The sequence below is a fragment of the Chondrus crispus genome, genomic scaffold (assembly GCF_000350225.1).
Source record: "Chondrus crispus Stackhouse genomic scaffold, scaffold_37, whole genome shotgun sequence".
Classification (NCBI taxonomy): domain Eukaryota; phylum Rhodophyta; class Florideophyceae; order Gigartinales; family Gigartinaceae; genus Chondrus; species Chondrus crispus.
The window spans coordinates 1-125,601 of record NW_005179283.1 but is presented as its reverse complement, the minus strand read 5'-3'; the positions used below and the strand labels follow the sequence as shown (position 1 = coordinate 125,601).

The window sequence follows — 125,601 nt, the reverse complement described above, 5'->3', positions numbered from 1 at the left end:
TTTCTGCGTCTTTTTATGCCGGTCGACAGTGCTTGTAGCTCTCTAAAAGAAAGAAGAGGTTCCTCCTCAGCCTCTCGATCCATCGTGCGATCGACCTCAGGACCGACATACGAAATATCATTGCGGCTATAACGAGTTGGCCTCTGACTGTCGACAGTACTACTCAAACTACATACATTGTGATACACTGCTTGGAACAAAATTAAATGTTTTCAATGTACAGTATGGGAATCCATACCATGCCGTACACAAACGTTTTGAGTTGGAACGACCCTGAGGAATGAGAAAACATCACCATATAAACCGCACTACTGCAGTCCCGACGCATGATTTTCCTAAGTACCTTTGTTTTTTCTTACACCGTTCGCCATCGCAATTCATTTTCTAGACCACAAAAATGGGTTACACATCCGGTTAGAGGCGGATCAGGGCGCGAAACAGACTACCATTAATATGTTTTCAATTAAATTTTAGTCAAATGTTGATAATCATCGGTACGATAAGCCTTTATAACGGGAACCCCGCGATAAAAGGAACCGGAACCCTTCTCCCAACTCCTTCCTTTTATCGCGAAACTACTGTATAACCAAATGGTACCACACTTTATCGAATACAAGTGATAGGACGTGTAACGCCCAGCAGCTGTTGTACACCTTTACTCCGTGTACACGGGGTACGCGTGGGATAGAGTCGCAATCAGGGGATGTGATCCCTATCGCATTCGGCTTGGCGCACGTGCTGACGTGGCAAGCTCTGTCTTCGATATCGAAGAAGACCCCTTCGTTTCATCAGCCAGAGGGCGCGATTTCGTTTTGCGACCGATTCGAACCGCAAGTTGCATTCCACGCAAGCTCTCTCGAGCGAATATAAGCGGCGGTGAGGAGAAGCCCCGCGCAATAAACGGAGGCCCAGTCGCACGCAGCTGGAGAAGAGACACTGTGACCATGGTCACAGTGCCTCTTCTCCAACTAAGTATGCATATTTTCTCTGCCTTACCATGTTCTTCCCCCCTGTATGCTTTACCTCTCAGTTCCTCTCTCTAGACCTCTTATCCTAGGCGCCATTAAGAGCGGTAGCTCAGGACCCGGTAGGCGCTACAATAATTATTGTGTGCATGCAAGTGACGAAAGGTCCTAAGTTTATTGTTCTGATGTGCAGCTTTTAACAAGAAGCTATTTGGATGAAGCAGGAAATTGGAGTTATTGCAACCGGACGAATTGAAACAGGCTACAAGTCAGGCAACGTCTGAAAGATCTGGCTCTGCATGGCTCTGCTTCGCTTCTGGTTCCGTGGCTGGATGAGCAAACATGTCCTCGGCACTTGAAGACTGGAAATCTTCTCTACGATCACACATCACCGCGTGACCCATAGCCATCGTATTCCAAGGGCTGAAAGCAGATGATGTGACATCGTCTGGTTTCCAACACTACGCGCACGTATCGACAGAATACTACATCTAGCTGTGTCGCTGCAGAAAGAAATGCGGACATTTTTCGTATCCCAATCCAAGAGCCCCACTAACTTGCAAGGAGCGCGGCTTGTTCATAACATGCAGTTGGTAGGGGCTTCGACCTGTAATGTTCAACTTTCGGTCCTTCGTCGCATCGTTAGATGCCAATGATCAGCATCACATCAAATCTCACAACGTGGCCAAGCGATGTGTAGTATAACGACGGACGAGCGAGCGGGGAGGTTATTAACCGTGCGGCCGTGCACGGTGCACACGTGGGCGGGTGTGCCCACGTGTAGGGAGCGCACGCGTTAACTGACTGGTCGTGGCGTGGCCCACGTGTACAGTAGCACACATGTCGTCCGTGCGGTAGTCTACGCGTGTTACGTGTGCGCCTTAGAACACGTGTCGTCCGTGCGGTACTCTGTAAGCGTCACGCGTGTCCAGTAGTACACACGTGTAGTAGCAGCGTCCGTGCGGTAGTAGTAATTATGGCGCTAGCTTTTTAATTGTGTACAGTACCGGGGACGCACTAGGCGGCAGGTACTGTACTACTGTACTGGGACCGGTGTCCGAGGCGTACCTCTCAGGGGTTAAGACCTGACACCCGTGCCTACCAGTAAACGGGGGCACGCTCGCTCCCGTCCCTTTTGCGCCTACATACAACCGTTCCGTAAGTCTATCCGCGCGCTGGCTTCTAACCCGTTACCGGTCGCTCCCGTTTACGCACAACGGGGCGACTGCGCGTACCCGGTCAGTGAGCCTCTCCCTTTTCGCGAGCTCGCCCGTATCGGATCTATTCGCGTCACGCGTCCGCGTCGCTTGCTTCCTTTGTAAGGCCTCCGCCTCTCACCCAACCCAGGGCGGAGAGGAGTTATCTCATACCATGAACAAAGCCAAGCCACCAGGGCGACAGTATCGCACCGAACCTCGCCTGTAGTACTGATGGCCAATGCCAGCTGCGAATGCATGAGTGAGGCCATTACATGCGCACCGACGGATGCATGTTCGAGCATTTTCCTGCTTAACTTGGCCGCTTCGAGGACTTCTCTCGACATGTGACATTCCTGTTTTTGGAATCGTCAAATCGAAAAGAATTCTCGGTCGCATGCAACCAATTTTCTATGGCGTAATCTTTCATGTATCACTTGCGTAGAACAACCATGTCATTTTGGTGCACTCGGGTGCTAGATCTCTCACACATATTCTAGAGAATGTCGCTCACCGCTAGAACTGCAGCAGTGAGATCTAAGTCGCTTGTATAGGGCCATTCAGTTCCGTCATGCCCAACTAGCATATAGCTGTACGACCGGTCATGCACGCGCAGCACTGCACGATACTGCCTCCTAAGAGGCGCAACGAATTCATTCCAGTGGTGAAAAGCATAGCACAATTCAAGCGCAATGTCCAATGTCGAGATCACAACATATCCATGTCATCGTCGCAGATCGTGAAGATTGGCCTTCGTCTGACAAGGATTTACCAGAACAGTACTGGCACTTCGCCACTGTATTCCAATTTAAGACCAGCACATGATTTCGCAGCACTGGTCAAAGGGCGCATCACCACATTGGCTCAATCTCCATGAGGCTCAAGTTTGTTTTGTACGGAGCACAAACGAGATGCAAACCATCGCCCGTTAAGGCAGCGCTGGAATAACTTCGACGCAAATTGTCGACCATGGTTAGATCTAACAGCAGAAACACAGCGGCACGAAAGTATCTCGGCACGCGTTGCGTGCTCAGTCAGCAACACAACTCCCACTACAAAAAAATTATCACGAGTCACCGCAGGTGCCATCAACAATTCAACCACTCTCGCAAGCATGAGCCCATGGTGTCAAGATTCCAATAGGAAGAATGAGACTGGTACACAGCCACCGTCATTACATCACCCGTGTTCGACATCGACAAATGTCTGAAGTGTGCAGTTGCCCCTCTGAGATGGGGCGCGTTGCCGAACGGTGGCCGACATGTGGCGATTGGTTTCACACGGCAAATTCATCGACCGGCAGAGATGATTTCCAGTTCCTACACGGTTCTAGGGCTTCGAAACGGTTGGTACTGAATGCCTAGTAAGTGTTTAATCTGACCTGTCATGACGGAAACTACTGCCCTTCTGACACTTGCTTTTGACTAGAGATCGGTCCCGGCTCGAGCTAATCATGACAGCCGGCAAAGGCTCGTCTTGCTCGTAGGCCCAGTTGTCTCAACCTGAAAAGCTTGCAAGTGGCGGCGACATGTCAACAGCAACCAGGCGTAAACTCCGACGCGGCCGAGTGACATTCGCAAGCATACCAATAGCGGTAACCATCCGTTGTAGTGGATCAATCATTTCGCCCCTCAACCCATCTTTCCTTTTAAGACACATACGTTGGACCTCATTCTCTCTATCCAGCTGGATCAATATTGTGCGTAGCACCCAAAAATGAATTTCAAATGAGGCATTGGAGTACGGATGTGTTGTTGAAAATTAGTCTCGCTTGAAGCGAGTCACGGTGACATCAAAGTCGCAGTTGAGGTTGCCTCACTTGCCCTAGGAGAATTTTGGCTGATGGATGGGCGAGGAGTGACGGATTGTTATGCAAATAATTAGGAGGTGAATGGTCGACAGGTGGCGGTTGAGCTACCCTGCCATTAAGCGACCACAGATTCAGAACTGTAAGCGTAGGCTGAAGGGTGGCTGACAGAAGGTGTATTTCACGAACTTGACTGTGCCAGTAATCTGCCATTTATCTATATCTACTCTGTCGTTTTCTCACATTTCACTTCGTGAGTGGCGGTGCATTGGTGGTGCACTGGACGAGAAGATGGTAAGGAATGGTCCTGTCAAGGCAGGCATGTTTGCTAACTGGCAGTAAAGTGGTAAATAAGAGGTCTATGCATAGCGAGGGATTCAGCGGAACGCAGCATTGATTAGTGCCTTTATGCAGCGCGGCGTAAGTCAACGGCATGGCAGGCCACAGCGTCGTCAACTCCCGCATCACGACGCTCGCCCGTCACGGGATCAGATTGCTACTCACCACGCGCAGCCCGCCCACGAGCCTCTGCACCCGCTGCTTAATGGATTCCTTCAGCGTGACCGGGCTCTGCTCGAACAATAATGGGCCGTAAAGACCGAGACAAGAAAGGCCGAAGTGCGATCAAAAGTTGGGTAAGGGATAGCGTTAGATCTGCAAATTTTTGCACATTTGCAGAGACAGGTCGCAATGCCCAGGACAAATGCAGGAAGATGGGCGAGGAAAGGGAGATAGGCGATTATTTCGACATACATGATGGAACGTGTGGACTGGTCTATGTTTGGGAGATGACACAGGCAGAATGCCTGTAGGGAGGCAAGACATGTGATGACCGGGATAGTGAGCTGCACGTGAGGGACATTAGCGGTTTCATACATTGGAAAGAGGTCGAGAAGAATCGGAAAGACTAGAAAAGTCAGTGCGAGATATGTGAGCAAAGTGTAGGCTATGATGGTGGAGGCATCATTGGGCCGAAAGGAAAGAGATGAGGAAACCCACAAAGTGAGGCCAGCGGCCGAGGAGGAAAAGTGGAGCAGAGGCTTGGTGGATGAGGAGAAGGCGAACGTGTGGGGAAAAAAGGAGAGAAGGTAGAGATGATAGAAGTGAGCCGAGTGGGAAACATAGAATGTTCAGACGAGAAACCGGTGCAACCTGTGCGAGAAGGCGTGGTAATAGGCATTCGAATAGACACTTTGCAAAACAAGAAGACCTGGATGAGGGGGCAAAGCGGGTCAGAAAGTGAAAAGTGGCTGTGGGGACGACTGCCAAGATGAAGAGATTGATGGTGGAGAACATACAAAAACACGAGTAGGACTGCCAGAGGAGGGAGTTGAGCTATGGCAGCGCATCTTGAATCATCGACACGTCGTTTCCACCATCTCCAATAGCCAAAGTCATCGCTTTTCTCTTTTCCCGCATTAATCGTACCACCAATGCCTTCTGTAGCGGCGTCAGACGACAGCAGATCACAACCTTCGTATGATCGGACAACGCCATGCATACATCTGAATGATCCTCAATCGCGTGGTGCAGAGAAGCCCCGTCAATGATCACACCAACCTCTTTTTCTTCCACTTTTTTCTTCTGACGCAATAGACAGCCAACGAGGCAACACAGCTATTGCGCTGAAGCTCGTCCGTCGCTGTGGAGTTTGCGCATCCAACACATGACGGTCGAGAGTGTCATTAAGTTGTCTTTGCACCTCTGCGGATGAGCTACCTGCAATATGCACCACTTCCATGTTCCTATCAAGCAAGTTCGCTGAATATGCAATGTTTTCAGCCGTTTCTCTCTTGTCATCAGTCAACACCCACAGTTTAATCCCTGCTTCGCGCGGAAAGTTGATAGTCTCCGGCACTTTGTCTTGCAACTTATCCTCTACAGCAGTCGTGGCGACATACATCAAATCCTCCTCGAGTTCAGCGCTAATCTTTGAATTCTTCTCTTCCCTGTTCTCCAAAGAATTTTGCGCCTCTTGGAACCGTTCAAACGAAGTTTGGAAGTCCTTCTCCTCCAACTCTTTCATTTCAAACACAAGTGCTTGTAGAACTTCCTTCGCAAACTCGTCAATATGATTCTGAATCAATTCTATGTTCGCGTCTTTGTTGAGCAACTTCAGCATGATCGTATCAGCACCGTTGGTGAACATTTAATTTTCCCGTCAGGACACCAGAGAATCATGCTCATTCTCTTGCGGTCTGAATTGAACTCCAGTTCCGCCAAAGTCGTGTAAGTTTCTTTCGTTCCAAAGCGATCAATAACGAGTGTGTCAATGGTTCGCGTCATAAGAGTGATCGCGTATTCTCTTGCCAATGTAACTAATGCAACCTCATCCGGACTCTGCCCTTGATATTCTAGAAGTGCCTTTTCTGAGCTGTTTCCATCTAGCACAGCCGTCTTGTCCCCCAGATCCGGATTAGTGCGTTTCTTACTCTTCTTTCTGCCAGAGTCTCCAGAGGAGTTGTCAGACTGCGTCTCATCCTTGGGTTCTGGCACGACGCTGTGACAGAGAGCCATTACTAGCAAAAGTTGCTTCACAGGTTCGACACCATCTTTGACAGCGCGATGCATGGCTCTTTTCTTCTTGAGACAACTGTCCGCCAGCCGAGCAGGCGATGTAAAGCATTATGTTCTCTGTGAGCGTGCCCGTTTTGTCGCTGAGGACGTGCTGGACCTCGCGAAGCATTTCATTCAGATTGGTCGCTCTTGCCAAGACCTTCTGCCGTCCAGTTCTCATCCAGAAATCAGCAGACATGAATAGTGCTTGGAGAACCCGAATAAATTTGAAGGTCACGAAAAGCGAAACCGGGATAAAGATAGAAAACAAAATGAGAAACGTGCCCAGGCTTTGGGAAGTGACTTTGCCACCAGAATTCAAAGCATTCTCCCCCATGTACCACTGGCCGGCACCATCCCTGTTTTGTAAGACTCCAGCGACAATTGCGCCTGTGATGACGAGGGTAGCGAGGGCAATTAACAGCATAAGGACGACCCAGTTAAGTTTGCGCTCAACAGAACTCATTTTGCTTGGGTGGTTGCGCATGTTTAGTGCAACTTTAGTATCAAATCCAGTGTACACAACAATACCATAAATGTACTCGGTGTTTCTCAAGATACTTCCTCTGAGCAGCAGCGACGACAGGCCGAGCGGGACAGGGCCCTCGCCGCTCAGTTCAATGGAGGCTTCAAACTCGTGCAGAGAAGTGGAAGGCCTTTGAGCTCTAATCTTGCCCTTGACGGGAGGAAGCTGAGAAGGATGTTCGATTTCAGCGGTAGCTGAGGTGACAATGACGCGCTTTAGATTGGACTCACCGTCCAAGTTTGCTGTAGACACATAGGCAATACCGCCTTCTAAAGCGGAATGCAAGAGGACGAGGTCGCACGGAAAAACCTCTCCTTTGCCCACGAGAACGATGTCACCAACGGCAATGTCTCTTGAAGCGACATTGCGATGCAAGTCAGGCTCCAGATGGGCGGCTTGCAGCGTATGGGCAGTCTCTGATGTGACCAAGGAGAGCTGCTTCTTCGTCTCGATGCTTTCCGGGACGCGGGCCATGATAAGCCTCTCCTCGCTGTTTTGGCGACGATCATCGTTTGCGCGCTTGATGTCCTCGAAGATGTCACTCGCAAAACCGAAGCCGACAACGACGAAGAGGGGGAGGACGCTTGCAAATGGGGTGCTTGGGGAGATGTTAGGAATGAAGGAGATAACGGCAATGACAAGGAAGTAGAAATTGGAGACGCGTTTGAATTGTTCGTAGAGGGGATGGTGAGGCGCGAAAGGGACGAGAAGGGGTCTTTCGACATCATGGGAGACGCCGAGACGAGTATCGATGCGATGAAAGGTCGGTGGTGGAGATAAAGGAAAGCTACGGGGGCCGAGGGTGGGGACAAGGAAGCGGGAGGGTATGTAGATGGGGATAGGAGACGGTTTGCGCTTCAAGTAGAATAGGATGGGGGAAAATGCCAAGTGGTGGACCAAAAGGTGGATCGGGGGTTGGGAATTTTTGGTATGATGCGCGGGACGCAATCAGCCGCAATCGGCATTGGCGCGATGCATCCCCTCCGCGCGCGCGCGCCGACTGTAACCGCGCCGCCGCCGCCGCGCTTTATGACAAGGCTGACGTAGTGCTGTGTCCGCGCGACGATCCTCTCTTTCCGCCCCCCCCGCGCAGCATGCTCCGCCATACCGGCCGCGCACCGCGTGTAGTGCAATGCGCCTGTCAGGCAGAGACCAAGGTCCGACGGTCCAACACCAACCAACGACAACAACAAAAACAACAACTGCCAACGGCACAGCTCTACGGAGTGTTCGAAGCTCTCTGTCCTCTTTAAGCGAGTTTGCGGCCCGCAGTAGCTCGGATCCCTGATAGCGGGGGGCAAAGAGAAGGGCCCAGCCCGGGATCGGTAAATGGTGGTAGAGACTTGTAAAGGCAACTGCTCGACGAGTTCGGAGGGTTGTTTAGGTAAACCTGGTCCGATGGGTCGTAAATCTAATGCTCGAAGAGCGCCTTGTACACCATATACCCTTGATAAGGTCTTCGACGGGGACGTCGCAACGTAGCCCGTCGGGAAAGAAGTAAACGTAGCAGCGCTACACCGTCGTACTGCCCGATGGCAAAGTACCAGCAACGGATCGGTTGCAACCATATTCCGATGGAACCAACACTGAGAAAAGCACCACTGGTGCACCAACACAGAAGCCCGATGGCAAATGACGTCACGTTGCGGATCGCAATCCTACAAGGTGGGACCAACTCAAGATTAAAGGAATTAGGATAGGGAAGTAAAGGAAAATTGATGAGGAAAAAGGGGACCCCCGAGCGCTGAAGGATGCCGTAGGCTTAGGTAAAAGGGAGCGTCTTGGTGGAGACGGACTTCGACCAAGGCGACATTCAACTCCGGCAACTCGGGTTACCTTTACTGACTTCGTCGTCAGAGGGCTAAGATATATATCGCCCCGCCAGAGCCACTACAGTAGCTCGTGGCACTAGATCCTAGATCTAATCTAATGTCAGCAAAATTAATGCAAACTAATTAACTAAAAAAATAATTAAAAATTAAAACTGTGCAATTATTCACACGTGTGTCCCCCAACCCGGACTACTTTTCATATCCAAATATTTTCCTTTCTTTTCACCCCCTTTTCAGGTGCGTATTGCACCGCGCCCGTGCGCGCTCGCACGCCGCGCGCCGAGTTTCTCCCACGCGCAGCCACCACCCCCCCAAGGGCACGCGTGGAACGCTTTTCCACCCCCGTTCCAGACCGCGAACCGCTTGGAGGTGCCATTACTCCGTGAGTTGTTACAGCAAACTCTTGGTACCCCTGCTCGTTACCTTCGCCGCCGATGGCTCGTCGTCGACTGGGATCGCGTCGCCGAAGATCTCGCCCCAGGATCAAGTGGGATCGCGTCGATTGGATGCCGGACGTGGTTAGGTTTCTCGTCCCCTTCGCCGGTGCGCTTGTCGCAGGGTGCTACGCAGGGTGTGTGTGGACTTGCGTTGAGGGCCATCGGCCGTAAATGCCGTCGTGGTTCGGCTGACATATGTTCTGGGCTTTTGAAGTGACAACTTTTCACCGCGTCATGAGGTTATGCGATCCATGGGAAGCACATGTCCCAAATTTGTCGACCATCTCGATCTTCGGGCGAGCAGTGGCATGCACCAGTTGCAACTCGACAACAAGGATCTCCTGCTCGATTCTGGACAAGCCCTAGTTATTCCAAACCCATTGCTTCGCATGAGTCTCATCCTCGTCCTGAAAGCAAGAAAACAGCCGTGCCACGCAGAAACTAAGTCGAAATTGCGTCGATGATGATTGCAGTTGAAGCCAGGTTGTCATAATACATCGTCTGAGCTTGGAACAGAACAAGCCCGTTTCTTGTCCTGTGGCCGTCGTTATATTACGCTATGGAGCGTATATCAAGCGCTATACCTGAACATCATTACGTGCAGAAAGCAATTCACCGAAAAGCTTCTAAGATTTGGAACCGTTGTAAACCCACAAATCCCCAAGCCCGTGTCCGTCCCGTTTTCTCTTAGACGATATTTAAGCGCATTATTTTCAGTGCGTCCATGCGGAAAGTGTTGCGATGTACCGCATATATTGGTGCCCTTGCCAACTGAAACTGGAGTTTTCAGACGACACAAAATGAGAAAATGGACGCTGGAGATGCTCAAGATCAGCCCAATGGTCGTGACGTATTCTATTCCACTCAATGCTAAGTGCATATGCAAGTACTTTCTGGCAAATGCGATGAATTGCAAGCTCGAACCTTTGCCCTTCTCTCCCTCTAACGCGATAATCGACAAGTGGGAGTGTGCTTCTTCTCACGAGGGTATGGAAACATCGCCGTTGACTCTAATGCTGTCATTCACGAGCTTCCTACCAATACTCTACTTAACCCTGCTTCGGAGCTTGCAAAGTGGGCGAGAGTGTAACGCAATCTCGACAAATTCTCTGCTCCATGAGAGCAAGATAGCATGAAAGTTGCGGCATTTCTGACCGAGCCGGTCCCCATTTTAATCTTGCTGAAACTACCGTACTATTTTTAATATCTAGCTCCGGCTTTAAAGCCGAGCTGAGGCGGTTTCTTCACTTTCATGGCTCAAGCACTTTTTGGTCCAAATTTATCACCGCGTTCATTGAAGAAACAGTCTTCCGTCAAGTGTCACCTCTTCCGACAATACCTGATTTTATTAGCTGTAGATTCAGCCTATTTTCAGGGTTTCTGAGTTCTAAAAGCACTTGTCGTCGCTATGGCCTCTCTTCTCAGAGCATTTCGCACTGTCCGTCCCTTTCGAACACCCACGGCCGAGCGCAAATGAAAGGCTTTTCCACCCCATTCACTTCTCGCCAACTTTTCGGTCCCATGTCGCTATCGTATGCGTGTGCAAATGAGTGCCACCTAAGCAAATCTGAAGGAGTTTGCAACCCGTTCTTGATGATTTGTCCTGATGCTAATCTCAGCCGCCTCATAAAATGGGACGGTCTTGTTCTCAGATTTGCTGCATGTTAACGTGTTCCGTCACGCTTATCACTTGACTGCAAACCGCGTTTAAACGTATTTCCCTTACCGGCTTTGCCAACGTTCATTGCTGATTTAGCACGGCTGCTGTGAAGTCTCCCTGTGATGCTTCCCTTACGTTTTGAGTTGCTTTCTTTGCGACTCCTAGCTTCAAGAACCCGCTGAGCAAATTTCTCATCCTCAGAATTGAAAGAATCCTCTTCCAAAGAACGGTCTTCCATCGATTTGCGTTGAGATTTGATCTGCTCAGCTCCGCTTACTGATCTATATTGTTGTGTTGGACTGTCACAGGCAGCGTTTCTAGACGATCGCTTGAGGCTCTCTGTAATGCGATCCGCAAGGAAATCATCCATTTATTCTTCGATTAGTTCTTCCTCAGCACTACCAACATCTTCGCCTGATGAGCATGTGTCCTCGAATATGGTACCGTAGTCTTTCGCGTTGTTTTCCTGCTCCAGTCCATATTCTGCACATCTCTTCCCACTCTCAGTTTCGTGTGCTACGAGCGCACTGGGTTCGTTCTCCTCAGCATTGCACTCTGCCGCGCTTTCAAGATCCCGTCTACCGCCTTCACGTTCCATTTCAGAATCAAAAACTGAACTGATTGTCTTCCTGGACTTTCTTGTCCTTTCGCATGTTCTGAATTCCACCAAGCTATTCACCTTTCCTTTCTTATGTTTGACATGCCCATATTTGTCTCTCTTCAGTATCTCTGCCCGGCTAAGCTTCGGTAACTTCGGAGGTACTGTCTCTCTAGGATTCCTAACGTTCGATCCACGTTTACGATTTGCTTTTCCTGGCCAGGCGTGATTCATTCGGCTGTTTCTGCTGCCCGAAGGACCAGATTTCCGTTTAGTCTTTCCTGCTTTATCGTTCAAAAGTGACTGTCTAACGGCTTCACGTGCAGCCCAGTTTCCTTCACAATTCTCCAGAATGCGAAACTCCTTGCTCATCCCTTGAAAAATCGGCTGCAGTGCCTTGTGAAGTTCGGACGGATTCTGGGTGGAAATCTCCTGCATGCTTTTGACTCCGACATATTTACATATATCTGTTGACGCAATCCAAGACCTTGCTGAGCGGATGATCTTCCGGGATAATTGGACTCCCTTGTACGCAGGCCTGGAAACCTTCTGATCCGGGTGATCTTCGTTGTGTGCATCCACACTTGTAAGCAGAGCTTCCCCAATGCAGTACCAACTGGACTGCTGACGTGATCTCCCTGCATGTGGATCTGAAAACACGACGCTACCGTTGACAATCATACCTCAGTTCTTACTGCTGATGACTTTTGATCTTCAATCGAGGAGGAAAACATCTGAGAATTCACTCCTATCACATATCCCAACTTTTTATCTATCGAAACGAAAAAAGAACGGAATACGCCAAAAGTTTCGTTTGATCTCTTTCTTCTCTTCGTGGGAAATATAAATACGTGACAACCCAAGTCATTCAACCTCCCCTAAGTCAAATAACCGTTCATCTCTTATTTTCCTCTCTCCATTCAAAATGCTCTATTACTATGTATGTGATCCCGCCTATAACTGCAGATGCGATACACTCAAGTCCGTTGGACGCCAAACAGAAATGTCTCATCGAAAAAAAGCAGAGTTCGAACTGTTCTCAACTGGCCACCATATCCATCTCCCGTTGCCCCGAAAGGTGGCACGCCTCTCAACATTAAATTCACAGAGTGAGCCTTTTCCTTCTCAAGCCCGTTATTCAACCATTTCCAACTTCTCAGAGTCAAGTCACATTCCTGCCAACCAACATGAATCCATTCCCGCTCAGATTGAATTGACTTCTTCAGATTCAGACTCGGTCAGCAAGGGCACAATTTCGTCCTCCAAAACCTATGATTGTCCAACTGTCACAGAGACATCTTTTGGCACGCCCAGTTCTGACTTTCAAATTTCCGAAGCAGATCAAAATCATGCCGGTCACACTTCAGATAGCAGTAATGATCGTATTGATTCTCCGCTCGAAGGATCACGAGATTTCCGGTTTTATAGCTTCATATGTAAACACGCTGATCTAGTCGGACTGAGCATTAAGCAACACACCACGGAGGCTCTCATGGACGATTTGCTCAGAACTGCATGTGCAAACGATCCTCCGACCCAAATATACAGAACCTTTAAGGGTGTGAAGAAGGCACTATTGCGTTCTTCCGGTCTGTCAACATCAAGCTACCCATTCTGTACGGATTCCCATCAAGCGCTTTTCGTTAATCCTGATGGCACCATTATGCCTTGCGATGAGAAGAACTGCACCAATACTCCAATCACCACTAGGTATTACCAATACGTTGAACTGTGGCCACAGCTATTGGCGAGGATTCAAAGCCATACATACGGCCCTCTCATGTATGAATACTATCGAAAAGGACTTCTGCGTACCTCTTCTTCCGCCGGTAGAAGGGAGTACGTTAACTTCTTTTCCGGATACAACTTCCGAAGAATCCAAGAGAGTCGGGGCGGAATTGATTCCATATGGAATGACATATTTGTCCATTTGAAGTCAGACGGAGTGCAACCGTTCAGATCTATAAACTATTCATATTGGCCTGTGCTTTTTACCACCGCGAACCTTCCCCCTCATGACCGATACAAAATACACCACATGCTACCTGTGATAATAATTACAGGTCCAAACAACTCTAAGAACCTTCCCTCCTTCTTGAGACCCTTACTTGAAGACCTACTAGATCTCAGTATCGCCGGTGAAATAGTCAAAATGTGGAATGAACAGGAGACTCGTGTTCGTGTGCATCTGCTAACGGTTCAGGCAGATCTCGTCGCCATGGCCAAATTCACATATTTGAGCGGTGTGAATGGAACAGTTCCCTGTCGTTTCTGTTTGATAGAAGGTTTATACGACCCTTTGCACAGACACAACTACTTTCCCCAGGCTGTTTACAAAATGGAGCGTGGGTCAACAGGAAAGCGCAGGAAGGCCATTCATGTCCTCTGTGACCCAGAATCCTTACCCATGCGAAGTGACATACAGGTCCGCGAAACTTACAATCGGATCGAAAAACTCCGTCTCAGAGGCCGAGTTGCAGAAGCGAAAAAACTGGCGCAGAGAAGTGGTTACTCCAAAAGGATTTGGGGGCCATCCCCACTGCTTCAGTTTCCAACTTTGTTTGCGTTTGACAGCTTCCCAGTTGATATCATGCATCTACTGTATTGCAACGTTGCGAAGATAACTGTTGACATTTGGTTATCACCGGAAAGGAGCACGGAGGATGTGGCAGCCCTCTCATCAAAACGGGTCTTTAAGGGCGTAGAACGTTCACTGCGTGCGTCGGGAACTGGAATTGCTTCTTCATCTTGCCGGAAGCTACGGGAGCTGTCTCATCTTGGTTCATGGAAGGCCAATGAATGGAAACATTTCGTCGTGACAACAAGCCTTGCTGTTCTTCATGAATGGGTACCAAAGCATATTCTAGATGGCTGGAGCCTTTTTTGCAGGCTCTGTAGCCTCGTGAGTCAATGGGATCTCTCAGAGTCACAGGTTGTGGATATTGAGAAGCTTGCCCGAAGCTTCTATCGTCATTTCAATAAGCACTATTACAATTTCAGAGAAGACCGACTCCATTTGTGCCGTCACGTGTATCATCTGCTACTTCACCTTGGTGACAGTATCAGAGCCAACGGTCCGATATCGATGATGGCTCAATGGTCGATGGAGAATTTTGTGGGGGTAATTAACCGCCGGTGTAACGCAAAGAATTTGTTCGCGGAGTCTGTTGCAGCGATTACGAAGATAGAAGCAGCTGCACGCCTGTATGGTATCGAACGCAACCTCAGTATACCCCACTTGCCGTCATTTCACGAAGAAAGAGGGGAGATAGACTCAAACCTCCGCCGCAAAAGTGGACTGAGGGAGTTGGAAGGATTCGATTTTTGACACCCACGGCATGAAGTAACGATCGATGCTGCTGAGAACTGCTTCCCATATTTGAGAAGGATGATGAGACAGTATTACGAGAGTTCTCTGAATAATTCCAGGGAAATTGTGGGGGAGCTGCTTCATCAGTACAGCGACTTAGTTTTGTGGCATCGATTAAGTGATGAAAAGGCAGCAAACGGCGCGCCGTATGTGTACAGGTCGTTTCGGTAAATGGATATAAATCGGAAGGAGAGAAGTTCCTGTTATTTTGCAGGTTGTTTCCATTCCGAACATGAAAATGTTTTTGACTTGTCGTATGGTAAAGCTTTGGCATACATAGAACATTGCATAGGAGGAACAGTTCATATGCCTGTCCTAGCCGCGTGGGTGACCAACAGCCTGCATATTGGGGAGCAACACCAAGTGTATGCCAGGCAGACACGATCAAGCAGAGCTCTTTTTTCAAAGACAGCCGTAGAAGCAGTTCACTCCATTTCGTACCCTGCCAGTGTTATGCAATGTGAAGTTCCTAATGGGTCAAATGGGCCCAGTGTTAAGACTTACTTTGTGGACGAGATAAGGAAGCAAAATGGATTCATGACTGGACAAAAGTGGGGCCAGGACATTCCAGGAGTAATTTTGCATGGGTTGACGCCTCAATACAAGAAAAAGCAGAGAAACCGTTTCGTCTGAATGCATGAGAAAGCGATAATTAGCAAGTCGCTTGTCGTAGTAGCATTGTTAAGGTCGGTTACGCCGCGGTGAGGAAGATGGGGGCGGTAAGGGAGGAGGACGAGAGCCGCGATGAGAGGTACACTATGCCATCGGGGTTCCTTGCCAGCCGGAGGAAAGGGTAGCCAGGGAGCGAAAGGCGGAAGGGAGGTGATTTGTGCACCATACAGACATGGTGCGGTGAGGGAAGGTTATAGTTGATGAAGGGGTGGCGGGTTTCCATCGGCACGACGGATGTGGGATTGGCAACGGTGATTGGGCGTGCATGTATTTCTGGTACCTACACAGTTTTATTGTACAGTATTACCCTCCAATAAACTCATTTTCTCGGAGAGTATCCCGGCGAATATGTAAAACTCTAATCCGCCATTTGTCGGAAAGCTGTGGGTTAGAAAAGTGAATGGCAGACAATTCGAATTTTGTCTGCCCTTTGTCATATCTATATTTGAAGACCATGTATAATTAAGTTGCCACCCGCCCGCCATTCATTGTTGATCCGCCACTCCACATCCATTTAAATGCCATTCCTTTGCGTTGAGTTCTGCTAGAGTTGCTTTTTCTTGATCCGAGTTGCGGGCGGGCAGAACTTGTACCAGTCAAACCGGGTAGTACTATAATGGTGAAGAAGTACGTCAAGGGCTCTACATCGCTGAAGTCAGACAGCTTGGATGGAAGGGAGTGGCAAGTCTCAGAAATGGGCATTGTAAGGCGTTGAATGGGATATGTGAGATAGCATTGATAGAGTTGGGACACCGCAGTAAAGTTGCGCTGCGATTCCATTCCGGTAAATCTATTGATAACTAGAGCAATAGATGTAACCAAGAATGAGAATGCGCTTGGCCAGAAAACTTTAATTGGAGAAGCGAATTCATTCATCTGGTGGAGATGCTCTTATCATATACTATATCATATACCACGCATTTTCACTTACAATAGCGGTGAGAGCATCCCCACCGGTACGCAATCAAATAATCAAATATTAGCACTGGGCACACTTTTTCTGTAATTCGATTGTCTCCCTAGATTTTGGTTGTTATTTAGCTGGTTGATGCTTCGGAAAGGACTGCCCCACCGGTGAGAACCAAATGTAGCACACTTCCCTCCTACTAAGCATCGCTCTGTTGTACTCACACTCTTACTCAACCTCGTATCTTACCCTCAGTCGTAGTCAAACCCTCACTCGAACCTCACCCCACGACTACTGATGGCGTACACATGTTAGGAACACGCATTAAATAGCGATGATAACGATACTACGAATGAGCTCCCCGCTAAAAGCAGCAGCTCTGACGAGGACAGTCTCCAACGCCACTCCCGCCCTGGAAAAGAACCAAACGTTGCCCGCGCTCGACTTGGGGGAGCCTGTCGGCTCCCCCGAGACTACTTTGAAGTAATGGGATTGTGGCAATCGCCGACAATCCAATTTACAATGATGCACAATTTCAGAGACGGTTCCGAGTAACTCGAAAAAGGTTCGTAACTGTCATGCTTACCCTCGCCAGCCATGACAGATATGTTTGTGAACTAAAAGATTGCATAGGAATGCCCGGACTCACTAGCTCTCAAATGGGTACTATAGTATAACCCCACTGGGGCTTTTAGTTAGATTACATCAACAACGGGATCCAATACTGTACAGTAGAGCCCGATGCTCTACAGTACTACCCCGCGTGGCCACGTGTACCCCTCGGGTACAAGGCGCACGCGGGCACACGTGCACACGTGTACGCGCGGGACGGAGGCGCGCGCGCGCACGTGTACTGTCAGCCACGATGGCTGACAGTATTACAGTGCGGACTGACCTGCACTACTGTACTGTTATGATAAGCTACGTTGTATATTAAAATATGTAGCGGACCGGCGGCGGTGGAGGAGGACAAGCACGGACTTGTCACCCACCGACCGTCAAGGTCCGACTTCCGGCTTATTCTAAGGTAACGTTCGCTAATTACCTTAGAGCGGCACCGAGCGCGGGTTGAGGACGCGCGCGGCACGCCCACGAGCCGGCTCCGCCTCCGCCCGTCGGTACTGGATCGTTACCCAGTACCGCGCCGGGGCGTCCAAGCGTCGAACCGCTCGAGCGTGCCGGCGTCCTCCCCGTCCTGCTCTACCACGCTACCCGGGCCCGGTGCCGGGTGCCGTTAGCTAGTGTCCCGCTTCACCCCCGTCTTCCCGATCGACAAGGGTCTCGGTTGAACTGTGCATACACCCCTATCGCTGGGGGTGTTTATGCTACAGGTACGGCGGCAATTCGAATGCTTGTGTATGGGCCCTCGTCAGACTCGATAGATGAGTACGTATATATGAGTGGGTCTACGATCACCCATGCCTTGAAGCACTTCGCCGAGGCGTGATTGCTGACTTCGGCGATGTTTATTTGTGCCATCCAAATACTGCAGATGTGCTGCGTATTCTTCCGCTATCGGTAAAACGAGGCTTTCCCGGAATGATCGGCAGCATTGATTGCTGCAAGTGGTTCTGGAGAAACTGCCCCATTGCGTGGCACGGGCAATTTCAAGGTGAAGAGGGAGGTGCCTCTGTCACGGTAGAGGCTATCACAGATCAATCCCTTTGGATTTTTTATTCGTTTTTTGGGATGCGTGACTGCAATAACAACATACATGTACTGGTGGCATCGCCTTTACTATATAAAAATGCGAATGGAAGCTACAATTCATCTGTGCAGTAAAGGGGGGTCCCCAATTTTCGGAAAGTGTCAACGAGTTCGGAAATGCAAGAATTTCTTGCATGTCCGACCTGGTTGGCACAATTTCAAATCGGAAAATATATTAAATTGCGGGCCAGTGGTCAATCTGGGCTCCAACGCCTCCACTTCCGTATCTAATACCGCCAAACGTGATGGGTAAATTAAACCCCAATATGCCAAATCGGTTTTATACGACACGTTCCGTCGTTTTGGGCAGCCATTTCAGTCTGCAAACTACTTCGTTTCCCGCACATTGCAAAGCAAAACCTTCAATGAACACATTGAGCAGCTGCTACGGGTATTCCCTTGTCCATCACGTGCTCCCACCGAGTACCTCGGAGAACGTCATGGCCTCAAACATACCTGAAATGCGCATCCCAGCTACTATGATTCTCGTGAGCAATGGTAGCACCTACCGCCACGCATATTCCATCACAAAAATTCCCAAGTCAACAATCTGCAGCCTCATCCAAGCTGCCAATCCCAGCAACCAGCACGAGCGAGCCTCACGCTCACGCCTCGATACACTCACTAAGGCTGAGGACGAGACGATCGTCTCGCTCTTGATCAGATATGGAGACCGTGGTCTCCCCCTTCGACGTGTTCACCTCAAAGAAGCCGTGTCGACATTTGTATCAAGAATTCTTCCTGTGCGTCGGCGCCTCTTGCAGTTTAAATTTTTCATTCCGGGCGATTGATTCTTGCGAAACGTCAAAAGGAGACACCTCATCGAGATAAGGTTTGGCAAACCTCTCCGGCCGAAAGGCATTTGGTTTCGCGCCTGCAATGCTGTTGTGCTCATGCATCACTTCAGTACTTTTGAAAAAATTATCGCTGAGCATCATTTTGACGCCAGTCGAATCTGGAATTGCGACGAGATAGGAGCTACGCCGCAATAAGATGTGAATGGAGATGACAGTAGCCGCGCTTACGTCACACGAAACAGCACGGCAGAGGCCAAAATGGGCAATTTTCCGAACCAAAACCGTGTCACAATTCTGCCAGCTGTTTCTGTCTCAGGTCATGTTACCCGCCACCTTTCGTTTTCAATGGTGTAAGATTGCCTTATCTTGTTGAGGATCATAATGGACAAAGCGTAACGGAAACGTTTTCATACAGTGCGCGAAACGCAGATAAATACACCCTCCGTCCCGCCCGTATTTCCGTATCGAACCAGATTGTATAAAAGCACCTCTTCACACGCCTCGAAAACCTGCTGAAACGAACGATTCTGATGTTGGATTGGGTGTAGCTCAAACTACCGCCCTTCTATTCATAAAAACCGTGCGAAATTCAAATAAATACACGAAACGCCATATGGTACAGTACCAAAGAAAAGTTTATTCTAGTACTTTTTCGCGCGCCCCTTGCTATCTAGTTCGGCAAGTAGGGGTTTTGGAATGCTACAACACAGGTTCTTTCAAACTTCACCGACAATAGTGGCCCAAAACCTTTTCAATAACCTCCTTGAGTTTGGCAATTGTATCGAACTGCCTCTGACGGGCGTAGACGCGGCGAGCCATAATGCCTCATATAATTCCTATAATATGAGGTCTGGGGATTTCGCAGGCCAATCTATGGTCGTCACACCCCTTTCGGTAAGCCAGCTGCGCGTGAATGTAGACCTGTGTATAGATGCACCATCCTGTTGAAACACCCAGGTTGCCATTTCCCCGTAAAGTTCAGCATCGAACGGGAGAAGGGCATGCTCCAGAGTCTAACAGTACTTTCTCGAATCTTGCTTTCCTTCCAAAATCCCAACGGAGACAGTCTATACGGCGACATACCACCAAAAACCATCACGGAAGCGCCCCCTTTTTGCTTTTTTGAAAACGTCCACTCTTCTGTGCGAAGTTCATGCCATTAGTTGGCCAATCCATCCGGTCCATCAAGATTAAACTTGTTCTTGTCACTGAAGATAACGTTTTTCAAAAATACGTATCCCTTTCCAATAAAACGACGCACCCATTGAGTCTGTTTTCGCGGTGACGCACAGTAATCGTTGGGGCGTTAACTTTCTTTTTATACTTCAGATGAGGCGTGGAACTTAATATTTGTTGCACGCGCCTTACTCCAATCGGCAAATCCGTCTTGTCTTTCAATTCACGAGCTGAATACTCTCCTGAGCAGGCTTTTCTAATTAACACCTTTTCCTGGCACACGGTGTTCTTCAGTCCTGTGACGTGTGCTCAACGGCGGGAATGACGATTAGGGTTGTTGAAGATCCTTTGCACTGCCCCAACGGAGCGCCCTAAAGTTTTTGGCGATTTCTCTTAGAGACATGAGTTGGTGATGGAGAGCCAGGATTTGCCCTTTTTCATTGTCGGTTAAAGGTGTGTCGGGCACTGAGGGGGAAAGATGGGGTCCCCCTCGGGCAGAGCGCGCGCGTTTGGGGCGCGTTGGTGAGTCGTCGGGAGACCACCCGTAAGGGACCGGTACGGGGCCGGGCGCTAAGCGCAGTTGGCAAGTAAAAGGAAATAAAGGAAATAGAGGACACGCCCAGAAGGGGCGGGGTGGTAGGGACAGGGTGTCGCGCGTGGGGACTGTAGGGAACCGGGGACGCGCGCGGTAGAAGTAGGTCGGAACTGAGCGAAGTAGATTAGCTCTCGTAGTATAGCGGTAGGCTAATACTAAGCGCGAGGCTACAACTCCCAGTTCCAAAAGCTGAGGTTGTAGACCCAAGGTTTCGTGGTGTTTTATTTAGAGTCGGACGTTGTCGGCTATATACTAGCCGACGTCGGAGGTATAATTAATTAAACTAAAAATACTAAATTCAACAGCGGCGGTGACCGGAGAAAACCTTCCTGGTTAGGAGGTATGACACCCAGGACACGTGGGGATTGAAATTTGTACACGGAGGCCTTGATGCCCGGTTACACGTGCCGACTGGTACACGTGGGCAACGGGGAAGGAGTCGCCCCGGGGACAGGTGTCCCGAGCAAAAGATGAGGGGTGTCAGTGCACTACAAGGTGGGCCTCTGGGCACAGTATATGTCGCATTGGGTGGGAAGGGCTGGTGAACAGACGAGGAAGATGAACTCTTTCTAGTAAGGTTTGTTCTGTTTTGAATAATGGTTTATCGTGGATCCGTCCGCCTTTTTTGGGTACTGTATCATATGGCGTGTCGTGTATTTATTTGCATTTCGCACGGTTTTTATGAATAGAAACCTTCTCTTCATATTGGATGTAGCTCAACCCGCCCTTAGGGCGGTGGTTTGAGCTACACCCAATCCGACTTCGGAATCGTTCGTTTCAGCATGCTGTTGAGGCGGGTGAAGAGGTGCTTTTATAAAATCTGGTTGCGATACGGAAATAAGGGCGGGACGGAGGGTGTATTTATTTGCGTTTCGCGCACTGTACAACTTGCCAAGATATTCGGTATTCGGAATGCGCGTAGAAGAAGGAGGGGTGGACAGTGGTAATTTTTATTTTAGTGTACTCATTTGTCCGGCATGTGACGGATCTAACGTCTAACAACCGAACATTCTACTGATTTTAAACGGATACATATGCCAAATGTCCGTTGGAACGCTGGAGATGCCCAATGCGCATTGGGTGATTGTCTATGCCCTCCCCCCCGCAAACCTCTGGCAACACACAACCGCTAGACGTCACTGTGTTTTCGTGATTTGAAATGCATTGAATGAAGCAGAGAACTTCTCTGTTTCAGATTCGCACTAAAACGATTGGGACACGTTCGCTTTTTGCAGTATGTTGACACACGCTTTTCGTAAGGCCTTTACCGCACACGACATCGCAACGGACTTTCGTAGGGCTGGTATTTGGCCGTTTGACGCAATCCAGCTACTTAGAATGGAAAGGGAACCCCCCTTAAAGCTCGAATGACGCAGGCACAATGTCGTCGGTATCAGAATTAGAAAGGTTGCTAGAAATAAAGCGCACAGCAATGCCTAATGCTGTGTTGGGTGAAGACGCTTCAATAACAGACTGTGGATTTATCGAAACTTCTAAGGGGGCTGTCTCAACTCCGGAAAGGGCTCTCTATTAACCGAAGGCAGGTTGCAATCACATGCAGCCAAACGTCTACAGCGCGATCTGATCCGGGCTGCTGGAATGGCGAAGAAGGCCGCTCCCGGCGACAAAAGGCATATGCGGGAAGCAGAGGAGTTCCCCGCGTATTGATGGAACAGGCGCACGGGGCTAGCTGGCGTGGTCCGACCACGGCCCTGTGCCGAACCAGACTCTTCCGCAGGGGTTCCAGCTGTAGTCATCTTGTCTTCTTATTTAAAGCCAGTGGAGATACGTGTTTTTCGACTTGTCTACGTACCGAATTGGATTGTTCTGTTCTTGAGCACGACGGCGAGGCTCTCGGAACGTCAGGAGCCCCGCGACAAGAGTACCAATAACGTGGTTCAGCCGTAGAGTAGCTAAACCGTAAACGGAAAAAGGACAGGCTGTACCTAAAATGAGGGACCCTGGGGGATCACTACATTGGGGCGTCAGGTAAGGTTATCCGATTCCGTAGGAAGCACTGGACGGGAGAGGTACACTGCCCTGGACAAGTGCAGTCGTGTTAGAGTGTAGAGAAGTACAAGCGGGGGCAAGCTGGAAACCTGAGGGAGAGTACTAGCCGTACCGAAAAGGAACTAAGGTAGGAAGTAAAGGGAGGCGTGCCTGCTTCAGTGTACCTCCAGCCCGGAGCCTCCATATCTTATACCTCCTAGCGAGGCAGTGGCTCCGCACGGACTACAGTAGCTGTACATACTGTATCCAGCTTATGGTAACTTGCAGTAACTAAAATTAAACTCCTGTACTTACCCACCGATCTGTCGTGCACCACGTGTACACCTGCACTAGGTAGTCCCATTAACTACACGTGGGTGCCCACGTGGCCACTTATACACGGGCTGGCCACGTATGTACAGTGTCGTATAACATCTCACTACTGTAGGCGGGCGGGACTCTCCATGCCCGCACGGTACAGTAGCGGTCATTTCAATTGTACTACAGTCCTTCCACCTTGCTGGTGACGCGAAACGTCTTATTATGACACAGGTTGCTAGAAGAGGTGTGACGCTGAATCTTTTTCGCTTGGTTGTTCTCTTTTATAGTAACGAAGCAACTGCTCTTGTCATTCTTATGGTATCTTGCTTACGGAATCTGAAATTTAGCACCGCGTCTCCGTCGGTCAGACCGTTGAAGTTGAAAATTAACGGGCTTGACCTGATACGTCTCTTCCTAGGAGGCACCGACTCGACTTCTTTTCTCTCTCTCAATGCAGTGTAGGAAACTGGCATTATTGAATTCGTAGACGTGAAAGCATATTCTTCCTGCATCATTCGTCGTCTACCAATAGCTAGAAAAACAGCATTCCATTGCGATGCTCGACGCTCTATAGACTTCACAGTATGATCGCCCCGGCGTTCCCTTCTCATCTTGTTGGGACTTTGCCGGAGGGGGAGGACAATTACTCAGAGAGTCAGACTTAATACTTATAACTGGTTCTCACGAACTGTAGCGTAAACGGCCTTACAGTTCTCGCCAATGATTATTCAGAAATGAGAATTCCACATTTCAGTTTATCTATTTCTCATTTTATGTAACGGAATCTGCCGCGCATAGACCGACAATTAACCGTAATCCTATTTATAAATCTAAAGCTTTCAATTCTTGTTAATTCAGGTTTAGATATCTGTATCCCTGTTTCGTGAAATAGGAGATAGTTTTTTCAAAAACAAAAAAATGCGCGCCGCCGCTTTCTCCGCAAAACAGGTACCTCTTTCACTCCATGTCCGGGCATGGGAGGTGATGAGCTTTCCAACGACATGCTATTTACGGGTAAAAGATCCCTACTTCATAGCTAACCGCCTGCTGCATCATTCCGTTACGGTAGCAATCGGAGAATTCTCCCATTTCATTTCCAAACTCTGCAGAGTTTGGAGTTGGAAAAGGATAATTTGGGAGAATTAGACATGTCTAATTCTCTAAAATTATCCTTTTCTATCTCCAGGCAGTCCCTAATTCTCCCAACTCCTCATTTTCTCCATCCTGTCTGTTGCCCTCCCACATTCTCCAATTCTATCTCCAAAAAGTCCCTAATTCTTCTCACTTTTATCTCCATCTGGTCCATTATTCTCCTACTTTCTCCCATTCTATCTCCCCGTGCTTCATATTTATCCCAAACTCTCTTTCTATACATCTGCAAGAGAGTAACTATACTTTAAACTACAAGGCGCTTGTCTCTGTCCTATAAGTCCTTCCATAACTGTTAGTCATTAACACGAATAGACAGAGACATAGACTTGCTCACGCTACAAAGAAGAGTGTTGGTCGTAAGATCTACCTTTGTACTGGGGATTACTTACTCTAACCAAGACTATTTTCTTCCTGGTCTGCCATGTACGTTTCACGAATGTGGTTCCTAAAAGACTCCTTCTCCATCTCTGATGGAACGGCCGTTTTAGCACATCTGTTGAATGCCATAGGTCCCACCATGAGATAAATATGGCCTGCCGGCATGCCCTGAACCACGTAGTCCGGCGATTTCCTCCTTTCTTCTGGCGAAGCTTGCCTTTGTGTCTCCAATTGAATGACCAGCCACATAGCACACAGTAAGCATTTTTAACCGACACCACTGTATTGTTTAATCCCTGACCTGCACGCTTTGAACTCAAATGTGCAGCGTTGAAACGGTTCGGTGCATTCTTTTTGAAGCTTGGGATTATGTTTGACGAGCGTATAGCTGTTGGAATACTCTCGGCGGTAATAAAACGAATGCTAGTTCCCGTCTCATCCCTTCCAAGAGATTCTTTAGAAAAGGCATTCCATTCTTTTGCCAAACCCCTGACAAACTGTCCAAACGTCTCGAACATTGTGAGGCGATGCAGTTTGTTAACGTATCCTCTCATGTGGGAGGGCACATCTCGGATATTATATGTAAGCCGGGTTTTTGCTCTGGCGAGTGCAATTCCATGCACAACACCGCTGTTATTGATCTGTTCACATTTTCGTCTCCTAATGACAATTACAATTGGGGTTTTGTATACATTCTTCCGAAAGAACGCATTCCTCGCACGTGAGTACTCTTTGTAGTACAATTGTGTAGTACGATCACCCCAGGGATATGAGAACCGAAAGGGGGACAGATGCTACTGTAGCGAGCGGGCGTACACGCGCCCGCCGCCGTGTACAGTAGTACTCCACGGGTCACACGTGGTACAACCGCTTTGCAGGGGTCGTGGCTACGGGCACACGTGTGTAATCCGTGCGATGGATAGTTAATAAGTAGTAGTTAGTGGCTCAAATTAAGTAATTTTTACAGTACCTAGTATACAGTAAGTGAAAGCTACTGTAACGGGAAGGTTTCCTTGCGTCCCATTTAGGGGCTAAGACCGGGGTCACCTGCCCGTCCAAATAAAGAGGAGGCAAACTTGCCTCCCTTCCCTTTGCTGTTCGAAGCTATCAACGATATTGGTTTCCATTAGCGCTCGGGCTCCATACCCGCGACCGGCCTTTCGGTTATAGCACCTCCGACCGGCTGCGCGTCACTGTCCACGTGAACTTTCCCTCTTCTCGAGTCCATCCGTACGGTTTGCGTTCGCGCGTGCGTATGCCAGCGGCGCGCGCTCCCTTGCCTCTAACCCCCTCGCTTCCGAGTGGTCGGGACGGTATAGTTATACCAGACTCTTCAACCTCTCCTTTCAGGGCATTCCAGTAGACGAGCACTCTCGGTCATATTATCCTTGCTGGCGCCAGAACAGTTTTACGCTCCATTATTCTTTGTCGTAGTGCAACACCATGGTTGTAGAAAGAAGCAAAACTGCAGAGATCAGATTCGTATGAAGACTTGAGTAGACTGTCGTCTTCTCGTGGACTGTTCTCTGCTGGTTTTCCAATCCACTGGAATTATGCTGCTTTGATAGAATCGAGAAAAAACAAGTATGCGGCTCAAAGTCGCTCGGAAAACTCATAGACTGCCGAATAAATCTTCCCGCCATCCGCAGCGCTCCCGCTCTTAGACAAAAAAACACATAGTTCACTTGTACAATTGCTGCATGATGCAAGCATTGCAAACTATACGATGTCGTTGGTACAAGCCTTCGGAAGAGTTCATCGCTTTGAGAGCAACGGCCAATATAGATTCCGACAATAATATCACCAGTTTGGTCTCCATTTTCCTTGGCTTCGTGAACTGTAGCTGCTACGGCCATTGTCTTAGTTTCAACTGCAGCACATATTGCGTCCCCACATTCGTCGATTGAAGCGTAGATACCATCTGGACTATCTCCAAGCATTTCACTTTTTGCACTGCAGACCAATCTAACCGTTCGCAAGAATTGAACTGAAAACTTCATACACTGCCGGCGTGAGTACACACCTTCCCCAGAATTTCCATTGCCGATGATTCGCCATGCATACGCCGAATTCCGTTGTTGGAAAAATGTAGGAAGGGCACCAAATACCTCTGATTCATTTATCGACCCTTCTTTCATATCATTTGTGGCCACCAGCGGTTTCATAACCCGAAACTGAAGCGCTGTAAGCCGCAGCGAGTGCTGTATTCCTTTTGTTTTTGACTCCTCGAATTGCTCTTCAGATAACTGTGGGGGTTCTGAAATTTCTAATTCCTCATTCCGAATTTGTGTCTGCGTTTCAAAAAGCTTTTAGACAAGCTGGGCCTTTCGTAAAGATGCTGAAGGTCTCGGACCAACACGCTTCAGGAGCTTGAAAAATCATCCTTGCGAATTTCATTCATTTGAACCTCGGAGAGCTCTTGAATTCTGGTCGCTGCCGCCATATCTGTTTCACTATCCTGCCCATCCCACCTTCGCAGACTAAGAACATCGCAAACAGTGCCTAATGCGATCTCAAGCATATTCATAACCTCTTCAGCGCTATCGGGTAACGAAGCAGTAGGAGGAAAGAGACGGGCCCCTTTGATAAGTGGAGCAATTTCCACCAGACTTTCCGTGTAGAATTGAGACACTGCACGAAAGAAACTGCCCGATATTCGGGATGTGAACTTGAACGCACGAATCAAAAAACAATCTCCGATTGTAGAAACGTACAGTGATTAAGGCGAGTTAACTCAAGCTCAACCTTCATCCGAGCGGTTGACACTGCGCTTCTAGTCCCCTCGTTAGCCCCAATCCTTCGCCTTACAAACCTGTCATCGCTGTCTCTCCCCATGTCATGGATAACTTGGAACTTAGTCGATTTTCTTTGAGTCATTTACACCCCTGAAGTTATCCCCCGTGACTATATTGAACTTCGAAGCTGGGAACGTCCCTAAATTTTTGTGGTACACAGCCGCAACACGCCCCGAAAAACTATCCCTATATTCTGCGGCTACTCGAGGTCTCCCTGGGCCTCTAACGCCTTTCTTCTTTGCCGAATATACGGCACGGCACCCTTGTTCTTAATTGTTCATGCCTTTGTGCGTCTTCCGCCTTGCCCCGTCCCCAAAACCAACGGAAGATCTACAGACCGCTTGTGCATACCAATGCCAGTTACCCCTAAGTTTTTCTTTCTTTCATTCTTGCGACTTGAAAGGGTACGATTCACGGCTACTCGCAACTTCTCCAGTAGACTGCGGCTGACAAAAGTATTGAAAAATGCAAGCGCGAGACCAACTCTGCACCCTCACCACTGGTAGAGCGACCGTCAACTCTATTTCTGCCTGTACTTCACCTCATACATCACGAAGAATCCCGTTTGTCTCATCCACAAAATGTTTCTGTAAATTTTGATCAACATCATCGACTGAAACAGTTAAAGGTGAGAGGGGGCTTGCATATTCCCAGTCTGTAAAACCTTTATGACGCTGGCTCTGTGCTCGTTCTTAAACAACTTGGGGGTGGACGTCTGGTACTGACGTAGAACTGTCGTTGTCATTGTCAAGTTCCACGTTAAAAAATGTGTCTGAAAAGTCTTCAAACAGTTCAGACCAGTGATCTTCTACAACTGTCTTAGTAGAATTGCTGTCATTTACGCGAAGTCTTAAGCAAACATCTCAGACAAGCGCATTCAATTCTTGACCATAATCATTGCAGTCATCTGCAGAAACCTCGGAATCGGAATCACTATCGGATTTTCTGTGTCTCTTAGGGCTTGGTATTGTAGTGATCAATGCACGTCGTCCTCGTCGGAAACAATGTTGGCATATTCATTCGTTGTGACATTTGGGATATGTGGAAGAGAATTGGTCATTCATTTCTGAGGTGGTTGCGGTAAGGGACCGGAGGTGCTGTTGAAAGGAGAATGGCGGTTCTCGGGGTGAGCGTCGGCATTTGGTGGTAGGCTATTGACCGGGGAGGCATTTATGCGGCGGTAGTTGGGCCAGGGAAGATCTGGAAAGTCTTTTTCTTGTGAAGGGATTGTTGTGGCATCCTGAAAATCAGGGTCAGTAATGACGGTGTCGTCCGCCGATACGACAGGCACGGTGGCTAGTGTATGCATGTACTGATTGGAATCACAACAATCGATGTGGAAAAGGTACGGTTGCGAGTCGATGGGGTGGGTTGGGGCGACTGTTAAAGCGATTCAGATGGAGGTGTTGTGGGAGATGCCCTGGGTCAGAAGGGGAGCCTTGGGATATGCCTCGGAATTCTTCAGAATCACAATTGTGGAATGAAAGAGATGGGCGGAACCTCCTGGAGATGGTCAAAAGGAGAAAGCTCCCATATGATACATTGTGTACCTAATTTTACATAAATTATTTATTTCGCTGTGAGATGGAACATCAAGTACGCCTGATCAATGGAATCCATGTAGTTGTGTAAAACAGTCTGGAATCCCAAATAACCTGGACCAGATTATTTGTTACACAGATTTTCCGACTTCTTACAATTGACAGTACACGTAAAGCTCATTCCAAGACTCTCGTGGGCGCCACATCCCAGCACCATTCTCGCCATGAACGGAAATGGCCCCATCGAGTGAGCTTTGGCTTCAGCTATGGCCTCTAGTGCGCTTCGACGAGCCTAATCCCACAATAATATCCCTTCACCCCATGCCACAAACCAATCAGACCATCACCAAAATATCCGGGCGACTCCCATCACCTTTGGTCAGCGCAGTCCCCGTGCTGTCACTACACTGGCTCAGAGAAGCACCGTGGTCACCTGGAGTGTTGCAGATGCAGAAACAAATGACATTAAAAATTGAATTGCAAGTTCATTAAAGCAGTTTGGTACAGCTCTCACTGGAAACTGCAAAGCTCGTGACGCAAAATTATCGAAGTGGTGGCAAAACAAAGACAAGTATCTAGCACTGCGTCCTGGCAACAATCGTCTGGGTGACATATGCCGCAAAGCAAAAAATGGGAAGAAGCGCGCTAACTACAATTCTATACTGGGTAGAGGACGCCGCACAAAAATGGGGCAAAAGAACTGTGATCGGATCTTCTTTCTGATTTTGAAAGACCGAGTGCCGCTAGTGCCAAACTGTCCTCGTCGCTTCTTGCAAACATTACAGTATTCCTTATGAAGACTGCCAGTCCTGAACAAGCGTATCACCACACTGTGGAAGAAGAAGGTATTCCAGTTGGTACCAAGATCACTATCAGATGGGTTCAATATATCATGATTCAACATGATTTAGTGACTCGACGCCAAGCTGAAAATCTTGCGGTCAGTCCTGTCAAGCAATGTAATATTAATAAGGCTGTTGCTTTCCATCTGGGTCAGCTCAAGCGTAGATTTGATTCCGGAGCGTTAGATGAGGCTCTCGTAGAAATTGCTGACGAGAACGCATTTCATTTTTACCTTGGACATGGTCGCACGACTGGATTCCGCGGAAACGAATGTGTGAAGTATGCGGAAGTCGTCTCAGGGGACGAAGGAATGACGATGATGGTTCGAATTACTGGCGGAATGGACTAGATTAGCGGGACTCCACTGCTTGTGTTTAAGAACCAACACTGCTTTTATCCTAAAAGGGCGTACCAGACGATGTCCCAGGGTTCGTTATCGGTCTAGAAAGAAAGAATGGATGGATGCAAGGGTATTTGTGGAGTTGATATCTGAACTTGCCGTAATCAGGAAGCACCCAAGAAAGAGGACTCTGTTTGTGAATAATTGCTCACGTAATAATTTGACCGCGACTGTAGGAGGCACACTAGAAGCGATTAATATAGAGCTTACAAAGTTTCCGGCAAACACAAATGACCTATTTGAACCTGCTGATTCTTTCGTCATGCCGAAGATCAAGGAGCCTTTCAAACGCACGTGGGAGGCGTTTAAGGCGGAGCAAATTGCACAAGGTGAATAGGCGGGTTGTAAGGAAGGGCAGAACGGGAAGCTCAAGAAACCGGGCAAACAATTCTTCCTAAAACTTGCGGGTGCAGCTGCTCGGAAAGTAAACGATCAACGCGATAAAAATGGACTGACCTATGCCCGGAAGGCCATGATTCGGACTGGGATTAAAAATGAACGATTTTCTGCTAGAGCGTTGTGTCTGGTTCGAGCGATATTGCATAAATGTAGAGCAAGCAGTATTCTGGCTGATTCGAACGGTTCCTCGGGGGAGCAATTGAGAGCTAGTGGCGTCGACTGACCTGAGGCTTCCCTTTACAGCAACACTGTAGACGTCCTACTTAAATACAGCAGTCTCACTACAAGACATGATACAAACACGTGTCACGACTTCGTCAGATCTACAGTTGCGTGGCCGATCATGTAGACCGACGGTTAGTGATTATGAAATTTTGAATTAATCGAGCATCTACTACAATTTCATCACTACGATGACCACGTGCGACCAATACCGGTCGTGTCCATGTTTCCAGAATTTCATGCGACCATAGATGGTCGTAATCATACAACTTCCTTTTCAACCAAAGTTTTTGTCAGATCTTTTGGTTTCGGTGACCCTTCACAGTCCACGCAAAACCGACCGGTGAAAAGAGATAGTTGTAACATGTCGGTTAGTTAACTGTCCTTCTTGGTCAACCGATCTGCTACGTTGACTTTGACAGAAACCTAAGAGATATTTTCCACGGAACCCGTCTTGAACTCCAATCGAATACAGCTGATATCACCTCTAAGAGGCCGCTCGATTGAGTTCCTCTTGGTTGACAGTGTCGTAAATAAATCCTTAGAATCTGCGCAAAGCCTCATTCTGATTTCCATGTTCATAATTTCTAAGTAGGCTTGCGCAACCATCTTCCCTTCATCAATTCCTTTCTCTGCAGCCAGTATTTCTGCAGCACGGACGCTTTTTACCGGTCTATTCGATTTGCGTGATATTCATGAGAGAGCATGATATATGGTATTGTTTTTCATTTCACCAACAAGCAACCCGGTTATGACTCCTATTTGACTATTTTCATCTGTTCGAGATGCGTCAGAAAATACGAGAATGCTGAGTTCGTATTTTGTGTTATCTGATGGTCTTGGGTACGAGATTGTAGTGCCAAGCTTTTTCACTTTGCGTACGACGTTGATTTTTGTAACAAGATCTGACACTTTTGTGTCTGGGGCCATTTGTTGAAAATAGCTGGCATAAAAGGAGCAGAAAGGAGATGCCGCAGTGCCTATCCACCGAAGAGAGCTGTTCACCGAATCAAAAACGACTTTTCTACTGCATTACGTCCTTCTTGAACTCGTCTGCATCTGTGCATTGTAATTGGGTATTTGGTTAAACTGTCCATCTTGTCTCAGCATCCTTTTCAATTGTGAAGTCTTCATTTTGTGTAGTAGTCATCCCAAAACGTCTGAGCTTGCCAGGGCCGTGGTTCACGCCGCCGAGTTTGAATGTCTTGTTAAACTCTTCAATGAAGTCCTGAGCCATTTCTTCTGTCCCGGCTGCCTTAGAGTCGTCAGCAATTTTTGCAACAACAAGTACCAATTTTCCTCCTTCTCTCTTGTGGATTAGTTGAATTATGTACCTAGACTGGGATAGCCCAAGTTTGACCATGACACCTTCAGACTGCTTCTGCCATTTGGCATTTGCATTTGCAAGCCAGTATGCAGCATTTAGTAGCAGCCAGATATGAGTGGATTTCATTCTGCTTCCTCTTGGAGGTCTTACAATACATCCCGATGTGCCTCTCCGGTTTCCAGAAAGGCTCCCTTGACGTCCGCTTTGTAGATTTTCCAACCGTGAAGGGCAGCAATCGACTCAACCATTCGCAGTCTAGTCGGCGGACATGTTGAGCAGTCTTTGTTGAGTATATTTTTAAGATCGTCTTCGTTGCCGTGCGGGGCAATTCTTGCCTTCAGGAGCACTGAGCCATCGTCGATTCTTTTGACGTTATAGAGTATTGCTGCTAGTAATATTGCCGTATTGCAGAACATCTTGGATCGGAACAGGCCTCACAGTCTTCATGATGCTCCCTTCTTCCGATTTATGGGAGTTAAAAAATGGGAATTGGTCAAACCCTTGTGCTTCATGCTTGAGGAATGGCTTGTTTCCAAAATTCTGCAGCATTGACGTAAGAACGTCTTTCTCAGCAGTCACCAGCTTTGTCCTGTCCCACTTGAGGTTGTGCCCGAGTTCGGACTAACTGTCGTCGTGAGTTTCCATGTTTCAGTAGACATGTTCAGGCACTCTTTTTCTCGGTCGCCGTAGTGCACACTTAGACGACCAACAGGCTCTGCTGAGTGTGCTGTACCTGAATAGTACTGGTCGTCTTCAGGCCAATATACTGCAACACTGTCACCAACGCTGGATTATACGTTATGCCCTTCTGTGGAGAAGTCTGAATCGATATATGGGGTTACAGCAGTCGTGTTGTTGTAGTAGTATGACAACTCCGTTACGGGTGCTTTACAGTATCTAGAGTGGCCTTATTTAGTGGCTGTACACGTTGTCTAGTGCACACGTGCAAGCTGGAGTGACAACGCACGTACACTAGTGTATAGACCCGTGTACACGTGCTAGCAGAGGCACCGGTGTCCACGTGTACAAGGATGGTCTCCGAGCAGGCTCTTACACTACTATTTAGTTATGATAGCTACTGTAATATAGACGCACAGTAGCTTGGTACCCGAGGGGGCCGACGTACTAGAGAGGAAGTGCCTCCCTCCCGAACAATAAAGCAGCTACCTCATCCCCTCGGACCTAGCCCCTAACTTCCTAATTAGGACTCATCTCTCTTCCTCAGGGGTAGCACCTCCCTTCGTCCGTCTCGGTCTCCCTATAGCCACCCTCTGGCGAGGCTGCCGGCGTTGTAGTATACCGCTACTGTGGACACCCCCTCTGCATCGCACCAATACCGAACCGGAGGCATCCATACCACTATAGTTGGTGCCGTCGGGTACGCTGCTTTGTTGAGAACCGACCGGTACTGGGGTCGTAAGGTCATCGAGAAGCTCATAAACGCAGTCTATGCCGTCTTGGACCATTTGCTCCAGGTTGTCGTGAGCACTCGCTAACCTTACGTTTTCGATAGCTATTGATAAAGTTTTCCGCTGTGTCTAGGAACTGTTGTACTTCGTGCATCTGCATCTACAGAGAGAATCGGCATCGGTACAGACCACTTTCCTCTCTTTTCGTGCTGTTTCTTGGTGTGTACTTCAACTAGATCTCCTACGTGCACCGGAATCTCTTTGATTGCTTAGTGTAGCATAAACACCCCCAGCAGCGGAGGGGTGTAGTTAACAGTCCGACGGTGACTCTTGATCGGCAGAAGACGGGGGACTCCTCCTGCTCATGAAACCAGGCACGAGCCCGGTAGCAGTGTGGTAGAGCGGGTCAGGGTAGGTTGCGCGCACGCACGAGCGGATCGACACCTCGACGCTCCAGAACAGCGCTGGGTTACGCACCAGCGCTGATGGGCGGAGGCGGATCCCGGCTCGCTCGCGTGTCGCGCAACCCGACCCGTGCCGGTTCCTAACTAAAAGGCGCGCGAAGGTGTCGCACTAATTAGAGTAAGCTGGAGGGTTGCGCCGCGGTCGTGGGTCGTGACCAAGCTACCTTGGTCCTCCTCCGCCGGCGCCCCCTCCTCTTATTTAATATACAAGTCGGAGTTGACATACTATAGTACAGTATCGTACTACTGTACATTGCGGGTCGTCCTGCACTGTAGTACTGTCAGCCCTCGGGCTGACAGCACACGTGTCGTACACGTGTGCTGGCGTGCGAGCTGTAAGATATGCGCGCTGGCACGCTGTAAGGTCCCTACCTTACAGCAGGATCTAGATCTAATTGCAAATCTAATGTATACAGTAGTCGTCGGCAATTATGCCACACTAAGGATTTCAGAATTAAAGACAGCTTGCTCTTTGCTCGAAGCTTATTATGAGGACTTGGGATGTCTTCTGGTATCTCGACACGATTTTGCGGATTGAAGAGGTTTTGTGAACCCTTTTTGCTATTTCGAAGGCAGACATGGTGTCATTGCCGTAGAGGTCGTGCGTTCCCGGCGGAACGGGGCGAATAGCAATTCCAAGCCTGTCCATATGGGTCTTGAAACAGCTAACTTGGAATACCTTGTCTATTTGAACAGCGTCAGGATACCAGAATTGAGAGGCCCGTGTGCCTTCAAAGGCATAAAATGCATCCTTTGTGGACGCAGATCCAACGGCTAAAGAATACCTGGACGCAAGGGCCATGCAGTTAATAAGACGCATTTCATCGAGATAGAAGTGGTCTATGCACACTATCTCATTGAAGTGTTTGTTCAGAGAGCTGATCGATACTTTCTTGCTGGGCTGTGGAGCTACTGTCGTCTTGCATGCAGTGCAGTTTTCGATAGACTGCGCAGCATATGCTGCTGCTGCTTCGTTGCAGAGGTCGTTGCGTTCTAACAGTAGCGTGTAGTCCGTACAGTTTGCATACCCGCAGACATGTTAGTGCACTTTGACAAAGATATTCTTAACCTCAGCTCATGTCTTGTCGATGAACATGGTTCCGTTGGGACATCGAATAACGGACGACGTGTTAGGCTCTAAGAAGGCAGATAGCTTAATAAAGCTTAGAAAGGCATGGATTGTCAGGGGTATGTAGTGTGCCTCTCCGTCTGCATAGAACTGTATGCAATTTCGTTCTATGTGCTGCAAGTTCGCAATGCTGGTGACATTACGTCCTACTACCCATTGAGAAGAGCCTTCGAGCACCAGATGGGTAGCTCTTACTGTGCGTCTTGATTGGGACTTTGCACTGATTACGGTAGATCCAATTATCTTTCTGGCAGGACTGCTGTGCTCTCCGGTCCCATATTCCCAGTGAGAGTGACCATTTAGGGAGCTTGGTATTGGATCAAGGTTTTTAGGTGATCCAGATCTGACGTGCACTGTCAGCAAGTTGCGTTCAACCAGACGAATTGCGGAGAAAGGGGCATCATCATCCACGAGAGGACGGAGCTCAGGTTTCGTGTATGTGGATGCAGTTGATCTGACAAGGGCTGCCACATTGAAAAAAATTGCCTTCTTCTTCTGGTCTCTTGTGGAAACCAAGCTTGCAGAGCTGGCACTGTAGAAGGATGGTTTTTTCTCACTTACCAACTTCACATGCGGTGGAAGCGACCAGTCGGAATTATGATCACGTATCCAGTGACCATATTTTCCGCACTTGTTACGGGAGTACCGCATTTTTAGTGCGTCGTATTCAGCCTTCGTCGGCTTAGATTTGTAATGGTTTGTCATATTGAAACTTTTGTTTGTTTTGCCCAGCAGAGCTGGCCGTTAAATGCGACCCTTCAGCAGGCTGTTGAGAAGACTTATCACATTGTTCGACTATTGAGGCCACAGGCTGATAAATGATAGCTGAAAGGAACTTGTCATTTGTACACGATCCATTTAGGTACTGAGCAGATTGTGCTGCTGTTGCCATTACTGATATGAGATGTGTGTCATCAATTCTCGAGTTTGATAGTGGCATCAGAGCAATGATGCAGTCTGGGAGCTTTGTGGTATTGGATATTGAGTTGAATTTGCGCCTTGAGCAGAAAACCTTGATTCGAAGTTTTTTCATGGACGCAGTGTTGCTTCGGCTGTATCCCATCGTAAATTGAATGCTCTGAATGCCTCACTTACTACGGAGAGAGCGTCATTATAAGGCCTCTGTAATATACGGCCTCCGGATTTTTTGGCACCATCATCACCTACTAGCTCTTCATTTGTTATTCCAGAGTAGAGATTTTTAGCTCTTCCAGAGAGCTGGAACTTGAGAAAGATCGCCCGCAACGTTTCAGGAATCTTATTGCTGTTGTTATTGGTAAACAAATCTTGAAACGCATTCTATGAAGAGACTGATCCATTGTACTGTTTTTGGTCGCCCTTGCAATCTGTCCACGGTGCAGATTTGACATCCCATGAGAACATGGGAGGAGAGAGTAGATAAAAATTAGGCGCTGGGCCCATAACTAATAATGAACAATGTTCGGCTAGAGCGTTGCGTCTGGTTCGAGCGATATTGGATAAATGTAGAGCGAGCAGTATTCTGGCTGAATAGAACGGTTCTTCGGGCGAACAATTGAGAGCTAGTGGCGTCGACTAACCTCAGGCTTCTTTTTTCAGCAACCTTGTAGACGTCCTACTTAAATACAGCAGTCTCACTACAGGACTAGATACAAACACATCCCACGACTTCGTCAGATCTACAGTTGCGTGGCCGATCATGTAGACGGACGGTTAGTGATTATGAACATTTGACCTAATCGGACATCTACTACAATTTCATCACTGCGATGATCACGTGCGACCAATGCCGGTCATCATGTCCATATTTCCAGAATTTCATGCGACCATAGATGGTCGTCTTCATAGGTATGGAAAGATACTTGGACGGATTGTGGGAAGAAAAGCGACTTTGGCAAGAGCTTCAAGGCATCATTGCGCAGCACCACAACCATTTCGATGGAGAGCCAGTAAATTGAAAGATCATGGCACAATTGATAATGATTGACAACACAATAGTTGTGGGCATAACAAATAAAGTGGACCAAATTAATCTTGAAACGCAATGTAAGTAATGTGGATTCATATTTAAGATGGTCCATATTAATTTCCAAATTAACAAAATTTCGCTTCGAAATTTCTCTAATGCCCTCTAAAATTGGGACCTCAAAAATTATGAGGTCCACATTAATTACATTAACCAGTGTACTTTTCGAGAACAGGGGTATTGGAGACTTCAACTTAAGACGAAATGTAGTACGGGAGGGTTGCGATATAGTGCTTTCCTGTGTCAGTGGGCCGAAAACGGCACTATATCGAACCAGGCACTGTAATATAATGAGATCCGGCTTTTTTGCAGCCACTCCCTTGTATCACTGCTCAGAAAAACCGCTCGCAGGGCGCCATCACTCACATTTTGCATCTTCACTACAGACTCCCGTCTAATCAAACATTTCTGTTATTAGTAGCTGCCGAGCGGTCGCATTGACTTCCTCCTTTTTCGCAGCCATAAATGCCAGCCTACACTTTTGCAGATGTCCAATTGCATCATCGACTCTGCCTTTTTCCGACATAGTCTCTATTCTAGTAGGCAACTGCATAATATCTTTCCGCAGCGGCAGCGGCTCTCGGGCAATACGTCCATCCAACTGCCTTGCCTATCTGGAGACCCGTCGTTTTTGGCTCAAAATTCGTGCCACTTGCAGAAGGGTAGCACTATATCAGAGCTGGCACTAAAGAAGATGGTACTATATCGCGAGCCCCCTGTACAGTACACATACTGCGCTGCAGACCTGAACACCCTTTTTCTTTTTCTGACGGTAAATTGGCATGTGGCACATGTACATTCCAGCGGTCTGAAATTGTTAATGACAGAAAATGGGGTTGCCTGAAATGCAATTTTGGCGGCCCGGATTTGGCGCCCGGAATCCGCCTGCACTACATACAGACAGACGGTACTATGAGACGCATCAGACATGATGTACGGGAAATTGGAAACCCACAATTGTGGGGGGTAGAGAGGTATGATAGGGGAATAATTTTTGAGAAAGTAGGGTGGCAAAGGGGGGTGTGAGAGGGGGGAGGGGCAAGGGGAAGGAAGAGTAGGGAGTAGATATGATAAGTGCTTCAAGTACTTACAGCGCGAGAACGTCACACGGAGTAACGCAGGCTTCCGTAGAAAGTCACACTGAATCTTAACTAGTGCCTGGGATGGGAGTTGGAACGATGGAAAGTGGAACGAGTAGGATCAGGAATCGGTGCAGGATGTGAAACGATGACGAGACGTCCGGTGATCCATTTCACCCCGATTCGTAGCGCAGGGATAGCGGTGTAACATGGCGCAAGTTGAAATTTACTAAAAATGAGCTGCTTTTTCAACTTACAGAAACTGCCAAAACGCTTACTGTAGTCGGTTAGAAACAATTGCATGCAGGATGTAGATCTACATCGTGTCGACACCAAAATAATGTGAAGTTGATCATAACAAGTCGAGAAGACCTACATTAATCCTGTTTCAAATTGCGATCACTTGTGAGTCCAGCACTTCAAAATAGAAGTCGTTCCTGACGCCCCCGCCCTGCCCATCAAATTTTCTCCGAATTGATGGGCTTAAAAGCACTTGTGGACGACCCCTTCAACGCAGGCTGCCAAGCCCGCCAATTAATTGATAATTTTGAGGTAATTTGATGGTCTAAAGCACCGTTGTTTCACGCATCACATTTCGGCCTGGATTCAGAGCCTGATTATGAGACATTTTATCTTGTCACTCCACAAAGTGCAATAGAGCCCATCAATTCCGTTCAGAATTGCTGGCCTATTCTCAGAATTGATGGGCTATGATAAGCCCATTTGCTCATGGTTGACGGCTCTCACGAATGCCAAATGGTCGCTTTAGAAGCTCGAAACCCCTTCTCTTACTATGTGCTTGAGTTTTGGTCTCTCCACAACTCTAACTGCAGATTTTTTAATCTTTTGCGTAAAGCTAAAAAGAGACGTTCTGACGAGGAGAGAAATACCTGTCCAATGGGCGCCGAACTGTTCTCTTCTATGTACAAACTCCACTTGATATGTATAATCAGTATGCTGGCAACACGTCAAATGCCGTAACTTTTCAGCACATGTCAAATTTGTATTTTGTTAGTGTGGGTCTTAATTGTACTGTTGAGAAGGACTTTCGACGACTACTACCTCAGGCATTGATCGCGAAGCCATATGACTTGCTCGACGTTTGTAGCAATGTATTGTCATTTTGTTCTCTCGGGTTCCAAAATGACATCTGAAGCTGGAAAGCCGAGTGAGGCCATCAATGACTTCATTCACACAATGAAGATGAGACTCGGTGTGAAGTGTACCAAGAGAAATGATATCCGCTCCCCGGCGCGACTAAGCAATGCTCTGGCATATTATCGTCTGCCAGTGGAGCAAATCCCGCAGGCAGCGAGCACGGCGGACATCTTCCAATTTGCCAACTGGAAAATAGATGAGTCATTGAGCTACATGTGGTTTGTTGCAAACAAAAGCAAAACCGCAGAGGGCCTGAATATGTTCAGGCGTCAAGAAAATCGAAAGGCAGAACTTAAGCTGGATTTCAAGAATCGGTTCGCGAACGACGTCAAGAAAGGCCCCAAGCTTGCTGCTGGCATGCATTCGGGAATATTGCATATTGCAATGGAATCGCTTTGGGCTGCCGTTGAGTGCAGTTATAACCTTCCTGGGCAAGATCTAGCAGAAAAAGTTTTCATCACCATGCGCTGTTATCCCGATTTGGGTGTCCTGGTGCGCACTCCCAACTTCGTACTCAATGTGAATTCCTGTGTGAAACTCGACATCACAAAGAGCAACACAAGGAAGGCATCAACACTCCACTCTGAATTGCGTCCCTTGCTTGCCATATTCGGCATGGATGTCAACAGCACTGCTAGAATTACAACCGGTTACACTCCTGAGGCTTGCGTTTTGATGCGGGAAATTTCGATTCACGTCGTCGGCGTTTGTCAATACATACTTCAAAGTCTGGAAAGGGTTACGAGTCTTGGAGAACTTTCGCTACGCGAGACACGAAGTGAAGTGCTGAAAAGCATCCTTGGTGTTCGATTGGAGAGTCAAGATCCAATTGAGCACATTCGCGCAGGAAGGTTTCTGAAGAGTGGTGTTGAGCTCCGTACCGGTGAATTTGGGAAGCCGACATATAAGTGTATGAATGAGGCCCTGCAGATGGCACAGAAGATAATGAAGAAGGCCGGCAAGTCGTTTTTCGAAGAATGGAGGAATAGAACGGACTCACGGACCGGGAGGAAGAGGCAGGGCAAGATCGCAGAATCTGCTCTTCTGCAATTCCCCATCTCTGTCTTCAGGGAAATGTACAAAGCGCTGTGGACAGAAATGTCAGAGAGGCTGAGCATCGACGCAGGAGAGGATACGAAGAACGCGCTTCTTCACACCTGTAACGCTTCCAACTCACTCTTCGTCAATGTGCATGGTGACAGAGTTGTACCCATGCCTCGGCTTATTTCTGTCTTTGTGGAGCGTTCAGTGGCACCTCTGGAACTTGCTACTCCTCCTGGATCTGCTATTCCTGGATCTTCCACTGCAGCTCCAACCATTATTAGAAGTCAGCGCATGACGGATCTTCAAGGAACGGGACTCTACACAAAGGAACACCAGCTGCAAGAACAAAGTTTGTTTGTTTCATCTACAGAATGCTCAACTGAACTTTTCTCCTTGTCTCAGTATGCCCAAGGGGATATTGAGGTGTTCGCATCTTGCTTCTTTCGCGTTCTGTACACCACAGTGCGAAACGCTCATTGGATCGCGTCTCGTGGGTGTGGCACGAGTTGCAAGACTATGGCCGTACAGTCTCTGGATGGAGATATTGGAAACATCCTCAAAGCACTTGTCACTGGATGGATTGCAGCTAGTTCCTCAAAATTGCATGAGTAAAGCACTGGGCGACTCCGTGATGCGCTTGTCTCAGCATGTATGCTCTTTGCCTCTGCTGGAGATGTAGTATGCATCAATTCATATAACTGGAATTACAGTGATCCGCCACATATGTTTGGTCTTGTGATTCACAGATATGATGGCAGGGCTGTCGGGTGGCGTGGAGCTGTGAACGATGTACACGACGTTCGGCCGATACCGTCCCGCTTTTGGGACACTAATGATTCCATGGGGATAGGTCCGCTTGTATTTCCTGCTTCTTCGTATGGGGATATCGACTCGTTCTTCATTGGGAATGAAATAGTTTTGCGTAAAAGTCCTCAATGTCGTTCAAGAGTGTGCCAACGACCATGTTGACTCTCGTGACCTGGCTGGTCGCAAAATCAACTTTGCAGTTATGGATGTTGTCAGGATGTACTTCTTGGACAGTTCAAACATAAGAGTGAGCGATGTAGTCCCCGGACTGCAAACTGTAAATGGAATTCTGTTTTACAGGAACGACTCGACTACAGCGCTCACTCGTTCCCCGCACCCCTCACGGCCTCAAATCGTAGCCGTCTGGCGCCAATCAGAGGCCGCCCAGTGCCCACTACGGTGACATACAGTGACGCGCGGTCACGAGATTTTCAACCAGCCATTTTGCCGCGTCTACATTCCCCAGCTCCTCCCCGCCCCGCCCCGCATAGCTCGCCGCCATGCCCTCACCCGCCTTCTTCCTCGCCTTTCTCCGCGCCCTGCCGCTCTGCCGCTCTGCCTCTCGCAGGGCGCGGCGCGGCTGCGCGTGCGGCGCGGCTTCGGCGCCTCGCCCGCTTGCGCCGCCATGCGCGAGTGAAGCAGAAGGGGTCTGGAGAGCTGCTTGCGAAGCAGAGTTGCAAGGGAGACTTGGGGTTTCTGGCGGCGTGCAAGCGCGAGCGGGGGGACGAGATGATGGCGCTGACGCGTGGAGGCGCGTCGCTGGCGCGGGCGCAGCGGCGGCACAAGCCGTAAGTGCGGGCGTTGCGAACGATCAACGTGGTGAAAGTGCGCGTGCTGGATGTAGTGCAATAATCGACTACACCGTGGGGGGTGAAAAGAAAAGGAATTGAGGGGTATGACAAAGTGGGGGGGGTGACAAGTGAAAATTATTTCACTTTCTTATTTTAATTATTAATTTTAATTATTAATTTCAATTAGTTGCATATTAGTTATTTAACATTAGATTAGATCTAGGATTTAGCGCCGAGAGCTACTGTAGTGGCTCCGGCGGGGCGATATATACCTTAGCCCTGTGACGACCAAGTCAGTAAAGGTAACCCGAGTTGCCAGAGTTGAATATCGCCATGGTCGAAGTCCGTCTTTCCCAAGACGCTCCCCTTTTACCGCAGATTACGTTATCCTTTGCGCTCGGGGGTTCCCTTTCCTTTTCCTTTATTTCACCTATCCATTTCCATTTCTATCTCTATTTCCATTCCCTTACCTTGTGTTGGTTCCACCGTGCCTGATTGCGATCCGCATTGTGACGACTGGAGTCATTGGGCTGTTGTGTTGGTTCTTTTGTTTGTTGTTGGTGCCATCGGCTTTGGTTGCGACCGGACCGGTGTAGGTGTCTTAGCCATCGGGCGACACGTGAATGTAGCGCTGCTACTTGTTTATGTTCACCGACGGAGGCTGTTGCAACGACGTTTCCCTCGAAGGTCCTGTTGTGTATACAGGACAGTGTTGGTTCCATCGGATACAGGTTGCGACCGTTCCGGTGTCGGTACTTTGCCATCGGACAGTACGGAGGTGTAGCGCTGCTACGTGTTTGCTAATTCCCGTCGGGCTTCGTTGCGACGCCCCCGTCGAAGACCTTATCAAGGGTATAAGGTGTACCAGGCGCTCCGCGAGCGTTGGCTTTACGACCCATCGGGCCCGGCTTCTTAATCACCGCCCCGAACTCGCCGAGCAGCTGCCTGTACAAGACTCTACCACTATTCGTCCGGGGCCGGGCGTCTTCCTTTTGCCCCCCCCCCTATCAGGGACTTGAGCTACTGTGGGCCGCAAACCCACTTAAAGGGAAAGGGAGAATCGGACACTCCGTAGGGCTATGCCGTCGGCAACTCTTGTTGGTTGTGTTGTTGCTGGACCGTTGGACCCTGGTTCCGGCCTGACAGGCACATTGCACTACACTGGATGGGCGGTTTCAGAACAACTACCCGGCGCGCGCGGGGACGTACGAGGAGTGAGTGTGCAGCACGCCGTGCGCCACGACGGAGAGGGGTGGCGAGCTGACGTTGGACGTGCAGGACTCCATCACCGATATAACGTGGATGGCAGACCGGGCGACGGTGTGGCTCGGCGACCGGTACAGGAGCTGGGTGTTCTTGCTCAACCTCGCGCTCAAGCGGACGGTGCGGGCCAAGCGGCTGAAGGTGAGCGCGGTGTAGCATAAACACCCCCAGCGGAGAGGGGTGTATGCACAGCTCGACGTAGACCCCGTCCGATCGGGAAGACGGAGGTGAAGCGGGACACCAGCTAACGGCACCGGGCAGCGGGCCCGGGTAGCGTGGTAGAGCGGGAACGGGGAGGACGCCGGTACGGGCGAGCGGTTCGACGCCTCGACGCCCCGGCGCTGTACTGGGTAACGATCCAGTACCGACAGGCGGAGGCGGAGCCGACTCGTGGGCGTACCGCGCGCGTCCTCAACCCGCGCTCGGTGCCGCTCTAAGGTAGTTAGCGAGCGCTACCTTAGAATAAGCGGGAAGTCGGACCTTGACGGTCGGTGGGTGACAAGTCCGTGCTTGTCCCCCTCCGCCGCCGTCGGTCCGCTCCATATTTAATATACAAAACAATCTATCATAACACTACAGTACCGAGGTACTGTAGTGGGCTACTGTAGTGGGCTACTGTAGTGCAGGTCGGCCTGCACTGTAATACTGCCAGCTATGTCGAGGCTGACAGTACACGTATTACCCGTGGTGCGTGCGCGCTTCGTTCGCGCGTGGTACACGTGTGCACGTGTATGCGTGTGTCCGTTGTCTCCGTGGTGTACACGTGGACACGCGTGGTTGTACTGTAGAGCGTCGAGCTCTACAGTAGGGGATCCTGTTGTTGATCCAATCTAACTAAAAAGCCCCCAGGGGGGGTTATACTACACGGCCCCTCCCACAAGTGTGAACGTCCGCGTTCACATGTGCTTGTAGGGTGACTCGTGCTTTCTTCCCAGACTCGATCCTCGTTTCCCTATCGCTCCCTCGCCTGCGTTCGTTCCTCACTTCCTCGTGCGTCGTGCTCTCCGTTCTTGTTCACCCCTTCTGTTGGCTGTCGTCCTGTCCGAGGCGACGATCGCGTACAAGGCGCTTCGTGCGGCGCCTTTACGGTTCGCGCCTCTCCCCTAGCGGTTGCCGGCGGTCGTCACTCTGCGTGCCCATCATGCTGTTCGAACATGGCTCTCTTCGTAGAGCAACGGGAGGTGCGAGAGTGAACGGCTCCTCTCGTACGACCGCAGCGTCCGATGCGCGGAGGTCCGCCCGGTGTGTGATCGGCATTCACAATTGCGCTCGCGACGGTCGCCTCACTGGCGGCGCCACTCCCCATCGGGGAAGTGCGCGGATTCGTAGTCGTCCGCTACCCTTCTTCTTGCCGCTCGCCGTCGAGGCAAGAGCGGGAAGATGCGAAGTCCGTTTTCTATCTGGCGTACCTCGCCTTCGTGGCGGGCGCGCCGGCGCCATCGGCTCCCGCCACACGGTTCGCAGCATTAAAACGGCGCGAGCGGGGGCGCTCCGGCGCCTGTGCCCGGGCGGTGGCGGTCGGTACCGCCCCCCCTCCGTCGTACTGTAGACTTGTCGGCCCTCGCCGTCCGTGGCGAGGGCGCAGCGCGCGACGACGCGTGACGATGGTCCTTATCCTTCGGGGCCCTCGCCACCGATGGCGAGGGCCCCGCGCGTGACGACGCGCGACTACGATCCTTATCTTTCGCCACCCTCCCCACCGATGGCGAGGGCGCGGCGCGCGACGACGATCCTTATCCTTCGCCACCCTCGCCACCGATGGCCAGGGCGCGGCGCGCGACGAATGCGCGGCGCGGTCTTTATCCTTCGCAACCCTCGCCACCGATGGCCAGGGCGCGGCGTGCAACGACGCGTGACAACGGTCCTTATCCTTCGCAACCCTTGCCACCGATGGCGAGGGCGCGGCGCGCGACGAATGCGCGGCGCGGTCCTTATCCTTCGCGACCCTCGCCACCGATGGCGAGGGCGCGGCGGGCGACGACGCGTGACGACGGTCCTTATCCTTCGCAACCCTCGCTACCCATGGCGAGGGCGCCGCGCGCGACGAATGCAATTCTCTTTGGCCCCCTCGCCGTCGGCGGCGAGGGCTCGTAGGGCAGCGCGGTGTCAGCGCGCGCGGCGGAGCAGCATCGCGCGGGCGGAAGGAGGGAGCAGAGACGCAGGGCCGGTAGTGAAGGCAGGTGCCGCGAGTGCGTGTGCGTTTCTGTCCGGCAACTGCTGCAGAGCGCATTCTCTACAGTGCGACACGCATGCGCGCGCGCTGTCCAGCCCTGCACGTGCGCAGAAGCGCATTGACCTTGATTAAATCCCACAAAAAAATAATTCCAAAAAATAATTTTCCCGCGAAAACGTATTTTTGCCAAAAAAAATTTTGCCAAAAAATTAGTCCCCGGTGTGGGGTGGTTATTGCCAAGTGTCGGGCGCGACGCACGTATCGCTGCCCTGTCATCGATTACATGTGGCTCGGTGGCGCTTCCGGCACGTGCCACCGGCGCGTGGCTGTGTAATTTCCCATTCACCCTTAATTTCATCTGTTTTTAATCTTCTGCCGTCGGTGGCGGCGGTTTGCCAGAACGGTCTGTACCGAATTTACAGTGCGTACCGCAGGCTGACGGTGAGGCGGGTCGACAGTTGTGGCACGAGTTCTGCGCCGACGTATTAATTGCGCGTCGGGCTTGTTCACCTCGTCCTCACTTGGTCGGTACCTTGAGCATGGGTACGCCTCCATTGCTCCTCGTGCCTTATTTTAGGCGCCCCGTTCGTTCGCGTACTCACGCACCGGCGCCAGGTTATCGAGGCGACCCTTTCAGTGGGCATGGCACGCTACAGAGCGCTTGAAATCCCACGCCCTACCCCGCGAGTTGGCGTTTAACAATTGGCGATTCGAGAGTTCATGCAGATCGCTGCTGCGCCCCTGTGGCGGCGAGGGGATTCGGGACCCCCTGACTCATGCTGTCGTGTTAATACCCCTGTGGGCTACCGCGGTTCTGGTCCGTATTGTCGGCTGGGAGGGTCCGTTGTTCTTCTCCGTTAGTTGCCGCTTCCGCTGGGATTGTCATAGGGCAGCCCGTACTGCTTGCTCTCACGTGACTTCTTCGCGTTTGCGTGCTCCTTTCGAGGATCTTCGTCCGGTGTTGCTCCTGGAGTCGTGTGACTCCCTCCCCGTCGGGGGAGGTTGGACGACCGGTGTCCTTGCCCCTTTATTGGAATTTTGTCCAACCGCGGTCGGTTACCTTTATCCCAAAAGGAGCGGTTAGGGGCTCCCTTCTCAAGCGTGAACGTCCGCGTTCACGTTTGAGTTGAGGTCCATGCCGGTGCGTCTCCGGAGGCGTTGGGCGTAACGAGACACCAACTCCTCCGGGACGTGAGTCCGCGCAGTCCAAGTGGGCGTGTCGAAATCCGCCCACTTGATGAGGAACTCGATAGTTCCGTCTTCCATATCGCGGTGCTTCAGTAGTCGCTCGACAGCGTACTGTGTCCCCTCTCTGACCTTGTCGGCGAGGTCAGCTGAGGTTGTTGTGCTCGCTCGTAGTGCGTCCGTCGGCGGTGGCGCGTATACGCAACGATCTGCGGAGACCCGCTCAGTGACCCCATCACGATCGATCGTGATGGTTCGGTAGTCGTTCGCGAGGACGCGGTAGGGCCCGACTGCGGGGGACGCGAGCTTGTTCGAAGTCTTCCCCCCGTCGGTGGGGTTGAGGTATACGTACTCTCCCGGATGGAGTCGCGAACTGATCCGTCGTATGCGCTTATCGAAGTCGCGCTTGTAGCGAGCCTGCGTCCGTCGCAGGCTCCCGTAGGCCCTCTGGATTGTCGAATCCAAGGTCTTGAGGAATTCGGCACGTTGGTTCCCCCTGTCGGCAGGGGGAACGTCACCGTCGGCTCGTCGAAGCGAGAACTCCGGCGGTGGTCTGCTGAGCACGAGCTCGAACGGCGTCGTGTTGGTAGTGCGGTGTACGTGGGAGTTATACGCATACGTAAGCAGCCCCACGTACATGTTCCAGTCATCTTGATGCTCGCCTACGTAGTTGCGTAGCATCGCAGCGATCGTTCGGTTGTATCGCTCGACTTGCCCGTTCGTCTGGGGATGGTATGCCGATGTGTAGATATTAGTTATCCCCAGGACACGGCACGTGCTGTGGAAAAATCTGGCATTAAACTGCGGTCCGTTATCCGACAGCAACGTGCGCGGGACGCCGTACTTAAACACCCACGATTCGCAGAACGCAACTGCGACGGTGTATGCGGTTATCGTGCGAAGCGCAACGACTTGCGTCAGCTTGCTAAAGCGGTCCGTGATCACGAGCAGGAACCGTTTTCCTGACTTCGTCTTGGGAAGCGGCCCCAAGATGTCGATGGCCAGACTCTCGAGCGGCCTCGTAGCTGGAAACAATCTCAATCGGTTGAGATGTTTCCTCAGCTTGACCCGGTTCATCGCGCAGGTTCGACAACCTCGCACCGTGGCGGCCACATCTGCGGCCAGATGGGGCCAGTAGTTCTCGCGACGGAGCGCGTAGTACATACGGTTCTGGCCCGGGTGCCCTGCGATGACCGGGTTGTGGCACAGGCGAAGGAGCCTAGCGCGGAGCGTCCGAGGTACCACCACCTGCACGATAGCAGGGTCGAAGGGGTGTCTCCGTTTGAGCACCCCCTGGTGGTCCTCGAAGAACGCGGAGTCCCGGGACTCTGACTGTCGTGCCAAAACGGTTTGGCAGAAGTCATCCACGCGTTGCTCTTCGGCAATCTCCTCTAGCGTAAGAGGAGCCGGAAGGTCATTCTGCGGAGGGGCGACCGAAGAGTCGGGCGCGCCAGCCTCGTGGTCTGCGGTGCGTTCGATGTCGGTGGCGTCCAACCCGTCATTCTCCTCCCAGAACGAGTTGGGTCCTTGGAGAGCGGGGGCTTCGAAATCGCCCCTCGGCTCGTCGCGTGCTCGGGCGCGCGACCTTCTTCGTGAGCTGGCTTGGTTCCGTGTCGTCGCGAAGATGTGCTCGACCTCGTGGTCGCAGCTCGCGATGCAAACGTGGCCGGCGAGCTCGTTCGATACGTCTCGAACGGTCGTGCCCGCGTCGAAGGTGGGAATGTCGTCATCCACCTCGACGCTGGGGCGAGGGTCGTCAGCGACTCTCGGCGACACGAGGCGTGACAGGGCGTTCGGTACCTGGGGCACGCGCCCGGGGCGGTACTGAATGGTGAAGTCGTATTCAGCCAGGCGTAGCCGCCACCGGGTGAGTCTTCCGGAACTCTCGGTGAGGGACATGAGCCACCTCAAGACGTCGTGATCCGTTCGGACTGTGAAATTCGTGCCTTCAACGTACGGCCGTAGTGTGCGGACGGCCCACACTACGGCGAAGCATTCGCGCTCGGAGCGCTGTAGTTTCGTTCGCTGTCGTTCAGCGAGTAAGACCAATACCCAACGGGGCGCCAATCGTTTGGCTGGTCGTGCTCTTGGAGCAGTGTGCAGCCTAGTTGGTAGGCGCTCGCGTTGGTGTCGATCATGTACGGTCGTCCATGCCGAGGCAACGCGAGGATCGGCGGAGCAATCATGCACTCCTTAAGATTCTCGAACGCCTGGAGTTGATTCTCGGTAAGATTATAGAAGTCAGGATCGGAATCCTTGCGCGTCATATCCGTCAACGGACGGGCTATTTTCGAGAAGCCCTTAACGAAGCGGCGATATATGTTACACGCCCAGAGGAACGAGCGCACCTGCGTCAGCGTCCTCGGGAACGTGAACGTTCGGAAGGCGTCAGCCGCCGTATCGGCCACGCTCAACTTACCTGGGGAGATGACGTGCCCCAGGTAGTGTACCTTCGGTTGAAAGAAGCTACACTTCTTGAGCTTGAGGGAGATGCCAGCACTCCCTAACAAGCTCAAGACAGTGTCGAGATGCTTTGCGTGTTCCGCGTCCGTACGCGAGAACACTATGACGTCATCGAGATAGACGAGGCATATTTGCCAGCGAACTCCGGAAAGGATAATATCCAATGCATGTTGGAAGGTGGCCGGTGCCCCTTTTAGTGCGAACGGCATGTGCAGGTGGCGAAACGTGCCCATGTGCGTCGTAAACGTGGTCTTATCCCGGTCCTCCGGAGCGACGGGGATCTGCCAATAACCGGAATTGCAGTCCAACGTCGTAAAGACGGCTGCATCTCCTAACGAGTCGATGCAGTCGTCCATCCGGGGCAGCGGATACGAATCCGCTGCCGTCTTCGCGTTGAGACGCCGGTAGTCCACGCAGAACCGAAGAGAGCCGTCTTTCTTCGGGACGAGCACCACCGGGGACGCCCACTCGGTGCTCGCGGGTTCGATAACCCCTGCGTTCAGCATTTGGTTGACCTCCTTGGCAACCATCTCGCGCATGGCGGGCCCCTTCCGATAGGGCATCGAACGAATCGGTTTCGTTCCCGGTTCGAGAGGGATGCGGTGTTCCGTGGCTCGGATCGTTCCGAGCGCACCGCTCCACAGACTCGAATGCTTACGGAGCATCTTGAGTACGTGGCCACGGAGCTTGTCATCGTCGATGTATGACAAGTCCACCTCTCTTTCCGAATCCATCGGTGGATTTTTGGGATCCTTTTTGTGGATGTTTACGGTGCCTCCCGCCGTCGGTTGGTCTCTAGGTGGCCGATCGTCCGCACCCACCTGTTCCCTCCTAACGCTCTCTAGCTCATCGGAGCTTGGTCGTCCAGCTCTTGCCTTCCCGACTTGATCGGTCAAGTCGGTCAGGTGTAGCGCGTGTGCGACCCCCTCGCCGACGCGACGTTCGGGCGTCAGGATCGCGAGGGGGTTGCGCGTCGCATACCCTACGACGGTGTGCTTCGGAAGCCGCCTTTCCCGTCGCAAAAAGTTTGCGACGAGGACGTCGAAGGTCTGATTCTGCAGTACCTCGACGACACCGTTCGTCAGCCTCACTCCATGTCGGTGTTGAAGTGACGGCTTCGGCTCCATGAATACGAGGCCCCTCCCCGCAGTGGTGACGCGCACTCGGGCTTGCGACCTCGCGGGGATGGTAACCCAGCGGGCGATTCGGATCGCCTGCGGGGCCTCCTCTCGTACATCGGGCCGTCTTGTCTGGCGTCCGCTACGCCTGGTACGGGGAGTCGGCTCCCCTTTTTCGTCGACGATGGCAACAGAGCCGCCTTGGCGCAGCTCCATCCGTTGAGCCTCGATGTCGATACATCGCACGTGCGTATCGATGAAGGCCGTGCCGAGGAGGACCGGCACGGCGAGCTGGTCTGCGACTACGAACGGAATTTGGAACACCGTGTTCCTCAACCGCACAGCCAGGCGGACGACGGCCGAAAGCTTGAGGGGGTTGCTATTGGCGCCTGCCAATCGTGGCAGAGGTGCGTCGTGCACGACGTAACGCGTCCAATCGGGGGGAAGGTCGGCCTTCCTCACCAGATTATACCCCGAGCACGTATCAACGGCGATCGTGCGGGGTTTAAATGCATTTCCCTCTGTGGCTATCGAACCGAGGACGTTGTATATCTTCGACGTCATAAGGCAAATGACGCCGTCGACAACCTTCGGGGCGGCCTTATCTGTGAGGTCGTTCCGTCGGGGCCTTCGATTTCGGTGCCGGCCCCGCTTGCGTTTCCTTCTCCCCCTTTCTTGGGGCGTCCGCAGATCAGTGACGCCCCCCGGACTATTCGAGTCCGTACGACACGAACCCTTCTCCGGCGACCTTGGGCTCGCGGGAGTCAGGGGGTCGACCGAATCTTTTCGGTCGTCGTTGCCCCCGTCGCCATTGTTACGGCTACCCGGGACGTCGGCTGTCCCGGTGTCTTGTCCTCCTAACGTCGGGCCTTCGGAGGCCTCGACGTGCGCTCCCTCCTGTATCGGCATTACAGGAGCTCCCGTGATCGCCTCCGGTAGCGGGGGATGTATTATCCGACAATACCCCCCGTGTTCTCGGCGAGCACGCGGGGTCGGGTCTAGTTCGTGGGGAAAAGACGGCTCACGCGACCGCGTGTACGTAACCGTCTTTAACCTTTTTTCGAACTACCCGTGCTATCGGAGCTAACCTCCTGGCTATCGACAGCCAGGTCTTCTTCCGGTAGCCGGCCGCGTGGGTCGGGACGATTCCCCCACTGCGGCTCGGCGGCCGTGGCGAAGTATTCGGGTACTTCCGGGCCTTGACCTGCTGCGTCCGGTCGTCGCAGGATATGGGGGACGAAGCGAGTCGGCTCGCCTTCGTGACCCTCTGTGGGTAGAGGGTACGGATCCTCTACCCAGTCTTGCAGGTACATTATCGCATTTTGTACCTGTTGGAGTAACCGAGAACGGTCTCGGTCCCCTCTCTCTCCTTGGCGCGGGTACCTTATGTCCGCCTGACGGTAGGTGGGTCGATCCCGACGATTGACTTCGTTACGACGGTACCCGCCTCCACGGGGGACGAAGCGTGCGCCCCCACCCGATCGGTTCGGGAAACCTTGACGCGGGGGACGGTCCTCGCCCGCCGCCTGCTGGAGGAGATTACGCGCACCGGGGCGCGTCTCCATCTGGTAGCGGTAGTTCCTGTACGCCGTGAACATTCGTTGTTCCGGCGACAGGAACGGGCACGCGTACATGGCATGCCCGCACGTACGGCATAGCCAGCACACGTACGCGCTGCCGTCCGTTGAGGCGAAGGTCGCCGCGTGCCGCGCCTCCTCATCGGTGAGGAGGGGCACGCGAGGCGAGGCGCTTCCCCTATCTCGACCCGAGATATCGAGCTCGGCGACGCCGGGGTCCGTGCCCTTTGCCACTCTCGGAGTGGCCGCGAATGCGGTCGCGTAACTCGATGTCGTTCCGGTCGACATCGGTGAGGGGGTTCGTGCCCCCACGGGCCCTGCTCCTTGCGTAATGAGGACAGGGTCGGCCTGCCACTCATCCTCCCCGATATGGAGGGTTGAGGCGGGCGAACTTGTCGCGGCGGACTTCGTAGTCCTGCCAGCCCTTCCTGCCGGTTTCGAATCCGGCAGAGGTAAACCGCGCCGGGCGCGGTACGTTGTACCTTCCGCCGTGGTGATACGGCGGATGGTCGGAAGATCGGTCTTCTGACTGCCTGGCAGCCTTTGCACAGTTTCAGATACTGCGGCACGGGTTGCCGGTGCCAGTCCCCGCACGAAGTAGTGCGCGAGGGACTGTTCGGAGAAGACTGCCGTGCATCGGAACGCGGCAGTCTCGAGTCGGTCAGCAAACGTGCTTTCCGTCTCATGTCATTGCTGTCCCGCCGTAGCGACAGCGTCGTACGCTTCACCTAACACGTCGTTCGTGAGGTAGCGTTTTAAGAATTGATTCACGAGCCCGGGCCAGCTCACGTCGTCGTGGAGCTGGCCGGCGCGGAGGCCACGCATCGTATAACTCGTATACAGGCGCTCCGCGTCGCGCTCGAGGAAGTGCGCGAGGACTCGTACCGCAACACCTTCGGTCAGGTGTTGCTAGTTGAAGGTGATTCGGATATCCTTCAAGAACGGCAGCAGCTGGATCGGGTCGGTACCGTCGAAGCTGCGCATCGTGGGACGTATCCCACGACAGCGTTGGACGTACTTCGCGATCCGTCCCGCGTCACCCGAGGTAACGAGCCTCGAGGTGTTATCCAAGCGGTACATACGATAGTCAGCAACGGCGCTGAACTCTTGGATCATCGTATGTACCGGCTCGAGCCCGGGTTCAGCGGGACCCAGCGTGCCGAAGGAGGTAACCGGTAGCGTACGGACGTCTACCGGACCTGGATGCTCGGCGTAACTCGCCGGCGGATAGCCGCCCCAGCGGGGATCGACGGAGAACATCGGTTCTCCGGATCTGCGGGCGGCTCCTCCACGGTCCTGTTCGTCCGCGTACGATACGCGGTCCACTTGCCGCCTACTTCCGACGATAGGCGGCAAGGCTTGGGTCTCAGACGCGAAGTTCGCGTCTATCCGAGGACGGCTTCCTTCTGCAGTCCGACTGGTAGCGGCACTAGTCGGACGCCAACCTTCGGGGGCGGCGGCGCTCGGAGATACGGTACCACCGGGCCCTCTCGGGGGGGCACCGGGTAGCCTTTCGGCCATGGTACGTTCCATGTCACGAGCACGCCGACGAGTGGCGTTGAGCTCAGCGGAGAGGTGCGCGAACGCACCCAATTGCTCTGCGGACGGAGAGGTTCGGTCCTCGGGTCGTCTCACCGAGGTCGGCCTCTCAGGGCGACCTTGCCCGGACGGTTGGGGCGAGGCGAAACGGGAGTCTTCGACGAGCACGATCCGCGAGTGTAACTCGTCGATCAGTGCTCGGAGATTCTCTAAGGACTGCGTCACTCTATCGAACCTCCCTTCACGCAGGGAGCGGAGTTCGGCCATACATCGAGTGTATACATGGTCCGATACATCGATCCGAAGGGAAGTACGGACTTCCTCGATGTATTCGGCTATGCATTCGAACATCGCCGCCGCTCTTTCCTCGGAGGATCCGAGCGACGGTTCGCGGTCACGAGGACCTGCGTTGCCGTCGCCCGACGGGGCGGATGGGGACTGCACAGCGGCCGGACTCAGATCCGCCGCTTCGGAGCGGATCGAGGGCTCAAGCTCTTGGCTCATATCGACGCGATCGGTTCGCGGAGGGAAGCGGAAGTCTTCTCGGAGATCGGACTCCAGGGTCTTCTAGGTCGGGAGACCACTGTAGCATAAACACCCCCAGCGGAGAGGGGTGTATGCACAGCTCGACGTAGACCCCGTCCGATCGGGAAGACGGAGGTGAAGCGGGACACCAGCTAACGGCACCGGGCAGCGGGCCCGGGTAGCGTGGTAGAGCGGGAACGGGGAGGACGCCGGTACGGGCGAGCGGTTTGACGCCTCGACGCCCCGGCGCTGTACTGGGTAACGATCCAGTACCGACAGGCGGAGGCGGAGCCGACTCGTGGGCGTACCACGCGCGTCCTCAACCCGCGCTCGGTGCCGCTCTAAGGTAGTTAGCGAGCGCTACCTTAGAATAAGCGGGAAGTCGGACCTTGACGGTCGGTGGGTGACAAGTCCGTGCTTGTCCCCCTCCGCCGCCGTCGGTCCGCTCCATATTTAATATACAAAACAATCTATCATAGCACTACAGTACCGAGGTACTGTAGTGGGCTACTGTAGTGGGCTACTGTAGTGCAGGTCGGCCTGCACTGTAATACTGCCAGCTATGTCGAGGCTGACAGTACACGTATTACCCGTGGTGCGTGCGCGCTTCGTTCGCGCGTGGTACACGTGTGCACGTGTATGCGTGTGTCCGTTGTCTCCGTGGTGTACACGTGGACACGCGTGGTTGTACTGTAGAGCGTCGAGCTCTACAGTAGGGGATCCTGTTGTTGATCCAATCTAACTAAAAAGCCCCCAGGGGGGGTTATACTACACGCGGGGCGGTGCGGGTTCGGAGACAGGTTTAGAGGTGGTTTATACGAAAGTGTACGGGAAGGCGTTCAAGGACGGGCCAGGGCCGGACGCCGTGGGGCAGTTCATGAAGCCCGGGTTTGTCGGGGGCATCCCCGGGAAGTTTAGTCCCGGGGAATATGGGAGGGGCATGTCCCATGCAGGGTTAGAGCAGAAGTTCATCTTGCCGCATGGATATGGGATCAATCATTAAGTCAACTAGACGCAGCTAGGGGGCGGTTTGCAAGCGGTTGCGGGGCGAGAAGGTGGTCGTGGGGCGGATGGTGGGGAGAGGTATTTTATTGTGGAGCAATGGTTGGGCATCGGGTGTATTGTACTCGGTGTGGGATGAGTTGTGGGTTGGTTTAGATGGACAGTGGATGTTGGTTAGATGGTTGCCGGTGAGGATGATGCGGAGTTGGGCTTGCAGATGTAAGGTTTGTAAAAGGTGAACGGAAGTGAATGCGGAGCGCCAGAAACCCGAAGTGCCCCTTGCAACTCTGCTCCGCAAGCAGCTCGCCAGACCCCTTCTGCTTCATTCGCGCATGGCAGCGCACGCGGGCGAGGCGCCGAAGCCGTGCCGCACGCGCAGCCGCGGCGCGCCCTGCGAGAGGTAGAGCGGCAGGGCGCGGAGAAAGGCGAGGAGGAAGGCGGGTGAGGGCATGGCGGCGAGCTATGCGGGGCGGGGCGGGGAAGAGCTGGGGAATGTAGACGCGGCAAAATGGCGGGTTGAAAATCGCGTGACCGCGCGTCACTGTATGTCACCGTAGTGGGCAATGGGCGGCCTCTGATTGGCGCCCGACGGCTACGATTTAAGGCCGTGAGGGGTGCGGGGAACGAGTGAGCGCTGTAGTCGAGTTGTTCCTGTAAAACAGAATTCCATTGACAATTTGCAGTCCAGGGACTACATCGCTCACTCCCAACATAATCATGACTACTAAATTGGCACTTGTGGTGAGTCCGCCACATAGAAGTGAAGAAGGAACACCAAGCTCTCAAAACCTCAATTATGAACTGAACCTATACATACTTGACGATATTCCACTCGTTCGAGGTTCGCGTCCAAGGCCGCCGGCTAGAAAAATGTTGGCTGAAGGTTCTTACAGAACATTGCTTATATACAAAGTCGGAGAACAAAATTTGAGAAGGAGTTTCACCATGTTTAAAGACATTAATAGCCTGCCTCTTCTAGGCAAAGGAGTGACGTTGGAATTCACTGATATTGAAGGTCTCATGCAACGGCTGCTGAAAAAATTTTCGATCACAGTGGCCGTTCGCCGACAACTCGATTTTGACTCAGGTCCCCCATACAGTTGCAAGCGGACCACAGAAATCGTTTACCATTAGACCTGCTGGTATTGCAGAAGTGATAATGGAACAGGCGCGGCAAAAGATGCGACGTTACGCTTCTGAGCTCTCCGAAAGCCTGAATGACAGTCAGCTGGAGTTTCTCGTGTCATGGGCGTCGTCAGCTGTAGCGTACTACTCCTTGCATCCCAAAGGAAGGGATTTGTTACTACACATGTATTGGAAAGGGCCTCACAATTATAGTGCAGGGAATGATGACCCCTCACGGTTCATGGCAATGAACTTCTTTTGTCAAGGACCTCCGGGCACTGGGAAATCTCATGTTGCTACTATCCTTGCCCTGGCTGCAATTGACCGAATCCTTGGAGTTGTCGAGGAGCCATTGAGGGAAGGAAGCTCATCAGCAAGAAACACGGAATGTCGCAACGAGTTCAATGGACGAGTCCTAGTTTTAACTGTTACCAACGCTGCATTGGACGACATACTCATCAAGAATAACGCCAAAATTCCAAAGATAGGCTCATCAGACATGAAGCCTCTTCGACTTGGCAACAACTCAACAATACCGTTCGTCCAGAACCGAACGGTGGCACGACTTGCACGTGCCTACCAGATGAGTGAAAAGCAAATTTAGACCGGGCAAAGAGCTTTTTTCTCCACTTTCGGAGCGGCAATCGCCCTGGACTGGACGGCTGTGACATCTTTCGATTTGATAATCGTAGGGGAAGCTGCATATGCAGAAGAGACAGAGCTTGTCGCCACCCTTTCACGAATAATTTCTGCTGTCGGGGAACCAGAACATGGCACGTCCATCGTCTTCGTCGGTGATTGCACACAACTACAGCCGTTTGACGACAAATCTTTCAGGTCTTGGACAAGTCACAAACGAGCGGAATTGCATTTCTTCAACAAGGCACTCACATTCCGCTCCAAAAAAACTACGTTCCCGACTGGGAAGGAGACTCAGCACAAAGACATTTGGAACACTTCGCCTCGGTGTGTTTTCTTCTCGACACTCAAATGGGAAGTGACCAGCCAATCGGTACCCTTGTGAGCTCATTGTTCTACAATCACACCGTCAAGAACAGTGAAGGAGAACAGAAAACGTACATCGAGTAAAATGATAGAACATGAAATAACAGACATCCCTCTCAGTATTGTCAATCTTGTGGACACTCAACACGTATCTGGGAACGAATTTCCGAACGCTGAGGAGCAAAAAACAGAGGGAGGAGGATATCGAAATGAGTTTGAGGCGGAGGTTATTGTGGACATGGTAAGTGGCTGGACACGTGCGCAAGGAAGGAGTAGTGGAATTGGAATCTTGACGCCATACAATGCTCAGAAGAACAATATAATCAGTCTCTTGCAGAGGAGAGGCTTACAGAAGAGTAAGGTTGAAATGCTTACATTCGACTCATCACCGGGCAAAGAATACGATGTCGTAGTCATTTCTCTGGTTAGAACTGTGCTAGCGCACAAAGAAGGGTCGGTAAGGCCTAATCTGTTACAGTTCTACGAGAACAAGAACGCAGCTTGTGTAGCCTTTTCAAGAGCCCGAGATGCTCTTGTAGTTATCGGAAAGTGCGGGACAATCGCACAGGCGAGCCCTTCTTGGAAAAGTACTTGTCCGCCCTACGGAAAGGATCAAAGAAAGAAGAAGAAGCTTGTACATATTTACAACCGCTGTATTCAAGGCCTCTACACTCAACGAGCCGTCGTCAACTCTCTTTAGTTCCTAAGCGATCTCCATCGCCACATATTGAATAGACTAGTGTTCACTATCACATTAAATGCGTTTGCACCGAACATGTGCAATTGGGAATGCGGGTCACTTGGAGGCGAAATAGATAGCCCTGACTGTACGAGCGGCCCCCCACAGACCAAACTATCAATTTCTAAATTCAGTCTGAGCTACGAAACTGGAAGCTGAAATTTAGATGACCTACGCTCATCCAATATAAAATTGCGATCGATCAGCACTCATCAAATCTCAACTTGGGATTCGCTGCCGGTATCGCACTTTGCTTTGGGCTCATGTGTACATTTACGAGTTCATTTTATTTTTTGCGCAAATATTTTGATATTGATCTCATCTGGCCCGGTGAGCAGCAGCTGCTCTATATGCCGAATGACGCATTCCTATGTATGCCGTGTACGCGGGCCCATCAGCTGGCCTCACGATCCACTGCTAGAATAAGCATACGACACGGAATAAGTAGCTCAAATCGAGATGGTCTGCGCACAACTAAACTCAAATTGAGATGACCAGTGCCTGTTGCACCTTGTGTCTGGGTTCATGTGCAAATGTACGAGTCCATTTTAATGTTTGCGAAATTCTTGTCATAGAGTTGATCAGTCTCGATCAGCGACAATCGCCTCATCAGGGCCCTGGCACGGCTCAATACGCGTCTGAGACGTAGCTATGTTTTTACCTTTGATACAATGAGAATCCTGTACAAGGTGGAAGAAAGTATTGGTACACGAGGATCCGAAGCGGAGATCTAATGCAGGCGCGAGAGCTGATCTGTTTTTGGTGTCTGTTCCAACGTCTGGAGTGTTGGAACATGCAAGCCGAAGAAAGCACCAGTGCCCAATTGCTGCTTGTGCAATGTGATCTGTAGCATGTGATTGACGTGCTTTGAGCCCTGCACTCCCAGTTCTTGTTATGCTCACGTCACACAGCGTTACGCCCAGGAATTACAGTGAATTGGACAGGATGTGTTGGTTTGGATTGTGGAAGCTTGTCGCTGCGTATTGGTGTTTCTGTACAGGCGCCCATAGAACCCCCTGCAGCGATACAAAAGGGCAGAGTGCTGTGAGTAGCTCAAAAATGGCCATCAATTTCCACAAAAATCTGCGATTTTTGTCGTAGGATACTATCTTTGCCCGCCACCGTGTGCGTAGCTGTACAATCAGCGATGGGACCGGGCACGGTATACGTTGTTGCGATCGAGGGGAGGCTAAGGTCGCTACCTTAGCAATAGCCCTTCTTAAATTAAGGATTTTCCCCTTATGAGACAAGCCCTCAAATCCATGGCTTCTGTAGATTTGAAATAACGGTAAAATGCTATTATGTGTACACGTGGCCAGGGAGACGCAAAGTTGGGAATACGAGCAAACCTCACACCACGAGCTCTAGCTTTTCCAACATCATGGCAGACAACAGCTTCCTCCTTCCCGTTTTGCTCCTGAAGCAAATGAGCCAAACCAGTGCTCACACGGAAACCCTGATTTGTCAGGGCGTAGCTCTGTCGGGATATCGTCGAGGGGTGGAAGAAGATTTTGAGAATGAGTCTGAAGAGGAGGAAGGACCGGGGAGGGGAAACACCATAGGTGGGTCCAAAGCACCGTATGCAAGGCGTAAATCCGCTACTCTGTACGACAACATCCGTCACTTAGACTCAGACGTGTTGCTGTTTGAAGGTACGGTTCACCTCACGCGGGAAGATTTCGATGCTCTACATGTTCTGGTTTGCGATGCGTTGTTGGCTGCTATGGATGTCAGAGGTGACCATGAAGGAGAGGTTCGCATTCCTCGCCGCCGTCGTCTCGACACACAAGAAATGCTGTTCATGTGTCTTGATGTTATCGGAGGTGGGAATGAGGGAGGGGTTGGTGTACAGAGGATTGGCCATCGATATGGCGTCTCCGTTGGAACTGTGTCAAACTACTTCGGCACGTTCTTCGCGCCTTTTAAGAGTCTCAATTCTCTTCAGCCTAAGTTGATTGGATGGCCTGATGAAGGGAACCGCGCTGCTATGGAGGGTTTGATCATAGGATTTCCGAGGTGTGTGTTCTTCATGGATGGAAACAAGAATCGGCGCTGGAGGCCAGGGCACGGCGCAGAACAAGAACGGGCATACGATGGGTACAAAAAGGCCCATGCGTGGTCGGTGTTAGTGTTTTGCGACTTTTTTGGGCGCTTTATTCGCGTAGAGATATCGGACAAAGGATCCGAAAGCGATCGGAACATGTACACCAGTTCGGACGTCTATCGCTCTTCCGACCATTTCCTTTGTTCGGGACAGCACGGGATGGCTGACATGGGTTTTGCAGGGAAGGGGGCTTTGGTAGTTCCATACAAGAAGAACGAAAGCACAGAGTGGATGTTTAGGACCTGTTACAATCGACATATCAGACGGCAACGAATGGTTAACGAATGGGGGATAGGTTTCATCAACAACAGGTTCCGTATATTTTTAGGGCGTTGGCCGTTTGAGAAAGATCTCTTTCCGATAGCGTACAACACAGCTGCTATGCTTTCTAACTGGCAGTTCGATAGGACGGGTTTCGCGCTTCAGCCCAGGTCACGCTACGAAGCAAAGCTAGCAGCACATGCCGGGATGGATTCAGATTCAGATTGAAGTAAAGTTTACTGTACGAGTTTTGACTTCCTTTCGTGTTTGACCTGTCGTCGCGCTGCGTCTCCGAGAACCCTACACTCGCTGCCTCCTCCGCGCGTCTCGCCACCACGGACAAGTCCGCCTCCTTCGCGCTGCCGCTCCTGCCCACGGCGGGGTACTGATATTGGAACTGCAGCCGAAAAAAATCTATAAGGGAGCAAGGCAGAAGAAGATACGGGGAGCGAATCGAAAATTTGGGCAGGACCTCAAGATTAAACCGGAGCAGTTTAAAAGTTTTTATTGAAGGTGATTTGGACATTAACTTGTTGCAGGGGAGCTTGAAGGAAGTGGTGGTGACGAAGCGGCCCGTGCTGGTCAAGGCGGACGCGAGGGTGGCGACGGCCGACGCGGAGTTTTGGAGCAGCGAGGGAAAGGTGGCCGGGGTGAGCAGGGGCGCTCGAATTGAGGACTTTGTAGGGAGAACGGCGGGGACCAAGTACCGCGACGCGCGCGGCTCAAACATGATCATCCGTAGTGAGCACGGTCGTGTGCAGTGCTGGTGACGCACTTGCGTCTGTTACGGGCCTAGGAGACTCCCCGGAGGTGGTGTTGTTGGAGGCGGACGCAGAGGCATGCACATGGGTGTCTGACAGGGGCACAAACAACACTGGATCCAGTGTGAGAGGGGCGTCGGGAAGTGGCGGTGGAAGAGTGGTCTCTGGCTGCTGATGTGGAAGATTGTCGCTTTGACCGAACAGGTTGACGAGGATGCCAAACTGTTCGCTCTGAAGACGTTGCAGCGTTGCACTGGCGCTTGCAGCATTCGCAATACATGTCTGAGCGCGGAGGTTCTGAATGTCCGCAGCCATTCGACGACGTTCTCGAGCCTCCTGCAAATCACTTCTTCGCTTTCTGTTCTTCTCGAAGGCTTCCTTCCGTTCTCTATTTCTTTTTTCCTTCTCCACACGCGATTCCTGGGTGCGTGTGAGCGCTCTGGTCGCATCCTCATCCGTCGTCAGCATCCGTTTCGTTGCTTCTTCTTTGTAGTATAAAATAACCTGGTCCAAAACGTGCTGTGCGTCGTTTTGGACGCCTCTTGCCGCTGATATGGGACCGTCATGTTCGGGCGAACCGGTCGCTGATGCGATGAAAACCCTCTTTGCCATTTCTGAATCTGTATTCGCGATGTGGCGGACATTTTCAGGGGATATGCGATGCATACATGCCCACCTCCAGCTCATGCCGTACTGCTGTTGCTCTGCTACAATCGCACTGTCCGAATTGTGACGAGATCGCGCACTGTTGGCCACGCTCGCGCAAGTAGCGTCTAGTTTCTTAAGTTTTTGAACCTGGGCACTATACGCCGTGAGCTGGGTTAGCAGCCAAGTCTTCTCGACCTTGTTCATGACAAACCGCTGAGGTGGGCGCGAAGGGAGGCCCGGAGGCGGGGAGGGGCTGGGTGACAGAGTCACAGCGGGTGCAGAGGAGCTGCCAGGATGCTGTGGTGAGGCACTGGGAGGCGCGTCGGAAGGCGCAGGAACAGATCCGGTTCCATATTCCTCGACAGTCGACATGGGAGAGTTGGAAGGGGGAAGTGGGGAACAATATCTTGAAAAGGTGCTGATGGAAGGTGATGGAAGATAAGCTAAGCTTTTAGTCTGAGCTTGATGGTGCCCCGTCTTGTTTGTTCCACTGTTTTGAAACAAGCTGGAATTCTGACCTTTTTTGTCGTGGTAATTAAACAGGAGTCAGGTTCACTTCTTGTCCTATTTCAAAAATAAGCGCGATTTCCCCTTATTTAAAAAGGGCTAATGAATTGCACGATAATTCGCTTTAATTCTGAGCCCACTTGCCTCCTTCACCCCCGCGAAGAGAAGGCGCAACAGATATATGTAGCGGACCACCCAAGCTCGTCAGCGCTAATCGCCAACGGGCTGGATACAAATTCTAATAATTTTGGCTGTTATTTCACTGGTAGCCAATGAGCTTCGTGCATTCTGTGGCCATGTAATCTCAATGAGCTGCGTCCATGTAATCTCAATGAGCTGCGTCCATGTAATCTCAATGAGCTGCGTCGTCGCCTTGATAATCTCGACAATTTTGACCCTTTGGAGTCCATCAATTGGGGTATGATAACTAGGAGGAGAGCCCAACAATTGATGGTCTCGAATTTCCCGTACTCCGAGTGGAAAGCTCCTTGTTCGGGTTGGTGTCAGAGGGCACAGGAGAAGGACGCGCACTCGACGAGGGCACGTGAGGACGGCACCAAAGAGATACCCGAAGCTTGCAAGTCTCCCTTTCGCACAGGGAAGCTCGCTCCACCTCTATTTATTCCCCTCGACCCCGGCCCTTCGGCCGCTCTTCGCACCCCTTCATACATCTCGTAGTTCTATCATGAGATCGAAGCTCCTCGCGTTCGCACCTCGAAAACACTACAGAATGTAAATACTAAATGGGATTTGCATTTCAATTCAGCTTCGCTTTACTGCACTTTCATGCTCTTCACGTCCCTTGGACATGCATCTGAAAGTGCATATCCCTGAATGGACACTCACTGTCTGAGATTCACACACCTGGATACTTTGCCAGACATACAATCTGTCCAACTGTCCCACGTGTATATCTTACAGGTACTCTTGCTTACAGTGAGTTGCTGCCACACCAACAGCGCCCACCACAAGTCTTGGGAAAGAATACGTAGCTCTTCCGGTCCCCACCCAGCCCACGCTTCGAGCCGCCCTTCCTGTTCCCAAACCACAGCCTCTACATCCCGACGTCCGACCAACGATCCTCCCCCTCTACGATGTGGGCGACGGACGGCGTGGCGAGCGCCATTCAGCAATGCCAGGCACGCAAAAGCGTGCTGCTCATCCTGGTTGAGCCTCCGACGCGCGTCATGCATCCGACGTCTGCCTCCGAATCGAGCGCCGACCTTCTCTCGCGCCTGGCAACCTCCTCCATGCACACCCTCACCTTCTCGAACCCTTCCATCGCCGCCCTGACTCGCCTTTCCAACGCCGTCTGCCTGCGCTTCCCCAGCGACGACGCCAACCCCAATTTCACCGCCTTCTCCGTCTACTTCAAGCTCCACGCCAACCCGCCCAACCTCTACTTCATCGCCCCGCTCACGGGCGAGACCCTCCTGCACAACTCCGGCTTTGTGTCCCCGCAAGCCTTCGCCCACGCCCTCGTCGCCGCCACGAAAACAGTGTCCGGCACCGTCCTTACTGTCCCGGAAATACCCCGCTCAGAGCCAGAGCGGGCTGACAAGGCCGCTGACAAGGCCGTTTTTGCTGCGTATCAGGAGGAGGAGGATACACATGCGGAATGTCACACGGGAGTAGCAAGTCCTTCTCTGCCGAAGACAGAGGAGCGAGCGTCTGCGGCAACCCCCGACTCCCCCACATTCTCTCGCCAATCGTCCGGTGCCCCATCGCTACAATCCGAACCTGTCTCAGCCTCGCTCCCTTCACAATCAAAGTCCATGAAGCTTTCCCGTCCGAGCGCGACCCACCCACGCGAAGCCAAACTCCTCGCGCGACTCCCCAGCGGAGCCCAGGCCAAGAAGACCTTCCCAGCAACTACAAACTTCTCAGCGGTGCGGTCGTGGCTATCCGAGGAAACCCAGTGCGCCCCGGCCTCACTGCTAGTCTCAACGGCGTTCCCGCGGCGGGTTTTCGATCTAGCCCAAGATCCCAAAATGCTTGAGGAGCTCGATCTAGTCCCGTCCGAAACTCTCATCGTTGCGCTTGAACGAAACAGGAGCAACGCAGGCCTGTCCGCGAGGAGCAGCGCGTGGCAGGCGTCCGGAATCAGGTCTTATGCGGCAGGCGCGCTCGGAGTCCTTGGAGGATTTTTTCGCTCTTTCACGGCAGACAATCCTGCGCGCCAAGAAATTCCGGACGATCAAAATGCGGCGGCCGGACAGATGCCTTCCGCCCTTCAGATGAACCGTCCGCGGCCTACCCGACGCCAATTTGATGATGACGAGAATCTCCTTTCGAACGGGAACAGTACGCAGTACGGTTGGAACCCGAGGGATGGAGAAGAACCGGAAAGTTGAAGTGTTGTGTCGCACGAGGGATGAGCCCGTCAAATTTCTCGCAGACTGACGTGAGGCTGTTTTGACGAAGCGCACACCTTGTTGATTACATGGCGGTCGCCTCGCTTCGGCTCCCAGACAACAAAGGCAGACAGTCAGCTTCTCTGTCGTTATGAAAGGCAAATGCCAACGAATTGCAAGATGCCCCGCCCGACATCGTGTCTTCAGCGGGATAGCTTTACGCGGCTAATGGATGATTATGATGTTGACCCTAACCTGCCCTGCATGAAGGCGTGCTGCGGCCGATCGTCTACATCCAAAATTGGTATCCCTACGGAGCTGGAGATGTGACTCATCGCAAAAAATCGGAGAGTTAAATCATTCTTTCATATTGCAGGTGCAGCAGCATCAGAGAGAACCTTTCGTGGCACTCTTGTTGATGCTCTGCTTTTAAAGCTCTCCTTTGGAAAGAGGTACTGAAGCATTGTTTAAGGTGCATCTCCGTTTCAAGTTAAGTCTTCTGCGTTGATCCAGGAAGTCATTGTACAGTTCGAATGCAGAGACGGCCGCCACTGGAAAACTTCCGTGAGAGAAAACCGATTAGCATGCATTATCTCTTTCATGCTGTCCTTGTTGCGATTTTCTTTTGTAGCGTTCATTCCGGTAAGCGCGCTTCAACGAATGGTGCTACAGTTCTAGTGAGAAGAGTTATCGATTTCAATACTGGTTTCACTACAGCAACTTCAAGAGATGTGAAGTTTGTGGCGAAGAATCAGGCATCTTGTGAATTGTCGTTGATATCACACGCTGATCACGTACTGTCCGACGTACGCGACTCAAAAGTCTTGGCTTTGAAGATGTTGCTTCATAGAGGCAACAAGACGCGGTTTTTAGAAAACCTGAGAAAGGCTGAGGACTTACTCCGAGGGAAGGGCTGCCCAGCTGAAGCAGTGAAGCTCTCGCTTGGTACGAGCCTAGGTGGCTTTCGGAAAACGTATTTGACTGCATATTTCACGATGAATCTGCCGGATATGAGCCCGCTTCCGGTTTTTTACGGGGTTATCGATAAGACATGCCGAGTGGAGATCCAAAAACGTACGAAGAGGTTGATTTTGACGAACAGTGATCTCTTTGAGCCTCCGAGTGTGGATGCAGATCCAAATGCTGTCAGCAGCGTCAGCATCGCGATGAATTTTGGGGCTAAAGGAATTGTTTTGGATGTCCGAGACGATGCCAAACTGAATACGCATGGCCTGCTATCGTGTACTGAATCCCAGGAAATCAGTCCACAGTTCATTCCCCTTCGTAGCGATGTGCTTGTCGGTGATATTCGTACAATCCTTGTAAGCCATGAAATAGGTGTGGAGCGGAACCGTGCTCGTTCGTTCATGGTCATTGGTTTTCATTCCTCAGACTTTCCGCAATAGAATAAGGAAGTGCCCTGAGTTGGCACGGTGTTAATTACCTCGCAAACTCTCAAAAAGACGGTTCTTTTGTCGGACATATGATGGGGTGTGGATCTCAGAAGTAAAATAACCTTTATTTCTATTTGTATTGTTTCCAGAGAGAAGGTTTAGTGGTAGCTTGCAAGGGATGTGAGAGTTTAAGGCCGTGAAGACCCGAAATGGAAACGTGACGAGGAGTTCACGGGACATTGCGATCTCTGTCCCGGATATCACGACCCTAGCACAGGAACGTAGACCTGAGCGCAGGTGATAGACGAGGTGTCGTTCGGGCTGGACCTTTTGGATACTACTTTTTGTCCTGATCCAGCGCATCTGTGTTCGGGGCTGTGCCCAGGGACTGCGTTGTGTGCGTACAGCGCAGGAAATTGACCGTCATTCACGCTTTGGCAAAATGTTCGAACTGTGTGCCACAAAGAACGAACGTCAGCAGCGTTTACGTACAAACAACTGGGCCTCACGACATAAGCTGCTTGCTATGCATCGAAAAACGTGGATTCCTTTAGCGAGAGGGCGACTACATACATAAAGCGTTGTATCTCTTTGTTCGTCGGGGCAAGGAACTGCAAATGACGTCAAAAGCTGTCTGCGTTTGGAATAGGAGCTGAACGCCAAGTGCGAGGGACTGGCGACTTCTTCGCAACGCAAGATTTCCCTCGAAACCGCACTTCTACAGGGCCCCTCTAGATAGTCCCGCATGTGAACGGAAAAACCAACGGCAGCTGGTCGACACGCACGCGACGCCATCAGAGGCTTTTTCAGGGTCGGACGATGGCAATTCGCACGGACCAAGGCCCGCAGTCTTTCCGACAAGCGCCCACATAAGTAATGCATCTTCTCTGGCAGAGTGAATTATCTCTATCTCTTTGTGCTTCCCAACCTCGTAACAGGCGCCTCAACCGACCTTCCCCTTCGGTTTTCAAATTTGTTCAACAATCGTTCTCAATTCTGGTCTCGCAAAATGTCCAGTGTACCCTTTATCCTCTTGTACCTCCTGCTGCTCGCATGCGCGGTCACGGTGACACGCGGTCATGAGGAGCTCAGCATGGACACGCCCGTCGAAACAGTGACAGGCGAATTGGTGCCGCTGCGCAACTGCATCTACAAAGCAGTGTTGCGGAAGTCGCTAGTGGGCATCAAGAAAGAGATGCAAACGTACGGGATTTCGCGAGCGGAAGCCGAGGCGTTCTGCGTGCACATCGAGCAGCACCTAGCGCTGGAGGCCGTGGAGAGCGCGGACGTCGTGTGTATATCGGAGACAGACCTTAAGAAGGTTGGGCGAGCACTTGGGGAACTGATTGAGCGAGAGCTGGCACTTCACGGGGTACCAAGGAAGCGCGGTGGGAGGGGGGAGAAGTTTAATTGGGGCGGGGAGCTGGAGGGGAACGCTGGAAGGAGGAAGTGCTGCAAGTGCAATGCGAAAACGGAGTACGTGTTTGACGGAAGGGCTAACTGTGCGAGGGGACCTTGCTGTCCGTTGCTGTGTCGGTCGCTGGCGGCGCTTGGCGGGCACGCAGGGAGTGTGAGGTCGTGCTGCAGGGAGAGTCCTATGAAGTGCCTACACGCAAGGAATGCTGGACAGAGGTCAAATGGAAGATTCACGTGAGGGATTAGCCCTTGTGGGGAGGCTTAGAGGCGTTGGTACGGCATTTTTGCAGGCAGCAGTCTTGGTGAATACGTTATGTTGATTATTTGGGGCCTCGTTGAGATGTGGGATGTCCAAGGACTGTGATAGCATTTGCGCAGGTTTGGAGTAAAATATTTACCGAATGTACGAGATGTGGATATGTGCAAGGACTGTGATGGCACTTGCACAGGCATGGAGTGAAACACTTACCGTATGCACGAGGATCAGTCTTGTACAACTACAACACAGAGTGCGTAGATGACATACCGTACCGCGGCAACAGTGATACCTTCACGAAATGCCAGTGCGTGGTGCAATGTCTACGGATACCGTAGACACTGCACCAGGACATGGAGATGGGGACGCGCGAAACCTGGAGACGCGAAACCTGGAGACACATGTGGGCGGCATGATGGTGCCAGCAGCTGCAGTATGAGGGCGGAGAATAATGCCTTTTGGAGGACCGGCTAGCAGGTAGCGAGCCGGGAGATGGCAGTGGCAGGCTCCAGTGCGATCAGTCAGCTGAGCTGCACAGAGGACAGGTACAGTAATTTATCTGCATTGGTGCCGGGCGCGTCGCTCGGAACGGTGCTTTGATTGAAGGGCGCCAAACTGCAGGATACAGCGAGTTGCTGGGATCACTGGGTCTCCAGTCTCCAGCTGCAGGCGGAAGGTGAGCCGCTACTATTTCAGAAATGATGGAAAAAGAGGAACGCCCCTCGTATGATCGCTGCCTCACGCGGATACTGCGAGAGTAGGAACATGCTTTTATCCGTCAAGCCGGCGTTTGAGGACTCACAGAGCCTCTTGTGGCAGCGAGCCCCCGGCTTGGGATTGCCAGACAGTCCATTCAATTGTAATTCGATGCCATCAAGACCTCGCCCCACCAATTCCGAGCAGAGACCCTGTTTACACAAACCATATCTCGTTGTATGCACTTCGTGGCCTCCTCAAATATACACCTGACCTTGTCGCCCCGCAACCGCCTCTACTCTTTAAATGCCTCTTTCCTCCGCGCCACGGGTAGCATTCACTGCCATCTGCCCGTTTCCTCTTCTCGCCCCGCCCCCCCGTTCTTTCGTGCAACGTCGTTACAGCACCATGTCGCTTCTCAAAGGCCGCAATGTCGTCGTCACAGGTGCCACTCGGGGGATTGGACGTGGCATAGCCATTGGCTTGGGTGAGCAAGGTGCCAACGTTTACATCACCGGTCGTACCAAGGGTCCTGGTCCGGGTTCCTTGGAGGAGATCGCAGAGCGAATCAGAGAAGTCGGCGGCAACTGCGACTATTTCGTCGTGGACCATTCGGATGATAAGCAAATTGAAGACCTTTTTGCCCAGCTAGCCACTCGTCTTGCAGCGGATGGATCCAAATTGGACTTCTTTGTCAACAACGCCTACTCAGCTGTGCACTTCCTCACGAGTTCCGCTGAGGTTCCATTTTGGAAGAAGAGCGTAAAAAACCCATCCGTCCCAGATCCAGACTCCAACCCGGGAGACTATTGGGATTGCGTCAACGGCGTAGGGCTGAGGAACAATTTTATATGTTCCACACGCGCTATTCGAATGATGGAGCCGCATGGAAGCGGCATGATCATTAACATCACATCTTGGGGTGGTATGACCAGCTTATTTGATCCGGTTTATTCTATTGGCAAGCAAGCGATTGACCGCATGGCTGCGGAGCTCGCACTTGCTGCACCGGAGGGCGTCAAATCCATTGCATTCTGTCCTGGCTTCGTGACCACAGATGTCTTGCTTGAGGTAGCCACAAAATTAGCGGAAGAAGCACAACGCCAAGGCCAAGACCAACAACCAGAGATTTTGCCGCTCTGGAATGCTGAGTCCCCTCGTTTCGTGGGCAAGGTCCTCGCTGCTCTGCTCACGGAGAAGGGGGAGCCTCTCTGGGACAAAATGAACGGCAAGGTGGTCATCGCCGCAGAGGTTGCTGACGTTCTTGATGTCACTGAGGACGACGGCTTCAGACCACTTTCGTTTAGGTCTATTAGGTACTTTTTAATGTCACAGGTCGGCTTCTTAATCCATTCTCCATTAAGACTGCTTATCCCCCGGACTTTGAAAGCTTCGTGGCCAGCTGTACGGTGGGGAGCTGGGGCGGCGAAGTACTGGAACTAGACTCTACTCGCAGCTCCAGCATATGCGAACCTCTGCTCTTACACCCGTTGCTGAGATGTCATCACTTATGTATGGGTCTCACAAAACCGTTCCGTTGCCTTCTCGTTACTTGACATGGTGCGAAAAGTACGATCATGTGGCAATGCCCGCCACAAGCAGCATCAATGTGCGGGACCACCGGACAGCCTCGCGTATGTCAGAACACCTGGGAGGTGACCAGTGTGTGCAGCGGACGGAAGGATTTTGCCTCCTTGCAGTTCGGTTCAACTTCTTACTTTCCGAATACTCATATCGTGACATTGATGCCCCTGAGAGCAGCGATTCTCCTGATGAGCTTCCGATGCTCTACAGAGACAAACTCTGACGCGATTTCCTTGACAGATGCAGTATCTGCGTTGCATTCAATTAATCGCAGAGCTAGAGCCATCTCAGGTGTCGGGGCGACCCCCAGAGAGGCGATGACGTTGCAGATGTAGTCTGCATCTGTGGCCAGCTGTTTCGCGCCAGCTTCGTTCACTTTCTGAATAGAACAAATTTTCTCCACGTAAAGCTCCATAGCACTAATCGCTAACACACTGATCCATACTCCGGCGAATGACATGTTGGTTATGCCCTCCTCACCTGACAGTTCTTCTCCAGCTTCCTGACCACCGACCTCGCCAGACGTGGACTCTCTAGGTCGTCCAATTCTTCCTCTCCTAGAAGTCTGTTGTGACCCTGGGCTGTTAGCGCTAAACACATACGGAGATCGCGGCGTCGCATACTTGGCGTCCTCCTCATCAGGCACAAACGGTTCTAGCTGTTGGGGAATCGTCATCAAATAATCAGCAACTTCCGTCGCATATCCTAGAGGCGAACTCGAAAATCCAAGCATTGAAACTTCTCCATCTGACGTTGCGCTGTTCCACAACTCACTGGTATTGAAAGATGCAAACCTAGCCTTCACACCATCGAACATGGTTTCATAGACAACTCGATGCACCACACTGAGCAACTGATCGTAGTCTTGGGCTGAATCGAGGGATTCAAAATCTGTCACTATCTTGGCTGTGAGCTTTTCGTCGCGAACTAGTTCCCAAACAACAGCAGCTTCGATAGGGTTCTCGCTCTCTGATTGGGATATAAACTGCTTGATTCTTTCGAAAAGGTTTCCTTTCAAGGCAGTTGCGACTTCGAGAACTGGGGTTGCAGTACCGACGGCGACTGCGTACAGGGATTCTTTGCGTGACTCCCACGATCTTTTTAGAGAACTTGAGGCTATCAAAAGTCGCAGTGCTCCGCCGACTTCGGTCCATTCGTCCTCACCTGTGCCTGTCGGGGGCGCTGGCAAGCGCAATACCTTCAGCAAGCGGTCCGACAAAACAGATGCGATTGTGTTCGAAGCTTGCTTCATCGGACCGATTCCAGCACCACACGTTTGCCGGTTTAGTCTAGTGAGGAGAACATCCAGAGCTGATAGTACTCCTGCTGTGCAAGCCTCAATGTCTTTGGCTACTTCCGAAAAAGTGGGTCTGAAGCGTCGCGACGATGGGGGGCTAGAGGGGTGCGACATCGGCGCAGTTTGTGCAGAGGTACTACCCCTCGTGCTTGGGAGTTCAATTGCCGACACAGAAGTGCGGGCCTCTCGAATTGCCACTTGACTCGTACTCTTCCAAAACGAGCGGAACGGGCTCAGCAGTTCTGACACAGCTTTGATTATAGAGTCGGTAAGCACCACATCCTTCTCAGGCACAAGATCTTGCAACTTCTCGGAAAGATCGTCCGGCACAAATAACCGGGTGATCCTTGCAGAACCTGTCACAGATGCATGCGCCACATCGAAAAGGCGGTTTGCGATAGACTTCACAGTTTCCAGAGAATCAGGTGCTGAGGAAGAAACGAAAACATTGGATACGGGAAGGGGGTTCTTCAGATTACTGACAGCGTTCCAGATCAAAGGCGGTACGAGCTCCTGATGAAGGTCTGGAAATGTGGTGCGAAGCCAGTCGGCCTCCGCGCGGATCAAATCATACAAGGAACCGTAGAAGGCCAGAAGAATGACTTCGGCCCCAACACCAGCAAGATCCCCTGGCGTTCCCGAGAACATGGCTTTTTCTTCTTCAGAAATCGCAGCATCCCTCGCTTCCCACGCATTGCTCCAGAGTTTGCGGACCTGCTCACCCCTGAGCGCGACGTACTGAGTCTGAAAGGCACTATCCCTACCTGCGTGATCGAAGACAATCCTTGCATTAGAAGCTGCCTGTGAGTTTAGCTCTTCCAAAGCTTTCTTGAGTTGTGGGGCAGCGAGGGCTTCCAATTTGCGATCGGCTTCATCCAGTTGCTTGAAGCGGTCCGCAAGCTCCGCAATAGGCTTCAATGGAGCAAGAGTAGTTCGCAGTTGGCTGACAACGTCTGCCGCGGATACAAGGTCAGATCCATCAGCCGCCGACGACGAAAGAAGTGCGTCGAGCCTTGAAAGGAGGCGCTCCGCATCCACGGCCTGGCTCAGCAACTCTGTGGCGCGTTGCACGCGGCGGACGATAGTATCAGCATCAGCGATGGTAGTGACGGACGAAGCGACGCCCGTCTCCACACCCTCAACACGTAGACCGACGCCGTCGACGCCGGCACGCAATAGATTTGAGCGCTGACGTACTTTGTCGGTCTCGCGGACGACCCAGGGCACGGCGGAGAGAGCGGATTTGAGCGAGGTATCCAACACGATGTGACCGTCACGTATGTGATCCTGGAGCAAGTCAAGAAGGGCGGGGATTGAGGGGGAAGGGGAGGAGGAGAGAACGGAGTTGGTCCATGTAACTGCGTTGAAGTCGCCGGGAGGGACGTCAAATTGTGTAGTATTCGGGAGTTCGGAAAGGGCAGCCAGCGGCTGCGAGTCCGACGTGGTCATCTCAAGGCTCTCCAGAAGTTGTACGGCGATCCTGTAGCATAGAATGCAGGCGTGGAGCTCGCCGCATTACCAAATATGTTGCGATGGGCGGGGCAATGGGTTCAAGCACGTGGGTCCGTCGTGTCAGGAGCGGATTGCTCACGGGCAACGTTGAATGGTATGATGGCGAGTCAATGCCGGGTTGAACACGTGTTGCAGCCCTCTCGGATTAAAGAGCATACTGTACGATAAATCAGACGATTGGTTGGTGCTCTGAAATTGCAATCAAAATTTTTGTTAGAGCCCAACGCCTGCGCCGGCGCTCCATTCGCTTTCCCCACTTTGCCGTCCTTCTCCCATCATCCAACGCATCTTGAAACACTCGCGTTTGCCTCCTACCGTTGTCGCATTCTTGCAATGAGGCTGGAAAAATGTTACGTCTGTTCGTCCACCATATACCCAGGGCACGGCGCAATGTTTGTGCGCAACGATTCAAAAGTTTTCCGCTTCTGCCGCTCCAAATGCCGCAAGAACTTCAACATGAAGCGTAACCCACGTAAGCTTCGCTGGACCAAGGCCTTCCGCGCAGCTGCCGGAAAAGAGCTCGTCGTTGACTCTTCATTTGCTTTCGAGCGCCGTCGCAACCGCGTCGAGAAATACGACCGTGAGGTCGTGGCCACCACCTTGCGCGCCCTGCCGACTATCGACAAGATCAAGTCGGCCAGACAGAAGGATTTCTACAAAACGAGAATGGTTACGAGAGTCAAGGAAACGAGGAAGGACGCGCTTCGCGAGCTTGCCACGGGCGCAGATATCGTGCAACCGCTCATTGTCAGACAAAAAATCGCAGAGCGCAAGGATGTGGCGGTTCAACAGATGGAAGAGGAGGTCGCGCGTATCGAGGAGTGACAAAGGGTTTGTGCTTGGCCCTACCCCAGGCCTCAGGTATCTTCCTTGGCGATGTACGATTGTCCGTAAATTATTCTTTTTGCAGAGCGCTCTGTGTTTACGAAGACGGCTTTCGTCAGACCTTTTTCCGTATATCGACTTGCCCCTCCGCGGTCAGCTCACCAAATAGAACGCAGGACCTTCTGCACCACACTTTCGCACTCCCACTTAATTGCCGACCTTTGCCCTTGCCCAACTATGCGAGTGAGCAACAGTCCCAGCAGACGTCGACTGTAAACACAGAAATTTACCCATCACGCGCAGTACTCGCATCCCATCTCGTCTTGAAGATCGCTTAGTCCCCCCGCACGTGTGAAGAAGGCCATCTTGTACTAGTAATCTGACTTTGGACACGTGGGCGGCGGCAGTACGACAATCATATGGGATAGGGCTTGTGATCGATACCCGTAGCTACTCGCATCCCTTCGCGAAGACTTGCATAGTTTCCAGGGCGCACGAAAGCATCGCCAAGCGATGACATTCGGATCTGCAAGATCCTGATCAGATCGAATGAGCTTCAAATATGGACTTCTACCTACCAAGAAGGCGAAGCATAGATTTTACCTGGCTCTTGCTTACAAGAGTAGTCCGCTTGAGTCTGCGAAGTCTCGAAGAGCTTTTTTTTGTGTTGAGGTGCGCTTTTCCGGCACGATGGCGAAAAACATTACCCTTCTGATAGCGGCCCTCGGCGACGACAAAGCGCGCAGCTGCTCCCTGGTGAGTCTTGCCCGGACGCGGCATGAGCGTGCGAACTTGTCTTGTGAACAGTGAAGGGAAAGACGCGTATCGCATAAAAAGAGATTGCATCGTGGTTGGTGGTGAAGACCAAGAGCGCAGATTTTTGGCTGTGCGAAGTCCAACTGATCAGACTATAGCAGCGAAGTGCGAAGTTGATACTGTTGCAGCGCCCACCGAGTAGAACGATCATGTCCACGTATAAAGGTAGTCCGGTCCACTTCTGATCAAAAATTTTCTCGAAGCCGATGACGGGATTCGAACCCGTGATCTTTGGTTGACACGAATGTACAAGACCAACGCCTTCGGAGGTTGTCATAGCCACTTGGCCACACCGGCAACTGAGCGCACCAGGGGGAGAAACTTTTTGCTATTTATACCACTGTGTGAATGTTTCAAAAACTTACAGTACGATAGAGGAGTGTGACTCGTCAAAGGCGACTACTAAATTACAGTAACAGAAGAGTGCGCAAATGTTCAGCCCTGAACTCACAGGGTGTTCACAGGGTTAGCGCGATAAGTCATGCGGAGGCCGTGACGCCGAGTCGCAGTACTATGGCGTAAAGGCAACTGGACTTCTAGAGTGACAATATTAAGCAAGGTACAAGCAAACAGGTGCGCCAAGGAGGCAGAGAAGGCGGGTGGAGGGAGGCGGTGGAGACGTTGAACTCGACATGCAGGGGCGTTCACGTAGTTGAGGCCGAAACAAATGTGTGCGTCTGGTATGTCGTAAAATAGCACTAGAGCGCCTTGGGAGACCTTGAACTTTCTCCGTGAAGGAAAAAACGGGGCGTTGTGGCAGGGGCTGTAGGGATGCAATCCGACGTGTCAGGGTCCGCGGGCACAGGAGGCGGGAGAATGGGCACAGACGCTGGTGGGGTTGCTGGCGCCAACACGGACGCAAGTGCGGGCACAGGTTTTGCGGCGAGCGGCGGCGTTGGCGTGGGCACAAGGGAAGGCGAGAGGGGGCATGCACACAGGCGCGGATGTGGATGCGGACGCACGGGCGACGGGGACGAGCGCTCAGGAGAGGGCGTGGGGATCAGTGGTACAGAGCTCGTGAAATCATTTGGAGCACGTAGAGCGATAAGTGTGGGATCGAAGAATGGTACAGCACGTGCGTCGCGTTGTAGAGGCGGACGGCGACGTGGACAGCTGCTGGACGGGTGAGCGTCTTGGGAGATGAGGGAGCGACAGATGTCAGTCCGCTGAGCCCCGAACGCGGTACTTGGTGATGGCGCGAGCGTGGGCGGGGGTGGGGAGATCTGCGATGGGATGGTAGACGAATGCGTGTCCGCTGCACCACTGCGCTGTGGACGCCTTCGGCGAGCAAAAGTCCAATTGCAAGCCCGGCGTTAGGGTAGTGCGTCGCCATACTTGAGTCCGCAACGCGTTTGCACGTCACGCTTTCAAAACAGGTGGCCTCGCCTCTGGCTACGAAGTCACATCGCCCCGCCCAGTTTTGCGTCCGTGCTGGGCGGTTTTGTCACAAAGGCGATCTAGCAGCCTGGGGGTGCTGCTGAGGCCGCTGACGACGAAAAGCCACGGGCGCACGACCGAATCCTACGCGATTGCTTGCTCCTTGAAGACAAATGGCCTGAGGTGGACCTTGCTGCGCACAGCAGTCTTTGACGATCGCATTCGCAACATCTCCCCCCTTCCACATCTTAATAAAAGGTTAGATTCAGCAATGCTCCAGAGTTGCAACTGATCCTGCCATTCGTTGTTGCTCACATGCTTTCATGCAATCTGCACGCGCTCACACCGGATTGGAGTATGATCTATATGTCCTGCGACTGCGGAAGCACAATGAAATAATAATAAATCAGGGTACAATAAAAATGTGTTAAATAAAGTGAGATTTCGACAGGCACAACTGCCAGTCATGTCATTCGATTCTAGAATCTCACCGCAAGTTCACTTCTCGTGCTGTCCACCACCGCATTTGAAGACCAAGTCTGGTTCAGCCACAACCACACTTCTAGCTTCCGCCATCAATCATCTTCGTCTCTCCTGTCCGATGCCCTCAACTGCGAAGCTGGCTTCCCGCCTTCCATCGTCATCGACGTCACCTGAACGATGGTGATCATGGCCGGGACCGCCTCGGGCGGTCGCGTCAATCGCGCCGCCATGCGAGTCATTGCCAAGGCACAAGATGAGCTTGATGACATGGGGAAAGGACTGCGTCACCGCATGAGCGAGCTCCACGGCCTGCAGGATACGTTTGAGAAGGCAGTTAACAAACAGTCAAAGAGCCTCAAAGCGGTCGTAGCAACTAAGTCCTCGTCCGCGTCTCCTCCACCCGCGTCACAAACCGAGGAAACAAACAAGCCCAGCAGTGGGATGCCCCCAAGACCCGAGAGCGCACTTAAGCGAAAGCCTGTCGTATCACCTGGTGACTCCGGAACGGATTTTGTAGGCCCTGAAGAATTTGAAGACTACCTGTCCCACTTGCGCACTCGCCTTAAGGACATGCAATTACTCATGCCCGCCACTGGAGGCATGTTTGTTGAACTGTTCCTGGGTTCAATAAATGTTCGCTTCCCGCGCAAGTCCGAACGTATGGCATTCAAGCGCGAATATGAGAGGCTCAAGATGAAACTTGCACCGTTATTCGTCGTCACATGTGCCCTGTGTTTATACTTTGAAGATTACCGCTGGTTGCACATGTCGCTGCAGTTGGCCCTCTCATGTTATTACGTCACCTTAGCCGTCAGGGAGAACATCCTTCGCGCAAATGGCTCTAATATCCGTGCCTGGTGGATTATTCATCACTACTTTACGATGATGCAGGGCGTCCTACTCCTCACTTGGCCAGATGGGGAGTCGTACGCTCGCTTCCGCCGCCCGCTACACACATTTGGTTTGTATAATTCTATTCTTATGATTTTTCAGACTCGATATCAAATGGCACGCCTGTACACCTTGCGATCGCTAGGGCTGGTGAACGAGATGGATGTAGCGAGTTCCGATTCCACCCAAATCCACTGGAGTGAGACCATGCGCCTGCTACTTCCCTTAATTGTTCTCGGTCAGATCATGCAAGGCTCGCAAGCCTACCGCCTTTTTACGATTTACATGGATTATCCAAAGGAAGTGCAAATTTTGTTTCTTAGTCTCCTTTCCTTCGCCAACTTCGTAGGCAATTCAATTACAACCATGCAGGTCATGCTTGCAAAGCGAAAGCAACAAAAATCGCATTCAATCAGTCGACAAGCAGCATCTCAAAATGAAGCATCTTCGTCTGTTACAAAGAACTCCCCGGACGAACACAAGAAGGTCTCATGACAGCAACTATGTCCTCTTCCTGTTAGACACTGACAAAGACGACCTGCCTGATGATGTCGAAGCGGCTGCGTCTGTTTGGTTTAGGTGTAGTCATTGACTAGATATTTCCCTAGGGTGTAAAACAAGTATATCGGGCGCTTCTCCGTGAAGCTGATTGTACGAGAATTTCCGCTTGGTGTATCATGGACGGAGTCACGAACCCACATCCTCACTCGAAATCCTGAGATTGAAAAAGAGGAGTAACAAGCAGTTTCCATCCCCACTTTGTTTCTTCAAAGAAACAGCTGCGGAATCCAACAAACAATCGATGGCCACTGACTACAAAGCTCTTGACGCCATGTCGTCCTTTCGGCCACATCTCGTGCCATGTTCCGATAACATCTTTGGCATCTGGATCTCGGTAAAATGTGAGTTGCGCCCCGATACCAATGGAAGAACGTCGGTCGATTTCTACCAGTATGCGCGGTGTCCAAGGGGCAACGGATACCTCCTCTAAAATCTCGTCCTCTCCCTCGTAGTATGGATGGGCCGACTCTGATATCGCAATAGATCCACGCAGACGCTGAAGCAGAATTTCCTGACGCATCCTCGGATCCTTGTAGCATTGTTTGATGCTGGCGATTGTATGGCCTTTTATATTGCGGGAACTTTCACTGCTTATCTGCCTTGCAAGGGCGTCAAACTTATATTTCTGGATAAGTTCTGGTACATCGAGGATTTTCATCGGCTCGACGGTGTGCAGAAATTCGTCAGTGGACAGTGAGAAAATGCGGATGTATGGGAAAAGCTGAAGCAACACGGGAAGAACAACTTCTCTTTCGTCCTCTGTCCAAAAGGAAGGAGAGTCCGCGAGAACATTTGCGGCATCTGCTGCGTACTGCAGAACACGCTCCAAGATATAATCTTCCGTAGTCTTGAGGCAAGGAAGGGAGAGAATCCTCTGCAAAGCGGATATTGGTGCGCGAATAAATTGCTTGCTCGCAATAATCTCCTCGATGTGCGCTTGGACAAAAGTTTCTACATCGCGAATCCAGGACTTTTTTGCGTTGCTCTCTGCTTCATGACTCGGGTATAAATTGGATAGATGTTCAAAAATAGTGTCAAGATTCAAGATAGGGCGAGACGGATGAGAGGAGTCGATGCACCACCCTTGATGTGCGTTGAAGTCAACTTCGCGGTCGCCCATCCGTTGATGAATATGAGACAGTTAACAAAGAGCAATAAGCTTCAGTTTGCTCATAGACTCCTGGACAGTTTTGCTGCGCATTGGAAAGAGCAACAATGCGTGCACTCCTCCCAGATATGTGAGCGCTCAAGACTTAGATCTCTCGCCATAAAAAGAGCTGCCAATGACAAAAAAGGGATGTCTTCCTGAGTCCAAGAGCCAGGAATCAAACCGATGCCTGGGCCGATCACGCTCTCGGAAAGACAGACAGCCAACTCCGCATGCTGTTGGGGAAAGTCCGAGGTGAATCGACAGGCTACTTCATCGATTTTGCTGGTAACCTGTACTGGACATACTGTACCGTACACAGTATGATAGTTAGTTAGGAACGGCCCTCAGACCTCAGACCCGAGCCTATCCCTATGCTCCGGTTTGTGACGATTTCGGGCGTCACAATAGTTTGTGACGTTTTGGGACATTTTGCGGTGACTCATCCTCCACAGGTTGGACCAGTGCCATAAATAGGTGCAGTGTCCTTACACCGTCTCCAAATTCACACTCAAACTGTGATTGGTTTAAGAGATGAGATACTGATTGTGACGGTGGGTTGGAGCGTGTCGCTCAATCGTCTCCAACCTCACAAAAATGATCAAATTCTCTCTTTTTGTGATGCCTGTTTGAGACGTGAGAGGTGACTGTTCCACACCAGGTCGCATATCTCTTCAAAAAACGTGCTCGTCATCTCAAAAAGTACCCCTTCTCTCACATCTCTTCAGTTTTATGTCCCAAAACCGCCCCTGAGACCATTTCAGGCGCGCTTTCCAGGAGCAGCTTCCTTCAGCATATGTTATGCCCAGAAGACATATCAGCTATGATGAACATAGCCCCAATCCCCGATTATTCCGGGGAGTTAGAAGGAGAGATACTGAGGACATACAGGCTGCCGCTGGTGATGCTATTCCTCCAGAGTCTCAGCCAACGATTACGGCTCAGCAGCACTACCCCGAAAACCAACTGGGGCTTGTAGACCTCTACGATACTAGTAGCACTGCTTCGCGATCCGAAGAAGGTGTTCCGGACAGTTTGGGAGGCGTTGGAGATATTATTGTCGATGAAGGCGTGTCAACTGACCACATATCGCCAAATGTTTCCCCTCGTGCGCCTGTTCAGACCACAGAATGCCATCGAAGCTCTGCCAGTCTACCATTGGACGATTCCGACTTTCAGAACACGCCTCTGAGAAGTGGTCCGGCGCCCCCAGTGTTTTTGCCTACAGAGGCTTTTGTTCACGAATCTCCCAACTCAGACTTGCAGTTCTCCTCCTCTGAAGAGCTCTTTCTTCCTGGTTCAAGTTCCGCATCTTCTCACGCTAGCAGTGCGCCGTTCGTTGAGCTCGAAGAGTTTGAAACTACTGTGTCGCGTCAGGAAGTGCACGAGCTAGGCCGTTCATCGTACATGGCTACGTTTTGCGCCACCGGGGGAGAGTTTGGCGCTTCCCTTTGTGAAGATCTCGATAGTCGCATCTATCACGATTTCGACGATGAACGTTTTGCGGTTTGTCCCTGGGAGGACGTCCAAGAGGAAGACAATTTATCTCTTCGGGCCACTGTTACGCCTGAAGAGATAGAAGCGCGTGCGCAAGCGCAGAGGACGGGGGGGATGGACACCTGGCAGTACGACGATCCGTTTGGAGAGATCTCTGTCAGGTTGGATGACGTGAATGAATCGCTAGAGAAGCGTTTCGTTATGGAGGCTAACGAAGTGCTGGACAAGGTTATTGCGGATGTGGAGACTAGGACCGTGGAAGAATTTGATGAACGCAACGAGGAAGTGAACTTGACGCCATTGAGCTGCGTGCAGACATTCGTTTCCGACTGTTTGTTGAAGAAGTTACGATACGGTGCAATTCGAGTTTTGTACCAACAGGGGAAGGCAGGCAAGACGAAAGAAGAGCTGTTGGGTCTACTTATCTTGCATGTCCTTTGTGTCGCTTATGGAGAATCAGCAAGCACACTTTGTGACGTTTCTAAAGGTGACTTCTTGTTTCAAATGGGAATCAAAGCTGATAGATACCACTCCGTGTGGGGTGCCCTTTGCGGCACAAAGGAAAAAAGGAGCACCTACGACATGTCTGCTACGGGCTGGTCTCGCACAGCGAATAGGGCTACGACTCTCATTGCAGAGGTCGAAGCGGAGACTGGTCGAAGCGGAGACTGCGGCGATTAACAGAGAATTTCTCTATGTTCCCAACGCCACCGTACTATCTCTCGACGATGACCATCTGAGAATGGCGTCGCGAGCAGTAGTCGATCTCACCTACTTAAAGCAACTAAACGACCAGAAGAAAGTACTCGGGCCTGTTGGGAACGCATTATGCAGTGCTCTAAATCCCTTCTTCCTGGCATGTCACTTTTCGCGTAGCGGCGAGAAGCTATTGCATATGTGGGAGAGATTGGCTCAGCTTCTGCAAGGGGTATCTACTACAGGGGCTCTACGTCCTATGCCTGACGCCATATTTGCGGCTGACAGAGGATACAATTCTAAAGAGACAATTCATTTTGTGTCTGAGGTTCTCGGTGCTAGCCTTCTAGGCATGCACAAGAGGGACTTGTGGTATCCCTATGTTTTCGGTGACGGCCCGATTTCCCGTCGCCATAAAGGTATGGTGGTGTCGGAGAACGGCTGTCGGGCCGTGTACACGGCAAGATATAAGAACGGTGGTAGTCGAACCCCCGCGGCCCGGGGCGTTGAGGCCTGCGTCTATCGCGAAAGTTGCTCTGGGCCTGTAGCCGCCCTTGTTCACAACAACGCTTCTTTATTTCCTTCGAGATGCTTCACTATCGTCTTCCGCGAGAAGTATCGGGAGGAAGCGGCTACTAAGAAACTGGACTCGGCGATGATTGTTCATGAAGTTCCCCCAACAAGCGAATGGGACAGTAGACGACACACGAGGTCCCAAGTTCAAGTGGTGCCACCAGCGAGCGGTAAGAGCCGCGTAGAACAAGTGTTGGCCCGCGTCACACCGCCAACCTATTTGCAGTCAGAGGACCCGGTTTGGTTCCTTCTGCGTGCATTTAGATTCACGTCGAGGACTGGGCACGGGTTTGTTGCCGCTGTAGTGCGGGACTATGTCGCTTCTATGAGAGGTCCCGCTGCCCTGCTTCGCGGCAGAACAATCGTCGAAGGCGTGCAAGCGCTCAGTGACGACGAGGACGACGTGCGGTTACTACTCATGGACAAGTGGGACCAAATTGCCTGGGTTCTGGGTATGAATCTGACCGACCGGCCCAATCCTTCAACACGCCGCACAGTAGCAACCCGACTAGCAGAAATGACCCCCTCCCGCATTGCATCAACCACGAAGGCTGAATTGCAGCAGATGTTGTCCACTTTTGACAGGGGACTGGAGCTACGGGTCCCGAAGTCCGAGCTCGTCGCTGCTGTGAACCAGCTGAAGGCCGACATAGCCAGTAATTTAGTTGAGCTGAACTCCGGGCTGAGTGATGACGACAGCAGTGCAGAACAGCCCATTCATGCTGCTGCGCAGCGTGTGTGCAATGCCCTTCGAGAGGCATCACTTGAAGCATGAGTGATGAAGCCCCTTGTCGCGACAACTGGAATGCGAGAAGGAACTCGCAATGAAAACAACATTGTTGAGGCACTACCGGCGTTTCTAAAGAACTGTGGCGGAGCGTATAGGTGTCGACTACGCTCACCTAATTTTCAATGGGATGAAACCTTTGCCTGCGAGGTAAAACACGTCCGGTGCACAGGACTTCTAGAGAACCGTCGATGCCCGATGTTGGCCGACAGCCCTGACGCATTGCTGTCTGCCGAGGATGAGGAAGGGGATCATGACGTCTATGTAGTAGAGGTTAAAACTATGACGTCGATCAGGACCATTGAGAATGCAAAAGAACTCGCTGGAATATATGGCTCTGTGGTTGCTCTGGAAAACGTGGGCGTCAACGCCCAGTCTACTGAATTGTTCAGAACGCTGGTGCCTACTGTACAATATAGAAGCCAGGTTCTACACCATGCTGCCACGCTAGCAATCAACAAGGTGATGTATGTGGTCGGAACAGGTGGCTCTATTACAGACGGTCGTATACTGTACGTTTGTATGGTGTCATTCTCGGAGAAATTCAGACACTGCTATACTTTCACCATGGATTGTGTCCTAGTGGCTGCCTTCCAGTGGATTGGAGAACTCACGGAAAGCATACCGAAAGAGTACGATGTTATGCTCAAGACGTCACACGCGTCCGACCTATACGGCTTTGCGTCATACTACGGCCTCAGCCAAGCCATAAGAGGAGAAGTGCTACGTCGAAGGGAGCCTATTCCACCCTCCAGGATGATAAGGCTGACGCCAGCAGTATACTGGAACAATCTGAAGGGTGGAGTAGATGTGATATCCAGATATTTGAGAACTGTGGCTAGAAGCAACATGAGCGAACACCCGGTGGTTTCTATCATAGCACGTCTTCGGTCTATGCAGATTAATAATGCTGCAGTTGCATACAGACTTCACGTGGCAAGGAGAACTCAAGTTTTGCCCGGTTTGGAGAATGGTGAAGTGTCATATGGGCAGGGTTACGCTGCACTGCGTCACAAAGTGACGCAATGCATTACGTTTGGCTCTTTCGCTCGGGAGCTCGCCAGGGAGTGGTTTGAGAGGTATAGTAAGGAGAACGGAGGTCTTCTTGATGAGAATGGAGATAACGAGTCTGGAAGGATCAAACCACTGTTTACTAGAAACGCTTCAGAAAGGTATAACATTGGGACGCACAAGGCCCGCCGCTTGAACAAAAGAATAGCACACAAAAAGGTCTCTGGACCTTCCACTTATTGTGTTCTTTGTTCCTGGTCACTACGGGGGGAGAAAGACGGAAAGATCAAGATTAAGCGAAAGGGCTCAAGGCAAATACAGTGGTGTCCAGCGTGTAGGCAGGCTATATGCACTGCGTGCTGGGTAGACTGGCACTCGAAGGACACCTTAAAGAGAGGCAGACCTACTGCTAGTGAGAAACGGGCATTTGATCGTAGTTTACGTAGTGTTAGGCAGCGCGATACTTAGAAATCGTAAACAATTTCCTTCATTGTAAGATGAGTTCGATGACTATTGTTGATGTTGTACCTTCTAAGTACACTCCCTGGGTGATGAAGGGCACTACAATTCGGAGAGCTCAATATTTTGTCTACAAATGTGCTGTTCCGGAGAGCACTGTTCGTTCGTTCATGAGACACTTCCATTGGAAAGGAAGACGTACAGCACGACTTTGAATACTTTTTGTGATGCTTTTGACCCAGTGTTCGAAACGGTCCACAAAAAAAGTTTAATATTCCGCCATTCATCAAAGGATCCACGTCACCGAATATGCTTTACACTCTCGTGACCGGGAAGTAAATGCCTGTCGAATGAGCATGATCTCGTCTCTTAACTCAGAGAATTGGAGGAGCTAGGGATTTATGTCCCGAAAGGGGCATAAACATTCGTCACAATAATCGAGCATAGGGCTATCTATATGTAGTGCAGTGACTCTGCGTCCTTATCGCCGGTCACCGCCGTCGCGGGGCCGCGTTCCCCGCCTTTGACACGTGTATCACACGTGTGCTCATGCAAAGTGTACGCGTACACTTTGGATGAGCCCACACGTGTATGGTGTGCGCTCCCGTCTATGACACGTGTACTCATCCAAAGTGTACGCGTACACTTTGGATGATACCACACGTGTATGATAAGCGCACCACACGTGTACTGTGCGCGCACACTTGGGAAGGTACCCCACGTGTACCACACGTGGCCACACGTGTATGACACGTATATGATACGTGTACAACACGTGTACGACACGTATACATACGTGGTGCCCACAAGTTTCTACGCTAATTAGCGTCCAATGCCAAGTGGCAATTCTAATGACGATAATTAATTATTAATTACCCATTTAGTAACCGACGCCGACGACGGCGCTCGGCCTATATAGGTCGGGTGTCGGAAGGCGCTACAGTAAAGAGGCATCAGGTGATCGGACCCCATCTCTGGTAGGATCCTCTACGGTTCCTATCTAGTTGGCTAAGTCTGGTACCTGCACCCTTCGTCGTCACCCTTTTTCTTGTTTTCCTTTACTTTTTTCCCTATTTTCTACGTTTCTACGCTACACTTCTCCTTCCTTCTTTCTTCTCCCTTCTTTTTTTGTTCTTCTTCGACGCTGTCGATAGCGGTCCGCGACGCGACCGCCACCCCCATTCCTTCTAGTTACTCGATCTCGAGTACCCCTTCACGCGCTGACCGCGACTCTACCCGCGATTCTCGCATTACCTCTGAGCTACCACGGACAGAGGGTCCCGAACACCCTGGTGGTGACTGGACATACCGCTTTCCCTCATAGCGAGATTTACGCCTTCGTTGGCGAGTGTGTCCACTGCACTACACTATAATAGTTAAACATTTGGCAAAACCTTTCGCAACTTTGGATAAAGTTCGAAGAATGGCCCGGGGTTTCCGGGAATAGCCATTATTTGAAACATTTCAGAGTTTACGCCTGGAGAGAATTTTGCAATTGTTGTGAGAAATTCGCTCATGACCGTTGCAGAATTCTGTATCAAAATTTTAGTTGTGAATAATTACAGACGAATTTACGCTAAGAAAGTTGTGATTAAAGTTGTGAGTATTATCTGAAGCCCTTCTGTAGCCGTACTCGACCCGATTGTCCATACGCAAATCCAGTACCATGACTAGTGGTAGACAGTGCCACTACACTCAAAAAGCAATTGCTAAACGGACGAATACTCTCAGTATTGCTCTGTGTTTGCTTGCGAAACGGCGTCAGCAACATCCTACATCGCTTTTCTCATCATCGACATGTATCTCTTTCATCGCATTAAAACTCCAAACCCAAGAAACTGAATTGAACAAGTCTATTTTACGAAGCAATCGCATTAGCGGTTCGCAGTTTTCTTTCAATTTCAATTCTTTTAGCGAGTCGGAATGCATTTTATACTTCCGCTTCAACAAAGAAAACGTTTTAAGAATGATGTATGCCATGGCATGGCTGAGTGAAAAGACATGGACTACTCGAAACAGATACTCTGTCTCTCCGATTTTATCTACTTGCATTGTTCTTCGCTGCCTTTGTACACCTTCAAGATGGAAGGATATTGAAATATTCTTTTCTAAGCATGCTTCTCAACTTTCTGAAATCTTTTGGGAAGCTATAGAACACCTACTTGATGCACGTGGTGAGCTTATTACAGGACAAATCAGCACGCAGTTCGTACAAGATCAGGCGGAAAGATTTGCACAAGCCGTTTTCGAAAAGAGCGGTGAATTTGGAAACTGTATTGGTTTTATTGACGGAACAGTAATTGGCATCGCTCGGCCAAGTGGCTACGACAGTCAGCTAGTTGCATACAACGGCCATAAAAGGAATCATGCATTGAAGTATCAAGCCGTCAATAGTCCGGATGGTATGATACTTCATGCGTATGGCCCAATGGAAGTACGGCGTCACGACTGGACATTGTACGTCAGAAGTAGCCTGAACGAGCAGCTTTATTCTTTGCTAAATATAGATGGCAAGCGGTACTGCCTCTACGGTGACTCTGGATACATCAGAAGGTGGTTCATGGAAATTCCCTATCAGGGAAGCAACCTAAGTGTGGAGCAGAGAGCATTAAATAAGGCCATGTCATCATCACGGATTACAGTGGAATGGATGGATTTTCAAGGAAGTGAAGATGTATTTCTCTACCCTGGACTACAAACGCAAAATGAAAGTAATGGAATCTCCCGTAGGAGCACTTTATATGGCTGGTATGCTGCTCTCCAATATGAGGAAGTGTATCTACCCTAATCAGATATCGACCTATTTACAGTGCAGTACGCCGACTCTGGAGGAATATCTATCACCTAAGGATTAGCGTGGGTTCTCGCTCCTCGGCCGCCCGCGCCAGCGGAAAACCAGGGGACAAAGTAGGCGAAAAGGCATTTTTCTTTAGTAAACACCATTGATATGGAGGCTCAGAAGCCATTTCTTTACTTCTTGTAAAGGGCCTCTATCAGGAGCTCGTACTTAGATAATTATAGCTCTTGCATCTTTTCACGCTCCTCACGTCGCTCCTCGCGCTCGCGCTCACGTTCCGCCCGGTCCAACTCGGTGCGCTTGCGCTCAAACTGTAGCTTCTCGCGGTCGAGCTGAATGCGCGCGAGGTCTGCGTGCCACAGGTTTGAGCTGAAGGCAGCCATGTTCATTGAAGGGACAGCTCGCACAGATCTCGCTTTCGATTTCTCCTCGCAGATCTAGTTTCTTCTGTTTCTGAGCCGCTTCCCGAATCGCTCAGCTTTCTCTTTGTCGCACAGGCGATAAGCGTCTTTCCAATGCGATCCTTCTCTTCATCGCGCTCGCGCTGCGCGGTTTTCTCAGCAGGTTTGGTAGCCAACACGTCGTCCCGAGCTTGTCGCATGTCCATCAGCAACTCGTCCAGCTCTCCCACCTCACCTCCGATGCCAGACATGCGACGTTCTCAGCTATCCCGCTTGTTGAATTGGTCCTGAATGCGCTTGTATCTGTCGCGCACGCTTTTCCATGTTACCTTCTCATGCATAGCCGCATTCGCATTGATCTTACCTGCTGCTTCTTGGTATTTGCCTCGCGTCTTACCAAACGCTGCAAGGTGCGCGCTGGCAGCCGCGATTTCTCGCACGATCACGAGGTCCTCCTCAGTTGGGAACCTTGATTGACGCCCGGCCTTGCTTTTGCCGGTACTAGCTTCATCGGCAGTCCCCGTAGGGGAGGAGGAAATGACTTCGGACATTTGCTGAAGGGAGCGGGAGCAGGTGATGGGTGAGGTGAAGATTTCGTTGAGTACAGTTGGCGCGAACTGAGTAAAAAATTGCTCACAAGAATTGCAGTCACAGTTTCTCTAACGTCTCACTTTTCTGCAATTATCGTCACGACCGAATTGCAGAATTCTGCAATTATTTACAGGTGTCACACGTATTGCAGAATTCTGCAATTATAATTGCAGAATTGTCTAGGCGTAAACTCTCTATTTAGTCGCGATGTTCAAAAGGTTGCCCTTATGTCTCGCGAGAAAGCCACCAAAACAGCTTTAGATCGTCAGAGGCAAAGCCATGCACCCTATGTTGTTTAAAATATGATTTCACGTAAGATACTACTGATACAGCTTGGGACGGTTGAAAACTTCAACATACCCTTTACAACGCATGAAAAATCTATACCTCGGTACAGTAGTATACTTTTTTAACCAAGATTTAGATGAGAAACAGGCTATTCCGAATACTCAATTTGAAAGAGCGGGCTTCCTTGCTCTATCATTAATTGTGTTTGGTTTGCGACGGAATGAAACAAACAGAATGAAGCGCAATGCGGTGCCGGAAACAGTGGCCTAGTACATAAAACTGCTTGAAACGACGGTTCACTGTTTCTTGTCTTGCACGAATAGTAGACAAGATCTTACGATGTTCTCCTTCAACATCGCTTCCTAGAAGTCAGGTGGGATCCTTATAACCTTCATCTGCAACCACCTTCTCCCCAGCACTAAGTGCAGACTTCATCGCAATTCGATAAATAGTAAGTTCTGGGTACGAGCCACAAGGAGAGGGGCCATGCGTCCAAACAATATGTCCGGTCAAAATACAAACGGCCACCTCATACCTCAATCCAGGTCCTCTAAACTTATGCGAGAACCACTGCGGACTTAATGGGTTTCGTTCGTTTATGCGGAAGTCGGTACCATCGACCGATACTTTCCAGGCCTTACTACAATTACCAGCGAGCGGTTTTCGCATTTGATCCTCATTGTCAGACGAATATTAAAAGTATATAAGAAATGATTGCATGCTTCCAATTAGAGTCACCTTCCGGGATTAATAATGTGTTGCAGATTATCACGTACGATTTTTAGATCCGCCATTAAGTTGATGAAGCACCACGACCATTTCCGGAATTTTTTCACGTCGACTCGGGCAATCGTTCTATGGGTCTCCTCGCTCCCATACGCTTTAAAAATAGGAGAGCCCATAAAAGATGCACGGGCCTGGACGAGGTAGGGCGAAGATGTCCTAATATATGCCATGTATGAGAACATACTTTTGGTGTGATACGGAATAGTTCTCGAAAGCGGGAGCACTCTGTCCGGACACTCAAGCCAGGACTGTTCCGTATCATCCCCCCAGCAATTTCCGCAAAACGAGACGGGGAAATATGCATGCTTTCTGGACACGGCGTGGTTGCCGACAAGACCGGTCATGGAGGAGGCTGCGGGCTTCACCACCTACCAAATTTATATGGGATTACGAGGTTCGTTTGTATTGCATGAAGCGTCAAAAGCGCAAAAAATACAAAAAATAATAAAGGATTCCGTGCCAAATATACATCTAAATTACTAATTTTGGCATCTCTGCAGCGCGCAAAAAGTACACCCAAAACTATCGTTTTTGCTTAACTTTGCATGGCGAAAGTTTTTTCTCTTGCTACTTTGAGGCTACACCACTCATTTATAAATGAGTGGTGTAGCCTCAAATATAGTATACTATATTTTTGGGCAATCCCGTGCTCGACAGTTAACGCAAAAGCATTAAAACAACTCCAGTTACTGCTGGAAGGACACTGAAGAGGCGAAAGTATCGTTTTCCCCCATAGTATCGCTTGGTTTGGTGCAATTTTTAAGCAAAAGAAAAATGTGGTTTCGAGTTGCTTCACATTTTTGTAATGCGCTTGGGGTACTCTGCAAACTTCTGCAAGAATGTAGGAACGAATGAACTCTACATGACTATAATCAGCACTCCAAAAAAAGCTGTTATATTAAATTCCTCACTCCAATCGGTACTATTTACAATTGCAGTAAAACATTAAGGCATCCCAATTCTTTGTATTGTTTGATAAATACGCTTCTGTGACGTGGCACATGACCTGTCATGCACATTTGGCCTTCCCGCCAACTTCATTACCGCTACAGCGGCTTTGCCGTGAGTTGGGATGCCGGGGTTTCCTCCGCGATACCATGTTGGATTTGTCAACGCGAGGTAATAGTTTTACCCTTTATAAGTAAAAGTCATCTACCTACAAACTTGAGACTTCTCTCCGTCAACATTCCCTCACCCTTTTTTTCAACCTACCAAAACAGCACCCCATTCTAATCAAAGTCTGTATTTTTTCCTCACGCTGCACCCTCTCTTACGAGCTCAGAGATCATGGTTTCTGTCGGACGTTTGACCAAGAAGTCACTGGCTGTGCGCATGCTGCGTTCGAAGTTTGAGAAGGGGGAGGTCACCGGAGATGAACCACCAAAACCTGTTTGGGAATCAGATGCGGTATTCCAAAAGCACAAGCCGGGAAATTTTCGTACCTGCTACAACGCCATGCGTATAGAATTTGGAAGCAAACCAATCACGAGAGGTAAGCCTAACTGGGACCGAGACATTAACATGTGATTTATGATTGATATGTTTAACATTCATTTGTCAAACTAATTTTTCTGTATTGCAAAGTCGTTGAGGCAGATGAATCTCGCGACAGTGTGGCCCTTGACCGACGTTTTAGTGCCACAGAGGGGCCTGGTTCTGCCTGTAAACGACGGGCGTCGGCCGTATTTGTGGATGACGATGAGAAGAGTGAAGAGGAAGAAGTAGATACTGGCGCTGGCGCGGAGCTGACTGCAGGAGAACTGGCATTTAAGCCTTTGTTCATGATCTCTAGGTGGATTGAACGATCTACATTGACCAAGCGTTTGTGCGTGGCGATTATCTTGCCATCTGGAGTCGGCTCTGGTGATTTTACTATTACAATGGTAGATGGAGGGCATTTTTTCAACTTGCTGTACGATGGCCGAAGCCTCTTGTAGATGTTTTAATTATGCATCGTTGGAAACTATCTAATCCGAGCAGTGGGTTCCTGCCCTACCATCCCTCAGTTAAAGGATTCGAGTCAGCTTTAAGCGAACACCGGAAGAGGAGTTCTGATGCTGTGGAGTCTATTGCGAGGATATCTTTACCGTTCGAGGTAATCACGCAGGTAGTTTCGAAAAGCAACCTATCTTTCAAGGAGGGGGGTGGGACCAAAATGCTGTACGTTGACCTGAAGGCTGCGGCAGTGGATGAGTACGGTGTAGTGGCTGATACTGAGGAGTTTACTGAAGTATAAAGGGCTCAATATGTTTAGAAATAGGTTGCGGAAGAGTATCGATTGTTTGGAACTTGTATGGCCAAATATCGAGTTTTCCTGGATCCCCCCGGTCGGGAGCCTCGGACCCCATCTTTAATCGGCCGCTCTACTCGTAAATCTAGTTACACAACGCAGATGACTTCTACCGTACCTATTGTACTATGCAAGACTCTTTAACTGGGCATCCAGTCGTCCTGCTATATTTGCAACACCTCGGTAGACATGTTCCCGTTGCAAAATTGCAATAGTAGAATAACCTATCTGTATCTATCAACATGATCTAATCATATTTAATCCACAAAGTGTACTCTTACTTAAACATAAGTATATTTTTCTGCTGATGGCAATGCAAATCCAAGCTAATATTCTCTTCATTGTTCTCTTTTGGCGTAAAAAGCGTCATTCGGCTGTCTGGATGCAAATACGCTCTACAAGTATCAACACGCTTTTTAGAGCACGTCTCTCGCTGCTAGCGAGATATCCAAATTCTCATATTTGGCAATTTACCACACCATTTGCAAGTGTATTCGGTGTTATTTATGCAAAGACACGATAAATGTGCAAATCGAAATGTATTCTCGACGGTTTTTGGCTCACGATTTAGCGTTTTATCATTTAACATGGCTGTGCAACGACCAACCATATGCAAACAAGTCCACAGATACCACGCCTGTCCACGACGCCCTGAGCTCCTCCCGCCAAAATGGTAATCCCAGGTTCGTGATATCCTGCCATCGTCAATATTTCTGGCTGCCGCCGCCGACAACTCTACTGCAGGTTCCCAGCCTCTGCCCACAAACTACTGCACTACCTTCCCTTCCGAAGCCCTTTCCCTCAATCACAACGATTGACGAAAATCGAGCACAGAACGTTGCCGTTACAGGCCTCGTTCTCATCACCATACCGCCTCTCGGCGTTGACCAATGGGTGTCAAGATGAGCCCATGGTCCAACAGCAAGGCACGTATTTAGCACGTCGAGGAATAGACTTGCGCCGATTTAGCGCACGTTAAATTTTGTAATTCAGTCCCAAAATATACATACAGTATTTATTCGCTAGCAATAGACGTGATCTTATGCTCTCAGAGCAGGTCCAGCAGTTGGGTAAAATATACACCACATATTCAAAAATATGGACCACGATTTAGAAGCTATCATTGGCAGCCCCAGCAGTTTGGCGTAACCAGCGACTGTAACAGTATATCGTACACGGGGTACAGTGTGAAAATACTGAGGAAAAATACTGTAGTCGAAAACTAGGCGTCAAAAAGTTTTGAAGAAATAGACACCGACAGCCGTGTGGGATAAATCCTCTCCGTCCTCGGTTGGGTGAGAGGCGGAGGCTTTAGCGAGAGAACACGCGGCGCGGACGCGACGCGCTAATTGAACCGATCGGACGAGCTCGCGAAAAGGGAGTGGCTCACTGGCCGGTTACGCGCAGTCGCCCCGTGGTGCGTAAACGGGAGCGACCGGTAACGGGTTAGAAGCCAGCGCGCGCGATAGACAACCGAAACGGACGTACGTAGGCGCAAAAGGGACGGGGGCCAGCTTGGCCCCTGTTTACTGCGGAGGACGGGCGTCGGGTCTTAACCCCTCAGAGGGACGCCCAGGACACCTGTCCAATACAGTACCGGCCACTTACTATGTACCCGGTACTGTACACGATTAAATTTCTAGCGCTGTACCTACAGCTATCGGATGGCGCCTCACACTACACGTGTGCCTGACAGTACACGCGTACAGCGATACGACCGGTCGGAGCGCGCGCTCGCTACACGGGGACACATTGCCCCGTGTACACCGTCACGGCCGTCTGCACTGTAGACCAACTCGCGGGCCGGTCGTTGTATCACAAGCCGGTATCGTTTACTCTGTAGGTTCTTCCGACAAACAGAACTTGTCACCTAGGGAGTTGTTCTGATATTCTTCGTTGGGTCTGCTCTTCTCCTCTCCTATTGAGAATTGAAAGGCTCCCTTTTATACTAACCCGAGAAACCCTTGAGACAGCAAAAACCCCTCGCGAGAACGACTACGTCGTACTCAAAAAGGTTCGATGAAGTCTCAAATTAGGATGCATACAAATAAAGACAAATTGTAAAGCGTATGGTCGTAAAGCCGTCCATGAACTGTTTCATACACTTTCAGCAACAATACTGTCGTAACACAACCAGTACATTTGGATTGCTGCCTTATATTTAACATTCCCGCCTCTTCAATAGGACGAGCGAGGAGTTGTTCTTATTATCCATTGTTGCACAGGGTTTTTGTCAATCCCTGTTCGAAGTAATTCATCCAGCGCTCGACAGAACTTAGGCTTTGTCCGCACGTCAGCTATACTATGTTCGGATCGGACCAGTTCCACGTTGGATATTTCATTGCAGTTGTAGGCCTCCCTCGCGGCTGCGATATCGATCATTAGCCTTCTCTCTGATGTCGACGATGCCTTAGTGACAACGTCAAACATTTGTTTGGAGTCTGTGTGCATTTGGATAGGAATGTTGACACCATACATTTGTTCTATGTCATGTTTCATCGTATAGGCGCAGTCGAAACCTTCCGTAAACGCGTATACTTCACCTCCTAGTATTGACCTCACCACGCGTTTACACTTTTTGCTAGAATAGTCGAGGATGTGGCACTTGTTTCGGAGTCTCAAAGCAGGACCAGATATCCGAGTTGCGAAGTCAAATCATCATTTGTACCGAATGATGCATCAGTGTAAACACGCAGGTGCAAAGTGGCTTCATCCAGTTCTTCATAGCGCAGTCCGAGCTCTGAGGTAGACTTGATTTTCTTTATCGCACTGTTCAGGAGCTTGATATGTGTTTCTCGGACGTTACCGGACGGTTCTGGTACGACTTGAGCAGCACGGTTGGCGCAACAGCTTATATCTGGACGTGTGTGAGTTGCCCACGCTACCTCAGCCCTAAGACTGCGATGATGTTCAAATGTCGAACAAGTCCGAGTTTGGCGATATAGTCCTGCTGGCTGACCTTAAACATGCCTGGCTCGACTGTTTCGATAGTACATCGGAAGAACCGCAGGTTGTCCCACTCCCTTTCCCTTGATTCAAACTTGACAAGAGTAGCTTCTGTGAGCTGCTGAAACTTCATGTTTCCTGCTAGCAAACTATCATCGACATATACACCCATGCATTCTTCAGGTTCATCCTCGTTTTGTTGCACTGCGGGATGATGAGGTAAAGCGAAGGATCGCCTGACGTTGGTGTCATGTGCAAGTCACTCCTCACATGGTTATCAAATGTAGCACCCCAGTAGTCTCCAGCATCTCCGTTTCCGTAGAGCGGCTTTTGAAGATCGAGCACCTGTTCTGCAGAGATGCGGGAAAACTGTAGGTCCTTCTTTTTCGGTGCTACATATATCTTCCGCGTGAGCTCTTCATCGCTCTGAAGATACGCTTGCTTTAAGTCATGGCTGAATATGCGATAGCCCTTGACAGCTGCGAACGAGACTATCACCCTGATTGAACGCTGGCGTAGATTCGTGGTATTGTGCACGAGAAACTCCTTTTCCTTATCCTTGTGCCCCTGCGCAACGTAGCGAGCTTTTGGTGTTGCGTTGTGCGTCCCAAACTCCTAAATAGTCAACACATACCTGCCACCGATGATGTTTGCGTCTGTCGGTAACTCTCGCATATCTACCAAAACCCATGTTTTTCTGTCCTCCAGACCCTCCACCTGTAGCTGCTTAGCTTGACGGAATTGGTCTGAGTCTCCAACAGGGCCAGGGGACAATATCTTCGTCGTATAGACCTTTTCCTCAGGTGTGAAGAACTCCCAATCGTGTATGGGTTCGTCATCAGCCGTCTTCAAAGAACCTATGTTCTTTCGCAGAGCGGACAAAAGATCATCCATTGCCTTTGTGTAATCATGTGACGAGACAGTTCCTTCAGATTGCATCGGGATTGTCTCATCTTGTCCTGCAATAGCTCTGTCCTCGCCTTGACCAAGGTTGTTGTCCTTGTAGTACGGCTTGGTCTTATCCAGGGAGAATTTTGCAAGGCGTCCTTTGACATCAAGGAAAACATGTTTCCCAAAGACGTCTCGGACTTGGTATGGACCAGTCCATTTGTTTACTGGCGGTTCGCGGTAGACGAGCACTTGAAATCCAATTTTGATATCGGAAAAGGTAGCTGTAGGTACGTTGGAGTGCAGCGCGGTGTTGATCCGGCGTTGTGAAATGAGCTTTGCCATTTCATCTCGAGCGATCTGCATCGCTTCCATTCTCTTTTTCTGGTGGGGCAAGTCAAGAGTGGTTACCAGAGCACAGGGAAGAACACTGAAGAGAAGTAAGGAAGGAACTAGTCCGTTTGGGCGTGCAGTGTCGTTGACAGCCTTGACGGCGATCTGAAGGGCGTAGCATTAGTCAATTGAAGGGATGTCTGCTTTGACTTTGTTGCAGGTCTGGCATAAATACGAATGATAACGCTCACCTTCTCCGAGGGCATTGTGCGCTTCTACTCCCGAAAGCGTTAAGTCAATGCCAGATAGATGAAATAAGCGCTGCCATCGTCGAGACTTAAATTGTGGTCCTTGGTCTGCGTGCATGTGCTCCGGATGTCCAACATACGGCAAAGACCAAATAATCTGATAGGTTTGCCATACTGTGTCGGAAGTTTCGCCTGACAGGAATTCAGATGCATTGAACTTCGTCTCGCGGTCTACGCAGTGCTGGGCTGACTTGCCATCCAGATACATGATGTAAACACACAAATTCCTGTTGAATACGACGTCTTCCTTTGCCAAAGAGACTTGAAAACCGCTCGGGGCACGACTAAGTCTCTGCCAAACGTCGCAGCAGTTGGATACATCCTCTAGCTCGCGGGGGTCTTGCGGTGAACAATTGTTCGGATCGGATCGCTTCATTACCGCATATAACCTTTCGGACTTCGGATGAAAGAAATGCCGGTGCATCTTGCGGAGCTCTTCAGTTGTGTATAGAACGTCGTCCAGCTACTCAATATAGAGATGACCGTGTTTCTTCACTAGCTGTAGTTTCCATCCACCTGCAGAAGAAAAGAGCAAGTTATGGGCTGTGTCAACAAGCATTCCATACTGTACGAGGAACTCTAGGCCTAGAAGCAAAGGGACTTACAGGTCCACAACTTCTACATCTGCATAGATGAAGTGATCATCTTCGACTGGGATGCGTAAGCAGAGTGTGCCAAGACCCTTGTACCTTTTTTCTCCAAACTTGAATACTCGCTGTTAAGTTTCTAAATCGAGTCGGAACGGTATACTGGAAAAGTCACAGTACGCCATCGCCTGTTCCTTCCCGATCACTGATCTCTGAGCACTAGTATCGATACAGGCTCCTAGAATTTTTTTCACATCTGAGTCGTCACGGCCCAAACCGATCAGCACGTCCCTGGGAGAATATTATTCGAATAATGTGAATAGTTGCTCTCCTTCGGCTTCGTACTGTTCTAGTTTGTTGTCTACTTCAACGTTGACGATTTTAACGTTGAAGTTTGCCTGGGTGAAAACATCTTCAAGAATTTCCTTATCTGAAACAAGTTCTGAAGCGGCTGGTGTATCTGAACTTTCCACTTCCTGCGATTTTTTAAGTTGGTAACATATTTCAGCCAGCACAAGATGTACATTGCCGCCTGTCTTCCCCCTCTTCTTCTCATAGTAGTCTAGCTTGTTGGCGGCAGCTTCCTTGATGTTCAGAGGCTTAGGACGTTTGCTTACGATGTGATTAGGATCATCACAATTGAAACAACCAGAAACGAACAGCGGATCGAAGGACTTGGGAAACTTGGAGCTCGGTCCAAATGAGACAGCCTTTCCTCCTCGATTATTGACAAGAGAAGGAGGGCGGCCATATCAGCCTTGACCTGCGTAGAAAATGCCTTCATTTCCTTCGTCCTGTAATACAGTTTTCTTCTCTCGTGCTGCAACATTGTCCCGAAGTTTGGCTATTGCCGCTTCCTTCTGAAGTTGTAAGGCATTCTCCAACTCTCCATATAGTTCTTCGGAGGTCAAATTGTTTGTCGCAATCCTGGTGAGAGGATCTTTGGCCCAATCGAACCCGATGACGGCTTGGTGTAAAAACTCGATCTTGTGTGCCTCGCCACGATGAGATGCTGGAGCCTGACAACTGAACTTGTTGACGATATTGTGTACCCTAGCCAGTGCATCGGAAAGTTCTGATCCTTCAGCAATGAACTTCGAAATTCTCAAGGTGTTGAGATAATTCTTCACCTTTGTTTGACGCACGGTAGAGTTGTACTCCTACTCTACGATATCCACAGTTTGGTTGAATTCTGTCGCATACTCGTCGACTTTGTCAGAATAGAACCTCTTTGCATCACCTCGCAACAAGTTTTGCATATATTGCAACTTTTGTGTCATGCGCAAACCGTAGTCTCGAGAAATTTGCTTATATTCATCGACAAATTCCATCCAGCATTAATGCTGGATGGAATTTGTCGATGAATACAGTGGCGCCATAGGCGGATTCGCCTATGGCGCCACTGAATTTTTGATCCTTATCCTTCAGCCTCATTGCAACATTGTGAGCTATCTTGTCAATTGAGCTAGCACCTGGGCTTCGAGAAGAGGATGAAATTGGAGCGGGAGCAATTTGCGTTTCCGAACTCTGATCTCGATTGCTCCGACCAGATGCGATGAAAACTTGAACAATGTCCCCAGCAGCCTGTTTGTCTTCTTGCTCTTCGTACAAGTTGTGCGCAAGTGTTATCATGATCCTTCTGGAAAAATGTTGGGTCATGCGAGCACCCCGGGAGTCTAGGAAGTTACGCAGTTCCGAGTAGACAGAAGGAAGGCTGCGAAGCTCCTTGAAGAATAGGTCTGCAGGTGGGAACATGTCGGACACTGATTGTAGAAGCGAAGATGTATCTTCTTCCGAACCTTCTAATAGATGAATTGAAGTAACGAATCCCTTCTGAACATCATTTAGACCTTCAAATAGTTGACCGGAGTCACCTTGCATGAATAATGTGGCGGGAGCATCGGGATGGCTTCCCGCAGATTCTCCAGCAGTTCTTGACATTTTTGTGATATGGGAAAGACGTTACTTATACCAACGGTACGACAACCCGTTAGATCACCCGCTCGGAAATCACCTGGCTATCACTCTAATCACCGTTATCCGCCCCGAAGGACCGGTGGGGCTCCAGAAATGGGAATCACCTTGGTTCAAATCGCCAACGTTGCGTCCTCGGATAGTTCCGGATCAGCCGTTACAGGCGAAGAGACGCCTTCCCCAAAAACAAACTTGCGCAGGTAGTGCTGAAAGCGAGGTGGTTGGGTGATGAAAGGACTTTCGGTAGAGATGCGCAGTTCCGGTCAACCAAGACGGGACGGAGAACGCCGGCGGAAAACCCTAAGTTGTAGAGTTACAGTAGACAGTATAAAGTTGAGATGCGCCCTACGTGAGCAGCTTGAATAGAGTCCACTGGATTTGATTTTCAGTAAATGATGGTCGATTATTGGCGCAGCGATAAATCTTGATTGCTTCCGAGAGATTTCGTAATTCATGAATATGAAAATACTGAGGAGAAATACTGTAGTCGAAAACTAGGCGTCAAAAAGTTTTGAAGAAATAGATACTGACGGCCGGTATCGATTACTCTGTAGGTTCTCCCGACAAACGGAACTTGTCACCTAGGGAGTTGTTCTGATATTCTTCGTTGGGTCTGCTCTTCTCCTCTCCTACTGAGAATTGAAAGGCTCCCTTTTATACTAACCCTGTAAACCCTTGAGACAGCAAAAACCCCTCGCGAGGACGACTACGTCGTACCCAAAAAGGTTCGATGAAGTCTCAAATTAGGACGCATACAAATAAAGACCAAATGTAAAGCGTATGGTCGTAAAGCCGTCCATGAACTGTTTCATACACTTTCAGCAACAATACTGTCGTAACACAACCAGTACATTTGGATTGCTGCCTTATCTTTAACATACAGTACTTGGAGAGGGTTCAGCTGTAAAAATGTCTTTCATAGGGCGACGTACCTCACCACGTGAATGGATCACGCCGTGAGGAACGAACTTGCATTTGTTTAGGGTTACTGTAATTTAGTATATAAGGGACAGTCCCATGCGACTAGCGCGTGGGTCTGCTCCGAAGGCAGATTTGAACAGAAGTGTCTATGCAGAAACCTCCAAGAACAGCGCTCCGATTACCCGGAGGCTCGGTTGGGTTTGAAGAGCCGGCCGTAGGCTCTTCTAGACATTAATAAACTGTTCAAACTATTTCCTTCAAATTTTCTGGGAGAATTCCCGCACAGCCTTTATGATGAGGAGTGGGAAAATTGCGCGGGAAGTAGAGCTGTGAATACACTTGACACTCTCATCGTCTGAATCAATCTAGTTTTAAAATAAAAGTTTGGACTTGTTGGTGTATTTCGAGGTGTATTTGTGTCGGTGGAGAACAGAAATTTACACCAAAACGTGTGTATACTATACACCAAATACTTTGGACATACTGCACTGCTAGACTTGCCCCATGGCTAAATTTGGCCAAATATTGGGATTTACACAACTGCTACACTTGCTCTTAGCTTCTCACTATCACTATTTTTTGACAGACATTTTGTTATTTTGAACTTTCAATTTGGGTTTCATGAAGGGAGACAACCTGAATTCGACGTTTAAAGCAGCGGGGTTGTTCGTTTTTACATTTCAATTACAGTGCACTACACGATTTAGTGCTAGGGCCTGACATATCGCATAATGTGGCACTATTGGGGGGGGTGGCACTGCGAAAAGAGTCGTCCGTAAAGGTCTTAAAGGTCACTTTTCAGCAATGAATCTTTACGCGTTGTATCAGACACAATATCCACGTCCAGTACTCATTAATGAGCGTCTGCCTTGAAAAGTCCTTTCCTGACTGCGCCTTTGACGAAAGGAAAGCCTTCTTGGTCTTTCTTAAATGTACAGAGGCCTCTGTAACATCACATTGATATGCTAATTCTTCCAACTCGCAGAATATAGCCGATACAACCAGAGAACTCGGGATATTTTTCACATCTCTGCAATCTTCATTCATGTCATCTGTATCCGTCAAATGACTATTGGGACCAGTAATAAATGTGCGCGCCAAGTCAAATGAATCATTTGCCATTCCGTCTACAACATTGGGCTCCTCCTCCGCACATAACCAACTCTCAGCGTCTCCAATCGTAATGTTCTCAACTCCATAGGTTGAAAGTTCGTCGTCCTCTTTCACATTTAAAGATAAGTTCTTCATCATTTCCATTATGTTTCTTAAAACTTCTTTATCTGCCGATACACGACTACCATGCATCTTTCCGTACTGACTTGTGAGGTCAGCCTGCATCTCCAATGGCAGAATACCTGCTTTGACCCAACACCTGGCAATTGTTTGTTAGCTGACAGTTTCCCAAGTCATGTGGACCATTTCGGAAACATCAAGCATGTGAGGATCGTATCCATCCCTCATGCCTCTCGTTCCAGCGGTCTTTTTTTATTTATATTGCGCTTCGTGGCTCGGTCCTCAATGTCGCGAACAATTTCCCGCAACATGTGATGGCGATAACGTATCTTCCAGCATGAAATAATTCTTAGATCCATTGGCTGATGCACTGATGTGCAATTTGGTGGTAGTGTCATTATCGATACTTGGCCTCTTACATCTTCTAAATCCGTACCTTGCAGGCTGCAGTTGTCCATCAGGAGAAGAACGGGGTCAGATGTCTTAGACCTGACATATGGAAGAAAGACCTGACAAAACCATTTCTTAAAAGTAACAGCGTCGGACTACGCATTAGATTGACTAAAGTAGGGCACTGGAGGTTGGCCAAGCCGGAAGCATCTTAGGTTTTTGCTCTTACCAATAATTGCCATCGGTAGTTTCAACGATCCATCAACATTAATGCAGACATATGCCCTGATGCGGACCTTCGCATTCATGCCATTAGTTCCTCGAACAGATTTTCTGTTCTCATGTGTGCAGATGTATGTCTTCCGAGCTAGTAATTTATAAAAAAGTCCCGTTTCATCCATGTTGAGAATTCTTTGAACCTTGAACTTGCTCATCAATCGGCGCAGTAGTACAATGCGCTCTCCGATGGCATTGAGGTTAACACAGCCAGCTTCGCCATGTAAGGAAACCGAACGAAGGGAATGACGCTGTACAAATTGACTTACACATCCACATGATGCTTTGAAAATATCCAGCGCATGATGCTCGGCTGCGCACATCGACTGCTCTCCCTTTAAAAGTTCGTCCTGAATCAGCAATGCCTTTGCCTGAATAACGCTTTGAGTAACCGGCATCTTGAGTGAACGGGAAATTGTGATAAATTCAAGAAGCAACTTTTCGAGCAACGGAAGGGCACATGCTTTGACGGATTTGCTGTTTAGAGAGAAGTTTGAAGTAATTGCCGTTTCCATGGTACGGTTGATATTTGATCGAATGTTTGTTACAGTTCGGCGAGAGATCTGGTACTTTTCATGATGTGATTACCGAGTGTCCCTGTTTGCATTTGTCTCGCGATGTCTGCATTTTGATTGACTGTGAGGCGCGTTGGCCGCGTTTCAGGCTTGGGCTGTGACGATATTTTTGCTGTCATGTCCATTTGAGTCAGAAGGGGGGCGATCAGGAAAGGTGATCAATACGAGGGTTGATTGGGCGATGGGTGGAGGTCGCCAGTCTCAGGGCCTCCTTTAAGACAGCATGGACGGGCATGTTTGGACATGTATGGACGTCGGCCTGCACCTGATTGGTCTATATAATACTTTTCTTAACAGTATGATGGCGCACACAATGTTAAAATAACAGCTTCTATCATTACTAACGTGCCATGCAAAACAAAAATCATTGGCTATCGCTACTGGATAAGTGTGAATGAAATCAATCTAGATCCAATTTTGCACATATCAAAATCCAGTTTAATCAGTGACGCGCGGTCACGCGATTTTGAACACGCCATTTTGCCGCGTCTACATTCCCCAGCTCCTCCCCGCCCCGCCCCGCACAGCTGGCCGTCATCCCCTCACCCGCCTTCCTCCTCTCCTTTCTCCGCGCCCTGCCGCTCTGCCTCTCGCAAGGCGCGCCGCGGCTGCGCGTGCGGCGCGGCTTCGGCGCTTCGCCCGCGTGCGCCGCCATGCGCGAATGAAGCAGAAGGGGTCTGGTGAGCTGCTTGCGGAGCAGAGTTGCAAGGGGGGCTTCGGGTTCCTGGCGGCGTGCAAGCGCGGGCGGGGACACGAGATGATGGCGCTGACGCGTGGAAGTGCGTCGCTGGCGCGGGCGCAGCGGCGGCACCGGCCGTAAGCGCGGGCGTTGCGAACGGTCAACGTGGTGAACGGGCGCGTGCTGGATGGACGGTTTCAGAACAACTACCCGGCGTGCGCTCTGACGTACGAGGAGTGAGTGTGCAGCACGCCGTGCGCCACGACGGAGAGGGGTGGTGAGCTGACGTTGGACGTGCAGGACCCGATCACCGGGATAACGTTGATGGCAGACCGGGCGACGGTGTGGCTCGGCGACCGGTACAGGAGCTGGGTGTTCTTGCTCAACCTCGCGCTCAAGCGGACAGTGCGGGCCAGGCGGTTGAAGGTGAGCGCGGGGCGGTGCAGGTTCGGAGACAGGTTTAGAGGGGGTTGTAGTGCAGTGGACACACTCGCCAACGAGGGCGTAAATCTCGCTATGAGGGAAAGCGGTATGTCCAGTCACCACCAAGGTGTTCGGGACCCTCTGTCCGTGGTAGCTCAGAGGTAACGCGAGAATGGCGGGTAGAGTCGCGGTCAGCGCGTGAAGGGGTACTCGAGATCGAGTAACTAGAAGGAATGGGGGTGGCGGTCGCGTCGCGGACCGCTATCGACAGCGTCGAAGAAGAACAAAAAAAGAAGGGAGAAGAAAGAAGGAAGGAGAAGTGTAGCGTAGAAACGTAGAAAATAGGGAAAGAAGTAAAGGAAAACAAGAAAAAGGGTGACGACGAAGGGTGCAGGTACCAGACTTCGCCAACTAGATAGGAACCGTAGAGGATCCTACCAGAGATGGGGTCCGATCACCTGATGCCTCTTTACTGTAGCGCCTTCCGACACCCGACCTATATAGGCCGAGCGCCGTCGTCGGCGTCGGTTACTAAATGGGTAATTAATAATTAATTATCGTCATTAGAATTGCCACTTGGCATTGGACGCTAATTAGCGTAGAAACTTGTGGGCACCACGTATGTATACGTGTCGTACACGTGTTGTACACGTATCATATACGTGTCATACACGTGTGTCCACGTGTGTCCACGTGTGGCCACGTATGGTACACGTGGGGTACCTTCCCAAGTGTGCGCGCACAGTACACGTGTGGTGCGCTTATCATACACGTGTGGTATCATCCAAAGTGTACGCGTACACTTTGGATGAGTACACGTGTCATAGACGAGAGCGCACACCATACACGTGTGGGCTCATCCAAAGTGTACGCGTACACTTTGCATGAGCACACGTGTGATACACGTGTCAAAGGCGGGGAACGCGGCCCCGCGACGGCGGTGACCAGCGATAAGGGCGCAAAGTCACTGCACTACACTTGCTGCATGGATATGGGATCAATCATTACGTCAACTAGGCGCAGCTAGGGGGCGGTTTGCAAGCGGTTGCGGGACGAGGAGGTGGTCGTGGGGTGGATGGTGGGGAGAGGTATTTTATTTTGGAGCAATGGTTGGGCATCGGGTTTACTGTACTCGGTGTGGGATGAGTTGTGAGTTGGTTTAGATGGACAGTGGATGTTAGTTAGATGGTTGTCGGTGAGGGTGATGCGGAGTTGGGCTTGCAGATGTAAGGTTTGTAAAAGGTGAACGGAAGTGAATGCGGAGCGCCAGAAACCCGAAGTGCCCCTTGCAACTCTGCTCCGCAAGCAGCTCACCAGACCCATTCTGCTTCATTCGCGCATGGCGGCGCACGCGGGCGAAGCGCCGAAGCCGCGCCGCCCGCGCAGCCGCGGCGCGCCTTGCGAGAGGCAGAGCGGCAGGGCGCGGAGAAAGGAGAGGAGGAAGGCGGGTGAGGGGATGACGGCGAGCTGTGCGGGGCGGGGCGGGGAGGGGCTGGGGAATGTAGACGCGGCAAAATGGCGTGTTCAAAATCGCGTGACCGCGCGTCACTGATTAAACTGGATTTTGATATGTGCAAAATTGGATCTAGATTGATTTCATTCACACTTATCCAGTAGCGATAGCCAATGATTTTTGTTTTGCATGGCACGTTAGTAATGATAGAAGCTGTTATTTTAACATTGTGTGCGCCATCATACTGTTAAGAAAAGTATTATATAGACCAATCAGGTGCAGGCCGACGTCCATACATGTCCAAACATGCCCGTCCATGCTGTCTTAAAGGATGCCCTCAACGAAAACGTGAATGTGGAAGAATATGAATCCGGGCGAGTGCGCGGCGTCGCATTGCGCTCGACCTAGAATTGAACTTCACGTGTCGTGTTATGATAAGCCGTGACAACCGGGTTTTGGTGGCACTAAACCGAGGGAGGCACTGTCAAAGAGGGCACTAAATCGTGACCCCCCCTGTATCGGAATTGAAACGGCCTCATGTTTTAGATATTTTTCGGCATCCCCCGGGCCCGTTGTCGCAAATCTGTTGCAAATCTGTTGCAATTATAGTGGAGTCACAATTATCGGGGATTTGAATCACCGAGAGTACAGTAGACTACACTGGACGGATTATACGGGCAATGCAACGGAGGCGATTTTAGTCTTGCACGGTAAGTATCCTCAAACAGCAAAATTCTCGATGCAACGCCACAAGCCAACCCAAAGCATCTGACGATACAGTCACAGTAATATCACTAGATAATACGTAATCTATGCAGTATGGGTAAAGAACAAATATGACCTTTCAGCCCTGCTTCAGATACATTCCGCCATCACTTCATTACGTTCACATACGACGCATAAAGCGAAATTTGCTCTAACAGAGTGCTCAAAAAGACCATCAAATCATAATAGCAACAACTACAAAGCTCAGAGATACAATGGATTTCTCGTCTTCGCCCCCTTGGGATAGAATTCAGAAAAAAATTGCGGAAGCATCTTGACCGATGTTTCAGCGTCGTACTTTCGGGTGAAAATAAAGTGCTGCTGTAGCGTCGCTATGGAACGAGCCTCTTCCTCCGGGCGGTTCAAGACTTCATCAGCAAATCTTTCCGCAACTTCTTTTGAAGCATTCTCGTAAAAGCTAAGAAACAAGGAGCACATGTGCTTGTGGTTTGGATGTACAAACTCAAACCGTCGGTCTATCCGCCCACCGCGGATAAGCGCTGGATCCAGCTTTTCTATATGATTTGTTGTGTAGATGGTGAGGATCCCATCGGTAGAGACCAAGCCATCCATGCCGTTTAGCATGCCTGAAAATGTCAGTGCAGGTGAGACCTCACTCTTTCGATCCTCATTGAACAGTACATCAACATCCTCCATAACGAGCAATGCCCTCCGCGGAAGCGAAGACAGAGCGTCCTGAAGTACCTGGTTGCTGAAATCAGAAGCAGTGAAACTGAGAAAGCATGCGTTCAAGCGGAATAAGCCAGCAAGCATACGAATAGTGGATGTCTTTCCACATCCCGGGGGGCCATGGAACAGATAACTGCGTCTGTGAGGTAAGCCGTGTGTCTCGTACCACATCTTTGTGTCCTTCGCGACAAAATCTCTGATATCCTTCACAATCGCCTCAAGTTGGCCATCCGGCAAAATGACACTCTTCGGCGATCGGGAACGCTTGTAGCCCTGATTACACCAATCTCCTTGCCCCCCGTGTGTCTTGTACCGAAAAAGAGTGAACCTTCCTGGCCTCGGCGTCATGTTCGCCTGTTCGCGGTCACTTCGCCACTTAAGCGCCACAGCGCAGAGCTCCTGCATGGCCTTTGAGTCGTAGCCGCCCAGCACGACGGAGCGGAATACCTCCACGGCATAACTCTTGGAGACCGGTAAACCATAGCCCCAGTGGTTGATGAAGACAATGTGGTCACCCACTTTGACTTTAGCAAGTCCAAGCCCCATTTGGTAACGCTGCACGGGTGGCTCGACCTTCTTTTTGAGAGTTCCGAGGCTAGTATAGGAAGCCAACAAGGAAGCAAACCTCTCTCTTGCTTCGTCCGCACCGACATCTTCACTCTCAAAAAAGGCATGCTCTGATTCATCCTCCGAATCTGAATCTGAATCAGAGTCCGTAGCCTCCAAAGGATCATAGCGGTCAACAGGGCAATTCCACAACGAAGTCAACTCACCAGGGCCTTCCCTCAGGGGGTAAGACACACCGTCGATGCCCTTTACGGTACGGACTTTGGTCCTAGTCTTTTTCGCCTTTCCCTCTGGCTCCGGGGACGGTTCATCGACCGGCTTTAGAGTCTCAAAGTCTGCGCCTACGTCCACGGCGAAGTGGGCGGCGTATTGAAGCACAGCATTGTATAAGGCTGTGGATCCGTTGGGGATCTCAAGTACGGACATCTTTTGATGATCCAGTCCACATCTCTCAGCGGCTTCTTTGGGGAAAAGCTTTTCTTTATCGAACGTAACAAGAGCAGCCGCCTCCTTTGCAGGGTTGGGTTTCGGGACTGCGACGACATCGTTGACGACATTGTTAAGGGTGTGTTCCGGCATGACTGAAAGGCAGAGTGCTTGGCAGTATGGAGTGGCACGGAAAGACGAGTGGCGATTGTTGTGGGAGAGTGAATCGGTGACAAAGGCGAAGGGATGTCGCGGGGGGGAGGAGCAGGAGGATGGTGTCAAGGGGGTGGAGCGAGGGGCATAAAGCGAAACAAGGGATTGCAGGTTTAGCACAGGAAATCTAGTGCATAACCAGGCTTCGGAAGGTGGAGAGCAAGCAGTGGATGTGGAAGCGAAAAGTGTGTGCACGGGACAGGCGATGCGCTGTTTATGTACTGATGGTGTTGTAGTCGGAGGCGGAGTGTGGAGGGACGGGACCTGAAAGCTTGTGTAATGATGCAGCGAGTTGAGGTTAGCAGACGTGCGTGATGCGGCTGCGGGGGGTGATGAGGAGGGTGTCCAGCGAATAAAAAGGGGAGTAGCGCAATACGTGGCTTGGAGCTGTAATGGAGGGCGCAGCAGGTTCGCATACCGTGCAGTCTCAGTACGAGCGCTCAACCTGCGAGGCCGCCGCGTCTGCGGGAGCACTGCGTCTGAGGGAACACTGCGTCTGCGCATCGAGTGCAGTGGCGACCTGTCGACAGTCGATATTGACATCCGACGTACATGGTACCGCGTATGTGCAAAGTGGATAGGGAGAGGCATCTGAGCAGATCACACAGATTGTGAACAGCGATGTCTCTTCGCGTGCGTCTGCTATGCAGTAAAGCATAGCTTTGCTTGCACGGTCTGGTGCTTGTGAGGCGAGATGCGAAAAACGCCACGTTTGCGAATACTGCACATATGCTGTACCGTTGTACTGTACAGTACGGTACAGTACCAAGGGTACAACCTTGATACGATATATTCCATCTTCGTGCTCTACAGCACCTTTATCTCTCGTCTCTGCTGCGTTGGGTCGCGCCGCCCGGATCGACAAGCCGTCCTGTGGACGACAATCAAGCAATCAGAACAGTTGGCATCCTCCAAATCTGGCGACAACTCCTCTTCTTTTTTTCCCTTTTTTTCATAATTCGGGGGCGTAGCTTGCGTGCCGCACTGTGCACGGAGCGGCACCTTTTGCATAAATATAAAAATATTAAAAAGCGGTGATCGCTGCTGCTGCGCTGGCACAGTTCCGCCTGTTCGGCAGGCAACAATCTGGCAACAATCTTGCTCCAATACTGTTCCAGTACAGCACAACATTTCAGTCTTGCCACTGCCGTACAGAAAGGTTTACCGTGTTGATCTGGTCCCGAGACAAGCAAAAGAGAGTTAGAGAAAGGTAAAGTTTACTCGGGCTACAAGACCGCGCTCACCCTTGTAGATCCCGGCTAACGCCGAGACCACGAAGTGGTCATTATTTTCGTCTGACACCGCCCCTCCATCGTCACACCCATTAGGCCCTGCCGCTGCTGTGGCGGCAGGGGCCGCCAGCGCCGGAACCTCGGCCGAACGCCGAGGGGCGAGCACCGTAGAGAAAGACTCTTGACTACTGTATGCTATATTCCGACAACCCGGACGGGCCGGACGCCCGAAGTCACAGGGCAGCCGTCGCCGCCGACCTACTGTAAATAATGCACCGGAGTGCCAGCTGTAGTTCAGTATCCTTAATATCCTTCCCTTCTCATACCTCAACCATCGCCACATCGACATCCTGTACAGTACACCATTTTGCATACAGTACCGCTTGTATCATACTGTACGGTTGAAAAAGGGCTACAACCGAGTATCGAAAATACTGTAGTCTACAGTACTGGGCGACTCCTGAAATTCTAAAATCGCAAATTGTGTTGACCAAATCGGGATTTTGTGACACACAAACGGCGCGTTGTGCACACACAACGCGCCGTTTTCTCGGACGGGCGACCCCATGCTAGGTTAAATGTGTATCGCACAAATGTCAAAATGTGCGCGCGTACAATCCAAATTTACTGTACACAGAGAAAGCGTCGGCCGCCGCCCGACCGACGAGACTCGACATCTACATCCTACCGAGCATGGCTCTGAATGAGAAGTAGCAATAGAATAGCCATTTGGTCATTCATGGTTCTGACGGTGGCTGCTCGGTGAAAACACCATCATGATTGAGCTTAGCTCACAGCACACACTGTAGATAGAGCTCCGACGGCGTCATCGCCGGCGTCCGGTGCCGTGCTCGTCGTTAGGAGCGACCCTGACACACCGTGCTCGTCGTTAGGAACGAGTTCAAAGCATGCGTACAGTAGGGGGACGCACATTATGTGCGCAAGCATTTCCGTGGTAAAACTCATTTTTTGTTCACAAAAAAGAAAAATATGACTCTGACACAAAAAATAATTTCCGGAGGCGCCCAGTGGGCGCCTCCGGAAATTATTTTTTACCGTACTTTACCGTACTTGAAGTCGCGCTCGCAATTTGGGTGTGGACTGTGTACACATCTTCTTTGCCGATCTTCGATCGCTGATCCAAAGCTAACATTGCCTTTCACAACTGTACGGTAGCAAGACAAACTTGCGCTTCCCCCACCCTCATCGTGGCTCTACCGTATGCATGACATGCATGTTCATCCCACCGCCATGCGTAAACCACACTGCCGTGCTCGCAACCCCTCCAATAACCAACCCTCTCATTCATCGCCCAAGCAACTGGTACAATGCCAAAGCCCCCGCCACGCTAACGTTAAGAGAATCCACCGGGTCATGCGCAAGCCCCATTCCGACCGCAACCTCCTCATCTCGCGACCCCTCTATCCGGATCAGCACATCGCAAGCGTTCCGCACCATTGTCCGCAGCCCTTGTCCCTCGCTGCCCATCACCACGAGCGTGGGTCCGTCCAGCCTCACGCTTTTCGCACTCAAAGCGTCGTTGCTCAACGCCGTCCCTATCACGCGCCATCCATTCTCCGACGCCCCCTTCAAGAAACGGGGCATGGACAAAACCCCCTGCACGCGCATCATCTCCAAAGCCCCCGCTGACGCCTTGGACACCACTGGCGACAGTCGGCACGAGTTGCGACGGCACGCAATCACCCCGTCCGCCCCGAGGAAATGCGCCGATCGCATCAATGCACCAGCGTTCTGCGGGTCCGTCACTTCGTCCAGGACAAGGTAGCATGGCGCAACGCCTCGCGAGTTCACGGTAGTCTCGTCCACTTTCGGTAGACCTTTCAGATCCTCGTACTCGAGCTTGGACGTCTGCAACACAAGGCCCTGGTGCGGCCGGTTTCGAGATAGCATGTTCATATCCCCCTTGTCCAAACGGATGATCTCAATCTGCTTTCCTGTCGCCATCGTCATGATTCTCTCGAACGCTGCATCATTGTCGACCTTTTTTGCCGGGCCCGCGGTGTCTCTGTTTCTCACCATCCCGCGACCCTCCTGTACATACAACGCCTCGAATCTCGTCCGTCGACCGGCCAAGAGCGCCAGTAGAACCGGGTTAACACCGTACACCAGGTCATCGTCTTCCGCATTTAGGGCCTTCTGAATAATTGAAGGTTCTTCCGTTTCCATATACCCTTGTCGGGGATTGCGGCGCCCGCCCCATTCCGTTTGAGCACTGTTTCGGCCCTCTCGTCGATGGCGATCCATATATTGCGATTCACGATTAAATCTGTCCCGGTCATCTCTTCGCCAGGAAGGCTGTTGATGCTCTCCATAATAGTCCCCCTCTCGTGCATTACGCTCGCCCTCTTCGTATCTACGCTCGCCCTCATCGTATGTACGTTCTCGTGGGTCTCGTCTCTGGTTTGGGTTTCGAGCTCTTGGGTTCTGCTCACGCCTGCGCTGGTCACCCTGGTCTCGACGGGGTGGGCCATTCTGAGGTTGAGACCCTCTGTAGGAACGATTGGGAACCTCGTCAAAATCCCATGCTCCTCTTCCACTTCCCGGAGGTCTCATCGAACATACCCATTTCAACGATGATGCTGGAAACTTTTGCCTGGTGCTCCGAATCACCGGACCTGTGCTGCTTACGAAAGCGTTAATATTCATCGCTAAGAAGCGTACAGTCAAGATGAAAGACAAGCCTTCTGGAGGTAATGAAATCCCGAAGCGAATCAAGGGCAGACCAGCAGAACCGGAATAGGTACGGACTTGTCGGAAATTGACGGTGTGCCGAGCCGACGAGGGATCAAATGGAATTGAGCTCAAAACACATGTTTTTCGGGTACAGTAGCTTTGAACGAATTCCTGTACTGAATTGTATGAGAAATGCTGTACCGAAGGGTACAGCGTCACAGTAGTATCCTTTCAGGGACAGTACAGTCCATACCGCTCCATAGTGCAGCACCGTGCCACGCGGTGAAATACTGCACTATTGGCGTATTGCACTATTTAAGGGAAGATCTCGCCAATTAATTTTTCAGCGTAGCTTTACTTGAAGAAATGTACGCTGCACACGTGTCGAAAGTCGTGACAAGCGGCTTTGACCTGCACTATTGATGATGTGCACTAATCACAACTGCACTATTGAGGAGGTGAGGAGGTACTCTCTGTAGTGACACTAAGAGAGTTCACAAACGAACTCGTGTCGAAAGGCTGTGCTCTTTTATCCGGCCCCACATCTCCAGCGATGGATATTTCGACAGCCAGTTGCCGGTATCGATGGCGGCTTGCCAGTCACGGAGACCTCAAAGACTTGTGCTACTGAGCGAGGGCATTACTTTCCGTCAGAAAGAGCTTCATAGGCTATTCACACAGTATTTTATTGTACATAATGAAAGGAAGCAGAGGTGATAATGCCGGCATCCACTGAACCATAGAATCCCGTGATGTGGTTCAAGGAAGGCATGGGGGCAAGCAATTCAGCATTAAAGTAACCGTTGTTCCGGTTCTCTCGTCAGTTCCTTCAATACTGGATTTGCTTTCCCCATGCCTTCCCACTTTGCAAAAACAAGCTCTGAAGTTGTGTGGTCATGGAGCAATGTGTTATTGTGCAGTAGTGTACAGTAAATGATGGACACCGGAAGGTATCCGATTCTTTTCAACTGGCGTCGCACGAGCAACTGAAGGAGAAACTTGACCAGTGGAAAATTCTGCCTGAAGCAACTTAATCTCTCGCAGATCTTGCGAAGATAGGGCGGCAGCAACTGGCTCGAGAGAAGGAATTTTTCCGTACTTGTGGTGTAGTCTTTGCATGGTCTTGCCGATTAGGGAAAAGGTCTCGAAGACACCTTCTTGCACAGTGCTCGTTGTCAGCGACGAGTTTTCGGATGCTGCCCTTGTTGCTACCCGAAGCAAAGTTGTGGAATATTCCAGTGCCAAACGAACCAGCAGGTTCCCAGTTAGAATATCAGTGCTTGTCCCAAGATTCATCAACGCTCCTTCAAGACCCCTCGCAAGCACGTTTAGCTCATCACAGATAGCTCGGCCTGACTGGTAGGGACCCTCCTGCCAATTCTGCGGAATGGCAGACGCATAAACCCGGGCCCTCTCAATCAGCTGTCGTTCGGCATCCCTAATTGGACCATCCAACTCCTTTCTGATATGGGTTGTGATCCTTGTTTCAAGTAGCGCTACCAAGCTTTCGCCATTCTTCTGTGCCGTAGAATCCAGTTTCAATTTGCGATGACGAGCCGCTTCTATCGTCGCCAGAATCGTCATGGGGTCAGCGTTTCTCATTCTCAGAAGTATAGGGGAAATAAATTTGGAATACAAATTGTCTGATTGCTCCACAACCCAAGCCACGAAAAAGGATGAGTTCTGTGATCCGGAGGACGAAATCCGTGAGTACACTGAGTACGTTTGTCTGAAAATCTGAAGAGTCCTGTTCAGCATGAGATTGACGGTGCGTGGCGTAACTTCGCTTCCAGGAGCTGTCAGCGCGCCTAACTCGGACACCAGTTCCACCTCTGCAGAATTCAAGACCACTTGCCGTGCATGTTCGGCCTTGCCAATACGAGCGAGCCATGGCGCAAACACCCCCGCCGTCTCTCCACCGCCATCTGTGCCGCAGCTTGTCATTTCAGATGCTAGCTGTTGGACCATGCCTTGAAATTTTGTGTAAGTTCTCGGGGACGCTGACGTCGTAACTCCATCCTCTTTCAGTTTTTCAATACTTGCAACGCAATCTTCAAATCGCTTTTCGGCGAGCAGAGCCTCGATGTCCCAGACGCGTTCTGTCCATTGAAGTTCCAGAAAAACCCGCTCCGCCTCTGCTTTTCTCGTCGTCATTTCTTGCGAGGCTGCATAATTTGAAGAATACAACAGCGGCTCAAACTGTGGGTCACGGGTCAAAGGAAGGCCTGCCGAAACCATTCTAGCCTGTTCGACACTCTTTTCGACATCAGCAAGTACCGTGTCCAACTCGGAGATCTGCTGGCTCACAATAGAGGCCAGTTGCTGTGCAGCGGGAACACTCCTCTCCTTAACGGCAGCCTCCGACAGGGAGATTGCCTTAAGAATATTTCGCTCATGAGGAGACTGAAAATCATTGTCGGGGTCATACGTCCTCTTCCACAATGAGCTCCTTCGGCGCAGGGTGGATGAAGAGCTGAAAGAAGCCGGAGGCGAATGGTCCGAAGATGAGCGTGCGACTGAGTCAAGTGTGGGGTTCGCATTGCGCAAGAAGCCATCTTCGCCCTCTCGATGGCCTGGCGGGGGCCTCGGTCTATCCTCCCTCTGCTCACCTTGCGTGATATCAATCGGGAAGTCGTCATTCAAAAACGGATCACGAGAAGCATGTGTGGACGGCAAGGACGAGAATGAGTCATCGTTGCGCTGGCGCAAGGTGTCGATAGATTGGTCTGGGGGCTTGGCATCGCTGACTTTGTTGGAAGCGAGAAACCTATCCTTGGAGGAGCGACCCCTTTCCGGAGTGGCACGGCCTCTTTGCAATGAGCGGAGGGCCTTTGCTGAAAACAAACCCCGAAAGGGGCGCTGGCGGTTTGCCGAGTCGAGAGAGCGATTTCGAAAGACGCGGGGCTGCTTGTGAGCGTTGGTATCATCGATACTTCGTTGCTTGCCAACAAACGGGCTATGATGCGACGGTATGGCTTGGATCTGGGTCTCATGCATCACCGGACTTGACGAGCGCGGCGGGATGGCAGGCGATGGTAGGGGGAGGCCGGGGGAGGGGTGCGGGGTAGCTGATAGGGGACGCACGACGGCGGGAGATGGGGAGGGAATGGTGGCATCGGGGGGGGCGGAATGACGCAGAGCGCGCTTCAATTGGGGCTCAATTAGCTTGGGGGTGGGGGGCAGGACAGCGGAGCGTTCATTGATGGGGTTGTGGCGACGGGCGGAGGCGGTAGAGGAAGAGAGGGGGTTGTGGGGGGCCGCGAAATCTTGTGGGAGGATGGGAAGCGGGGGGGTGGGTTGACGGCGGAGGCGGCGCCTGGCCAAGCGCTGTCTCACACTGCGTAGCATGAGAGCGGAAGCTGAGGTTTGGGAGGGGGGCGGGATGCCCGAGAGGAGGAGGCGAGGCGGTGATGGACCGGGGACGGGGTCATGGAGGGGGGGAGGGATAAGGGGATTAGAAGGACGCGGAGTTGAGGAGGGGTGGGGAACAAGGAGCACTGAAGCGGCGCCAACCGGACATACGTACAGTTGCAGTTGACCAGCATTCGCGCAGACGTCAAAATTTGGCGGAAACCGCCACAAAATTGCTAAAAAAAGGACAACGCCATACAGACAAGGCGTACTCCGGACAAAACGAGTTCCAGTTCCGCCTGGGTGGGCTGTCCGTCTTTTCATCACCGTTAATCTGTTGTCTATCATAAAAGCTTTGAGTCCACCGTCTGCACAACGCAAGTCCCCTGTTTGTTTAAAAACTTTCAGTGCGTCACTGCTCCCTTACTCGCGGATGACACAAGCTGTCGGTACTTCTTCAGCACGCCGCGTGGATTCGACTTAACGTACGGAGTCCATGACTGCCTCCGACTTTCCATCTCCGCCTCGCCAACTTCAACATTTAACAACCTCTTGTCCACGTCCAATACCACAATGTCTCCCTCTTCCACCAACCCAATCGGTCCCCCAACAGCAGCTTCCGGTGCGATGTGGCCGACCACAATCCCATGAGTCCCACCAGAGAATCTTCCATCCGTAATCAACGCTACCGTCTTTCCAAGTCCTGCCCCCATAATCGCCGATGACGGTGACAGCATTTCCCGCATCCCAGGACCCCCTTTTGGTCCTTCCTGACGGATCACCACCACATCATTTTCCACGATCTGTCCCGTAAGAATGGCATCCATCGCCATCTCCTCAGACTCAAACACACGAGCCGGTCCGCGATGTTGCGAGATTTCCTTCCCAGAGAGCTTGATCACGGCTCCATCAGGAGCCAAGTTTCCTCGCATGACCACTAAATGCTTCCCTGGCGGTGCATACGGATTTTCTAGGTGCCGAATGATCGTTTGTCCACTCGGTAGCCCAGACGGAATTTCGGCCAGGTTCTCTGCCATCGTCTTGCCAGTCACTGTCATACAATCACCGTGAAGCATTCCTTGGTCCAAAAGATATTTCATCACCAGAGGTATGCCCCCAATCTTTTCTAGATCGGCCATCACATACGTCCCAGATGGTTTAAAATCCCCTATCAACGGAACCCGGTCCCCAATTCGATTGAAGTCGTCAATCGTTAAGTCCACTTCTGCCTCATGAGCCAGAGCTAAACAGTGCAGTACCGCGTTCGTACTACCCCCCAGCGCCATACACACAGTGATACCATTCTCAAATGCCTTTTTCGTGCAGATTTGTCTTGACGTGATCCCGCGTTCCATACAAGTGAAAAGTGCTTCGACAGACCTCTTGCAGTCTTCTAGTTTGTCTACACTCAGCTGATTGTTCACGTCGACAGCCGTGTGAGCAGCTGAGTATGGGACAGACATGCCCATGGCTTCGATAATCGATGACATCGTGTTGGCCGTAAACATCCCTCCGCATGCACCGCTACCCGGGCAAGAGTTGCGCTCGACGCGGCCAAGCTCCTTATCATCAATCTTCCCAGCACCTCTGGCGCCAATTGCTTCAAACGAAGAAATAACGGTCAAGTCCTTGCCATCTAAATGACCGGGGAGAATACTTCCGCCGTAAAGCATGACCCCAATTGAGTCATTCCGAAGGATAGGCATTAGTGCACCAGGAATGCTCTTGTCACAACCACCTAGAGTGATCATACCATCTGCGAGGTACCCTTCGTGCATAGTCTCAATACAATCGGCGATGAGATCCCTAGACACAAGTGAGTACCTCATACCCAATGTGCCCATCGTTTCTCCGTCGCTAATGACTGGGGTACCAAACACAAACGCCTTTCCCCCGATGGACTCAACCTCCTTTTGTAAGGCTTCGCCAAGCTCATTCATGTGTGCGTTACACGGTGTGGCATTCGTATGAGTACATGCGAGGGTGATAATCGGCTTACCAAAGTCCTCGTCTTGAAAGTCCACGGCGCGAAGCATTGCACGTGTTGCCGTCCGTTTGTTCCATTCGGGAGTGCCTGGTTGATCCCCAACCAAGCCTGAGGAGCGATCACGTAGGTGCGACGATGTTGACACCTCCGCGGCCGTCATCTTCACAGCACGTACGCAATGTGTGGTTCCGCGTGAGGCCCGATTCGAGAGCAACTGATTTTTGTAAACATTCACAAACGACGTGCGATGTATAAGCGGCCCCGCGGCAACAAAAGCGATCGATTCCATCGCGAGTAAACGGTAAAGTCAAGTCGGTGCGTCCCCGCGAAGATCAAAGACTTGCCTTTTGCGCCGGATTCCGAGGAAAAGTGTTTTGTGAGGCTGGAAAGGGTACCGATAAGGGCAGATTTACTTGTGAAGCGGAGAATGGATTTGGTTTTGCGAAAAGACGCACGTTGTTCCGGCCGGAGATTGAGGGGTGGGGACTCAAAATCGCCCGCCGAGATTGTCTTGTGTCTTGTTGGATAGAGAAGTAGTGAGCACTGTACTGTGCTGATGAAATGGATCAGGTTCAACGTGTCCATTCAGACCTCAATTGGGGACATTGGCCACGTGTTCCAGTAACACGTGTCACAACGATGACTTCATGAAAGTTCGCAAGACTGCTGCAGTGCGACACTCGTTGTGTTCCCCATGTGGCCTTCATCGCACACACCTTGAACTCATTTGTCCCAAGGTGACAGTATCTCTCGCACTTGCCGAGCGCGAATTTCACGAGCGGATAAGCAAATCCACTGACTTCTCAGATGTCGCAGCTCTGACACTCTAGTGCGCCCCTTCATGTGAAATGCTACAAACTTCTCAAGCACTCACCCGGTGCATCACCAATCGGGCCTCCTTTACTGTTGGCATCTGACCTCATGGGCGAGTTTTGTTGTAGCGATGCCACTGCTCTTTCTATTCTCACTAATGCAGCGAAATTTCATATGTCACTGACGTAGAGTAACGCCTTCCTACAAGCATTTCTATTATGCAGGGTCACCTAGAATGAACCACATTTTCTTTGATTAGTCTTCTTTGCTGCTTTTTACGGACCCCCCAATTTCTGCACACATCGCCGCAATTCCTACTGAGATGCCTCCATAAATGTTCGCAATCTTCGCGCACCAACCCGTCTCGCCCGCAGTGGTTTGGGGAATCTGACAAACAAATCTTGTTACTCGAGCCACGTGCGCATTATCCTTCCCATCCTTTGTAGAATAGAATGTAGGGAGCAGGAGCTGAAACATACGCCCGAACAGTGACGAGGAATACATGACGGGCCGCTTGTGTGAAAAAGTCTCAAACCCTTCCTTCCCACCATACGCCCCTATGCCTGACTCCCCGATACCCCCGATGAACGACCCGCGCCCACCTATTTGCAAAATAGTCTCGTTTATCCCAACCGACCCAGATATCGTGTTGGTAATAACCGTCTTCGTCACATCATCGTCGCGACTGAACAGGTACAGCGCTAACGGTCTTTCCCGTCCGTTAATGAAAGAGATCGCCTCATCTACGGACTTCACTTTCAGGATCGGCAAAACAGGGCCGAACAACTCTTCCTGCATAAGTGCGTCGTCGCCATTCGCAACCTCAACAACAGTGGGAGAAAAGTAATGACTCGCGCTATCGTCATAGTCGCCTCCCAGAATAATGCGGCCTTCACTTGCGTTCACAAGCCCAGCTATCCTTTCGACATGTCTCGAAGAAATAATCCGGCCGAAGTGTCTGCAGCTCTTCGGATCGTCTGTGTAAAATTCCCGCACCGTCGTCACGAGCTTTTTGACAAACTCTGCATAAACTTCTTCCTCGACGAGGCAGTAGTCCTGAAACAAAACAGAAGAACATCACAAAAGGAAGAAAAAAAAACATAAAAGTTAGTATTTTCATCTTCCATGGTCTCGTGTCGCAGTCATTTCTTCTTCCAAGTACCTGAAAAAGAAAAACTTACAGGTGCGAGACAGACCTGCCCAGCGTTGATAAAGTGGCCTTTTGCAATAGATGCAGCAGCAAGACGAACATCAGCCGACGCAGAAACGATAGCCGGCGATTTTCCGCCGAGCTCAAGGGTCACTGGAGTAAGATGCTTCGCAGCAGCAGCCATGACTATACGTCCTATATTTGCATTTCCAGTGTAAAGGATGTGATCCCACTTGAGCTCCAGCAGCTCAGTACAGCGTTGCGGACCACCAGTGACCACAGCGCAAATACGAGGGTCGAGGACAGATGTAAGGCGTTGCAGATAGCGTTCTGAGGCTGTGGCGTGCTCCGAAGGCTTGAGACACACTACGTTGCCGGCTGCGATTGCATCAATGACCGGCCTCACCCCAAGCATGATGTTGAAGTTGAAGGCCGAAAAGATAAGGACGAGGCCCTTTGGTTGCCTGTGTACGTAGACTGGAGCCCCAAAGTCACGAGATGCGAAAGTCGGCTTCGCGAGGGTGGATAAGTGGCGCATAAAGTAGTTGAGGTCGCTGTAGATCGGAGAGAGGTCGTACCCGACCGCCTCCACCTCCTTCTTGTGTACATCTGCGTTAAGCGCGGCAAGCAGATCGCTCTCCGTAGATTGAAGGAAAGCCCGCAGCTTGCGTAGCTCTGAAAGACGAAAGTCAACAGAGAATGTGTCACGAGACGCGAAGCCATTCTGCAGACGCTCATAGACTTGATTCAGAGACTCAGAGTCTGTCATCACGAAGAGGTAAAAAATAAAACCCTTGACAAGCTGTAGGGTAGACGAGGAGGTGTGGGAAAGACGGTGCTGGGAAAGATTGAGATCTCGCAGGAGCCTGAAGCTCTAGTGTCGGCTATTTGTAGCGGAGTCTAGCTCGGAACAGTCGTGCAAGGTCGTAGTACCATGCCGAACAATCAGTACTATATACAACGTCATACAGTGTCGTGCTGTAGACCAAGCGCGGGTACGACCAACTAAATCGGAATGAATTCAGCGGAGCCATAACGCTTCAGACACGCAATGTATCTCAAAAAGGGCACGTGAGGGAGAGGACCGGAGTAGGAATCCCGAAAAAGACCTGATTTGTTCACCATCCTGTATCCGCACAGTCTGAGGTGCGTCGTAAAAAAACCGCAGATGATGCCGAAGGTTCGTGTCAACACGAAGCAGATGTTGACACGAACCTTCGGCATCATCTGCGGTTTTTTCACACGAAGCAGATGTTGACACGAAGCTTCGGCATCATCTGAGTTTCTGCAATTCTGCCTGTCTTCAGGCAGAATTTTCTCAGAGCTCTTCTCTGAGGTCTGCCGTATTTTTGGCCAGTCTATGACTTGGAAATTAGCCGTCTGAAATGTTGATCATATGTAACATTAGCCAATTAAAACGCTCCATTTGTCCGGGTACAATTTTTGTAGTAACTTTGTAGTAACTACAAACTTTGTAACTACAGTACAAACTTTGTAGTTACCCTTGGTATGTCCTTGTAAACGAGTAGAATTGGAAATTGGCTCTATTTGCCTGATCCATACCTTTGTACTACAAAGGTATGGTAGTACAAAGGTATGGTAGTACAAAGGTATGGATCAGGCAAATAGAGCATCTGCACTTGAGTATCTGTCCTATAACAAGTAAATCAGAAACTACATTGTGGATGGGCGAAAGTGACAGAGATAACCGTGCCTTCGTCGCACATCGGCGAAGTTTGTTCAACTCTGGAGGAGAGCAGAGCGTGGCACGAGAGAGATACAGAGTGGGGGCAAGTGCTGGCAATCGTCCCGTAGATTGGTAGCTACCTGGGACAGCCGGCAATCCAAAAAGAGTCGTCGGCGAGGCTCATGGACGGGTACCAAATCGTTTCCCCGGAGACCTACTTCGATCCCCTTCTCCCGGGCCAGCCTTCGGTCCCGGCGCCCGCCGGCTATTTCCCGTGACCTAGTGCAATGAGCAAAATTGGAATACATACACCCATCGACAAACACAGCACGGTAATTCTCAACTTTCTTTTAAAAGAACCGCCTAGTCTAATGTACACTGCCACACCGCTCCACGATAGAAAAGCCTGTGCAGGTCAAATGGTGTGGAAAGTGGTGGGAGCGCGCTCACCGGAGGTATGACGGGCGCACGCTGGAAGAGGGGTAGGGTAATGCAGAACCCTGGGTACAGCAGTATGTCGTGTAGTGGACGTCCAGCAATGTGTCCTGCTGTTTTGTCATCGTTCGACACCGCTGGTGTCTTTGCAAACCGAATAATTTTCTTTGCCAACATTTAGCCTTTTCTTTTTCGGGTCAAGCATATTTTCATAATCGCTTAAGAGCTCTCTGTCCAGAAACACGGCTTTCATGACAAGGCAAAATCATCCAGGGCGCCGACTTTCTCAACACCACCCCATGCACGGCAACCTGGTGCTCATGTGTTTGACGACGCGGAGACACTTGTTGGGTTTGGAGAACCACTTTGTGTCTGATCTGCACATCAGCGCTCTCCTTTTCAGTCTTCTAGTCACACTGAAATGACTATTGAGACGTCTGACACTACCTCCAAAGCTACACTTCGTGCTGCGGCAAATGGCGTTTCCGCTCATCTCATATGGCAGGTCACTGCGCGCGTAGCGTCGTTTGCGATCAAGGCTATTGTTATCCGTGCATTGGGTCCCGCCCAGTTTGCTTTCGTGGAAATTCGATTGGGTTTGCTTGTGTCTCTCGCGCTACTGCCGGCTATTGGCGCATTCCGGAAAGTATGCCTGCGTGTACCAGATGAGCGCACCGCTGCATCTTTAGCTTATCTCTGCTCTTTTGTTACGGTGGTTGTGTCCGTACTGCTTGGGACTATCGCTTTTTACAATGACTCCATCAACGCAGCGTCTTGGGCAGTTGTTACTGCTTCTTTGGTGATACGTGCCTTTGGAGAACCCCCACTGGTGTTTGCGAGGAGACGAGAGCGGTACTATCAGTCTTCAAGAGCGCGAGCTGTTTCAACAATGGTTTCAGGAATCGGGCAAGCGCTAGTTGTTAGTTTTGTCTCAGATCCCCGCTGGGCGAAGCCGGCCAGTGCTAGTGGACATGTTTTTTACTCAGCTTCATTGGGAATTGCAATGTACTTCGCTACTGGACCACAGCGAATACCACTGCTTTCTTTCGGAGAAGTTCGGGCATTTTTGCGATGGGAGGACATACGGATGACGGGAGTTGTACTAGGACAGAGCTTGCTCAAGTTCATTCTGGAAAATGGCGAGGGAATCATTCTAGATGTTACTTGTCCAGCTACAGTGAAAGGGGCCTACAAACTTGCGGGCAATTTCGCTTCGATCATGGCTAGGTTTTTTAGCGAAGCATTAGAGGAACAGTCGTTTAACGTGTTTCATCGTTTGGCTCCTGCTTTTCGAAATTCAAAGCAATTGTTGAACACTGATCAGACTGGCCGCGAGGAAGAAATGAGGAGCACATGTCTATCGACGCTGAGCATGGCGCTCAAAGCGGCAATCGGAATTTCAGTTTTGATCGCTTTTGTTGGTCCTGCCTACTCATACTCCATTCTACGCCTGCTGTATGGCGAGGATTGGGCAGATCGTACTTCGGCGCCTGCCCTCCTGAATAGCTATTTCGTGTACCTTGTCTTTATGGCTGCGAATGGAGTAAGTGAAGCATTTGTATCTGCATCAGCGTCCACTGAGGAACTTAAACTTCAAACTAAGTTTACCACCCTACTCAGTATATGCTACGTCGCGGCCCTGTACGTTGCTGCGCTTCGCTTTCAAGCGACTGGCATAATTCTTGTCAATTGCGTGAACATGGCACTCCGAACAGCATACTCGGCATGGTATTTCCAAAAATTAACTGGGCGGTCGAGTTTGGAGTTCTTCCGATCGGCCCTTCTTCACCCAGGTGTCATTGTTTCTTTATTCGTGACGAGCCGCATATCTAAGATGAGCGAAAAGTTTTTCATCAGTGGTGAACCAAGTTTTTGGTCCGGCGTCAAAATGAGTTTATATGAACGGATCGCGTTGCACAGCTTTTCGGGGTTGTTTGCTGTGACAGTTTTCGCATGGTCAGTTATCAAATTTGAATCGAGTTTTATATCGCAGATGCGATCGCTCCGGTCTCATCAAGACTAGAACCAAACACGACTTCGAGTGCGGTTTGCACTTGTCATGAAGCCCGCCGATTGAGTGGTTTCTCTGGATGTTTCAGAGGAGGTCATGTTTTTTTCGAGCTTGCAGAAATTTCCTTGTCTGCCATGCGCATTGTGTCCGACGCAGGTGTCCTCATGAAGTCTTCTAATGCTACGTGCTTCAGATCAGTTGTTGGGTGTCTACCAAGTGTAGGTTGAGATGGAAGAACTCCGAAATGAAAGTCTAGCTCTGAGCGCTAAAGTTTACGACAGACTTTCTGTTTGTAGCAAGAGACGTAGGGTGTTAGCTGGCCGTTGTGCCGACTGGAACATGCCTACTACTGAAATTTCCACACTCGCACAGTTCGCATCAGGCCAGGTATTGCTAGGTCTTCAAATTGAGCATCAGGACGAGATCCATCTGGCATTGTCCGTTGGACCGAATCAAAGTTACAACACGCGCATGTAACCAGTGCCACTCTCTTTCGGAGTTTTGCGGATTGCTGTACATCGTTCACATCCCATTTAACACCGTCAAACTCAAGACATCCTAAGGCATCTGAGATGGAGCAGTGGCAATGCCACATCACAACTACGACCATTTCGACATTGTCCGGATGCGAGGAGACTGGAATAGTAACGTCTTGAACGCGCGATTTCATCGTTTGTAAATTTGAGACAGTCTCCCATCTTCCTCCGACTCTCATTGCAGGGTCGATACTGATGCAGCGCCAAGCAGAACGAAAGGCGAAAAGTGTTGCGGTGCGTGGCGTGCAGCCGTCTCCGACTGCAAGAAGTACCACATTTTTGTCTCGGAAGGATAAGATTCCATCCTTCTCGGAGTGAGAATCGCTGTGCGCGTGTAAGTAATGACGTACTGTTGAATAAGCACTCATGGATTCCGCGAGCTCCTGAATCGTGGGGTGATGATGAAGGGTTTACCATATACAAGTCTGGTGTTAGGGAGTGGAAAGAAAGTTGCGGAAACAGAGAACTTGGAGAAGGGCTACAAACTGGTCTAATTTGATCTATCTGTTGACGTACCTTGCCGTTGGGGAAAACCTTGGTTGAGACATGGTTGGCAGGCATTCATCGTCGTATGGTTAGGGGCATCACAAGGGTTAGTGGAATTGCTGATGCTTAAAGCTACAGCACCGCATCTGAAGACGACGAAAACTTGAGAAATGGTCGTACTCTTAGTCGAATGAGGTCCTCCGCACATCTGAGACCAACAAACTCATCCATATACCGAAAGCTAACATGTTGCAAGGGCTCTTCGGGTGTGGGATGCTCCGCTTCCCTAATAGCTTTCGCTTTTCGCTTCGCCCTAAGTATCTTCACAGTTGATGATGCTTGGGCATGTTGGCGACATCTTGTTCCGGTCTGCAACTTTTTGTTTTTCGTCTCTTCTTTTGGATCAATCTGCCGGGCGTCTGGAGAGATAATCGACAAAGAGCCGTTCCAGCGAGTAAGACAAGGGACCGCATAGGATATGGCGTACGGGCCGGCAGTCAAAGGAGGTCGAAGAACTCTGCCAAGAGCAGAGCGAAACTTGTCCTCAAGTTGTGGGCAGTCTTTGTCAATCTGGTTCGTGTCCTTGAGGTACAGTCGGTAAATGTCCCTGACGTCTGTGAACCGATTTGAACTAGGCTGAAACTTGTGCTGCTGTATTGTGGACCTGACATCGTCTCTAATCGAGGGATGCCTTCCTTCTCTTGAAGGAGACGGCATCGGGTTGTAACTCTGTGTCGATGGAGGTCCCATTTCGGCAGCTGTGACGAGGGCGAGTCGATAATTCACCATCAGAAAATGGCTACTAGAGATATTGTAGTCTCATTTGTAGTTGTGTGTGTGTACAGTAGTTGCGAATCAATGTTCGATTTTGTAGAAACTCAGGAAACGCCCGCGGTGAAACTGGGGGATGACATCGTCGGCGTTCCGTGCGTTTGCGACGGCCTCGTCAGAGCTACCCAAATAAGCACCCCATGTGTCTGTGAGGATACGTGTCTAATACGTGTAAGCACGGAAAATGAGGCTCTGCCCCCAGAGTTGTCCTTGAGTTGAAGTCAAGTGTCCTATAATTTTAGAGAGCGACGGCTACGTCAACAAATTCATCGAAAACCAAACATATATCTTACCTCTTGGCCTAGATGTGCGAGTGCGGTTGGAGAAAGGAGTCACGTCTTTGAAAGGCATACGCTCTTTTCTTCACAAAGAAAAAGAAATCAATTACATATTGCAAACTGTACAATTTATTCCTTCTACATGAATGGAGAATGACAAGGATGGTAAAGTATGGGCGCTGCGAAGTACGCTAAGGATATAAAACAAGTGACGTACATCGCTTTCAAAGCCTCAAGAAGTGAAGGTGCAGCATATCCAAATACTTTCAGATAGATGTCTGCAGCGGCATATACATAATTTCGGGGCATAGATAATCGAGCGGCCGCGTGTCACGAAGGGAAGGCATCAATATGATCAATCCTCATCCTCTTCCGACTCGTCAGAATCGTTGCCCATGCGGTTGATGCGAGAGCCCATGTAACTCACACCACGCGGAAGACCTTGCCCAGGCTGGTACCCGTCACCCAGAAACTCAACACGTGTGCGTCCGTACGCGTCACGCTCTAGATAGTCATCGCCGTCCAGACCCTCTCCTGGTTCTCCCCATGTGAAACCGGCAGCGCGAAGACAAAACACTGAAGACACACCGCCACGACGAGTGGTTAAACCAATCTTGGCCATATCAAGAGTTACAAACGCTTGCTTCATAGTGGAACCAGGGACTGGGACCATGTATAGTTTCCCCCCGGGTTTTGCGAATTTGAAAGCACTGGCAGAAGTTTGTACAAAGCCTAGGGGAATATGAGGACCACTTGGGTTGTAATGAAAAACTTCAAAACGAAGTCCGCGATTCTCGTCCATGCCATAGAGATGCTCAGCTCGTATTGAGGCTCCTTCAAACATTATTTCTTGATTACGCTGAACGAAAGGGTCAACAATTTCTGACCTATATACAGGAGTCCAGTCCTCGTCGGCTACACCGTTGAGAATTGCTCTATATATGACCTGCGAAAGGCAATAGAGGACGCGAGGAACAAAGAAGAGTGAGGATGAAAGAAATAGTTAGAATTGGCATTGAAGGTGACGGAACGAAGGAGGGTGTGATGTGTTGATAGTACGAGGACAACGATGAAAACAACTGACATAAAAAGCTTTCTTTGCCTTCTTCCCCGGGATGGGACCCCATGCGTGGGAGTTGAAGGCGAAACCAAACCGGATAGAAAACATATGTTTGGTATCGCGAACGGTAACCTTTTCGCCACAAATAATGAGGCGGCCTCTCTTGCCATCATTCTTGCCATGCTTATTCCTAAGAACGCGTTCAATGATACCGTCCTGCTTGCCAAGAACCCTATCCAATGTGAAATCGGCATAGCCCAAAACGGAATTCTTTCGCAATTCATCGCTACGCGAAGTCTTGGAGTAGACGACTAGGCGATATTCCGCGCGAGAGGCTGCTGCGGGGTCGTGCTCAGGAAAGGGAATTTCGAAGCTCTGGACGAAAGCCGGGGAGGAGTCGGACCAGACAATCTCTGTGCGGGCGAGCTCTGTGGCCGGAGAGCGAGGATCGGAAGAGTCTGGGCGCATGAGGACAGCGAAGGGATCGATGCGACGACCTTTTAGGTCGATGGCGGCCACTTTGAGCTCGACGTATGTGCGCGACGAGCCTGAGGCCATGGTAAGGGGGG

The 125,601-nt window shown here is 50.7% G+C and overlaps 20 protein-coding genes; 8 read left to right on the top strand and 12 right to left on the bottom strand.

Annotated features, from left to right (window-relative positions):
* Window positions 1–5,303: 5,303 nt before the first annotated feature.
* On the bottom strand, window positions 5,304–7,524 carry CHC_T00006146001 (hypothetical protein). Its single transcript, XM_005718247.1, has 5 exons — window positions 6,643–7,524; window positions 6,465–6,548; window positions 6,231–6,365; window positions 5,635–6,081; window positions 5,304–5,552 (listed from the first exon to the last, which is right to left on the bottom strand). The coding sequence occupies exons 1-5, from the start codon at window positions 7,522–7,524 to the stop codon at window positions 5,304–5,306; spliced, it is 1,797 nt and encodes a 598-aa protein (XP_005718304.1).
* Window positions 7,525–63,143: 55,619 nt separating this feature from the next.
* CHC_T00006145001 (hypothetical protein) lies at window positions 63,144–64,403 on the top strand. The gene has a single exon (XM_005718246.1). The coding sequence runs from the start codon at window positions 63,144–63,146 to the stop codon at window positions 64,401–64,403; it is 1,260 nt and encodes a 419-aa protein (XP_005718303.1).
* A 236-nt stretch (window positions 64,404–64,639) lies between these two features.
* CHC_T00006144001 (hypothetical protein) lies at window positions 64,640–64,738 on the bottom strand. Its single transcript, XM_005718245.1, has one exon. It carries the CDS (start codon window positions 64,736–64,738, stop codon window positions 64,640–64,642), a length of 99 nt encoding a protein of 32 aa, XP_005718302.1.
* Window positions 64,739–64,755: 17 nt separating this feature from the next.
* Window positions 64,756–64,881, bottom strand: CHC_T00006143001 (hypothetical protein). The gene has a single exon (XM_005718244.1). It carries the CDS (start codon window positions 64,879–64,881, stop codon window positions 64,756–64,758), a length of 126 nt encoding a protein of 41 aa, XP_005718301.1.
* A 55-nt stretch (window positions 64,882–64,936) lies between these two features.
* Window positions 64,937–65,809, top strand: CHC_T00006142001 (hypothetical protein). The gene has a single exon (XM_005718243.1). The coding sequence runs from the start codon at window positions 64,937–64,939 to the stop codon at window positions 65,807–65,809; it is 873 nt and encodes a 290-aa protein (XP_005718300.1).
* Window positions 65,810–68,573: 2,764 nt separating this feature from the next.
* CHC_T00006141001 (hypothetical protein) lies at window positions 68,574–69,608 on the top strand. The gene has a single exon (XM_005718242.1). It carries the CDS (start codon window positions 68,574–68,576, stop codon window positions 69,606–69,608), a length of 1,035 nt encoding a protein of 344 aa, XP_005718299.1.
* A 114-nt stretch (window positions 69,609–69,722) lies between these two features.
* Window positions 69,723–69,824, top strand: CHC_T00006140001 (hypothetical protein). Its single transcript, XM_005718241.1, has one exon. The coding sequence runs from the start codon at window positions 69,723–69,725 to the stop codon at window positions 69,822–69,824; it is 102 nt and encodes a 33-aa protein (XP_005718298.1).
* A 70-nt stretch (window positions 69,825–69,894) lies between these two features.
* CHC_T00006139001 (hypothetical protein) lies at window positions 69,895–71,694 on the bottom strand. The gene has a single exon (XM_005718240.1). The coding sequence runs from the start codon at window positions 71,692–71,694 to the stop codon at window positions 69,895–69,897; it is 1,800 nt and encodes a 599-aa protein (XP_005718297.1).
* Window positions 71,695–72,570: 876 nt separating this feature from the next.
* On the top strand, window positions 72,571–72,760 carry CHC_T00006138001 (hypothetical protein). XM_005718239.1 is given in 2 exon segments: window positions 72,571–72,726; window positions 72,727–72,760. 1 exon segment carries the CDS (start codon window positions 72,571–72,573, stop codon window positions 72,724–72,726), a length of 156 nt encoding a protein of 51 aa, XP_005718296.1. The 3' UTR covers window positions 72,727–72,760.
* A 131-nt stretch (window positions 72,761–72,891) lies between these two features.
* Window positions 72,892–73,467, top strand: CHC_T00010297001 (ribosomal protein L24). XM_005718238.1 is given in 2 exon segments: window positions 72,892–73,383; window positions 73,384–73,467. The coding sequence occupies 1 exon segment, from the start codon at window positions 72,892–72,894 to the stop codon at window positions 73,381–73,383; it is 492 nt and encodes a 163-aa protein (XP_005718295.1). The 3' UTR covers window positions 73,384–73,467.
* CHC_T00006136001 (hypothetical protein) lies at window positions 73,460–74,163 on the bottom strand. XM_005718237.1 is given in 2 exon segments: window positions 73,460–73,953; window positions 73,954–74,163. The coding sequence occupies 1 exon segment, from the start codon at window positions 74,161–74,163 to the stop codon at window positions 73,954–73,956; it is 210 nt and encodes a 69-aa protein (XP_005718294.1). The 3' UTR covers window positions 73,460–73,953.
* Window positions 74,164–76,245: 2,082 nt separating this feature from the next.
* Window positions 76,246–77,623, top strand: CHC_T00006135001 (hypothetical protein). XM_005718236.1 is given in 2 exon segments: window positions 76,246–77,445; window positions 77,446–77,623. The coding sequence occupies 1 exon segment, from the start codon at window positions 76,246–76,248 to the stop codon at window positions 77,443–77,445; it is 1,200 nt and encodes a 399-aa protein (XP_005718293.1). The 3' UTR covers window positions 77,446–77,623.
* Window positions 77,624–104,489: 26,866 nt separating this feature from the next.
* CHC_T00006134001 (hypothetical protein) lies at window positions 104,490–106,985 on the bottom strand. XM_005718235.1 is given in 2 exon segments: window positions 104,490–104,789; window positions 104,790–106,985. The coding sequence occupies 1 exon segment, from the start codon at window positions 106,983–106,985 to the stop codon at window positions 104,790–104,792; it is 2,196 nt and encodes a 731-aa protein (XP_005718292.1). The 3' UTR covers window positions 104,490–104,789.
* Window positions 106,986–111,316: 4,331 nt separating this feature from the next.
* On the bottom strand, window positions 111,317–112,165 carry CHC_T00006133001 (hypothetical protein). The gene has a single exon (XM_005718234.1). The coding sequence runs from the start codon at window positions 112,163–112,165 to the stop codon at window positions 111,317–111,319; it is 849 nt and encodes a 282-aa protein (XP_005718291.1).
* A 1,831-nt stretch (window positions 112,166–113,996) lies between these two features.
* Window positions 113,997–115,905, bottom strand: CHC_T00009385001 (dihydroxy-acid dehydratase). XM_005718233.1 is given in 2 exon segments: window positions 113,997–114,162; window positions 114,163–115,905. The coding sequence occupies 1 exon segment, from the start codon at window positions 115,903–115,905 to the stop codon at window positions 114,163–114,165; it is 1,743 nt and encodes a 580-aa protein (XP_005718290.1). The 3' UTR covers window positions 113,997–114,162.
* Window positions 115,906–115,976: 71 nt separating this feature from the next.
* CHC_T00006132001 (hypothetical protein) lies at window positions 115,977–116,330 on the bottom strand. Its single transcript, XM_005718232.1, has one exon. The coding sequence runs from the start codon at window positions 116,328–116,330 to the stop codon at window positions 115,977–115,979; it is 354 nt and encodes a 117-aa protein (XP_005718289.1).
* Window positions 116,331–116,440: 110 nt separating this feature from the next.
* CHC_T00008341001 (aldehyde dehydrogenase, (NAD) activity) lies at window positions 116,441–118,742 on the bottom strand. XM_005718231.1 is given in 4 exon segments: window positions 116,441–116,813; window positions 116,814–117,614; window positions 117,740–118,574; window positions 118,642–118,742. 3 exon segments carry the CDS (start codon window positions 118,740–118,742, stop codon window positions 116,814–116,816), a joined length of 1,737 nt encoding a protein of 578 aa, XP_005718288.1. The 3' UTR covers window positions 116,441–116,813.
* A 1,509-nt stretch (window positions 118,743–120,251) lies between these two features.
* CHC_T00006131001 (hypothetical protein) lies at window positions 120,252–121,853 on the top strand. Its single transcript, XM_005718230.1, has one exon. The coding sequence runs from the start codon at window positions 120,252–120,254 to the stop codon at window positions 121,851–121,853; it is 1,602 nt and encodes a 533-aa protein (XP_005718287.1).
* Window positions 121,854–121,887: 34 nt separating this feature from the next.
* Window positions 121,888–123,110, bottom strand: CHC_T00006130001 (hypothetical protein). XM_005718229.1 is given in 5 exon segments: window positions 121,888–121,914; window positions 122,206–122,760; window positions 122,894–122,911; window positions 123,044–123,094; window positions 123,095–123,110. The coding sequence occupies 4 exon segments, from the start codon at window positions 123,092–123,094 to the stop codon at window positions 121,888–121,890; spliced, it is 651 nt and encodes a 216-aa protein (XP_005718286.1). The 5' UTR covers window positions 123,095–123,110.
* A 975-nt stretch (window positions 123,111–124,085) lies between these two features.
* Window positions 124,086–124,621, bottom strand: CHC_T00006129001 (hypothetical protein). XM_005718228.1 is given in 2 exon segments: window positions 124,086–124,327; window positions 124,328–124,621. 1 exon segment carries the CDS (start codon window positions 124,619–124,621, stop codon window positions 124,328–124,330), a length of 294 nt encoding a protein of 97 aa, XP_005718285.1. The 3' UTR covers window positions 124,086–124,327.
* Window positions 124,622–125,601: the final 980 nt, after the last annotated feature.

Excerpts from the sequence above, each read along its gene's own strand:
- CHC_T00006146001 (XM_005718247.1), bottom strand. The coding sequence starts at position 7,524 with ATGGCCCGCGTCCCGGAAAGCATCGAGACGAAGAAGCAGCTCTCCTTG. Across the intron at positions 6,082-6,230 it reads CGCGAACCATTGACACACTC|TTGCTCAACAAAGACGCGAA; the intron begins GTTATTGATCGC and ends ATCATGCTGAAG. Across the intron at positions 5,553-5,634 it reads ATGACACTCTCGACCGTCAT|AAGAAAAAAGTGGAAGAAAA; the intron begins GTGTTGGATGCG and ends CTATTGCGTCAG.
- CHC_T00006145001 (XM_005718246.1), top strand. The coding sequence starts at position 63,144 with ATGTGGGCGACGGACGGCGTGGCGAGCGCCATTCAGCAATGCCAGGCA.
- CHC_T00006144001 (XM_005718245.1), bottom strand. The coding sequence starts at position 64,738 with ATGAGTCACATCTCCAGCTCCGTAGGGATACCAATTTTGGATGTAGAC.
- CHC_T00006143001 (XM_005718244.1), bottom strand. The coding sequence starts at position 64,881 with ATGCACCTTAAACAATGCTTCAGTACCTCTTTCCAAAGGAGAGCTTTA.
- CHC_T00006142001 (XM_005718243.1), top strand. The coding sequence starts at position 64,937 with ATGCAGAGACGGCCGCCACTGGAAAACTTCCGTGAGAGAAAACCGATT.
- CHC_T00006141001 (XM_005718242.1), top strand. The coding sequence starts at position 68,574 with ATGTCGCTTCTCAAAGGCCGCAATGTCGTCGTCACAGGTGCCACTCGG.
- CHC_T00006140001 (XM_005718241.1), top strand. The coding sequence starts at position 69,723 with ATGGTGCGAAAAGTACGATCATGTGGCAATGCCCGCCACAAGCAGCAT.
- CHC_T00006139001 (XM_005718240.1), bottom strand. The coding sequence starts at position 71,694 with ATGTTCTCGGGAACGCCAGGGGATCTTGCTGGTGTTGGGGCCGAAGTC.
- CHC_T00006138001 (XM_005718239.1), top strand. The coding sequence starts at position 72,571 with ATGTTGCGATGGGCGGGGCAATGGGTTCAAGCACGTGGGTCCGTCGTG.
- CHC_T00010297001 (XM_005718238.1), top strand. The coding sequence starts at position 72,892 with ATGAGGCTGGAAAAATGTTACGTCTGTTCGTCCACCATATACCCAGGG.
- CHC_T00006136001 (XM_005718237.1), bottom strand. The coding sequence starts at position 74,163 with ATGCCGCGTCCGGGCAAGACTCACCAGGGAGCAGCTGCGCGCTTTGTC.
- CHC_T00006135001 (XM_005718236.1), top strand. The coding sequence starts at position 76,246 with ATGGCCGGGACCGCCTCGGGCGGTCGCGTCAATCGCGCCGCCATGCGA.
- CHC_T00006134001 (XM_005718235.1), bottom strand. The coding sequence starts at position 106,985 with ATGCGCAGACGCAGTGTTCCCTCAGACGCAGTGCTCCCGCAGACGCGG.
- CHC_T00006133001 (XM_005718234.1), bottom strand. The coding sequence starts at position 112,165 with ATGCTGAACAGGACTCTTCAGATTTTCAGACAAACGTACTCAGTGTAC.
- CHC_T00009385001 (XM_005718233.1), bottom strand. The coding sequence starts at position 115,905 with ATGACGGCCGCGGAGGTGTCAACATCGTCGCACCTACGTGATCGCTCC.
- CHC_T00006132001 (XM_005718232.1), bottom strand. The coding sequence starts at position 116,330 with ATGGACACGTTGAACCTGATCCATTTCATCAGCACAGTACAGTGCTCA.
- CHC_T00008341001 (XM_005718231.1), bottom strand. The coding sequence starts at position 118,742 with ATGGCTCCGCTGAATTCATTCCGATTTAGTTGGTCGTACCCGCGCTTG. Across the intron at positions 118,575-118,641 it reads AGTACTGATTGTTCGGCATG|GCTCCTGCGAGATCTCAATC; the intron begins GTACTACGACCT and ends CTAGAGCTTCAG. Across the intron at positions 117,615-117,739 it reads GGCAGGTCTGTCTCGCACCT|GACTACTGCCTCGTCGAGGA; the intron begins GTAAGTTTTTCT and ends GTTTTGTTTCAG.
- CHC_T00006131001 (XM_005718230.1), top strand. The coding sequence starts at position 120,252 with ATGACTATTGAGACGTCTGACACTACCTCCAAAGCTACACTTCGTGCT.
- CHC_T00006130001 (XM_005718229.1), bottom strand. The coding sequence starts at position 123,094 with ATGGATGAGTTTGTTGGTCTCAGATGTGCGGAGGACCTCATTCGACTA. Across the intron at positions 121,915-122,205 it reads GCCTGATGCGAACTGTGCGA|AAACCACTCAATCGGCGGGC; the intron begins GTGTGGAAATTT and ends AAACATCCAGAG.
- CHC_T00006129001 (XM_005718228.1), bottom strand. The coding sequence starts at position 124,621 with ATGAAGCAAGCGTTTGTAACTCTTGATATGGCCAAGATTGGTTTAACC.